Below are 144,179 nucleotides of genomic sequence, written 5' to 3' on the forward strand. Positions count from 1 at the left end.
AGCTTTATGAATTGCTGATTGGGATTGTGGGCAAAAGTCTGACATGAAAGTAATTGGACCTAAGGTCGTTTTGATAGAAATGAATGGACCAGAGGTCGTTTTGATAGAAATGAATGGACCAGAGGTTGTTTTGATAGAAATGAATGGACCAGAGGTCGTTTTGATATAAATGAACGGACCAAAGGTCGTCCTGATATGAATGAATGGACCGAAGGTCGTTTTGATATAAATGAATGGACCAAAGGTCGTCCTGATGTAAATGAATAGACCAAAGGTCGTTTTGACACATGTGAGTGGGCCGAAGGCCGTTTTGACATGAATGAGTGGGCCGAAGGCCGTTTTGACATGAACGAGTGGGCCAAAGGCCGTTTTGACATAAATGAATGGGCCAAAGGCCATTTTGACAGAAATGAATGGGCCGAAGGCCGTTTCGACATGAGTGAATGAGCCGAAGGCCGTTTTGCCATGAATGGAAACCCAAATGGGCCAAAGGCCAGAATGTTGGGAACTACAGTCACTTGATTTGAATTTCGTATAGTTATGTATCTGTTAAATAGAAATAGGAATTGGGCCTAAGGCCGTTTGGAACATGTTGTTCTACATTGTTATGTAACTCCTGTATCTGATTTGATATTATTCACTGGGCTTTCGCTCACGCTCATTCATGTGTTTGTAGGTGAGTCAAGAGAAGTCCAGACCCAGCCTCAGTGAAGTCTGTATGGAGCAACTAAGGTTTTGAGAGAGTCAGCCCTTGTGTCTCACGCACGAGACCCGTCTTCGCCCTTTTGTTATATATTTACATTTTGTCAGGTCGGCGAAGTTTTGAATACGTCTGTGTATAGTTTTCATGGGTTGACTTAGTTTGGATGATCCTGTCTGTATAGAATCTTATGTCATTACACTTTTTGTTGTGAGTTATTAACGTACATATGTATGGTTTGTTTTGATGTGCCATGTAAGCACAGCTCTATGGACAAAGTTTTAAATTTGGCTTCCCTTTGGTCCCCTTTACTCTAATGTGTTAAGTCTATTTTGGTTTGAGGCCGTAGGTGATCTTAGGATTACTGGCCGGTTACGTCCTTAACCCATGGGGGCGGGTTCGGGTCGTGACAATAAGTTAGCTAAAACTTGTTATTTTACTGCCTTTTGAGGGACATATTTTAGATGAAATTCTGATAAAGCTAGTATCCATTTGTCAATTCTTCCTCTCAACATAGCTCTAGATAACATATATTTAACCAAATCTGTGGTTTCAATTGCCAAGACAGTTGTAGGCAAAAGATAGTATCTTAATTTCGTTGTAGCAAAATACAATGCAAGGCACAGCTTTTTTACAGCTGAATATTTACAGTCACAAGAATTTAGAAACCTACTAAGGTAATAAATTGCTTGCTCTTTGCTTTCTTCATTGTCTTGGGCTAAGAAAACTCCCAGTGAATCTTCTGCTGCAGCTATATACAACTTCAAGGGCTTATTACCCTTTGGTGGCGTCAGCACTAAAGGATTGGCCAAGTAGGCTTTGATTCTTTTGAAAACAGTTTGATGCTTTGCTGTCCACACAAACTCCTCTTCATCTTTTAGCGTTAATAAGGAAGAAAATGCTTTAGTTTTCCTTGCAGTATTAGAAATGAATCTTCAAAGAAAATTAACCTGTCCAAGGAATTTTTGTAATTCTTTCTTACTTGATGGAGGTCTGGCTTCAATGATAGCTTTGGCTTTATTCTGATCAATCTGTATTCTCTTCTTGTGTACTACATAGCCCAAGAAGTTTCTAACTGATACGCCAAAAGCACATTTGAGAGGATTAAGTTTCAACTTGAACTTTCTCATTCTTTCAAAAGCTGCTTCCAAGTGAAACAAATGTTCTTGCATGGATTGTGACTTTACTATAACATCATCAATGTAACGCTCTAAATATCCTCCAATGAGATTATGAAAGATAGTGTTTATAGCCCTTTGATATGTAGCCCCAGCATTCTTCAGGCCAAATGGCATTTTAACCCATTCGAAGGTGCCAAATTCCCAGGACATCTGAGTGCCGTCTTGTGGATATCCTCTTCTGCAATGTAGATTTGGTTATAACCAGAGTGCCCATCCATCATTGATAAAATTTTGTGCCCTGCTGAACTGTCCACTAATAAATCTACTATGGGTATAGGATACTCATCTTTTGGAGTTGCTAAATTCTAATTTATGAAATCGATACATACCCTCATTTTACCATTCTTCTTAACTACAGGCACAATATTGGATAGCCATTCAATATACTTGGCTGTTCTAATAAAGCCTGCCTTGAGGAGCCTAAGAATTTCCTCATTGACCTTCTGAATCACTTCAGGACTCATCATTCTTGGTTTTTGCTTATATGGCTTGAAATTAGGCCTCATAAGGAGCCTATGTTCTACTAATGACCTATCCAATCCTGGTAGTTTATTATAAGACCATACAAAGCAATTTTTATATCTCTTCAAGACCACCAACAACTGGTCCCTGTCAAGAGCATTCAACCAAGCACTGATATAGGTGGGCTGCTGTATAGAACCTTTCCCTAAGTTCACTTCTTCCAAAGGGTCTTGCATCTGAGGACTCACTGATGCTTATTTTTTGATTTCTTCTGTCTTTGAAGCAATCTTTTTGCTTTGTTCTGTTTCCAGTTTCTTTGGTTCAACATCTTTACCCTTTTCCTCATAGACAAAATCTGTCCATAAGGCTTCTTCTTCCTGTATCTCCTGGACTTCTGCTTCAATGTCCAATGCACAGTATTTATCCAAGGCCAAAAATCTGACTTGTTGTTGCTCCTGCTTGCAGCCAATTATCATGGCTTCTTTCTCTTGCTCTTGCACCTTCTGGACTATTGATTTTACATCCAATACTGAGAACTTAATTAAAGCCAAAGATCTGGCCTCCTGAGTTTGATCTCTTTGCCTACAACCAGGCATCATTGTCATCATTAGCGACAAACTCTTCATCAGCACTTTCCTAGACAAAGTGCTTCAAGTGTGCTAATTCCTCATCAACTGTCACTTCGGCTGATCCATCAGGTTTTCTCAGTATACTGAGTAGTGTCACTCTTTCAGTATACAATTTGGCCTCTGCAAAATCTGCACAAGCTATGAAGGGTTGAGGGTCTGCATTGATCTCCTCTGTCTCTCCATTGCACAAGGCCAGCATGATCTTCTGATGTAAAGAGGAAGGCACACATTTGTTGGTGTGAATCCAATCCCTTCCAAGTAGAGTATTATACTTAGCATTGCTGTCGATAAGGAAAAATGCCGTCATGCAGTCCCTGGTTCCCACACTCAGGTTGATAGTCAAAATGCCTTGAGCCATCTATTTGTCTCTAGCGAAACCAGCAATGGTTGTACTGATTGGGATTAGTCTGGGGTTCCTCTTTCCTAGTTTCTTCAAAGAAGATTTCAGAAGCAGGTTCACTACTGCCCCATTATCCATCAATACCCGGTTCATTTGTATCCCATCGAAGAAGGCCTTGATATACAAGGGTTTGACATACTGTGTCATGGATGTCGTGGGATACTCAAAAGGGTATGAGAGGTTAATACTCACATCTTCCTCACTCTCATCCCTAGTTTCCATTGGTATGACCACTTCGGATTCGTCTTGCACCATACTCACTTGTGAGTCTTCACTAGAAACTGGGATTGGGTCAATCTCCTGACCTTGGTTTTTATCTTCAGCTTGAAACTCTTGTGGTAGTATATGCACCATATTCACTGACACAGGAGGAAACGAGCTAAATTGAACGACTGGCTGTACCTGCTTCTTTTATTGGACAACTTCTTCAATTACTTTAGAAACATCTTCCATGCTACATTCTGGCACTTTAGTACTAGTATCTTTCTTCGAATGGTCTGTTTCTACTGTTTTTTCAACCAAAAATGTCTGTTCAGCCATGAAGGTTTCAAACATTTTTTCTTCAACCATCTCCTTCCTTTGGTCTAGGCCAACTTCTCCCTCTGTCTCACTATCACTTTCCATCAAAGCTTTTTCCAACCCTGCCAAACTGGATCTTTCTTTGGCTTTCAGTTCGGAATGAACCTTGGCCAATTGCTCTCTGCTGCAACTCTTTTTGTCTTGAGGAGTCGATTTTGGTTTATGATCTAACTTTGAACTTTTTTCTCCCTCTGCCTGGCCCTTTGGCTGGACCAATGAAGTGCTTTCTCCACTTTCTTTCAGATCCTTCTGGTACTGAGTGTACCTTCGCTGGATTTTCCTCCTTTGGGACCTAGAAATCACTAGGACCATATTTGGTTCTTTTGTTTTTGGATGCTTAAGTAACACCCAATTATTTGAAGCCACCAAAGGAGGTTTAACCATCTTACCTTGGTCTCTAATAACATTTCTTTGGGTAGACATTTCCCTAGGTTTGTTCTGCATGACAAATCAATTTGGAACTCCAGGTACCCATGAACCCACTGGCCCAGTTGTTGAACTGTCTCTTTCTTCCTTTGAAGCCAGCTTCGAAGCTGGCTGTGAAGGCCACTGCTTGGCCCTGACTCCCTATTTTGGGCCCAATTCAGGCCTTCCATGAAGGTGGCCACTTTCCATCCTGTGTGAGACTGGTCTAGGGGGCCAATCCCTGGCTTTGATCCCATAACTTGAACCCCTTTCACGTCTCCTTTCAGGATGATTGCCCTCCATTCTGTAATAGTTAGGTGGTCTGGCTTCATGTAGAGGTCTCTTACCCTTGGAGTGCACTCTAGCGACTGTTGACTCAGCCATTAATTGCTGCTGCCTAATACCAGTTGGATATGGCCTTTTGTTATAAGCACTGGTTGGTTTAGGACGCCTCTGCACATCCTTGTAATATTGCTTCCCATCAATCGGAAGCCTTTTCAACCACTTGTAGCTCAACCTACATCCAGGATACATTCTTTGCATGATAGCTGCCTCTAAAGAATCATCATCTAGTGCCTCTTCATCAGAGTCTTCCCTCTGGTCTGCAAAACCTTGTCCAACAGCTAGTAAACTTCTAGCATCTTTCTTGACAGTAGTCTGGCTGGCAACATGCATTTGCACATTGACCTCTTCCAATTCTTTCAAGGATAAGTTCTGGAAGTCTAGCACAATAACATTGGCTGCCACTTCTCCAATTTATGGGAATGGATTAGTGTCAATCCCCATGGTTTTTTCTGCTTTAGCTGGGAATTTTAAACTCCCCTTTCGAATCTGCTCTTGGATCCTGTCTCAAAAAACAATGCAGTTTTTAGTTGAGTGAGACCAAGAATTATGCCATTTACAATACACTTTTCCTTTAAGTTCCTCTAGAGATGGAATTTTGACTCATTTTGGTAACTTCAGGAAGTTTGCCGCAAGCAAATGATCAAAAATGTCATCTGCCTTTGTTAAATCGAAAGAGTATTTCCTATGAATGTCTTTCTTTTTAAACTGCTGGTCAATTGTTGTATCTTTGTGAATTAATGTTTCACAGATCACAGGTTCTTTCCCCACAATCTCTGCTACATCAATCTCATAATTAGGATCTCTATAATACGTCTTGTATGATGCATTACTTCGATCTTGTTCTTCCTCTAGTAATGCTTTATACCTAGACACCTTATAGGTTAGGTCCACTAAGTTTCTAAACTCAGTTGAGTCAAATTTCTTTCGAAGCCTAAACTCTAGACCATTTTGAGCCATTCTCACGAATTCAGGCTCTGGTAAGATGATGCTACATTTGTTTCGTGCTCTTTTGAATCTGGCAATAAATTGAGCAGCCTTCTCGTCAGGCCTTTGGCTCAACCTTGCCAAGTCTGCATAGAAACTTTTGGCTCCGTTTGGAAGAATTGGGCATGAAATGCCTCCTCCATTTGTTGCTAAGTTTGGATAGAGCTAGGTGTAAGGTTAATGTACCATACAAAGGCTGCCCCAATTAGATAATTTGGGAACAATCTTAACTAGGGCTGTGCCTAATACTGCCAAAACTGCCAAAATTGCATCGAATCGCTCTGAACCGCACAAAATTTCAATCTTGGCTGGTGGGTTGGGCAGGTTGGGGGACCAGAACAGGCAGGTCGATGCGGGTGGCAGGTGGAACTGCCCAACCCGCAGGTCTAACCGACCCGACTCGCCTATGTTTAAAAAAAAAAAAATCCCCTGTTATGCATACAATCCAGCCACAAATTATATCTTCCATACATAACTCACACACACACACAATAATTTCTCAATTAAACCTAATTGACACCCTCCCACACATTTTATTTTCATCTCATTCACACACACAGAGACGACGTCGCTGCTGCTATGTACAACCTTTTATCGATTCAGACACAGAGATTCATCGCCGATCGGCTCACTCTCCTCACCACCGCTGATCTGTTAGCTTCTCTTCTCCTCACCACCGCTCGCTACTGGCCGATCTAGCCTCTCCTTCCCTTGCTGATCTCATCTCCTCTTCTCATCGTCGTTGATCTGTTAGTCTCTCTCTCTCTCTCTCGTTGCTCTTTTCTCTTGATGCTCTCTCTTTCTCTCTTTTCTTTTGCTACTCTCTGTTCTGTATACATTATATTGTTATACATATATATATAACATATATATATATCCTGCTCTATTATCTATATATAATATTGCTCCTGTTTGGGTGAATTTGTTATACATATTTTATTTATAATTAGATTCTGAATATAACTCAATAGTTGATTTGTTGTTCAGATTGTTGAATATAACTCAATGTATATATAATATACATCATGTGCCATTATTTTATTTTTTTAATGATTTGTTGAATATAACTCAATAGCTGAATATAACTCAATGTATATGTAATATACATCATGTGCCATTATATTTTTTTTTAATGATTTGTTGAATATAACTCAATGTATACACACAGATTCAAGTGCCATTATTTTTTTTAATGATTTGTTGAATATAACTCAATGTATAATATACATCATGTGCCATTATTTTTTTTTTAACGTATTGTTGTTCCAGATTGTTGTTCAAGATTTAATTTATAAGTAGGTTCAAAATTTAAAATAATATTCATATAATATATATATATTTTTTGTAATACAGAATGGATTTTTAATGTTTAATGTTACATTAGATGAATATTTTAATTTTGACTATTTCAGTTAATTTATAAATTAGATCTTTTTATTATTTGATTCAAGTTTTATAATTTGAATTATATTGTTTATAAACTGCCAATCCGCCCAAACCGCCAAGGCAAATCCGTTATTATTTGCCAACCGAACCGCCGATTTTTGATAAGAAAAATGGCAAATTCTAATGATATTTTTATCAATCCGCCACCCGCCATATGGTTTCTATTTTTCTCTTAAACCGCACCAACCTGCACCGCGCACATCCCTAGTCTTAACTTCATGTAATCATTATTGGTAAATTCACCACATTGAGTAGCAAACCTAGTAATATGCTCCAACGTTGACTGGTTTCCATTCCTATAAAAAAGAGCAAAGTCTGGTATCCTAAACCCTCTTGGGTATTCATGTACCCTATCTACCCATTATGGGTATGGTTTCCTGTACACAGGAGTTTGAGCCCCCCGAGCCATTGGTCCACACATCTCTTTAACAATATCAACAATTTGGTCCCTAGGAACCATATTTTGTGCTTGTTGAACCACTACTGGAGGAACAAACACAGGATTTGGTGGACAACCTTGTGTCTGAGGTCCTCTTGGTCCATAGGGTGGCACATTTGGGACTGGTTGTCCCTGTGGTACTGGCTGCTGTTGAGGGTATGGGTAACCCCTCTGAGCCTGTCCTGCGAAAGGACCTGCGAAAGGTGCTGGAACAGGTGTTGTATCTCTTCCAGTTGCAGGGAACCCTTCTAACCCCTCAGGTATAAATTCGAACAAAGGATTAGTGAACCCCTTTGTACTAGGTATGGCTTCGAACATGGGATTTGGAAACATCCTTATGCCATTTTCTTGTGTTGGGCCAGATCCACCAATGTCCATGGCTTCACTGTTAAGTAATGAGGCACTTTGATTTGTCACAGGCCTCGAAAGAGGTTCATACCAAGACTGAGGTGGTGGTCTTTCGTAGTTTTGGTTACTAGTTTGACCATTAGAATGTCCATTATTTTGCATAGGCTGTTTATCTCTAGCCAATCTTTGCTGAGGGACATTTGAAACTTCCTCCATATGTCTTGTGTTTGTTGGTTGATGGGTATTCATTCGATCCATGAAGGATGTTGCCCACCTTTCCATTGTGTTCGTCAACTGTTGTCCTATGGAATCTACTAGGCCACCCCATGGATTCATTGACTGAGTAGATGGAACAGTGAATGGTCCAATTTCTTGGCCTTGTCTAATATTTTGAACATGTGGTACTTGTTCCGAAGTGTTGGTCTGTTCGACCATAGGTTCTGATAAAACAGGTATTTCCACAGGATGTGTTATCACATTATCCTCTAGATTAGGCATTTCTACCTCTCATTCCACGCCTTCTTCCAAGTGTTCATTTTCTTATTGTCTCTTACGTCTAGCCATTTTAATTAGTCCCATGCCAAAAATATATGTTGGCTTTTTGGCTTTCAAAGGTTATTATTGTAATTTTGAGCGTGCCAGCAAGGATCAATCAGTCCTTACAGAATATTAATTGCCAACCAATTATCAAAAGATTGTGTTTTAGTTCTTTCAGCCTCAATGAAGAGGACTTTTACTGGTGGCTTTGTTTAGGAGAATTAAGCAAACAATGATTAAATGAAGAACAATTATAGCATTTCATTAAGTAAAATGGAAGACTTACAAAGATCCAAATCAGCCTCGTAGAGGTTTACAGCGACAAACTACTTGAAACTACTCCTATGAACGAAGTGTAGTGCAGGAATTTGAAGTACAAGAAGGTAAAGAACAAGAAATGTAAAAATTGGAAGGAAAATAAAGTAGATAAAACTAGTTTTTTGGATCTGAGTCCGGGACTCTTTCTGGGACCTTCTCTGCTATTTATACTTCTCAATGATAACCGTCGAAATGAGCTTCTAACTGTCAAACCATCCCTCTATGATTGCTGATCATGTTTCCTCACAGTTAGCTCCACTACGCCATGTCTGCAGTTAGGCTTCCCTCTTGATTTTTAAACTTAAATATAAGTAACCGTTAAAGCCACGTCATCTTGCATCTCTTTGCTGATTCAATGCTATGTAGATCCACAATAACCAATATTAACTGCCACGTGTGTGATTACGATTGAAGATTTGAATTGTCTTCTCGTATTACCCTCATCCTGCCATGTGTTAAACTGTGATTGGCTTGTACAAAATATTTAGCCAACAAGTTCTGTTACTTGACTTAGGCAAGGCATTTCTCAATCCATCACATCATTGTTATATACAATGGTGGGAGAAAATTTCATTTTTACCCTTATATTTTGCCTCAATGATCAATTACACCTTCAACAATTTTGCCCTCAAAGTTTTGGAAATTTATTAATTTGTCCCCTATCGTCACATTAAATGGAAAAGGTTAGAAAAAAATTACATATTGATCTCAAATTTCAAAAGAAATATGCAAACTCACCATTTCTTCCTCTCTCTCATCATTCCCTAAATTACCCAAATCCTTCCGCTACCCTCCTCCTCTCCTCTGCCATCATCTTCCCGCCACTACCATAACCACCAAGAAGCCCTTTGCTCTCACTGCACACATCAAATCGTCTCTATCAATACAAGAAACACTAATACATGACTCAATTTGGGTTTAAATCTGATTCAGTTAATCAAATCATCTCTATTAATACAAGAAACAATAATACATGTCTCAAAAGATTTGTTTCTTCATTCAATTCATCTATATTTCATTTTTCAGTGTTTGAATTCGATTTATTTGATCTCTAATTTTGTTGGTTTGGGTGTAAAAATTGTGCCAAAAATCTGGGTTTATGTTGGGTTTGTCTGTCTTTTTAGCTTTAAGTTGGATTAAAATTCTCGAAAGCCATTCTATGAATCAAAGATTGAAGACATAAGACCCATCGAATCCAACACCATGTTCATTGATTCTCTCAGGTCATGCGATTCAATGATGTTCTTTAAAAGACTATCTCTGATGAATACCTCAGGTACTTCATTCAATTATCTCACTTCATAGATGTTTTTGTGTGATGTAAAAAACCTTCAAATTTTCTGGGTTGGGTTCAATTTTTAGGTTCGAGCTGTATTTGAAGAATGCCTGCAAGAGATTGGTGATGGAAACAAAAACCCCCCCCCCCCCATATTCATCACCAATGATAACCCTAACAAGGACATCAATGTTCTTTTCTTTAACCTCCCTTTATTAAAGAGGTATTATCCAAAATCAAACACATGTTTACATTGTGTTCTATTTATTGCCCTTAATCTCCCCACAAAAGTCAATTTTTCATATTGTGTTGTTTTGCCCCCAATTCCCTACTAAATTAAAAAAAAAACTTTTGGACAAATTGAGGGATTTGAATACTATTGATGTTGGAAAACTAGTAGTAGTGAATGGTATCATCACTTGCACCAGTGACATTAGACCAGAGCTTCTCTAGCTTTATGAATTCAGAACCAAACAATAGAGGCTTGGCGAATTCTAGTGACGTTGACTCTGGGAATTCATTTTCAAAGATTTCTTAAGGAAAAAGATGATGGGGTTGCAGTGGCGAAGGAAAGATTAGGGCTAGCCACTAGCAGTGCTGGCCGGTAGAGTTATAGAGGTACAGAGAGAAGAGATGGTAAATCTAGGTAAGAGTGAGTTTACATCTTTGTTTTGAAATTTGGGGTCAAAATTTAAATTTTTTAACTTTTTTCTGTTTAAAAGTGACAGTAGAGGGCAAATTGATACAATTTCAAAAACTTTTGAGGTAAAATTGAAATTATTTGAAATCTGAGGGTGTAATTGATCATCGAAGCAAAGTATAGGGGTAAAAATAAAATTTTCTCCAAAGGTGGTGTAAGTTAATTTTTTAATATTTATAATGCAGTTACAATAAGTTAATATTAATGATAATAATATCAAGGCACTAGTAGATTGTTCTGAAGTTGTCTTTATACTTCATTGAACAATAAGACATTAATAATGACAATAATATTAGGTAAGTTTATGTTCATATGATGAATATTAGTCACAAAAGCATGGGAACGGAAAATACGAATCTCAAAATTTTGGATTAGTCAATACATCAAGGCATACCAATCTATCATAATCAAGTGGTTGAAGAACACCACTGTAATTGTATGCCTATTTTATTGCACGTGTTTAAATATTTTTTTTTTTATTACTGATTTATCGTTGTGTGAAAACATGATAATGTGGTGTTCTGGGAAGAATTTCATTTTGTTTAGGGAAAAAAAATTAGTGAAAAATGAAAATACAAGAAAATAAAATAAAAGGAAAAAATAAAATATATATATATTTACAAACATTTTTATTAGACTAATTTTTTTTTTTTTTTTTTCAAGAAGACAGATAAATTTGAAATTTTAATTATAGGTAGCTCTTTGCATGCACAAAACTAAATTTTCTTGTGTATTTATGTGTTTTTTTGTAAGAAATTAAAATTTTAATTACTATGCTAATATGAGTTGTATGTTGTGAAGTAATCTTGCTTCACCTATAATAATTTTTTTTTTTTTTCCATCGGCCTAAGAGTAGAAGTATGGAGGCTGAAATTAAGTTTTTCAACAGTGGTTACAATCGTTTGAAATTCACAGCCTTAGCTGCATTTGCATTTAATAGTTTCACATTACTAGTTTTATCTATATATAACTATTGTATTTTGAGAATTCAGAGTGTAGAAGAGTAGAAGAAAAGAGTGTAAGAGTTTGAGAGACAGAGAGCGTTCTCACATTGTTCTGTAATTATTTTCAGTAATTGATAAAGTTTGTTTGTTTGTCTCCCAAATTTATTCTCTGAATTTTATTTCAAGCTACTATAAGTAGTTTGAAGTCCCTCTTCCATCAACAATGGTATCAGAGCACCAGGAGAGTCTATTTTTTCAAAAAAATAGTAGAACAGAGCATCGTTTTAAATCTTGCCCAGAAACCAAAGTTGTTAAAATAAACTTTTGAACACACCAGTGTGTAGGTCTCATCGATACGATCACATTGCAAAAAATCACGTTGAAAATCGAGTCCTACAAAGCCTGCACGCGCTCCACGCGCCGTCGACACCGTTACCATGTGCAGTAATATGCCCACGCACTTCCACGCGTCTTCTTTGCCCGGATTTGCAGAGTCCGACCCATCTGACAAACGATCTGATCCATTAGCCTGGATCCGGATCCCTATCTGTATCCAGTAGCTGACATCGTTGACGATGTCATTGCTGACTTCAAGTTAAGCCGTTAAGCCAAGTCGAGCCACAAGCCAAACCGAGCCGCAGTGGAGCCGCGCCGCCAAGCTGTAGATGGAACCGAGCGACGCCATCACACTGCTGATGTCACGCTAATGTCATCCAATCCGGAGAAATTATCCTGTCGATCTAAACCATTCAATTATTTTTGCTAGATCTAAGCCGTTTGAAGTCCGTTTTTGGTGATCCAGTAGTGCTTTCCAACTATTTGAAATATTCTTGACACATCTATATGGTCAGAATTTGCAAATTACATCCTAAAAATTTGCAGATTTCTTAAAGTCAATCAATGGCCAACACAAATAATTTCTTTCAACCCCACTTTCCAAAACTCAACAAGGAGAACTATGAAAATTGGAGTATTCAAATGCAATTCCTACTAGCCTTACAAGATTTGTGGGAGTTAGTGGATCGAGGATATAATGAGCCAGCTACTCTCGAAGATGAAGGAAATTTAAATGAAGCTCAGAAGACAGCGTTAAAAGATTCAAGAAAGAGAGATAAAAAGGCCTTGTATCTACTCTATTAAGGCATTGATGAGTCAAGATTTGAGAAGATTTGAGCAGCAGCAACCTCTAAAGAGGCATGGAGTATTCTTCGCAATTCACACTATGGAATTGAAAAGACGATCAGAGTTCGACTTCAGGTGTTACGTGGCGAATTCGAGATGCTGCATATGAATGAAAATGAGTCAATTTCTGAGTACTTCAACAGAACATTGACCATTGTTAATCAGATCAGAAGATACGAAGAGAAGATGAAATCTCTTCAAGTGATAGAGAAGATTCTATGATCACTCAGTCCCAAGTTCGAGCACGTGGTTGTAGCAATAGAAGAGTCCAAGGATCTCAGTGCCATGACCACCGAGGAGCTGATGGGCATACTTGAGATTCAAGAACAAAGGATCAACAAGAAGACTTCCTCAAGTTCTTTAGAGCAAGCTCTTCAATCAAAGCTGTCTTTTAGAGATGACAGAAACGAGCAAGGATGGACATCAAAAAGAAGCCAAGGAAGAGACCGTGGTTATAATAACTGAAGTTCTGGTTTTCGAGGAAGAAGCGGAAGAGGTCCAGCTGGAGGAGGAAGAAGTCAACCACACTTTGCTCTAAGAGGAAAAGGAAGAGGAAGAGGAGGTGGTTACAACAACCGACCAGGATTTGACAAAAGTAATGTTCAATGCTACCATTGCCACGAGTTCGGGCATTATAGCAATGAATGCCGAAGTAGAGTAACAACAAAAGCCAGAGAGCAAGTAAATTTTTCCGAGCAGGAAACAAACAAAGTCGGACCTGCAGTCTTATTTGTCCATCATGGAGATACTGAAAACCAAAACAATGTTTGGTATCTAGATTCGGAAGCCAGTAATCACATTTGTGGTAAAAGAGAGTTGTTCGTCGAGCTTGACGAGACTGTACAAGCACAAGTCTCATTTTGTGATTCTTCAAAGACTCGAGGGAAAGGAAGAGGCAATATTCTGATCAAGCTCAAGAATGGAGATCATGATTACATCTCCAATGTTTATTATGTTCCTGCCATGAAGAACAACATTTTGAGGATGGGACAACTCCTAGAGAAAGGATACGACATCAGTATAAAAGATTGTTATCTTACCATCAAAGACAATCATGGTAATTTGATCGCTCAGGTGAGAACGTCCAACAATTGGATGTTTACATTGAACATCCAACATGATATTGCGAAGTGTTTAAGTGCCATCATCAAAGACAAAGACTGGCTATGGCATTTGAGGTTTGGACATCTGAACTTTAGAAGCTTGAAGCTGTTGTCAAGCAAGAATATGGTGTAAGGGCTCCCTTATATTGCTCATACTAATGAAGTCTGTGAAAGCTGCATTCTTGGCAAGCATCACAGAACTAGCTTTGCCAAAGAAGTGAAGTGGAGAGCAACAAAGCCGCTGGAGCTAGTGCACACTGATGTGTGTGGTCCATTGAAGCTAATGTCAAATGGACAGAATAGATATTTTCTCACCTTCATTGATGATTATAGTCGGAAGACATGGGTGTATTTTCTTAAAAGAAAGTCGGAGGTGTTCAGTATCTTTAAAGAATTCAAAGCTTTTGTAGAAAAACAAAGCAACTACTACATCAAGACATTGTGGTCAGATCAAGGTGGAGAATATACATCTAATGTTTTTGAAAGATTTTGTAAAGAGCATGGAATCAAGCATCAAACAACACCATCATATACGCCATAACTGACTGGTGTTGCTGAAAAGAAGAATCGCACAATCTTAGATATGTTAAGGAGCATGTTGACAGGAAAAGGATTGTCCAAGCAATTTTGGGTTGAAGTCGTATCATGTGTTGTGTATCTACTAAATAGATGCCCAGCCAGGAGGCTTCACTCTATGACTCCAGAAGAAGCTTGGAGTTCACATAAGCCAAGTGTCAACTATCTCAGAATATTTGGGTGTGTTGCGTGCACCAAGATTCTAGAAGCAAGAAGAACCAAGCTCGATGATAAGGGAGAAAAATGTATCCTTGTCAGATATTGAGACAGAACAATGGGATACAAGTTGTATAATCCCATTATCAGAAAGGTGATCATGAGTAGAGATGTGATATTTGAAGAAGAAGAAGCTTGGAACTGGAATCAAGATGAAGTTGTTAAAGATGCAGAACTCATTCTTGAAGATGAAACATCAAAAGCTCTGGTTGAAATCACAAGAGAAGTTCAAGATGAGCCACAAACTCCTCCACATAGAATACCTGCACCTAGATCGCCAGGTTCTCACAGAAATGATGCATTATCATCATCATCAGTTGATAGTTTTTTCAAACAACCAAGACCAATGAGAAATTTGCAAGAGATTTATGAAGCTACAAAAGGAGATGATATGAATTTGTTCTGTTTCTTTACAGACAGTGACCCACTCACCTTCTCAGAAGCCGTCTAAGATGAGAAATGGAAGAAGGCAATGGATGAAAAAATTCATACCATTGAGAAAAATGACACATGAAAGCTTACTAGCCTACCGGAGGGGCACAAACCCATTGGAGTGAAATGGGTATACAAGATAAAGAGGAATGCACAAGGCGAAGTGTAATGCTACAAGGCAAGATTAGTGGCAAAAGGATACAAGAAGAGAGCTGGAATTGATTATGGAGAGGTGTTTGCTCTAGTTGCCCGGTTGGAGACTATCAGGCTAATGATTTCTTTGGCTGCCCAGCACAAGTGGCAGATCTATCAACTTGATGTGAAATCGGCATTTCTTAATGGTTTTCTTGAAGAAGAAATCTATATTGAACAACCTTTGGGATATGTTCAGAATGGGCATGAAGACAAAGTGTAGAAATTGAAGAAAGAACTTTATGGGTTGAAACAAGCTCCACGTGTATGGAATACTAGAATTGACCAGTATTTTCATGACAATGGTTTTGAAAAATGCCCATATGAGCACGCACTATATTTGAAGAAAGAAGCCGATGGAAGCATGTTGCTTTCTTGTCTTTATGTTGATGATCTAATTTTCACTGGAAACAATCCAACCATGTTCAAAGAATTTAAAAGAAGCATGGTCCAATAATTTGAAATGACAGATATTGGATTGATGGCTCATTTTCTCGGCATTGAAGTGGCACAAAGAAAAGATGAAATTTTTATTTCCCAAAGTGGCTATGCTAAGGAGATTCTTAATAGATATGGAATGAAGAATTGTAATTCAGTGAACAATCATGTAGATAGTGGAGTGGAGCTCAAAAAAGATATAAATGCGGGTGATAATCTAACTAATTTCAAGAGCTTAGTTGGAAGTCTTCGCTATCTTACTTGCATCGGGCCAGACATAATCTATGGAGTAGGACTGATTAGTAGATATATGGAAACACCAGATCAATCACACCTTTATGCAGCAATGAGAATTCTTTGCTACATCAAAGGTACAATCGATGATGGTTTATTATATAAACCAACTGATAATTTCAGGCTTGTTGGCTATTCAGATAGTGACTGGGGACGTGACTTAGATGAACGAAAGAGTACTACTAGGTTTGCTTTCTTTATGGGAAATACAGTGTTCACTTGGTCGTCCAAGAAGCAAGCTATTGTGACACTATCAACTTGGGAAGCTGAGTATGTTACAGCCAACTCAGCTGTGTGTCATGCAATTTCGTTAAGAAATGTGTTGAAGCATTTAGGATTTTCACAAGAAAATCCTATTGAGATCTATGTTGATAATCGTTCTGCAATTGCATTAGCAAAGAACCCAGTTTATCATGAAAGAAGTAAGCATATTGACACCCGCTATCATTTCATCTGAGAGCATGTGAAAAATAAAGAGGTGGAATTATTTCCTTGCAAATCTCAAGATTAGTTTGTAGATATTTTCACGAAGCCATTGAAAAATGATCTGTTCAATAGAATGGAGTTGATGCTCGGGATGAAGCAGCATGGAGAATCAAAATTAAGGGGGAATATTGTGAAGTAATCTTGCTTCACCTATAATAAAAAAAAAAAAAAAATTCCACCGGCCTAAGAGTAGAAGTATGGAGGCTAAAATTAAGTTTTTCAACAGTGGTTGCAACCGTTTGAAATTCACAGCCTTAGTTGCATTTGCATTTAATGGTTTCACATTACTAGTTTTATCTATATATAGCTATTGTATTTTGAGAATTTAGAGTGTGGGAGAGAAGAAGAAAAGAGTGTAAGAGTTGGAGAGACAGAGAGAGTTGTCACCTTGTTCTGTAATTGTTTTCAGTAATTGATAAAGGTTGTTTGTTTATCTCCCAAATTTATTTCTCTGAATTTTATTTCAAGCTACCATAAGTAGTTTGAAGTTGCTCTCCCACCAACATTGTATAGAAAAATTAATTTTCCTATACTTCCCATCACTTTTCATGCTAAACGAACTTCTAAAAAAAATTAAACAAAATTTCAATTATCATCAAAATTCATCCAAAAATACAAAGTTCCCAAAATAGAAAAAGTGCACCTGTTCTCAATTCTCACTTCAGAAACTATGGGAAAACATCAATAGGCGGCAAATGCCTAATAAATAAATTTATTTCAAAATAAATAAAATGGGTAATAAAAATAACTCTTTAGTTGTATCTTGTCTAATGAAATTTGAGTCGGTATTTCTGGTTTTTAAGATTTGGTAACTTTTAATTTTAGTTAAAAAGTCAAGAAGTCACAATAAGTTGTCATATCACTTTCTCTACTTTTCTATATATTTTTTGATAAAAAATTAAAAAATTACTAAAATTACATTCTGACGAATTGGAAACTTCATTACTAAACTTCGCAGTTGTTGGTAATAGCCTTGGTAGTGCCCATTACGAACAGTCCCTTTTTAAAAAAAAAAAAAAAAATACCACGTAGAAAACATTTATACTTTTTAAAGTAATAAAATAGCAGAGATGGAGATAAAAAATTGGGGAAATTCAATGGTACATATCCCTCCAAAGGTATGTACCATATACACCTTATTATATATTTTTATGGTGTATATTATATGTTTTTGTGATAACTATTACATATTTTTTTGATAGGAGTAATAATAATTTCTAATTTAAAAATAAAATTACGTATTTTTTGTAGTAATGTTATGTATTTTGTGGTATTGTTACACATTTTGTGGTTAAAAAATGTTTAGATAGAAAACGTGTAACATTAGCATAAAAATGCATAATGTCATTTCTAAACTACAAATTGTAATAATTCTTACCAAAAAAATACGTAACATTGTATTGTAAAAATACATAATATTTATTACAGAAATACATAATAACGTACATATAATATATATCTTTTAAAGGGTATATACTATATCATTACCCATAAACTTGGTTAGTTTATCTTTCAACTTGATCAAACTTTTTGGGAGGGAACGTGCTTTAATTTTCTTAGTTTTTTTTCCCTTCTAATTTTGGGAGTTTTTTTTTTTTTTTTTTTGGTCATTTAGACCAAGCAATTTTAAAAACAATAAATATGAAATACAAAAAATAGACAAATTACATTAATGGTCCTTACATTTTACCCCTCATATCATTTTGACCTATACTTTCAATTTGCTCAATTTTTATCCTTAATTTTAAATTTTGTATTAATTTGGTCCAATTGATAATATTATTCGTATATTTTTAACAAAAAATTATCACTAAATTGGTTAAAGTTAACTCACTGAGTTTAGTAAATTTATAATTTTGCCATTAAAAATATGACACATGAATGTTATGTGGCTATTTTTCATCAAAAGATGCTATGAGTTGTAATTAATTGGACTAAATTGAAACAAAGTCATAAATTCAAAGTCAAAATTGAGTCAGTTGAAATTATAGAGATTAAAATGATACAAGTACTAAAATATAGAGACTACTATCATAATTTGCCAAAAACAAATTCACTAAAAATGCAAAAAGTTGATTTCAGATGTGAAAGATGGTTTCTTATAGTTTTAGTAGATTTGTTCAATTTTTAAAAGAAATTAAAAATATTTAATCTAAACAAACTTAAAATGTTAGGATTGTATATAGTTGTTTATTGAACAAATTATATCGGTAATCCCTACATCTTGCTCATCGTGACATTTTGATTCCTATACTTTCATTTGACTCAATTTAACCTTTAATTTTAGATTTTGTGTCAATTTGGTTCAATTGATCACATCGTTAGGATTTTTTTAGAGCAATGCTATTTACACCTACTTTTTTACTTAGAATCCCTATCTCTTTTATTTTTTTTAATTCTAATTTTGTCCAAACATGAAGTTCCATTTTTACCCTTTTTCCCTAACCTTCTAACCCTAATTTTGAAACCCTAACCCTAACCCTATTAGCCATTCCATTACCTCTGGTTGCCTTATTCTTCCTCCGATGATCTTCAACCCCTATGTTGCACTACCGCTGCAGCTGTTCCTTCGTTGCTGTCGTCGCTACATTTTTTATTGGAATCTGCCGTAACCACCAACACCAAAAAAAAAAAAAAAAAAAACCGAACGAACGAACAAAACAAAACAAAACAAAAAAGAGAGAAGAAGAATTTCAGATCTGCGATGATGGCGAACAAGGCATTGACAGTGACACTGAAATCATTGATCCGTTCTTTCTCTCTCTTGCTGTCTCTCTTCCTCTAAGGTTCTCTCTTTGTGTCTCTCTCTCTCTCTCGCTCAATCTCCCTCCATCATCATTTTCATCTCCATCTTCAAACCTCACAACTCCTCATTTTGATTTGCACCAAGAACCAGAACTCACAAACTCAAATCATAACCCAGATCTCCCTCCATCATCATCTTTATCTTCTTCGCAACTCTCTGTCTCTGTCTCTTTTTCTCTCTTCTGGTGATGGTGATTTGAGAGAGGGGAAGCGAGATCTAGGGTTAGGGTTTTGGTAGTGATGGCAGTGGCAAAATGGCAGAGCAAAGTAAGAGAGAGATGGAGAGATGAAGGGGAAGAGAGAGAAAGAATGAGAGAGGAAGGGAATGGGAAGAAGAAGAAGAAGAAGAAAGAAAGAAAGAAAGAAAGAAGAGAAAGAGGAAGAAGATCGCCGGAACAGTGCTGTCGGTGGTGGAAGGGAGAAGAAGAGTTGGGGTCTAAAGAATACGGTATATTTGGCATTAAGGTTGGTGTTCAAAGAGAAGATGAGAGGGTTTCAATTATATGGGTGGGTTCAAAGAAGGGGGTCTAAAGTAAATAGGCAGGGACATTTAGCAACCTTATTTTTTTTATAAAAAAAGATCACCGAGTTTGTTGGGGGTTAACTCATTAGGTGGAGCAAATTTATAACTTTACCCGTAAAACCATGACATGTGTCTCATTTGAAAAATACAAACAGTTGTAATCAATTAGACTAATTTAACAAAAATTCATAAATTTAATTTCAAAATCGAGCCAATTAAAATTACATAAATTAAAATGACACAAGGATTAAAGTATATGAATTATCAGCATAAGTTGCCCTTATTTATTTCTTCCCTAATCTAGGATAGTGGTAGTTGTTAGGCTTGGTGACAGTTGACCTTACTAGTTATTGTTTGGACTTTAATTGTCCAGTTTAATGTAATATTTCTCATATTTTTTATTATTCTCTTGATTGGCCCAAAAAAAATCTTTGAATTTGAAAAACGAATTAAGGGGAAAAAAAAGAAAGGCAAATAACAATCTAATTTTTTTCTCATGTTCGAGAAAGAAGATAAAGGATTGTTATTACTTAACTCTTTTTCCTTTTTTTTTTAAACCTCATCCTTTTATATTTTTTGTATTATAATTTTACTCCATAAAAAAATAAAAAATAAAAATCCAATTTGGTCTTATCTCTAACTTCCCAAAATCTAACCATAAGTCTAATCCCATCCTTGACTTTATCTAGCCCATCTTTGCCACCATTGCCACTCTCCAACACCTCTCTAAACTTTCCATGTCCCCCCCACCCCTAATCTCATCTCAACTCACGTCTCTCTCTTTCTCTCTCTCTCATCATCATCTTCTTCTTCTTCACAATCGCAATCGCAATTGCAATCTCCTTTTTTCGTGGCTAGGCTTTAGCAAATGGTGGATGCAACGAATGATATGTTGATTGGTGGTGGGATAAGGCTATGAAGGCACTGCGAAAGAGTAAAGAGGGTTGCAAGAAGTGTTACGTAGGTATGGAAAGGGCTGGTGCCAAAGGTGGAAAAGGCTCAGATGGCACTGGAGGTGGACTAAGGGCTAGAAATGAGTGGTAGAGGTTCGAAAAAGGGTTTTGAAAGTACGGGGAAATGAAGATGAGATATAGTGGTTGGGCATAGGGATATCGAAGGTTAGGGGTGGTAGGAGGGTCTAGAAAGTATGGGAAATGAAGTTACCAAAAAGGTTGGTGAATAAGGGTTGAGAAGCTCTCTTAGGAGGATAAGGGAGCTGGTTGAGAAATGATTGGTTGGCTTGGGAGTCAAAGTAAAGGTCAAAAGATGCATGAGTATAGTTTGGATTGAAGTGGAAGTTCAAAGAAAAAGATGTGAGTAGTAATTAAGTGCGTAGTGGGAGGTTCAAAGAATATTAGTGAGGGTTATTAACAACAACCTTGTTACATGGAAAGCTTTTTTGGAATAAATTATATTAACCACTCCTGAGATAGTGTGTTGACACAAAGATAAAGAAGTTAAAATCTATAATTTAATAACCCTCATTCACTAAGGACAAGTAGGTAAATTTTGATTTATTAAGGACAAGTACATAAATTTTACCTTGAAAATGCCAACACACACTACTATTACCAAAAAAATCCTTAGTAACTAATTTCATATTTAAAACTTTAAAATGATATAATTTTTTATTATCTAAATATAGATTTTTTAATAAAATTAGTATTTTTAGAATTCTCTCGTCAAGGTCTATCAAATAAGATTCATGTTGGCTATGAAATTCTTAAAAAAAAGAATAGTAAATTTTTTATTGATGAAACTAACATTAACAAAAAAATTCTACTCTATTTTACCGTAAAAGTTTACTATGATTCATAGTAAATTTTACTGTGACATTTTAACATTTAAATAGTAAATACTATCATCATTACTAAATACTATAATCACTATAACTACTATTGTCACGACCCAAACCCGCCTCTATAGGTTTAGTGTCGTAACTGGCCAGAAATCCTGGGATTACCAAAGGCCTATGAACAAATTAAACAAGATACAAGGGCTAGCAGAAGCAAATACAAACATATATGTCCATAGAGCTGTGTAGATATACATGTAACAAAAAATTTAAAACTTATATACATATCTATGACGTTGCTAACACATTGGTCTTACGTCATCATATCCCACAACTATAGAACATACAAAACTTGTTTAGTCAAAATATAAGAAATACAAAAGTCTCAAACATCGATCACAAACACTTGACCACGTCAAAACAGAAACCTCCTCGGGAGGCACAATGGCTAGCTGACCAAAACAACTCTCCAGGCGGCAGCTTAGGTCTAATCACGCGCTCGCTCACTTACATACATAAATAATATAGTGAGCTGGAGCACAGTGAATAATAACAGAGTAAAGGTGTTGATGAATGATGTCCATACCAGATTTAGATATCAGAAACAGATTCATATACAAAAACAGATTCATATTCATATTTATATTCGTGTTCAGAGTTCACATATTCTATATGATCATACATGGTACATCCATTAGCGCTAACAAATCCGATGACCCATAAAGGGACGGCCATAAAGGCATTCTGAAGACCCATAAATGGACTGCCATAAAGGTATTCTGATGACTCATGTGCACAGAGACATTCCAATGACCCATAAAAGGACGACCATAAAGGCATTTCGATGAACCATAAAGGGAAGACCATAAAGGTTTTCTGATGACCCATAAATAGAAGCATATCATATGATGCTAAGGATGCCACAAATACATTTTAGAAACTTGGACAATCATTCATTCATATAAAATATAGCATTTTAGAGAACTGGTCATTTCATATCATCAGAAAATAATTAAAGTCAAACATAACTTTATAGGATTATTACTCACAGATGGCTCTAATACCAGATCAGATGAATCAAACAACAAAGCAGCTAAGGCGCGTGACCTACACAAACACATAGCAGATTGTAGACACCCCATTTTTTACTGCCCTTAAGACTTGGGCGCCATTGATTAATCACTTGATGATGAAAGTTATGCTATGCAAATGTTTGATTTCTTCAGCAAGAAGAGCTCTAAATCCCAACCTTACACCTCATTTTTCACCAAAACGATTTTAGACCAAAACTTTTTTTAAACCTTAAAACCCTCTCTTTCACAATATTTTTGAAAAGCTTTTACGACGTTCCGAGGCTCGTATTTCGTTTAAAAGTTGCACTTGTTGATAAAACGAGCAAGGACAAAGTGGAAATAAATGGAAGAGAGGTAAAATCTTTGAAAAATCTTTTTAAACATCTTATTTAGAGGTTTGGAGATGAAGAAAATTAGAGAAGAGGGAAGAAAACTAGTTGGGGAGAAGTTGAGCTTGAAACCGTTAAGAGAGAACTGGGCATCCTCACTAAATTAGGCCTATCCTTTTATACACTTAGAATTTAGTTGTGAGGCAACCACCATTGGAAAGCATACTTTCGGGGCTTCAATTTAGACTCAAGAATGATAAAAAACCGAGTCTGAATGAGGGAGATATGCCCATTTGAAGTCGGGCCTAGAAGCATGGCCAACAGCCACCATTTGTGGCCAGCAAGCCATCAGTTTTTGCTTACTGGCCATCAGTGATGGCTAGCCGAGCACCATTGCTAGCCGACCAGCCACCAGTGTAAAAACCAGATATTTTCTAAAACTGTTTCCATACTGTTCCAACTGTCTTTTTTCAGATATTTTCGAGATGGGATATGGTTTTCTATATATAGAGGACCTTCCTCTCATCTTTCAAGGTTAGAAACGTTTTAAGAGTGAGAAATTTTTTGGAATATCTTCTTTTCTACAATTCTCTCTCTCTCTTTCTCTTTTGCAACTTGCATAGCCTTTGCTCAAACACTCTAAACCAAACCTAAATAACTTCTTGCTGAGATGATTTGAGCTTGAATTTGAGCTCTTGATGCACTTGAGAGTGTGAAATTGGTAGCTTTTGACTTAAAGGTTCGTTCCTCTTCAAGAGGTATACCTTCTCTTACTTTTGTACCATCTTTACACCACTTGTTTTCCATCTTTTCTTGCTGTTTTTAAGCTCTTTAAAACCTGTTTTTATGGGTTGAAGCTTGTGGTTTAAGGCTATTAAAGGTAGAGGGGTTAACCACCCTTCTTTGAACCTTGTTCTTTAAGCCTTTCCACTTGTGTTTCCCATCTTTTCATCAAATTTTTTTGAGCTTTTTACCATTGATTTTCAGGGGTTTTCAGAAGCTAAAAAAGTGATTTTGAAGTCCTAAAAATGGAGGGGTTAGCCACCCCTCCTTTAGCTTGTTTACTAGCTTAAATTGCCATGTCTTAGCTTATTATTTTAGCTACTTTTGTATTCATTCCAACGCATTTTTGTACTGTTTTGGGCTGTTTAAACTCTGCATTTTTGGGCTGAAACTTGTGGTTTAAGGCCAATGAGGGTTGAGGGGTGGTTCACCCTTCTTTACATTTTGCTTTCAAGGCCTTTGCTCTTGTGTTTCCCACCCTTTTACTATTTTTTCTAAGCTTTTAAACACTATTTTTCAGAGTTATTTCAGTGGCTAAAAACATGTTTTGAAGTCCAAAAATAGAGGGGGTAACCTCCCTTCCTTATGTTTTGTTTACTAGCTTAACATGCTCCATGTTTTAGCTTATTTTTCTAGCTTTTGTTAGCTTAATTCCAGCATGTTTTGGGGCTGTTTCAAACCTGTTTTAAGACTATTTTTAAGTGTTTGTTGTGTTTGAGCTTTGTTTTGCATGCTTATAGTGTAATAGTCCTCATGAGCTTGGTGTTTTAGGCCTTATACACCATCTCCTTTTAGTGATAGCATTTATTTATGTTTTTCTCACTTATTTTTAGCACTAATAATTTCTACAACCTCCCTCCTTTCTTGGCTTTCGTTTTGCTTTGAGAGTTGTTTCAAGCCATTTGTTCTTTTAAGCATGAGATTGAGGTTGTCATGCTTAATAGTTTAATCCCTTTTAGGGGTTCATTATCAACGGCATGACATCTCTTTCATGTCTTAAGTTAACTCTTGGTTTGGTACTTTACTCCATTAGAGGACTTAAATTCATTATTGGACTTAATTGGATTAAAGAATGGTTAGTAAAGAAAAATGAGTAACTAAAACTTGGGACTAAAATTGAGCAAGGTAATAACTTGGTGTGTTCAATCGGACGTTAATTGAGCACATGAAACTTAGACCATTTCATATTTGCTAGTGATAAAATGATCAAAGTCTCCAAGGTCATATTCTTTCCTTGACCATCCATGAAATGGTGGAGGTTTGTGTCATGTTTTGCATTTATTGAGCTTGCACATCTCGAGTCACCCATCATGCAATAAAATTGCTTGAGTTGGTGGTTTGTGGCTTAAGTTCACAACTCCTTGGATTTGCTCATGAAAAAGAGGGGTGAATTGTGCAAACAATCCTTGAAAATACCCTGTATATGCTATGTTTGTCCTTTGTTACAGTAAGATGAACCAGTGCATCAATGGCCAGCAGGTGGCCGGCAGATCACCATCCATGGCCGGCAGGCCACTTTCATAGCTGGCAGATGGCCGGCAACATTCACCAGTGGCCGGCTGGCCACTGATGCAAATCTCAATAGAGTGTTGGTAAGGTGTAGCAAAATGGTTTTGGAAACGTTCAATTGTGCAAACAGAGGCTTTCGAGACTAGAGCAGAGGTTTTTTCGGGTGGAAACCGAGCATGTACATGCACATCTTTCATTTCCTGAGGTGGAGCAACTAATCGGCTTAGTTTAGTTACTTAGTTTAATTATTAGTTGCGATTGTTTTGTAATTATTTAATTAGTTAGTTAGCTAATTAGTTCATTTGTTGTCGTAATAATTAGTTAATTAGTTTAGCTAGTTATTTATTTTGGTTTGTAATAATTAGCTTAATTAGCTTAGCTTAGTTATTCATTCGGGTTCTCCGTCGTGAGAGCGAAACGATGTAATAATGTGTATGTTTTCTAACCCCGCGTCTTTCTCCCTTTTATTTATCCGCTTTTGATGGTTAGATTAGGGGCATCATGTTTCAATTAGCATATCGCATGTTTTTCATCCATTCATTTGTCTTGCATGCACCGAGGCTCGGTTCATCATTCTAACTGCATTGTTGTTTAAATACATTCTTTGAATACGTGTTTAACCACATGTTATCAAATTGATTCATATGCCATACTAGTAGCCGAGCCTATTAATTGCATTATTGTATGTGTTGCATTAGACATTTGACATAGTTAGGAATCTTGAATTTTCCTGACTCATATCTTTTAGAGTTGGAGTACTAGGTGAGCTTTTAATGCTTTAGCATACTTTCATGAGTGTGAATGTTGCCATGACTAGCATGGTTGCCATGAGACTAAGTGCTTACTTGCTAAAGCATAGAAAAGACTAAGTGCTTACTTGCTAAAGCATAGAAAAGCATCACTTCCTGGTTTGGCTTACGCCCCTATTAATTACATTATTGCATGTGTTGCATTAGACATTTGACATAGTTAGGTGTGGAGAAGTGGTTTGGAAATACTCTTTGGATCCAATGGGACGCTCGAGATCCTCAGCTAGTCACCTGAAAATGAATGAACACTCCGGTCGGGGGTGCCGGAATTAGCACTCCGACGAATAAGTCAGTGTATACTCTCTTGGTTGCTTATATCTTAAGTTAAACTTACTTGTTCTCACATACCTTTCTCTGGCTGATGCTCCTTTATTTATATTCTTTTCCTTGGGCCTTAGGGTCGGGCCCACCCTTGATCCATTGCACGTCTATTTATTAGGCTTTTGTTTTGCTGGTTGGAATGCCGATTATCCTATTTGGCTCTATGGTCGACTATGATCAATGCCGAATACAAATTCCGTCCTTGACTGTCCTCATACCTGTATCAGGCCTTATTGCCCCTGGAATATTCAGCTCCCACGATTGCCCCCCAAACATCCTATTAACGCCAGTTATTCGACATGTTTGATTTCGAACAACATGTTTATTTTCAAATTTGAGAAGTCAAAGAAAGAACGGCGGCTAATCTCATCCCAACGTATGCTAGAGCACACGCTTTATAGGCATTATTACATCCTATTAATGCCAGTTATTCTGCATGTTTGATTTCGAACGACATGTTTATTTTCGAATTTGAGAAGTCAAAGAAAGAACGGAGGCTAACCTCATCCCAACATATGTCAGAGCACACGGCTTTTAGGCATTATTACATCTTCCTGCCTCTTCGTACGCATTCTTCATTTAATGCGATTTGAAACTATATTGTCCCTTCGTGTGTAAGTTCTTTTTGAATACTCAAAGCTTCTAGTTTGCCTTTCGATATACCTCCATTTCGCGACCTCTACAACTTCCTCCTGTCTCTCATTATCTCTTCTGCTTCTTGTAAGTTTTCTTCTCCTTCACTTCGAATCCCATTTCCTCGTTTATTTTTAGCTTCACATAATCCTTAGGCTGGCTAGGATGGCAAAATATTTGAAAAAACTCCTTTCTACGGGTTGAATTTTCGGTTTTCCGACGCCATTATTCCATCCCTGACGACGTTCATCTGTCACTCGTGGCAGACAGCATCACTGATATGGAAAGGACTGGTGAGAGTACAATCATCTTTCCTCTCCTATCAATTGCTGAGGGCGGAGTCCGTTTTCCCCTTCACCTATTTTTAAGGGCTGTCATTCGACACTGAGGTCTAATCCCTTCCTAGCCTAACGTAAATTTTTTCCGAATCATAATGGGGATTATAGAGTTGAATCGGCGCCTTAGGATTAACCTAGGTATACCTGCTATTCGGCATTGTTATGCCTTAGCCAAGTCTGCTGGCCGGCTGGGACGCTATTTTCTTAGGGTCAAGGATACCGATAATCACTTAGTGACCATGCTTGCCAGCTTTGGCAAGCGTGTTGACGATGTAATGGTCGTTGTCTAAGGCAACTGAGAATTCGGCAAGGGTGAAGATCGCCTAGATCCCGTGCCAAGGCGAAAAGGTGAACCGGGTGGCCGTATAGCTCATTTTTGTTTCTTCTATTGCCATATATGTATTTGGCTTTCCTTCTATGTACTTACCGTTTTGTTTATGCAGGCAACAATTTGAAGAAAGTGTTGGTTTCAGCTGACGACGCTGTGCTTGTGGAAATTAAAATCGCACTACAGTTTGTTGGTCGTCCAAGCCTTCAAAAACAAAGGAAGACGGCCCACATTCTCCTACGGTACGAGCCGGCTTACGCAACATTTTCGACGGCAGACCACATTCCAATTCCCAGAGGCGAAGATCATCTTACGGCTCTTATCTTCCCGAACTTCAAAAACCTAAGGCAGATTGGTTTGGAAGACTCCGATTCGGAGCATGTGGAAGAACAAGCAGCCGAAGCGGTCGTCGAGGTAGATGAGGCTCTCAACTCGGCCTTTGAGGAAGTTGGACTCAATTGGTCCGACCCTCCATCCACATCAGGCCGAGGGGACGTCTCCTTCGAAGATATTTTTACAGACTTAGGAGACCTCCCCAGCACTTATCCTGAGAACATGGCTGGAGAATCGCTCACGCAACTTGCCCGTAGGAAAAACGCCGAAAGGATGGCCGCCCGGAGGAGAGCCGAGGCCATCCGATTGGAAACTCTATCCGTCACTAAGGCCTCTCTGCCTATTATTGGGGAAGAAACGGTTCAGACCTGTAACAACCCCTATCCGTAATTAGCCACTAATCTGTATTTAATGGTGTTAATGAGAGGATTAAAATAAATTATGTCTTTATTCTGCACTTTGTATGATTTTGGCTTTCTATCTGTTACTTATAGAAATATCTGTTTGGAATTTCACTTTAATATGTAAATTGAAAGCCTTATCGGCATCCGAAATCGAAATTGGCTACACCGATGTGTTATTTGGAATTTTTAGAACCATATGGCAAATTTTATTAAAAATTGATTCAGTCTGATTAATTAAGTCATGTTTGGTTAGCCTAATATTCTAATTAATGTGTTTTAGCACCATAAACTTATATATGAGATATAAGCTCATTTGAGCTCATTTCTTTCATCTCCCTTGAGTGGAAAAATCTGAGAATTCATCTTAGAGAGAGAGTGTGTGTAATTCTAGAGAGAGAAGGATAGAGATTAAGGAGACATTGAAGGCTATAGCTTGAATTGATCAAAGATTGTGCTAGAACAAGAGTAATTCAAGACTCTAGGTAAGATTACAACCTCTAGATTGTGTAACTAAGTCATTTAACATGAAATTTCTTCAAGATCATGAGTTTGAAGGTATATATTGAGCTTAGAATAAAGATTTGAGTTGCAATTCATGCATGCATGTACATTTTCTTACAAATTGAGCATGATTTCCATGAATCCTCTCTTGCATGTTTGAAATTCATCTTCATTTAGGGAAATCATCAAGTTTCAAGTCGTTTTGTGGTGTTTGATCCTGTTTTGATAAGTTTGATATAAGAAAAATTCATGCATGTTGTGTTCATAAACATTTATCATGTTTTAAGTTGAAATTGTGAGCTTTTGGCAAACTCTTGGGCCATGATTTTATGAAATGATTCTTAATTCATCATGTTTTACAAGTTTGCTATGTTATCTCAAGTTTGGGGCCCAAGAGATGTGTTTTGGAAGGTTGCATTCGAGTTTTGAGCTTGGTGATCAAATCTGGAAATTTCAGAATTTGCATCTACGCTCGAGCGTGGGAGTTCACGCTCGAGTGACCAATCTGAGTGCGTGAACTCCGCTCGAGCGACCAAAAGTCCACTCGAGCGTGAATTTCAAGCTCGCAGAAGTTTCATGTCTTTTACAGATCGCTCAAGTGACCATTCACATTTTGCATGTCCGCTCGAGCGAGGAAAGCTACGCTCGAGCGTGGACCTTATTTTTAGAAATTTTGCCAAGTGTTCCAAGGCATGTTTTGGCATTCTCATTGCATCTTAGGCATTCCTAAGCCTTAATTAAGCCATAGTAATGAGGTTATGGATTAGAAACACACTAAGAAAAGAATGTACCAAGTTCCGAGACTGCAAGTGTGTGTGTTTTAGGCAATGTGATAAGAAAGAATAGGAACCAATGTAATGAAAGCTAAGTCTTAATGGCCACTTGAATGTGTAATGATAAGACATGCTTGTGTTATGTATTTTGTGGTTGTAGGTCAAGACTCGGGGGTTGATTGACCATTGCAGGAAACCACTGTGAGTAACGTTATTGTAAAGACACGTTCATATGAATTACGTTCCAAATGAAATATGATAAGCTATGATTTCTTAAATGATATCTGTTTTCGTGAACGAATATTCCATGTTTGAAATCTATTATGACATCCATAGATAGTCCCAAGTCATGGGGGACGACATGAAAATGCGGGTCCATGACATACAAGTTTACGAGATCTCGTTAGCCACTTCATTGTGGTGATATGTGTTTAATCGGTATCCGGAACCGATTACTCTAGTCGGAAGACGTTCTGTGATGTGTTTTATGGGATGTACCATTATTATGTTCTGATATGAGGATGATTATGCTATGATCTGTTTTCCGCTTATGATATGTTCGGATTTCGTTCACTAACCCCTTTACCTTAATGTTATTCATTGGGCTTTAGCGCATTGTGTGTATATATATGTATAGGTGAGCATTCTGGAGCCCGAGCCTGAAGGCTTTTGTCTGGATCTGTGTTCTGTTGTCAACCAACCATTGTGCCTCAAGTGGAGGTTCTCGAAGCGTCCTGTGTTTAAGTTCTGTGGTTTTCTGTTTATTTACGACTTGATTTAATTCTGTTGGCTGGACTTAAGATACTATAATGTGTGTGGGTATAATGTATGGTTAACTACTGGTTATGTATATAAAGTTTTAAATATTCTGTTTCATATAAGTCAGCACAGCTCATTGGACAACTATATTTATGTATTTGCTTCTGCTAGTCCCTTAATCTTGTTAATCTATTCAGAGGCCTTCGGTAGTCCAAGGATTATTGGCTGATCAATGCTAAACCTATAGGGACAGGTTTGGATCGTGACAAGACCGAAATGGCCGAGACGGAGCAGGTAGAGCAGGGGGATAAGGAGGCTGAGCAAAGGGGGGAAAAGCGCCTCGCCAAGCAAGAAGCCGTCCCAGATGACCAAAGCGATAAACGACCGCGCATTGAGGAATCGGACTTGGTTGTTCCGTTCACTGTTCAACCAAGGATAAGGAATATGTCGATTGCCTCTGATGCGTTGGCTTTGAAGGACCCGGCTGTGGCCTTAAGTATGGCTTCCTCAATATCCCTGCCGGTAGACAGAGCCACATTTTGGGCGGAGCCAGACTTAATGCTAATTGCTTTAGCCGCTTAGTCAGCCTTATTGGTACGTTACTTGCCTTATTTGTAGTCTTCCACCTAAATACATATATATATATATATATATATAAATTTTTCTTACTATTTGTTTGTTGTAACTCTATTTCCTTGTTTTACACACGGTGGGCAGGATAGCCGAAATCGGCCGCCGTCAACATGACGCTATAGAACAAATCTGCTTCTTGAAAGCCGAAATTGACAATGAAAAGAACAAGGCTATGATGGCCTCTCAAAGGGCCGATTATGAGGCATCGCAAGCGGCGAAAGAACGGGAGAGAGCGACTTTGAGGTCGAGCGAGCGAGGAATTCTGACCAACTAAGGCTTGCCGCCGAAGAGAGCGCGAATGCGAGCGAAGATGCGCTTAAGTTAGCCAAGGAGGTGATCGCCAAGCTGGAAGCCGACTTGGAAGAATTGAGGAAGGCAAAGGAAATAGCCGACTCCGAGATTTTCAAAGCGTTCCAAGTTGGGAAGGATGCCGCCTTGGATAACTATGGGGAAGAAGTACCCAAGTTTGAGAATCGGGGCTTCAAACATGGCTAGCTCAAAGCCCTCACTGCTGCGAATGTAACATTGGCACAGCCGATTCCATATGAGCAAGTGGACGTTGAGCCGCTGGCGTTTGACCTTGAGGATTGATTAGGAGATATTTTGGTTTTTGGTAGGCATCTTAGATGCATAGTTTTCGTAGGTTTTTGTTAGTAGATTTTCATTTCTTTAAATGTAAGCTAATTTTCATGTGTAAAATGACTGCTATTTACACTCAGTTTATAAATGAAAATTTTCTATGCTTTCCAGTTTATTGCATATACTATTTGTCTTTAATTTGTTAATGACAATTCCTTATGCTTTATTGTTTTCTACATGTGAGTAAATTAAACATCCGATAAATTAACCGAATCAATTAAACCTCCTGTGCCTCTTTGCTATTTAGCCGAATATCTAAGAGAATCGGAAATTAACAATCTGGAAAGGCATGAATATTCAATAGACTAACGAGTGAAACGGCTCAGGGCCTCGAAGTCTGGCCGATTAGATTAATACATCTTCCCAGCTGCACGAACTCAATCACCGAATGATATTAGTTCATGGAGCGGCTGGGGCCGATTATCTTAATGAATTTGTTCATGGAGCAGCTGGGGCACTCAAGCCGATTAGATTAATGAATTTGCCCTTGCCCCAGCTGGTGTATGAACTGGAACACCGAATAAAATTAGCTCATGAATGTTCGATAGACTAATGAGTAAAACGACTCAAGGCCTTGACGTCTGGCCGATTAGATTAATGAATCTAAGCCAGCTGCACGAACTCAATCACTGAATGCTATTAGTTCATGGAGCGGCTGGGGCACTTAAACCGATTAGATTCATGAATCTGCCCATGCCCCAGTTGGTGCATGAACTGGAATGCCAAATAAAATTAGCTCATGAATGTTCGATAGACTAATGAGTGAAACGGCTCAAGGCCTCGACGTCTGGCTGATTAGATTAATGAATCTAAGCCAGCTGAACGAACTCAATCACCGAATGCTATTAGTTTATGGAGCGGTTGGGGCACTCAAACCGATTAGATTAATGAATCTGCCCATGCCCTAGTTGGTGCATGAATTGGAACGCCGAATAAAATTAGCTCATGAAGCGGCATGTGCATGAGATCAGCACCAGGCCTGGACATTTGGCCGATTAGAGTAATGAAATTAGGCTATGGAGCAGCTGGGGCACATGAGATGATCGACACCAGGTTTTGAAATTTAGCATTGATGAGATTGCCTCGGGGGTGCTGCACCTGTAAGGTATAAATAGGGCGGGTGGTGGGTGCGCGGATGGGCCATTGTTGCGTTCAGAATCAATAAATTGGGGGAGGGAAAGAGCAGTGTGGACAGTTTATGGATGGCAAGAAGGTTATTCTTCAATAGCAGAGGAGAATGTAGGACACTCACAGAGTTAGACGCAGAGATGAATCGAGGTGGCGAGCCAACGAGTACGGGGAACAGGACGTCGAAAGAGCGTGAAAAATGCCAATCCCCGCACCGTCGAAGTAGGTCACTCAGAAGGGAAAAATAGCAACGGGGCAGCTCTCCTCAACCACGCTCAAGAGGAGAAACCAGTGTGAAGTTGTGCCCGTTGAGTTTTGCGGTTTTTATAGGGAACAAACCGATGACGGAGGCGGATTCAATTGTGCACGACCCAAATGTGGCAGTCGAGTTTGCTTGACAAATTTTTCCACTAAAAGTCCAGCAGTCGATGGTCGGTCGACCTGACTTCGAAGTGTTTCGAAAGGGTATCCATGGAGTGGTGAAAGGGCTATATACTGCCTATGAGATCGGCATGCGTCTTCGTATCGCGCGATGGGAGATAGAGCAGAAGGGTGAACACATTCGAAGCTTAGAAGCTCGCGTGAAGAAGGCTGAGTGCGAGCTAAGAAAAGTCAAAACCGCCGAGGCACAATCGGCCGGACAATCTAACCCGATCGTGGAAGAGAGGGTGACCCAACGGCTTATAAGTCATGCAATTGCCGATCGTGATATGGCGAGCATGTTTGCAATAGAGGCCGCAAAGACTAGGTCTTATGAACAAGGCTTCCACGATGGCCGGAAAGTTGGGATACAGAGGACTAAGGAAAAGCTCACCGAGGAGGTCTGCCGACGTGAGAACCGTGGATTTAAGCACGGATGGATCAAGGCTCTGTAGGCCACAAAGGCTCTCCGCGTAGCAGGCGTTGATTCGGTCTCGCCACTATATCAGAGTCGTCATTTTCCCTTTGCGACTTTCGAAGTCGAGAAGAGCGACGACGAGGGGGATGCCAAATAAGACTGAACGTATTGTACCGCTCTCACGTAGATTGGGAGTGAATTATGTATTATTGATCAATTCAATGAAACATATTATTTTAAATGTTTGCATGTTGTTTCAATTTATGTTTATAAATTCAGTGATAATCATCTTCCATTTTTTATTTTTTGCCAACGACATTTATGTTCGTCAATCATAGTACATGAAAAGTGTGCCGAATTCAGAGGCTTTTATCTTGGCCAATCATGAAGTCCATGAAGGGCGCTCCGAATCCAGAGGCTTACTCGGCCCAAAAGTGGCATTCACTGATGGGGCCCCGAATTCGGAGGCTTTTCACTTGGCCAATCGTGAGATCCACGAAGGGCACTCCGAATCCGGAGGCTTTTAACTTCGAACTAAAATTCTATATAGTAAGATAAGAAGCCTTGCATTATAAAAGTGAAAGTTGTACACGGCGAACACTTAAAACAAGCTATCATTCCCCACATGTCGGGTTAATGATAAAATTTACGCAAATGCGTGGAATTCCAAGGACGTGGCAGACTTCTCCCAAACATGTCTTTGAGCCGATATGCCCCTGTTCCCGTGATTGAATCGATCTAATAGAGGCCATCCCAGTTAGGACCCAGTTTTTCGTCAGCCGGATTCCTAGCAGTCGGAAGTACTTTCTTGAGGACCAATTCTCCTGGCGTATAGCGGCATAGCTGAACACGTTGATTATACGACTTAGAAAGCTGTTGCTGGTACTGTGCCATGGACACAAGGGCACGGTCTCATTGTTCTTCAATCAGAGTCAAATCCAAGGCCAACATCATGTCATTTCGGCCCATATCAAAAACTTTTGATTTCAAGGTTAGGAGGCCAATCTCCAGGGGGATGATTGCCTGGGTTCCAAAGCATCAAGCAAACGGCGTTTCCCCAGTGGATTGCCTCGACATAGTGCGATGAGCCCACAACACACTCGGTAATTCTTCGACCTATCTGCCTTTGGCTTTCTTTAGCCTCTTCTTGATGCTGTCCAAGATGGTTTTGTTGGAGGCTTCGACTTAACCATTGCTCTGTGGATAAGCCGACGTTAAGAAATAAGGCCGAATACCATATGTGCTGCACGGTTCCCGGTAGACGCCACAATCAAACTGGGTGCCGTTGTCTGAAATAAGTGCTCTTGGAATGCCGAATTGTGTTATGATATTTCTCCATACAAAATGCTTAATATCAGTATCTCGAATGTGTGTTAGTGCCTCCGCTTCGACCCATTTTGTGAAGTAATCTGTCGCGACAATCAAAAATCGTTTGTTGCTCGGGGCACGAGGAAATGGTCCAACGATGTCAAGTCCCCATTGGGCGAACGGCCAAGGATTGGTGATAGAGCTTAACTCTTCAGTAGGCAAATGGGTTAAGGGGAAAACTTTTGGCACTGTTCACATTTCTTGACGTAGCACTCGGCATCAGCTCTCATTGTCAGCCAATAATACTCTTGTGTCACAGCTCGATGAGCCAAAGAGAGCCCACCGAAATGGGCACCACAACTACCTTCATGTATTTCAGTCAGTTCTTCGACTTTATCCGGATGAATGCATTCTAGATATGGACCAGAAAGGGATTTTTTGTAGAGCTTTCCTTGCGGATCCAAGTAATATTGCAGGGTTTTGTTTCGTAGTTTGTGTGCTTCTTTCTTATGCGCTGGGAGCTGTTCAGAAGATAAAAATGCAGTGATAGGGTCCATCCAACTTGGACATGATTCTATGACATTAATTTGAATTGACTCTGAGGGGGAAATGCTCGGCTTAGGGATGAATCCTACTTCAATTGTCCATTTGATTTCTGAGTTGATGGCGGAGGCTAGGCAGGCCAGGGCATCTGCATGTGTGTTCTGATCCCGGGTTATTTGATTTAGTTCATGATAGTCGAATTTTGCCAACAAAGAATTCGCTGTTTTCATATAAGCTGCCATACGGTCATTTTTAGCTGCGTATTCCCCTTTCAATTGGTTGATGACTAGCTTTGAATCGCAGAAGATAAGAAGACGTCGAGCACCAAGGAGATGTGCATTCCGTAAGCCGGTTAACAATGCTTCGTATTCGGCCTCATTATTCGATGCATCGAAGCACAGTTTGACAGCCTACTCAATTATTGCCCCGTTGGGAGCCATGATCACTACACTCGCCCCACTGCCACGTTGGTTGGAAGATCTATCACAATACAACTGCCAAATGTCCCCAACATAAATTCTCCAGTTCAGCTTAGGCTAAATCTGATCAGACTTGAAGTCGGTGAGGCCTCTAGTGAATTCGGCCACAAAGTCGGCGAGCACTTGCTCCTTGATTGAGGTCCTAGGCAGAAATTGAATATCATACTGGCTGAGTTTGAGAGCCCACTTTGAAACGCACCTCGATGCTTCTGCACTACGAAGTACTGACCAGAGGGGGTAATCCGTTAGTACCCCAATGGTATGGCCCTGAAAAGAATGCATCAGTTTTCTTGCTGCCATGACGAGAGCAAGGACGAGTTTTTCCAACAGAAGGTAACGTGTTTCGGCGTCAACCATTGCTTTGCTCACATAATACACTGGTCGTTGCTCCCCAAGTTCTTCATTTAACAGCATGGTGCTGACGGCTCGGTCGGAAACTGCTAGATATAAAATGAGCGGATCACCTGCCGAAGGTATTGTCAAGAGTGGAACTGATCAGAGGTATGTCTTCAAATCGTTCAAAACAGCTTCGCACTCAGAGGTCCATTCAAAAGCTTTACCCTGCCGTAGGGTATGAAAGAATTGTCGGCAACGATCTGTGGAACGACTGAAAAACCTGTTGAGTGCGGCGGCCATCCCCATCAACTTTTGAACCTCCTTGATCGATCGAGGAGAGCCGAGTTCCAGAATTGCTGTGATTTGCCTCGGGTTGGCTTCGATTTCGCGGTGGTTAACAATGTATCCAAGAAATTTGCCGGATCCGATCCCAAATGCACATTTGGAAGCGTTCAGCTTCATTTTGTACTTGCGTAAAATGCCGAATGTCTCTTCCAGATCGACTAGATGAGTTCGCTCTTCTTTGGACTTGACCACCTGTAACAACCCTCATACTGTTTACCGATTAATGACTGATTGATTACCGATAACCATCGATTACCGTTAAACTGAATTGATCATGACTGATAATTGAACTGATTAAAAGTACTGAACTGACTGACTGACCGAAATTGAAACTGAATTGAATGAATACATCTGTTTGAATTGCATTTTATCTATTGACTGTTTGTTTGATCTGTTCATGTTTTATGTTTAAACTGCTAATTGAAGGCCTTATCGGCGGCCGAATCGGGAATTGGTTAGTGTTTTATGATCCTCATAATTAATGTAATTTTATGGTACATTCATTGAAAAAGTGATTAGGTATGATTAAATTAGATTAAAATGAGTTAAATTGCAATAGTTGCCTTATTTACCAAACTAGCCTTGTAGTGGCCCACTACCTCAAACCTTTTGAGCCTTATTACACCTAATGCATTTGATTAAAACAACATTTCCTCAGCCTTGTTTGGTGCTCTAGCCGACCTTAGAGAGAGAGAGACTTGAGGAGTTGATTTCATCTCAATCTTGCTTGTGAATTGTTTGGAAATTGAAGAATTGTTGAGGAGATTGCATATTTGAGCTCCCTTCTTGAACTACAAGACTAAAGGTAGCTCCATTGTCTTCTTGTTCATGTTTTGAGTTGATTCTTGCATGGTTTAGAGCTAAGTTGAAGTCTAGAGCCACCCTATGGCTCAAATTGCTATGTTGAAGCTTAATTGTTGCATGCATGTACATATATTGAAGTTTTGAGGTTGTAGTTCATAATACCTCACATGCATGTCCATCTTTTGGTCATACTCCATGAGTTCATCTTGTTTTTGAAGGTTTGAGCTCTTTTGAAACAGCATTAAAGCTTTGAAAATGATTTAAGATCATGCATGTTATATTTGAGGATTGTTCTTGGAAAATGGTTTGAAATTGGGTTTGGATTGACCACCCTTGGGCTTCGATTTCTCAAAGTTGAGCTTTGAATCATGTTATTCCATGTGTTTGCAAGAGTTTTCCAGAAAATGAGCCCAAGAGGATCGGTTTTGAGTTGTTAACAACTTGGTTTTGAGCTTGGAGGTGCAATCTGGGTTTTCCAGATTTTTCACTCCCGCTCGAGCGGGGAAATTGGCGCTCGAGCGGAGAATCCGAGCATCCAGTATCTCTGCACTGTTTTACAGTTCGCTCGAGCGGAGGATTGGGAGCTCGAGCGGAGTCATGTCTCAAGCTCGAGCGGGCGTCGAGTGGAGATTTCACCCATCCAGTACTTTACAGTACGCTCGAGCGGGAAAGTTGACGCTCGAGCGTGTACCTTTGTTGCATGACCGCTCGAGCGGGGAAACCTGCGCTCGAGCGGGACTCTGTTTTTCTGCTAAAATCTGAAAATGCTTTTAAAGTGCATCTTTGCATCCTCATCCCATTCTAGGCATTCTTAGACCTAGTTTAAGGCATCTTATTGAGGATATAGATGTAGAACACACCGAGGCGTTAGGGGTTAAGTTATTATCTTTCCCAGCTGTGTGGCTTAGTGTGTGTTCAATCTGTTAACTGTGTAGGGTTGGCGACTGGGGAGACACGCTCTAGCATACTGTAGCCCAAACTCTGTGAGTAACAATTGTGTAAAGATATGTTCAAATGATTATCTTCTGAATACTGAACTGAACTGTTTACTGAACTGATATTGTTTATTGAATGAATGTATGCCCTATCTTCTGAACTGTATTGTGGCATCCTTAGCACCTACTGTTTACTGTTACTGTTACAGAGATCTCTGTCGGTTCCCTCGTGGGACCACTACTATTTACTGATTGATGGCCATCATTACTGCTCGGTCTTTAAGACCTACTGTTTACTGCTATGCTAATGGATGTACCACATATGACTGAATAACTGTTCTGACTGAAAGACTGAAGTATTGTTAATGAACTGATTTCATTACTGTAAGGACATTTCATTCATAACCCCTTTACGCATTATGTTATTCACTGGGCTTTAGCTCACTGTTTATATATATATGTAGGTGCTCAGCCGCCAGATCCGAGCTAGGAGCGTGGGTTAGACTCCAGTTTTGTCAAGCCAGCCTTTGTGCCTCACTGAGAGGTTCCGAGTTGCCATGCTATGGCCTTGGGGTGTCTTGTTTCCCCCCCCCTGTCTGTCTCCGTACTGTTTGATTTACTGTATAGACTGTTAACTGCTAACCGTACTGTTATCGAGGGATTAGGTCCCTGTACTGTGTGACTGTAAATTTTGTATAGACTGTACTGTTTGTACATGTGAATGCATGAAAAATCTTTTTGGCATACAGACTGACACAGCTCAATGGACACTATTCATTTACTGTTTTGGCTTCCGCCAGGCCCTGTACTCTGTTTTACTGTACTACTGTTCTGCAGGCCTTCGGTAATCTCGGATTACTGGCCGGTTACGGTGCTAAACCCATAGGGCCGGGTTTGGGTCGTGACACCACCATATCATCAATGTACACTTCCATAGTACGGCCGAGTTGCTTCTTGAACATGGCAGTGACTAGTCTTTGGTAAGTTGCCCCACATTCTTCATTCCAAAAGGCATAACCTTATAGCAATAGGTTCCTCTTGGAGTGGGGAATGCAATTTTGTCTTGGTCCTCCAGATGCATAGCAATTTGATGGTAGCCTTTGTAGGTATCCAGGAAGCTCATACGTTGATGATGTGCCATGGCATCTACGAGTTGGTCTATTATGGGGAGGGGAAAACAATCCTTGGGACAAGCTTTGTTTAAGTCCGTGAAATCCACACAAACATGCCAAGTCCCACTTTTCTTCTTTACAATCACAGTATTCGACAGGCATGTAGGATATGTCACTTCCCGTATTGCCCCGGCATCAAGCAACCGGTCAATTTCTTCAACAACGGCAGCAGTGTGTTCTGCGACTGACCGCCAGCTTTTTTGAATAATCGGCTTACATTTGGGGTCAACGTTTAAACGGTGCTGAGAAACAGATGGATCCACCCCCGACATCTCATATGGTGACCACACAAATACATCAAGGTTGCTGAGTAAGAAGGAAATTAACTGCTGCCTGTTAACTTTATTCAGGAAAGCACCGACCATGAAGAACCAGTCAGGATTCCCGTCAATTTCAACTCGATCCAGGGCTTCGGTTGCCTTTTCATTTGGGAGCTGCCCAACATCGTCGAGGCTCTCTCGGTCCGGCACCTCAATAGAATTCACTTCCAGCTCTCGTGGTGTCTTTGTGGCAAGAAGATAACATGCTTGTGCCGAATTCTAGGAACCACGGATTTGTTCAATGTCGCGTTCAGTCGGGAAGCGAAGTAATTGATGATAGGTGCTTGGTATGGCCTGCATGGTATGCAGCCAAGTTTGTCCCATGATGAGATTATATGACGAAGGAAGCTTGACAACAAAAAATTCCACATCCACTGATCGGGAGCCCGATCGAACTGGTAGCCTGATTTTGCCCAACAGATATTCCGGGTTAGCGTTGAAGCAGAATAATGGATAATGAGCTGGAGACAGGTTCGACTCAGTGAACCCGAGTTTGATGAAGGTCTTGTAGTACATAACTTTCGAAGTACTGCCCTGGTTAATGAGAACGCGTTCTATGGTGAATCGATTTACGCGTAGTTCGATGACCAATGGATCAATGTGGGGAAACGTTACGCCAACCAAATTAGAATCGTCGAAAGTAATACTCGGAGCTTCATGGAGCCGTTTCGCTGGTGTGATTTTCTTTTGTGGGTTAGGATGCGACTGAATTGTATGTACTGCAGATACCGTCGGCAAGCTGTATATTATATAGATTACGCCGAGTGGGGGTGAATCTTGTCATAAAGCAACTGTTTTGGTTGAATTGTTCTTTCGGACGTGTTGCTTAAGCCGACCGTCTTGTACCAACTCCTCAAGATGATCTTTCAAGGCATAACAACTGTCGGTATCATGTCCGTGGTCTTTGTGATATTTGCACCGTCTATCCCATCTCCTCGTATCAGGAGGTCCCACCATCTTGGGTGGCCATTTGAAGAACGGAAGATGTTGAATTTTAGACATAACCGTGCTGATCGGCTCCAACAACTCCATATATTTCTTGTCTACGCGCCTGATGCGCCTGCTATCCACTTGAAATTGTTCATTAGCCCGTTATGAACATTGGTCATTTGATCGGCGCGAATCTCGTCTTTTGTCTCGTTTAGCCCGATTTCGTGGTTTAGGGCTCTGTAAGGGTACAGAATTTGTCGGCTGAACAATCTCAGATGGGGCTGTCTTGTTGGCCTTGTGCCCGGCTTTAACCCGTAGGGCGTCATCCTCCACTTTGTAGTATTCCTCGACTTTCTTCATTAGCAACCAGACTGTTTTGGGGGGCCTTCTGGTCAAGGAGCTACGGAGGGCACTATCAAGGTGCAACCCCATTTTAAAGGCGGTGATGGCCATGGAGTCATTACAGGCATCATCTACGAGATTAAAGCATTCCCAATAGCGCGCTGAATAAGCACGTAGGGTTTCCCCTGGTTGAATTTGCATTGCCCAGAGAGAATCGGCCTACTTCGACTGGACCTCATTGGTGATGAACCTTGCCCTGATGGATTTTTGGAGTTGATGGAAACTCTTAATTGATGCCGGTTCCAATTTATAATACCATCTGACTGGCAATGATCCCAAACTACTAGGAAATATTTGACACATGAGGGCCTCGTCATCTGCATGTAGTGTCATGGCTTACTTGTAATGACGGATGTGATTGGTGGGGTCTGATTTTCCATCATATAGGGTGAACGATGGAGCTTTGAAGTTTTTGGGTAGTGCCACCCTTGCGATCCGTCGCACAAAGGGGTCATGTTAATCCTCTTCGTCTGAATCATTTCTTCTTCGTTTATTCCTTGCACTCGGACTCCCTTCGGAAGAACTGGAGACTTCGACTCGTCCCTTCTTTTTGGATTCTGGGGAAGACGAGTCAAAATCATTGCTACCATCTTGTCTCCGAATTTGAGGTCGTCGACCATCCTTTCTCAGAGGTCGTCCCGAATCTTGGCGCGCGGCCTGTTGGGATTTTGCCACCTCCAAGGCCAAATCCTGTTGAAGGCGCTCATTCTCAGCCATCATGTTTTCCAACCTCTGTTCGTTTTGCTTCGCCTGATCCATAATTTCTTGCATTGTCTCATGTGCTGATGTCGAGGGTGAGGTCTGGGCAGCTGTGTCGAAGTTCAAGGCTTTCGTGCGATAATGTTTTCTAGTCCAAGCATGTTGCTTGGAGTGGTATCAACTCGTGGTGTAAGGTCGTTAGCAACTACCGGAGGATCTTCCGTTACGCCCGCCATGGATGTGCTGGAGTATTCCCACAGACGGCGCCAATTGTGAAAAAGTGGTTTGGAAATACTCTTTGGATCCAATGGGACGCTCGAGATCCTCAGGTAGTCACTTGAAAAGAAATGAACACTCCGGTCGGGGGTGTCAGAATTAGCACTCCGACGGATAAGTCAGTGTATACTCTCTTGATTGCTTATATCTTAAGTTAAACTTACTTGTTCTCACATACCTTTCTCTGGCTAATGCTCCTCTATTTATATTCTTTCCCTTGGGCCTTAGGGTCGGGCCCACCCTTGATCTATTGCACGTCTATTTATTCGGCTTTTGTTTTGCTGGTTAGAATGTCGATTATCATATTCGGCTCTGTGGTCGACTATGATCAATGCCAAATACAAATTTCGTCCTTGACTGTCCCCATACCTGTATCCGGCCTTATTGCCCCCAGAATATTCAGCTTCCACATTAGGAATCATGCATTTTCCTAACTCATATATTTTTGGCTTGGAGTACTAGGTGAGTTTTTAATGCTTTAGCATACTTGTATGAGTGTGAATGTTGCCATGACTAGCATTCTTGCCATAAGGCTAAATGCTTACGTGTTAAACTGCTTGAATGCTCGTGGATGACTGGAATAATTCAATAAATGTACGTTTTTAAGTCCACTTTGTTAAGTGGCAAATTAGCAAACTTTAAGCCCACTTCAAGTGGCAAAATCAAACTCGTTTCGCAAAACAAACATGAAATTCAGTTGTTCCAATTCCGGCAAACTAGTCTATACTTGCTTGTGCGCATCACATAGTAATGCTAGCCTAATAACTGGAACAAGAGCATATAATGTTAATAAAAATCATATCATGATTAGTAGAGACCGATCTTTGATCAGGCGAGCAGGAGTGCTCAATTCATGACCTTATCCTCTCGTACCTAAGTTCTCGAGCCGAGGCAACTTTGGTGATGACAGACGCGTGGCCTTTGGCACTAGTCATGGGTTTTCTAAATTTCTTTAAAAATAAAATATTTAGGTGGCGACTCTGTATCTGGCAAAGCAGTCCAATTTTGGCATTTTTGATTCAAAATTGATTTTTCAAAAGATTTGTCGGATTTGGACTCTTTGGTGTTTATCAATTTCACGTTGCACTTGTGAGATTAGATTCAGAACCGCGGGAGTCCGAACTATAGGGCTTCTTTCTAACCTTTTGAAAGGGAGCGCGAAAAAGTTGAGCTACATAGATACACATTGAAATGCACATTTTGAAAACACTTAACTTATTTCTTTTCTATCTTGGTGTGTTTCTAATCCTTATCCTCATTATTATGTCTTAATTAAGGCTTAATATGCAATGAGGATGTCAAAATATGTGTTGTAACACTTAGTCAAATTTCTGAAAATAGGGTCTTCACTCGAGCACAACTTTGGTTGCTCGAGTGGACAGCAAAATTCTGTAAAACTTCTGGGAGCTCTCATTTTATGCTTGAGCACAACTTTTGGTTGTTCGAGCCAAGGTTCAAAAGTAGGCGCAGTCGTTCGAACGTAGGTTCTCTTGCTCGAGCGGATGCTCATGTCTGCAAAAGTATTGGGAGCATGAATTTTACGCTCGAGCCAACTTTTGGTCACTTGAGTGAAAGTGCAAAACAAAGAGTGGTCGCTCGAGCACAGGTTTTGTCGCTCGAGCGATGATGCAGAATTATGGAATTTCCATATTGATGTTCAAAATGCAAAACTTAATTTCAAAGCTTTAAAACATAGCCTTTGGGCCCAAAACTTGAGAAAACATGGCTAAACTTATAAAACATCAAAAATTAAGGATCATTTCGCAAAAATCAAGTCCCAAAAGTAAGTCAATTGCCCAAAATTCAACTTGAAACTTCCAAAACATAACATACATGTAATGATATAAGCTTCAACTTTCCAGACCATGATCAATTGAGATGTTTGGTACAAAATCATGTTGAATTCTGAAAACATAGCTTAGGTAAGGTCATGCATATGAAATTTTTTGGATAAACAACTTCAAAATACCATGATATGTCCATGCATGCTTGATATGGTCTTAATTATACTTCTATAGCTTAATTCTTGCATCTCTTAGCTCAATTCTCTTGAATTCATGCATTAACCAACTCAAGTATAGCCTTAAGGTTTGAATTCTTACCTTAAGGCCATGTTTGTTTGGGCGGACTAGATTGGATTGGATTAGCATTTCCATGACTAATAATCTTAGGACTACGAATCCCTTTAGGTTGTGTATCATATCCTACGTTTGGATTGAATTATGATTATAAGGAGGGATTAACAAAATATTATCCAATCCGATGTTTGTTTAAGGATATTGGAATGAATAGGACATGACAGGACATGGGACATCCAATATATTGACCATAATACCTCTATTATGGTCATTTGATAAGTTAGTCCAGACTTTGACTTAGTCCCTCAATTTATATCGTACCCCCTATGTGAGATTGAATAGTCCATCATATATGGGATACTACATCCGAATGGATTGTTAGTCCGTACTTCAATTTTTTTAATCAAAAATCAGATTAATAATTTTATTAGACTATTAGTCCAATCCCAAGCACATGTCCGCCCAAACAAACATGACCTAAGTGTTCAATTGGGCTCTAAATGACCAATTCTCAAAGTCTCCAAGCTAGTTCCTCCAAGATTCCTAGTTAATCTCCCTTCTCTAGCTTTAATCTCAATTTCTTCCTTCTCCCTCTCTCTCTCTCTCTCTCTCTCTCTCTCTCTCTCTCTCTCTCTCTCTCTCTCTCTCTCTCTCTCTCTCACTCACTCACGTTTTTCTCCTCAAAAGATGATGAACCAAGAGAGTTCTGACATGTATATAAGCCTTATGTAGGCTTGGTTAGTGGGCTTAATAAAACTAGGCTTACCACCAATCAAATGAGCATTGTTTTATTCTAATTATTTGGTTTCGAATTGAATTCTAATTAGTCCTACCATAAAGTTCTAAAAATTCCAAACAACACATAAATCAAGTTAATTTCATGATTGAATGCTGATAAGGCCTTCAATTGGCATACTGAATCGGAAATACAGACAGATATTTCTACATTAGAATTTCCTCGTAATTACTTATTAGGCATTTTTAATCGAAGATTATAAGTTAATCACGAATCGGGATTGTTACAATTATTGTCCCAAGTAGAAATATGAAATAAAAAATTATTAAAATTATGAAATGATAATGTTAACAGAGTAAAATTTTTCTGTTAATTTAAAACAGAATATTAGCAAACAAATGATAGATTATATATTATCATAGCAAATCAGAGTAAAATTTTATTGTCACTTTTAAATAGAGAGCATCAACAAACAAAATATAAGCCACATATTACAAGAGCAAACCAAAGTAGAGTTAATCTAATAACAAATAAAAACACCATTATTCAATCAGATTCAATAAAAAACAATCGTAATAAACGAAATATATATTGTTCAATCTTCAACCTTATTTGAAAAAACCTTCAACAATTATTTACTCTTTCATCTAAAGAAACAAACAAAATACACATCTGTTGTATGACTCAATCGCAAATTTTGATCCAAACAATCATCAAATACGACAAACAAGGTTCGAAATATAGCAATCATCGAAGTTTTATGACTAGATTATGGAACCATCTCTTGCAATCTTGTAAAAAAAATTTAACTTAGAATGTTGAAAATGATATATATATATATATATATTAAGAGACAGGGAAAGATTATCAAGTTAATAACTGAAATGGAAAAAAGAGAAGTAATGGAAGATAAAAGGACGAAATTGTCTAAATAAAAAGAGATAGGCTTTTGGGGCATTTTTTTTTTGATAAATCCTCCTTCTAGTATTGGTGTTTCAACTAGTCCATATCATTTTCTTATATTCCAATAAGTCTCATGGTTGGCAAAATTACAAAAACACCCCTACAAATGAAGCGCATGTTTTCGGTTTCAAAAAGTCCCACACCAATAGAGGAAACGTTACTTCATTTTTTCCCTAAATTTTGCAGAAATCGAAATCACTCCTTGTGTCCTTGCAATCATCCACGACTGACTTCATAGCGTCGTCCTCCTCTATAAGTTGTCTTCGTTGTGTCGCCGGCAACCGAAGCCCTTCCTCGTTGTGAACATTCACACTAAACCGATACAAGAGATTAATGATCTTATCGCAATCTAATTTTAAATTCATGTTATTCATATTCATATTGTTATTATTTTGGAAACCACTTTCGTTTTTGTATCTAAAAGTATAGACAGCATTGACGCGATGTGAAATGCACATCGATTGCGTTGTTAGAAAATAGAAAAATACACATTGATTGCATTGTAGACAACGTAAGTTGCTTTGTTTGTGCCCTCATTTGATTGTGTGATATTTTTGTACTACCAAACAATGTATGAATGTTCACATTATTTATGATATGAATGTTGCCATCATGTATTTGGCTATTTGTGATTTTATTTTGTGATTGTCTATGTCGTGTGAATGTTCAAACCATGTATTTCACTATTTCTGATGATATTTTGTGATTATTTGTGTCATATGAATGTTCACACTCTGCAATCCCCATTATTGACAATTTATTCCATATTTACATTTATATGGACTGTGAACAGTATAGCAACAACAATTTCATGTGATATTGTCGCATTATTTCATTTTGTTCTCAACATGGCTCATGTGAATATCCATATCATAGTTATGCTTAAGGTAATCATGGTTTTATGTGATATGCTTACAATTTTTTTCTTTGTGTTCACAACCTGTCTGTTGTAAATGTTCACATTATAATTTTGTGTTTTGAAAGTTATCATTGTGTTCATTGTGTCATTGCGACTTATGTGAATGCTCACATTATGGTTTCAAGCATTTGTGTCATGTTTGATTGTTGTCATTCTAAATGTTGAACATTATGGCTCGTTGTGTGTACATTTAGCCTTCTATAAATAAAACCAAAATGTGGATGTTCATATTATGAGATCAGATACAACATATATAACTCTATAACACAACACGTATTCAACCTTAATCTCTCCTTATGTTGCAGAATAATATGTCATTTTTCATCCACTAAAGAAATAATATAATTAATACACTCTCCCAACCCAAAATGTGGATGTTCACATTATAAGATCAGATAGAACATATATAACTCTATAACACTACGCATATTTAACCCCAATCTCTCCTTATGCTGCAGAATAATGTGTCATTTTTCATCCACTAAAGAAATAATATAATACACCATCTCTTAGATGGTGCCAGAGAGTTCAATGTTCCCGTTGAAGATGTGGCATAGGAGATATGTATATATCGTATATATTGTGAATTTCTCTCATAAAATATCTGTAAGGGTAAAATAATTCACAAAAGACCTCCAATATGGGGAAAATGATTTGGTAGAACACAAGTCCAAATGTATAAGACTAGAATATAAGAATATCTTATAGATCGATTGTAATACAAGTCCATGAAAGAGAATTTTTCACTAAATTGTCCTTAATCCACGATAAATAAATTTTAAAGGACCTAAGAGCATCTCCAATAACAAATGCTATAATAGCATTGTCATTGTCAAATTATGGCAATGAATAGTAAAAAATGAATGAAAAATAGCAATAGTACTCTAATGGTTCAACTGTCATTTTTGTCAATTTGGCACAAAAAAATTGGTGTTTTCAGTGTTTCTTCTGCAAAAATGGTGAGCTGGAGAGAGAGATGGAAGGAGGGATGTTTTGCTTGGAGGAGAGAAGAAAGGAGGGAGATGTTTCTTGATAATTTGAAACAAATAGCAGCTGCCAAAGCTTGTGTCAAATTTGACACAAGCTTGGCATTTCTCAAATATAACAGTTGCTATTTATGGCCATTAGAGTGCTGGAGCTGCCAATGCAATAGCAGCTCCAATGGCTCTAATACATTAAAAAAATATTTACTTGTCCTTTTAACACTACACAATTAGAAATGACCAAGAACATTTTTCTATCCATACACTAATGAATTATTGATGAAAAGGATTTAAGTGTTATGTTCCGCAAATTAAAACCTTAATTGCTTTCACTGAAATTTTTTAATTACTATCCATACAGCATTTTTCTATCCATGCACTAATGAATTATTGATGAAAAGAATTTAAGTGTTATGTGAATTATTGATGAAAAGGATAAAGTGCAATGACAAAATTATGAAAAACTACTACTATAGCTTTCACCGAAATTTTTTAATTGCTTTTATGTTTTCAGTTAGGACATCAAAATAAAGATAAAAATAAAAAAGTTTAGTCAGCTTGTTAAGGCAAGCCTAAACAATTTTTACAGTGGAAACAACAAAAGAACATCACCACATCTTGACCAATTATTACAAAGCAGCAATAAAAAATTAAAAATAAAAAGTTTCTTGATCAAATTAGAGACTTGGGCACTATTTAACATCCCTTACAAAAGTATATGTTTTTTTTTTTTTTTTTTTTTTCATTTTTTTGGTTAAATTACCTCACTACTTTTTTGCACATTTTTTTGTAAAAAATAAAAAAGTATACTTATTTAGATCATCCTAAACACCCTCTTAGTTTACCAGTACATGGTAAGGCCATTCTTTCTCTGCATATACAATTTCATAATTCAGATTTACCAACAACAAAGGCAAGAGGCGAGAGGAGGTATGAAAATTTTTGATACCTAGAAATGAACTGGTAGACTGCTCAAGAAAGCTAAGGTACGGGGAGAGGTTGACTTGCCAAATAACGAACACCACGAAGGAAGCTTTTGGAGAACTTTTCCAGCTTTCGGCGTCAATCTGTTAACGTCTGTTCTCAATTTTAGGAGGAGATGCTGGTCCTCCGTTCTCTTCCCATCCTCTCGTGCCGCTTTGGTATAATTTTTAATCCAGTGAAGGGTCAGATCAAACCTTGTAGGTGCATTCTTCCCGCCTGAATACTGGATGATGTGCCATCCATCTACACTGCTCTTGTCACCCACTGGAACCAACTCTGAGTTTTCTTTTTGAATTTCTGCATTCAAAAATAAATTGAGAGAGGGACGAGGCGCCACAATGATGACAACAGTAATGATGACGATGATGACACAAATAGTATGAAAGGGTGATGCCTGATAAGCTAGTCCCAAGTATTACAAATGCACTGATGCATTGTATACCACAGAAATTGAAATCCTAATATCCATATCCTCCCACCCCCGGTGATAAGTTTGATTGGTCATTTAATCACTTGATTATGCTACATAAAATTCAAGAAATAGCATATTCCTCGTGTTAAAATTCACACGATTCATCTTAAAACTATAGGCCTGTTTAAGTTGTGTTCTTTGTCGTCTGGATTATAGGTCATTTTAGCAAGAACATGGTAAACCACATGCCCTATATTGTCGTAGGCTTATATATATCACATTACTAGAATGTAAGGTACTTCTAAACGTGAGAGCAAATTTTATATCAAGTATTAAGCATCCAATAAAACATGGTCTATTATTTTTCCTATTAATCATATAAAAGCACATTCCATTTTTTTTAACATTGTGTTGCAAAGCTCCACTCTTTCTAAATTTTAGTTATTGTATTTGATTTTTTTCTCTCCTAATAAGCATATAGAGAAAAACTTCGGGGATTACTTTTTATCGCTATGCTTCGTTCCAGCACGAAGGTGTACAATGTTTCAAAAACGCATTCTGAAACATAAATCGGTCACTGGGGTATTAATATTTTCTGATAATATAAATTCTATTAAACACGAAGGGTTCTTTAAGTTTAAAAAAAAGAGGCTGTTACTTAAGGGAATTGAGGGGACTTCCAGCATGTATCGGAAAATACAGATGGTGTTTCAATCATTAACTCAAAAAAGACAGATCAACTCCCCGAATTATTTGTATCCTTCCTTGTCAGCATTCATCAGTTCTCCCCACCAACCAACATGTTTGTTTTTCATGTTTGCACTTGGACCTATGTTACCAACAAAGGCTAATACCCTAACAAATAACGTATTGATACACACGTTTCAGAAACATGGTACACTTCCATTACAAAACGGTAAATTTAGTGATTCCAAAATTTTTTTCCAATATATTTCCTTAGTGTTACCTTAGGAGGAAAAAAAATCAAATATAATGAACTAAAATCTAAAGGGAGTTAAGTTTTAACAAAACAAAAATATCAAAATTATAAACAAATAAATAAATAAATAAAAACATTTTATTGGATACCTAATAGTTAAAAGAAAATTACTCCTTACGTATCGTAAATTCTTTAGTGTAATAATATATACAAGTCTATTTCTATCGTATCACATTTTAGAGCATGTAACGTACCATGTTTCCATTCTCGTTCGACGTTACCGGAACGATCCATGTTCTTTCTAGGTAACATTGACTTGGACTGCCCCTCAAGTTCTTAACTACCGTTGTGCCCTTTAGTTTAGTATAAGTACTAAAGAACCTACTCCATGAATTCTCATTATGCAAATAAATCACTAAAAAACAGGGATATATGTATAGTATTTTTCCCAAATATATTGAAATCTAATAATTAAAGAATTCAAAAGAATTGATGGAATAAATTTGGCATATTTGATCTACTAAAAATCAATGGACATGTGGACCATGAATTGAGGAGACTTGAGCCTCATTTAATGGTTACTTGAGCATGCTACAGAAAATTCAAGAACTTAGGGGTTGTTTGAGATGTTCTAAATAAGTGCACTTTTTGACTTTTTATGAAATATAGGTTGGGTTTGAAGTGATGTGGTAGAGAAGTGATGTGACTTAAATAAGATGATGTGATTTAAATAGGATAGTGACTTTTTGACTTTTTAGCTTTTTTTGAAGATGCCAAACTTAACCTTAGTCTATTCCTCATGTCAAAATAAACACAATTTATCCAAAACTACAGTCCTGTCTAAGTTGTGTTAAACTTAGGGTTTTTCCAAGTATTTGCACACAAAAAACCATTAGCAATGTTTACTCTTGAGGATTGAGGAGGCTCCAAGCATGTTTTGGAAAGAACAGATGGTATTTCAGTCATTAACACAAAAAATCTAAAAATTAAGAGTGGGCAAAGAACAAGGAAAGAATTTTACTAGTATCTACAATACCTTTAAACTTGAAGTCTTCTATTTCCTCAGTATTGATTGCAAGAGTCCAGCGTGTGGAAATTTTTGTATCGATGAAAATTTGTGTAATTCTGTCATCCCCATTTATATCGCTCTCGACATGCAGTGTGGGAATTTCTGATTCACTCCACCCACTTCCCACATTATCTTTGGTCAAGCAACCATATTTTACTGACAAGGTAATGAAGTCAATGGCCTTATCTCTACCACAAACAAATCCTTCTCCAATCTGTTCAACTTCCTTCGTCAACTTTCCAGGAGTCATTGAAAACAGAGAAACATAAGAACTAGGCTCTTGTTTTTCACCATATGTTCCTCTTGTATCCACAACATGCACAACCTGAAAAACATAAAACATTTGAAATTACACCTAGTTTTTCTAAGATACTTAATCAGATGTTCACATTGCTGATGAAATACAGTTTGGCAATAGAATCAACAATGATTAAAAGATTGTGCCCAAAATTAGAAATAATTTGAACACAAACTAGAACATGATAGTACCGAGGCAAAAAACAGATAATATAGTGGAAGCCCAGCAAATTGAATGATGATTAGGTTAAGGTAAACCACATATATGACAAACACTTCTTCCCCCTAATTAACAATACTTTGAGCAAACTTTTTTTTTTTTTTGATCAACAACAAAAGCTTTATTAATAAAACTGAAAAAGGAGAGAAGAGGATGAGGCATCCTCTGAATACAAAACAGTAAAAAGACAACAGGAAAAAGTCCCTAACCGACTAAAAACAATCAAAAGCTTACAAAGCACACACTGCCAACCAATCTCTAGCTAACAAAAAGAGTGGAACTCCTTTAAATAAAGAGTTCCCCAACGCCCAAAAAGAAGATAAGTGACAAACATGATCCCATAAACAATCCACCTCCCGAAACTTATCTTCAAACAACCTCTGATTTCGCTCCCACCATAGCACCCAAAAAGTTGCAAAGACTGCGCAAGTCCATAAAATTTTGGCTCTCTTCGATCCTCCAAATGTATGAAAATCAATTAAGAGCATATGCACACTCCTTTTTGGGGCCACCCACATACCATTTCCAACACCAAACAATCTATGCCATAGATTCAAAGCTATTGGACAATGCAAGAATAAATGATCCACGGATTCCCCGCTCTTACAACACAGAATGCACCACTGAGGATTTAAAAGACGATTTGGTCTCCTTTTCTGCAATGTATCATTTGTCAAAATTCCCCCATGAACCAAGGCCCACATGAACACCTTTACCTTAAAGGGAGCACAAGCCTTCCAAACTTTTTTACAAAAAGGAAATTGAGGGATTTGAGGATTATTGATGATGTAATAAAAAAAAGACTTGCAAGAAAATATTCCGGACGAATGAAGTGCCCAAACCCTCTTGTCCTCCAAAAGAGGAGATAAAGAGAAGTGATCAATTCTAGATAATAAAGAAACCAACTGTGAAGCCTCCCTATCATTAAGATTTCTAGAAAAATCAAAATTCCAAGCAATTGGAGCTAAGAGAGAGCAAGCCATGGAAGCAATTGAAGAATTATGAGAACGAGCCACTCGATAAAGATGCGAAAAATCCGCAGCAAAAGAAGATTGACCCATCCAAACATCCTCCCAAAACCGAACAATTTCCCCATTACCCACCCTTACAGAAAGATGTCGAGACCAACATGTGAAAATTTGAGAAATTGACTTCCAAGGAGCACGGCAACTACCCCTTAAAACCACTCGTGAATTCCTACCATTGTCTTGAATCCCATATTTGCTTCTAATAACCGAATGCCATAATGAATCAATCTCCAGTGGAAATCTCCATAACCACTTGCCAAGAAGGGCCAAGTTCCTAGCTACAATGTTACCGATAGCCAAACCCCCTTTCTCCTTAGGTAACGACACCACCTCTCAATTCACCAAATGATCCTTTTTCCCCTCATCCTTACCTTCCCAAAGAAAATCCCGCATCAACTTTTCTATTGACCTTGCCACCTTAACCGGAATCTTGAACAAAGATAAATAATAGATAGGAATTCCGCTCAAAACAGTCTTAACCAAAGTGTACCTTCCCCCTCGAGATAATAAAGCCTTGCTCCAACCTTCCAACCTTTTGCCAATCTTTTCCATTACTGGAGTCCAAAAAGCTTCACTTCTAGGATTACCCCCCAAACGAAGACCTAAATACTTAATCGGAAGGGACTCTATACCACAATCTAAAAGAGACGCCCTACTCTGAAGTTGATCTTGCTGCATATTAATTCCCACCACACTACTTTTTCCCAAATTAACCTTGAGCCCCGAAATAAGCCCAAAAATTCTCAAGATCGAATACAGGTTGAGTATTTGATTTTCATCCCCCGTGGAAAAAAATATAGTATCATCCGCATATTGCAAATGGGTCACACTAACTCTATCCCTCCCCACCTCCAATCCCTCAACAAGACCTGTTTCTTTAGCTCTATCAACCATCCTGCCCAAAACATCCGCCACCAAAATAAAAAGAAAGGGAGAAAGTGGGTCCCCTTGTCGAAGCCCTCGCGAAGCCCTAAAACACTCCCCTGGTTTCCTATTAACTATAACTGACATATTGCAAGTCGACAAACAACCCCTAATCCAAGATCTCCACCTCCCACCGTATCCTTTCTTATCCATTACAAAATCTAAAAATTGCCAATCCACATTGTCATATGCCTTTTCAAAATCAACCTTAAAAATAAGCCCTTCCCTCCCTGAACTCCTATATTCCTCCACTACTTCATTTGCCACTAAGGCAACATCTAAGATTTGTCTACCTTTCACAAAAGCCCCCTGCACCCTAGACACCGTATCCCCTAAAGACATCCTTAGTCTTTTTGATAAAACCTTTCCCAAAATCTTATACAATGACGTTACCAAACTAATAGGCCTAAAGTCTCCAATTCTAATAGCCTCGACTTTCTTAGGAATTAAACAGATGAATGTGGCATTTGAGCTCAAATTAACAATTCCCGACTCATAAAATTCCAAAAACACTCTCAACAAATCCCCTTTCACCACCTCCCAACAATCTTGAAAGACAGCCATAGAAAAACCATCCGGACCTGGAGCTTTATCTCTCTCACAATCAAAAATCGCCTCTCGAATTTCTGTTTCATCAAAAGGCCTTTCAAGCCATGTTGCAATTTTCGGATCAATGGTTCCCCATTCTAGCCCTTCAATCCCCGGTCTACCCATCTCTTCCTTCGAATAAAGTTGGGAATAAAACTCATAAATGCCACTGACAATCTGATTCTCCCTGTCCTCCACAACCCCTGGACTTATTTCTAATCTCTTGATGAACTTCTTTTTTCTTTTCCCGTCTGCAACCTCGTGAAAAAATTTTGAACTAACATCCCCTTCCTTCAACCATTTGATCTTTGCTTTTTGAGCCCAAAGAATTTGCTCCCTAAAGGTCAACTCCTCCAGTTTCAGTCTACACTCGGATCTTTCCCTTCTCAATGACTCAACTAAACCCCCATGCACCTCCAAATCATCTAACTCTACTATTCTACTCATCACCTCATTTTTTGAAGATTCCAAAATCCCAAACACCTCCCTATTCCAACACTTTACCTTCTCCTTGACCATCTTCAACTTTCTCATAAATTTAAAACCTTCCCAGCCGTGACAACTAGCATTGGACCACCATTCCTCAAAATTTCGCTTAAAACACGCATGCTCCAACCACATGTTCTCAAATCTAAAAGGCGTCGGACCCCATTTTAATGGACAACTTTCGAGCACAATAGGACAATGATCTGAAACTACTCTAGGCAACGATTCTTGTCTTGAATTGGGAAAAACCCCATCCCACCCCAAATAATATAAAAATCTATCCAGTCTGCAGCACACCAAATTCTCTTGGAGATTAGACCAAGTAAATCTGGTATTACACAAAGGAGGATCCACCAGCTTACACTCTCGTATGAACAAATCAAAATCTCTCATCCCCCTAATCGTTCTAATCCCATTAAGTTTTTCTGAAACCGTTCTAACCACATTAAAATCCCCTCCAACACACCAATTTGGTGAACACAACCTAAATAATCCAGCTAGCTCCTCCTAAAAATCCTTTCTCCTAGAAGGCCTGTTAGGACCATAAACACCTGTCAACCACCACTCCGATCTATCTAAGTTCCTAAACCTAATTGAAAGCGAAAACTCCCCCACTATTGTTTCACACTCAGAAACAACTCTCTCATCCCACAATATCAAAACACCCCCAAATCTACCACTTGCAGGCAAGCACACCCATCTCCTGTGTCTAACCCCCCAAAGGCTTTGCATAAACATTCTCTCGCATACTTCTGCTTTGGTCTCCTGTAAAACAACAATGTCCGGTTGATGATGTCTAAGAAAATCCTTGATAACACCCCTCTTTTTCCGAGAGCCCAGACCCCTAACATTCCAACTAAAAATCTTCATAAGGAAACCTTATCTCCACTACCCGCCCCACTTCTCCTCTCGTAATTCACTGAACTCGCTAAATTCTTTAATTCCCTAGCCCCCTTCTTACTACTATCACCTTCCTTTCTAACAGCTAACCCCCTCGTGGACCTATTACTTACCCTACCCAACCCAAACATGTCCTTAATTCTAACTAATGACAACCCCATGACCTGCAATAGTTGCAAAAAATGAGGAATCTCACTCTCCTCAATTGGGCAAGTTGCATACTTGCTCAACTCGTTCAACCATCTTTCTGTTTCTTCCTTCTCTCTACTAAAACCCTGGCCCCCCTTGTCAAAATGATTCCTGGAAATCCTACACTGATTATCGTTCACCTGACCTTGAGATATAGTTGCATGTAAGGATTCAGACACTAAGGTAGACTCAATCACCGTGGCCCTCGGGATATCAGCCGTAACCCCTTGTACAACAGTGTCAACTAAAGAGACATCATGAACAGGGCAGAAGGAACTGGACTGAAGAGGCAAAGACAACCCATCCCGAATCCCATCCCCAGAAGAGGAAGAATCTGGAATAGCATGTAACCCCTCATGTAAAGATGAAACTGTTAAACCTTGGGTAACGGAAAAACTGACCTGATTCAGAGCTTCAGGAACCTTACCGAAATCCTCATCCAAAGTGGTACAGTCTACATTAAAGAAACGGTTGAGATCCCAGTCACTATCTACTTGCTCATCCTCACTAATTTCCCCTTCAGACTTCGATTCCGAGCTTGCAGATGATCCATATTCCTCCAAATTTTGCAATACCTCGTGTATCTCAAAATGACCCTCATCCACCTCATTAATCTGCTTTTCCGAGATCTTTATCACCTCCATCAATTCCTGAATCCCAATCTCTGACCTCCCATTTAATCCCTATAAATCCCCCACGGATCTATCGCCAACATCTGCCAGCCCAAAATGGATCTCCTCTGTATACATATCTCTGCGAATGGGTGACAAGATTTGTATAGCACGATCAACTGGATCTGATCCTTCGCCGGATGGAAATTGACTGGCCTCCTTCATCACTGAGCTACGTCGAAGACCCTCTTCTACATCGAACCCTGTAACCCGTTTGAAACCCGACCCCGAAACCTCAATCGGGTTGGAAAAAGAAACCTTTGGGCCTTTAAAAACATTTGGGCCCCTTTCAAGAGGCGGCTCAATTGTTGAATTTTCAAAAATAATTGGGCCCTTATCCTTATGAGTATGGCAAGCATGTGGGACTGAGAACTGTGGCCTGTCAGCACAGCTATTATCTAATACTAACAATTCGTGGGTTGAGCCCACTTCATTACTAGGCCCATTATAATTAAAGACCAGCCCATTCACGTTAGTCTTCCCAAGCTGACTTCCCCTATCAACCTTTGCAATTCCTCCATTACTTTCACCCCCCTCGAGCGTGTCACCCAACTGCCTTCTCATCTTCTTCGTGCCACGTGTCAAGCTTGTCCCCTGAATCTCCTCGTCTTCCTCTTCTCCAGCGCTGGGTTCACCTGAAAAACTCCATTGCCGATGAACCTCCCTTCTTCCGACAGGCTTTGACAGAGCCTTCAATCGCACTACCACCGAGATCTTGTCGAATTGAATATGAAGTTTTGCAGGTAAGAACCCATTTCCATACCCTCTAACCTTCAATCTAGCCTCGAAGAGATTTCCAAAATACCTGGTTCTGCGATCTACCTCAATCAGCCCACCACATTTTGACCCAATCCATTCAAAAACTCTGTCCTTCCAGAAATTAAAAGGCAAGTCATAGACAGATATCCAGCCTCCATTTGAAGCGATAACAGCATCCTTACTGAATACCTCTTCCGACCACCTATCCAGTCTCACAGCAATACTTTTATGAAAAAAACATACTCCTTGTGCACCATAGTAATCGGCTTCCTCGGAACTTTTTGCAAAAAACAAAGCCTTATTTAGTTGAAAAGGTCTCAAAACAATTGAAGTTTTAAACGATCGATTTAATTCCTTTTCAATCTGAGCACAGTCATCAAAGAAGTCAGTTCTGGTACAGACCACCACCTTGCGCATCTCCAAACAGAAATTATTGCCATCCGAAATATTTGATCGAGACATAAGCACATCAGCATATGAGGCTACTCTGTTTGCCCCTGTTTTTTGGAAAATAAACCTATTTCCTTCTGAATTTCCCCTGCGGTTACTGAATACAAATTGATTATTTTTATTATGGCCCCCCTTATCTGTAGACCTTACATTCCCTTCAACATCCGAAACCCTGATGCCTCCATGGATGATTCGTTCCAGCATCTTGGCCATTGCCTACCATCCCTGACCATCAACCCCTGCTGGAATGATGATGTTGTTGCGTTTCACCCCAGCCTCCCATTTTGACATCTCGACAAAGATACCTCCCTTGTTACTAAATTTCTGAACCCAAAAAACTGCTGAACTACTTGTGTATTTGGAGAAGAAAGGTCGGTCATGATGCTGGCCCCATACCTGTCGCAAAGCTTTAATGGCCCAAGAAACACCCCCCAGATCTATCTTCAAATTGTAACTCCGAAATCGATTCCTTTCAATGATCTCCACTAAACCTCCTCTGGATTCAATATCCACCTGAATGGTGATAAGCTTCTATTCGATTCGCAACTCAGAAGCTCCCCCGCCAAATACACTCAACCTCGCTCTCTCACTCATATTTTTGAGCCTGAGAAGAACATGATGTGTTCTTATCAATGTATTGAGTTTAGAGTTATTGCTACAATGAATTACTTTGAGCAAACTTGTGTCACTACTAACAAAAGGATTGCCAAGGGTTACTTAAAAAATGGGCAGAAAGTGTAACCCCAAAAAAAAAAAGTTTTGTGCAGAAAGAACACCACCTGAATTATGCCTTCATCTTTCAAAAATGTTCTTAAATGAATACTTTCTTCAATATTTTGTCCTATAATGTTCTTGCTTGAATGCAATGGAAATTAAACAAAACCATACAAATATTTTAATGATAAAAAGTCCACATAGATACACATGTCCTTTCATCAGTATTCTGTAGGGTTACCAGCAGAAGAAATTTTATATTGGAACAGAAATGACTGTCTCAAAAAATCATAGGTCAAACCTTTTTGGCTAGCCATGTCGTTTAAATGACAGGTAATTAAACGGTATCTATATACACACATAATTACATATGTATGCGTGGGGAGTAAGAATTCGGCCCAAGCGGTTTTTAGCCCCAACGGGCCCAAATGAGAGGAATGCCCAAAGCCCAAGACCAAGTCTTGTACGGCTAGGGAAAACACAATGATACCGATCAAGATCAACCAAAACAAGTGCAATCCAGCCGACCATTTGAGAAATGACTATTAACAAAGGAACAGCCATCTGATGAAAAAGAGGATATCATACGGCCTACACCAACTGCTAGTAGCACACTATTTGGCTATAAAAGAAGGACCCAGCAGTACTACAGTTACACACAACTAACCAACAAGAATACATTTAATATTATCTTTCCATGTCCGATCTAGTTACTAACTTGCTCGTCAGAGGGTCATCCCGACCAAATTAGCTCGGGAGGATCTCTGACACTGGGTTTCTCTTACAAGGGGTCAAGTGCTCCATCTTGCTATCTATCTGTGGAGACAAATCCATCCTCCATGGTATGTAAGACTAAAATTAGCCAACTTTTCCGTAATTAAAAATGTGATCCTGGTGCAATAGTTTTCAGTTATTCGACTCATCTAAGACAGAAAAATTGGCTTATAGTCTCTGCATCACAGAAAAGGGAAATCATAATTTAGATAAAATACATTTAAGGGTGCATTTGTTTGGACGGACTGGATAAGGGGGATTGTAATCCATCAGACTATTAGTCTTGGGATACATTGTTCCGGGACTATTGGGTTGGACTAAATTTGTATCCTATGTTTGTTTAGTCATGGGATTAGATGTCTGGATTGGATTATTTTTAATTATCCAATGTTTGTTTGGGATATTATGGAGAAGGATAAATGCTCAAATGACTATTTTATCCTTTTTAATTATTTACTAAGTAATAGCAATATTAAACATAGCTTTAATATTTTAATTATTTTTAGCTAAAAATTTGTTTTATTTTATTTTTTGCACAATATTTTAATTATTTTAATTTATTATTTTCAATTAAATTAAATTTATAATTTATAATTTATATTTTTTATTTAATATATAATTTTAAATTAATGACAATAAAAAATAAATTTATTTAATATATAAATTAAATTTTCAACAACACTAAAAAAATTTAATTTATAAGGCCATAATTTATAATTTATTATTTTTAATTAAATTTAATTTATAATTTATAATTTATAATTAAATTTTTTTATTTAATATATAATTTTAAATTAACAACACTAAAAAAATAATTTATAAATGTTCAAAAGACTATTTTATCCTTTTCTAATTGTTTGCTAAGTAATAGCATGGAGGGTAAAATGGACATTTCACAAAATAATCTCATAGGATACCAATCCCATGGTTTCTATCTCACCCCCCCATGGGATAGGATAGTCCCATATTTGTGGGACTAATAGTCTAGAGCAAAAAAAAAGAAACAAACAATGGACTATTAGTCCGGTAGGACTAATAGTCCAATCCCACCTCCTAATCTTTCAAAACAAACACACCCTTAAGGACATGGTTATCAGAATCCCGATCCGGATCTTACGATCCTACGATCTTACGATCCATTTGAGTACAATCGATCCGGATCGTGTAAAAAACTCCTTATAGGTAGGATCTTTCGATCCTGGTAGTGGGATCTTATAGGATCGTGGAATCCCGATCCGAATCCGATCCTATCCGATCCAATTTACAAGCCTTGTTTTGTATTGTATGACATATTTTGTTGTAAATTTTATATTTGTTGTCTAAATATCAATTTATGTTATCAAAATAAATAATAAAAATTAAGTAGTATTGAATCAAATAGACTAAGAAAAACAAACTAGGAAACAAACATTCAAATATTGCGGTAATTTAAGAAAATTAAATAGTTAGAAAAACAAACTTAGCTTTAGCGGAGTCTAAGAAGGGTAAGATGATTGCAACTTTATCCCAATTTCTGGAGAAATTATTTTTGTGACTCGAATCTGCTCCACCAGGGATGCTAACGACAAACCTTATCATTCGACTAAGCTACTCTTTTGAGTTCTTAATCTATTTTCATATCCAATTTTGTTAAATATTTTTTCTTCACTTTTTATGCATTATTGTACATTGTAAAGTATTTTGTTATAGAATTCTTCTTCTTCTTCACCTTCTTTTTTGATAAAATACAGAACTTTTACCATCGAGTTTTCTATTGCATAATATTATATGTACATTTTACATGAAGTATTATATTTTTCACAATATCTTCACTTCTTTTTAATAAAATATAGGTTCATTTTGTGTATATTTTATAAGAAATATTTATTTAAATTAAATTATTATGTAATTTGTCTTTTTCGGTAGGATCTTACGATCCTCGATCCGATTCTACGATCCGATCCTATAAACACCTCCAACGATCCATCGTAGGATCCCGATTTTAACAACCTTGCTTAAGGAAAATCAGACAAAGATAACTGACTCTGACAGACAAAGAAATGTGGATAATGAAACATTCACAAAAGTTGATAAATAGTAAACAAGAACTACTACATACTACAAGCAATAAAAGTAGAGAGAGTCCCAGAAGCTAACCCCTAACTCTACCAGAATTATGTCATTCAGCAGACTACATGATCATGGAAACATTACCAAAACTCATTTTTTGTTGCATCACGTCTCAACTAATTTAATGGGGTAACCTACAAGTTATGCTCTTGTAATAAGGGAAGATGAAGATGATATCTTCTTGAAACTTGAATTCTACTTCTCTATTAAGCACAAGTTTTGGAGAGCTGCACTCAGGTCCTTCGTCATGAAAGGGGGATATAAACAGACAGTCATGGCTTGTGATCAATGTCCAACAATACATTGCAAACATATTTAAACATGCACTAGATATATGGAAAAGGAAGCCCATGATCCCATACAAGAAAGACGCCTCTGCAAACATATAGACCAACTTGAATCGATTAAAGAGTTTAGTTGGTAGAAAATCTAGAAAGTTCCACAATTTAAATGTCACATAAGTTGGACAATTGTAAGATATCTAATTGGCACTAGTTTTGCAATGATCTTGTTAATTCATAAACTGACATTGTGGGACTTAATGGAACTGTATTTCATGTTAATACTCTGTACAAATAACTTAGTATTGATGCCAAGGACTGAAGGATACTTACATTTACAGTTCTGGCAGTATCTTCAGTAAATGGCGGAACGATACCAGATAATACAGCAGCTAGTGAGAGACCAAACACAGTACAAGTTATGAGGGTGATTAATGTTTTTGCACCTGGGATAAATTATACAAATAAGTGAAACTGCATTTACCAGTTGAAGAAAATATACTAATTGTGCACTGACAAGAACTATAGGAAAACATGATGACTATGGCATTGAAGTGATAAAATATAGTTCCATAGGAGCCATCAACAGATAAATATGGGTGCAATTTCTAGGCTGAGGTTCAATCAATGTTGATTACCAGTTTTGCTATCAAGTGATTGAACGACTACCACTCCTGCCATTATCTTTCATGCACTGCCATGTCAATAGCTTTTTAATTGCTGCATTTCTGTGGTTCTGAGGCCAATAATTGACCTATCAACCAAACAGTCAATAAATACTACATGGACACTATCATTTCATGTCTAGGATCGGAGCATAGAATACATTGGATTAGACCCTTTCTTGATATTCCTTGCCACTGAGCCAAATTACTCAACTTATGCAACAAATGAATTGCGTAGGTCGAGGCATTTGTTAACCAATTCAAAATAAAAAATTCTCAACCTACTCAAGGGATGAAAATTCATTTTTTCCCAATCTACATTTTGTGCATTTCTTTCCTATATATGTATTAACAATTACATTTTATATGTTTTCAATGGCCTGCGATGCAATGGGTTCCTAAAGTCGAAGCAGATGTTTGGCAAGGCAGTTAGATTCGACCTGGGTTTTGACCAAAGCTGTGTCAACGCTTCCAGATGGACCCTTGCAATAGGACAAGTTCCAATCTTGAGTATGCGAAGTCAACCAGTTTGGATCCAAAAACCTTTTTCCAAATTCCACACGTACCTTGCCGTGTTGCTTGTAGTAGCAAGACTTTAAATGGCCATTTTTGAAACTGATAAAAGCTACTAAAGCAGCACAAATTAATGATATGCTCTAAGTTGGAGCAGATTGGGCTCATCGTATTAGATAATCCGCGATCTGCATACAGCCAGTTCAAGGCAGAATGATATGGATCCATGGTCCATAACCAGAATCTCTCTCTCTCTCTCTCTCTCTCTCTCTCTCTCTCTCTCACACACACACACACACACACACACACACAAAGATGCATCCCATTACATGCCATAATGATCACCCATTATTTTAGACCACAAACTAACCAAGATATCACTTGTAGCAGTTTCATAGTTTGAATATTGTAAACTTATCTAAATATTGATCCATTACAACCCCCAACAAATAGAAATATCCATTTTTATTAAACAGATGCCATATCTTGTCCAAAGAAAACATAATTAAATGGAAACCTGAAAAGTGAACAAATGAAAGGAGATACACCAACGTCAGACATATGATGCTGGTAACATATATAGCAAGTATTACATTCCCCAGCCACTCAGGAGCGCTACCAGGGTTCCTGCACATAAAAGGCAAGATTAGTCCTCATTATCAAAAATAAATGTTTCTTTAACTCAAAAATGATTTTTTATTTTTTATTTTTTATTAAAGGGATGGAATGCTTATCAGGACTGTTAAATCATTAGGATTCACAAGGCAGAGAAAGACTGCAGAAAATTCTGCCATACAAGGGCTCTGCATCACAATATGGCATTCGAGCACATATAACATATTTATGGACACAAAAAGCACCACTGAGTAATATATGTGAGCTACGAAGAACAAATAAGCAGTACGAATTGTCTTTGATTGCAAAATTTCAAGTTTCAGAAAAATTCAGGAAAACACTGTATGTGAATTTACATATTCAATATTTTTAAACTTTTATAAATGACATTTAATTGGATGTTACATTTTGAAGGAATGCAAAAGGTCAAGATCCATTGACAATCTATATTTCTTAGAATACAACTTTGAATATATTTAATCGCCTATAATTTCATATGTTTGCATGAACTGATTCACATAATTATAAGAAAATCCACATAGGAACAATGATTTATCAAATCTATCTACGTAAAACAAAAGTTGTGCTACAAAATCACAACAATGAGCCAACAATTTTCACAAAATGCTAACAGTTACAGTCAAATCGATTGTTAGAACTAGTAAAGAATTATCAAATTGTTAGAAACATAAAAGAAGACTTTTAGCTATCATTCTAAACTACAACAAACAAGTAAACGATGGAACAGCAATAGGAACTGTAGTTTAATATCTCAATTATTTTGTATAGTATATTAGATACGCAATTAGCAAGCACAACTAGGATTGATTACACTTAACACAAATACTTTACTTTCTAATAGTAAAAAGTAAATTATGGATGAAAATCCCTTTGAATGCTTCTGAAAAAACAAAAAGATTTCAATGTCCTTCCACCATACTTAATGTTTCACCAAAAATGTAAATAATCCTCCCCCAATCAAAGTTCTTTTATATTTTAATATTGGGTAAATTATACCTACACCCCCCGAGGTTTAGCTTTAATACAGATACCTCCCCGACGTTATGAAAATTACATTTCCCTCCCTAAAATTTATTGCCCCCTCCATTAACTAACCGTTAGGTTAGCTAACACCATTTGCCAATATCATCGATTGACGGTGGAACCGACAACCTGGGTCCCTTCTACAAAATCAACAATCTTTACATTGCATCTATTTCTCTCTAATTTGTTTGTCATAGGCCGCTTGCTTTTTTAACACTATTTAGCTTTTAGTGGTGGAATTGGGGCTTTTGTGTCCCTCTCATGTTTGATGAAAAGCTTTAGAGAGTATGGACCAAAGTTGTCAGTGGTGAAGGGGGTGAGATGGGTTGTGAATGGAGGGTGGGGTAGATAGGAAGTTCCATGCCTAGTCCATTTCAAAAAGATGACATGTAAGGGCATTAAAGTCATTTTAATTTTTTGTTAAGGAGGTTAACCAACAACCTCTGACAGGTGGGTCATTGTAATTAACAAAAAATCAGGGTGTATTAAAGCCAAACCTCAAGGAGTGTAAGTTTAATTTACCCTTTAATTTTCTATGGAGCATTGTTTCACATAAAGGTGACATACAAAATCTTCATAGCTGGAAGCCTGGAACTGTAAGTATAACCTATGATGGGCACTATATTAGGATTCAAATTTGGGTAAATTATTGCAGCAACCTTTGTGGTAGCCCATGTGTATGTTACAAGGACTCTTCAAAATATTCAATTACCCGTGTAAGACACTTGATACTTAGACAAGGGTATGGGATATGTCGACACTTTACATCAGACACTTTTTATATATTTGTATTTAACACCACCATTATATGTATATACTGTTGTGTAATTGCTATAAAATGAGTGTAATGTCTTTTGGACAAGGTCTGTTACATATAACATCATTTTATCTTACATAATAGATTAAAAATATAAAAATATGATCATTTGTTGCCGAGTCTGTGTACCCTTAAATCTGATATTTAATAGGTCCAACCTCTAGAAATGCACCCGCCCCTCACCCACACCCAACACCCGTATCCAAGTCCATGTACATATTTGGTCTCCGCGGTTTCAATTCACATACATAAAACCTGGTGCGTTCATATTTGTTGCGAAGTTGACCCTCCATCTGGTATTGTTAGAAAAGCTGACAGAAAAATAACTATGTGATGCACACATGCACTGCCTGATGGGGGTGCACCCCATTCTAGTTGTTCCTATGGTTTGACTTTTGTTACTTTGTTCTCGTACTTTCACATCCAGCAGTTCCTATGGTTTGACTTTTGTGTCACTTTCATCCATGTATATTCCATTTGCACATATATAAGCAATACATACATGCGCCATGTAACCATTTTCTGCTACGATTTCTGACAAAACCAGAAGGAAGGTCCACATTGCAGCAAAAATGAATTGTCACAGTTTTATGTACACAATTTGAATTTCACCACCAAAATGACACAAAGGTCAAACCACAAGGACTGCTAGAGTGATATTTACCCTTAACATCTTCGAGATATATCATGCATTCAAAAGCATGGACACTGTATTATGATTGACATCTAAAGAATCTTAAATCTTATTCAATTTACACAAGCATTGTGAACCTACTCTTTTGCAAAAACTGATACACCAAACAAAACATCATGAATCCCAATCAAATTTAAGTGGTAATTCATTCCATATACCAAATCGTTGACTTGAGTATGATTGAATATGGCATAATTAACGAAAGAAGAGCAAACAATACACCCATGACGTCTAAGGCATTTTCTTTTTTCTTTTGTACCTAGTTCTACATCAACACAATATTACTGTGAGGCTAAATTGACAAGAACATGAACAAATAATAAAATAAAAAAAATATATAAATTGATTTGAAACACAGTGACCCAATTTTAGAAGAGTATTTGAGGTTTCACAAAATGGCACCATTTTTACCTGTCAAACCGAACTGCACTGCCAATTATTAAGCCTGCCATCCGAATAAACGTGCCAGCAGAAATTAAAAAGGGTAAAGATAGGCCCATCAACAGAGTCAGAGTCTTGAGTGGCTTCGGTAACCGGGCTGGGGATAAGGTTGCTTCAAGCAAACCATCTAGATATTCCAGAATATAGAATTAGTCGAAAGAAAAGAACAACAAAATATTGAAACCCAACTTGTGAATAAAAGAGCTACCTTTACAAGAAAAGTTTAATTAGCCTTGTAGAAGCGTTGGACATGTCCAGATCTGACATGCCCGACATCTGTTCATATGACCTTTTGTAAAATTTAATGTATAAAGAGAAATAGAGAGAGAATAAATTGTATGTATTATTGATTGATTTATATTGATTGATTTTTGTAATTGTTGAATTATTGAATGCTACAATGATTCCTATATATAGAAGAGTAGGTGGTAGTAGGTGGTAGATGGAGTAGGTAAAGTGGAGGTGGTAGGTGGAGTAGGTGAAGTGGAGGTGGTAGTGGTGTAGTGGGTTTAGTGGAGTAGGTGAGGTGGTAGTGGTGTAGTGGGTTAGGTTTAGTGGGTGAAGTAGGTGATAGGTTTTAACAGCCCCCGCAAACTCAAGGGGGATAGGAACTAACCAACTTGAGTTTGGAGAGAGTAACAAAACAAGAAAATACATAAAAAATAAAAGAGGATAGGAGACACTGTATGGTCGTGTCAAACCATTGGTGAAGACACTGGATGGTGGTGTCATAACGTTGTAGAGGACACTGTATGGTGGTGTCATAACGTTGGAGAGGACACTGTATGGGGGTGTCATACCGATGTAGAAGACAGTTTATGGGGTCATATCGGACCGTTGTAGCAGACAATGTTGTGACAGTTTACGGAGTCTTGCTGGACCCTTGTAGAAACTAACCGAAATCAATGTCGGGACAGTTTACAGAGTCTTGTCGGACCCATGAAGGAGCTAACCGGAATCAATGTCGGGACAGTTTACAGAGTCTTGTCGGACCCTTGAAGGAGCTAACCGGAATCAATGTCGGGACAGTTTACAAAGTCTTGTCGGACCCTTAAAAAATACACTGTATGATGGTGTATATAGGCTGCCCAAATATATATATATATCGGATATATATAGTGAGCCCTCAAAAGTCGCGCCCTCAAAAGGCGCGCCCACTTCATCAAAAGGCGTGCCCGACAGAAAGCGTCGAGCCATCAAAAGGTGAGCCGGAGACACGGCGAGGCACGTGAGCGACAAAGTGGCGTGTCGGCCGCGTCGTCAGTGTCGATATAAACCAATGCGGAGGCTGTGCTTGAGGCAGAAGCGAAGACAAAAAAACCTGGGAAAAAACTTCTGAAAAACTCTTCATTTTCTGAGAGAGATATTCGTTTTTCTGAGAGATTGCCTCTAAGAGCTGCAAATCTTGAAACACTCCCCTTCCGAACATTATCAGTCTGAAATTGCTATTTCGTTGAAACACTCAGCAACCCAAAAAACATGGCCTCTTCTTCCCGTTCAGCTACCCAGAATATGGCCTCTTCATCCCGTGGTCTACTCACTCTCTTTCCCGACCTCAACGAGTCAACAAGAGAGATAACTGGTGCGGAGGCCCGTGAACCTCAACCCAACACCTCTGTGTTTGCTCCGTTGAACTTTCCGATGCGGTCGGTGGAGCAAAAAATGGCGGTGCAAACTGATATTGAGGCCAATCAGTATACTCTGAAGTCATGTGTGGAAACCATGACTGCGGTCACAAACTTGTCGCACCGGCTGCAGAGCAGGACAAATGAGGTGCAACAGTTAAACTCCCAGCTGGCTCTGCTCCAACGCATGTATAAGGATGCGCGAGCAGAGATAAGTGTGCTAAAGGCAAAAAAAAGGAGCTGAAGCGGAAGGCCACCGTGATGTTCCGATTTGGAGGTCCGCCATATGCTGCAGTGGAGGAGTATGGGGGAGTAAACGTGCTGGGCGGCGTGGAAAACACGGAGGCAGCACCGGCAAGGGCCGCTCAGGACGGAGGCAAGAAGAAGAGACCGGCGGCTGAGTAGAGAAGAAAAATCCCACTGTGGGTGTGGTAGTTTTGTTTTTGTTTGTGTGGGTTTTTTTTTTTTTTTTTTTTTTTTGATGTAAAAGTGTGATCGGGGTTGATCCCCTGATATGAATAAAATGACAAGGTTGTGGAATGTTGTTGGTGTTATTTTGTGGTGTTGTTTTGTTTAATAAGAAAAATAAAATAAAAGAAAATAATGGATAAAGAAAATAGAGAAAAATATTTGTGGATGGGTGATAAGAAAAACAGCAGATTTTTTTTTTTTTTTTTTGGTGGAATATAAAATAAATAATAATAAGAGAATGGAAAATGGGTGATGCTTACTAACAAGGGATAGGGAAAATATATTATAATAAAATATATATATATATATTAAAATAAAAGAAAAGGGTGAAAGAACGTGGATGAAATAAATTAAGAGAAAGGAGAGATATGATTAAAGTGGGTTTGAAAGTGGGAAAAGATGAGAGAGAGGGAGATAGAGTGGGTGCATGATGATGATGTTGGGTCCATGGAGAGAGAGAGAGAGGGATGTCCAAGAAGCTTGTGCTTTTGATAGTTACACATTACCCAAGCTGTATGTGAAGATGCATGTTACTGTCTTACACTTCTGCAGGCTTGGTATTCTTTGTGGGGCACTTGCAACACGTGACATTGAAAATTGTATTCGAAAATGATGACATCTCCAACATGAAACGTCTTGGAAGCAGCCCAGGCCTTGTAATCAATATTCCCAATGATGGTTTAACCAGCGGAGTCCCCAACCTTGTACACTGCTGCCATTGAAACCTTCAAGCCAGCAAACATGGCTACCAACAACAGAGCCACAGCTCTACACCCCACACCCAAATCCATGGCTAAGAGAGAGGGAGCAAATCGGGAAAAAAACAGCAGTGACGAGCAGAAAAGCAGCGCCAAAAACGCCAACGACGACGACGAGTAAGAGTACAACCACGGATATGTGAGAGGCGAGGTGAACGGCGATAGAGGCTAGACGATGATGCGGGTGCCGCCGCCGACATAGCGGAGGAGGGGTGTAAGAAAATGTTGAAGAAGTCAAGGTATGTGTAGAAAATAAGCGGAATAGGTTGAGGTCCGGCGGGCGGCCAAGGCGAGGTTGCCGCCCGCCGGTGAAGCGAGAAATACTAAGGTCTTAACCTTGCTCTGATACCATGTAAAATTTAATGTATAAAGAGAAATAGAGAGAGAATAAATTGTATGTATTATTGATTGATTTATATTAATTGATTTTTGTAATTGTTGAATTATTGAATGCTACAATGATTCCTATATATAGAAGAGTAGGTGGTAGTAGGTGGTAGATGGAGTAGGTAAAGTGGAGGTGGTAGGTGGAGTAGGTGAAGTGGAGGTGGTAGTGGTGTAGTGGGTTTAGTGGAGTAGGTGAGGTGGTAGTGGTGTAGTGGGTTAGGTTTAGTGGGTGAATTGTTTTGTTTTTTTTTTTGATTGACTGTTCATGTGACCATACTTGTATCACAATTCATCTCTTTCATATGAAATCACGGTGTCTATTGTCTAACACATCATATTATGTAGTAGCCAGACAACCATGTTCCTATTTTCACTACCCAGGCTATAATGCTTGTAATGTTTAACTTACATGCAAATCCAGGTGAGACTAGCCAAACAAGAGGTAAATAGGAAGAGCCAATCTTATAATAATTTCCCATTATCAGTAGAACAAGCCACTGCACCAAACCAGCTTTAAAGAGCCATCTTTCAGCATCCAACTTGGCCAAATCAGCTTGAACAACGGTAGACAGAGTCCTTCTTCTTCTGGAAGATACATCCAATAAATATCTTTGGAGAATGAGATAGCCAAAGTGTTGGCCAATCAATGCCCCAAGGAGAGCAGGAGCAGCAAATAGACCAACTGCCAACCATGGACTTGAAATAAGGGGCATTGGTGATGAAGATATGTGTGGTAAAATAAGGGCAACAAGAGTGGAGAAACTTAATGAACATATCCACATAAGGATAACACTCAAACATGACAAGGCCAATGATATCGCAGCTGAATAACCACCCATTAGCAGTGATGTCATCCATATCAAAAGTGATTGCACTATCACTGAATTATAAAGCATACTGGCATAACGTTGATGGTAAACAATCATGTACGTCCCCTGAGAATTGGCATTACACAAGCGATAGAAAATGACATCAATACAAACTTGATTTCAAAGCAGTAAAATTTCCCAGCAGAATGAAAATAGTGGTCAAGAAGAAAACAAAAGGTCAAGTCAAGAACAATAATCAAGTTTCAATGTTCAAAAGGGTACCAAAATGTCAAAAAATATAGCAGTGTCCTGGCCAGTCTTTTGAAATGCATCCATTTCCTTGCCATTAGGAATATGAGAGGAAGCAGCAGCATGAACCAGAAATGCAAGCATATTATCTCCAAGATGCTGAAGTGAACCCGGTTTCAAAAGCTGCAATTTATCATTCTGCATGTAGAAAGAGTTTCATATATTCACAGTAAATTACATAAGACAACTAAAATTACCTTGCCTAAAGATATTATATGCTGCAACACCTTTAGACTTATTAATCACTTCAAGTCATTCTACAAGTTGTCCAATGTTTCAAAAGAGGTTCCTTAGATTTTTAAAATTTTGTTTTATTTTTGTATTTGTATTTTTGATTAGTGAGCATTCGATTGTTTTCTAGTTCAAATTAAAGGGGGAAAAAAATTAACAATAACAAGTACACAAAACAATTTTTGCTTTAAAATTCAGTTTCTCTTTTTCCGCCTCTGCATTCCAAGCACTACATGTGTACATTCTCCTCTCCATCATAAGGGCAGAACCCATGTCATCCACCCCAGTGTTATTAAAGGCACATTGAAGCGCCAAGGTTTCCTAGGGCCTAGGCTCAAGGCACAAGGTGAAGCGTGGATTTCATTGAAGTGAGGCTCATGTTGACGATAAATAGATAATTTAATATAAGAAAATAATTCAAGGTTTAACACAAATAACATGTAATATTAAATATTTTAAACATAAATATTAACAAACAATATTTTATCATATGCAAATAATTCAAGGTTGCACATAAACACAATCATCTAACTCATAAATCTTAAACATTTGAAAATAGCGACAAAATAGAAGTGTCTTCCAAGAGAAGGAAATTGAGGAGACGAAGAAGAAGAATAAAGACAATTGTTAGTCTGGTCAAAGAGAAAACTCTATCCAACCAACGTCTTTGTATAATTTAAGGCTCAAAAAGTGTTGGGTGGCAATGTATGTTTAAGGGTTGAATCCCTTGTAGCAGCATGTAAACAAAAAGGCAATGAGATAAACTGAATTAAGGGTAGTAATTGTAATAAACAATAAACAAAAATTTTAAAAGAAGCGCACAAGTTCTGTGACTTTGAGCCTAAGCCCAAAGCGCACGCTTCATGCACCTTTGTGGGGCCTGTTTTACATTGCCCGGCCTGAGATGTTCCGAAGCGCATTGACTGCGAGCCTTGGGCCTAGGTGTGCCTTTAATAACATTGATCCACCCAGATGCCACAATGTTACCATCTACTGAGACAACTTTAAATTGTATGCTGATTGATGTTCTTATAAATCCTAAATAGGAGTTTAACTTTTTAAGTCATTCAAAATATCGCTTAACAAACGCTAGAACAATTCTCCTGGTCAACATACCGAATCCAAAGCAAGAATTTTAGGTATCCACCTGCCCCATGCACATCTATCAAAAAATGCCACCTCAAACAGCAGCACATTGCGGCATGCTGTGTTACCTATTGATTTACCAAAATGTGGAATGCAGTATACCACTCTTCATAGAAGTGCCATCTACAAAAACACCTGAACAGTTTTCCAATATATGTCTAACACCTATATCATTTACAGGTCAAAGAAACAAACATGAAATCCCATGTAAAGTCAAATTATGAGATTCACAACTGGGCACAACTTTGATGACTACGATTTGTACTTCGGATCAAAGTAGTTAAAGGGGAAGCACAATCTTTGTGATTTCTGACTCAGCAATATGTGTTGGTAATTTGACCGAGTATAGTATGTTTACAACATCCACTGCTAGAATATAGGGAGGATTTAATAGTATATAAATTCAAATGAATAGCGATGATAACCTTTGTGTGATATACAGCAGTGTTATCTAAGTATGCAAAGTCAAGCCCTGAAAGACCTGCAACCTCTTTGTACACTTGAAAATCCGTTGCAGATTTTATAGCTCCAAAAGTGAAAACATCCTGCGGCACTAAAATTCACTTCAAACGTATGTTCTGGTACAGATCTGAAGGAAAGATACCAACTAGGGAAAGAAAAGGAACTCCCATATTTCTACAATAATATGATCTTTCTAAAAAAGTAGGACTTTACAGACCTGTGCAACGATTTGGGCAGATGGATACTTTGCCACAATGGCAAAGTTTTCGATAGCCCATGGATGAGGACCAGCCTGTAAAATGAAGAATGAAAAGTAAGGGAAAAAGGGGAAGAAAAAAAAACCAAAAAAAAAAAAAAAAAAACACAACTTTGCTCAACAGATAATGGGATCATAAGCCGTATATAATACATAAAGAAAGCATTGTTTATCATTTTGTCTACAACGGGTTCTCAATGAAAAGAAAAATGATGGAATCAAGAATCAAAGAGAGAATTGTAGAGAGGGAAGCTCTAGAAACTCTAGAGCGAGAAGCCCTTGAAGCAATCCCAAAAATATTTAGTTACAAATGATCATAGGTAGTTACAACTTACAAGATACAGACACTTCCACTAAACACTCACACGCTCTGTGCATGCCACTTACATTAAGAAAAAGGGGACTATTCAATGTAAATATGTACTAAATGAATAACCGAGGAACATATTAGAATAGATAAGTCAATCAGTGCTTTGTACGTTTCCTAGATTGTAGCTTAGCAATTAGCCAACAAATAGAGAGGCAACTTATGCTTCCAGATCAAATGATCTATTATCAACTAAGTACAATCATCTAAGACCATCCAAGGCCAACTGACGAAAGTTCAGATTAATCACAAGCAATCTTATTTACACGGGCATATATATATATATATATATATATATATAACTTGGAAAATATGAGGAAGAAGAACTCCGAAAATATGAGGAAGAAGGAATATATTTATGTTATATTCAAAACTTCTTATTTTACAAGACCAAATGACACTCCTTATATAGGAGATATTACAAACATCATTATAACCCATTATATGCCACTTACATATTATATATTACCACTATCTACCACTATCATATTATATACATGCCACTATCTATCACCAACACCACTATCATATTCTATACATGCCACTATCTACCACCAACACCACTATCATATTCTATACTTGCCACTATCTACCACCAACACCACTATCATATGCCACTATCTTATTATATGCATTAACACAAATTTCCAGCACTCCCCCTCAAGCTGGTTTGAAGATATCTTCTATAGCCAGCTTGCTAGTCAGCTTATCAAATTGCTTCTTGTGTAGTCCCTTTGTTAGCACATCAGCTAATTGTTCACCTGTTGGAAGGTAGGTCATACAGATTATGCCAGCATTGATTTTCTCCTTGATGAAATGTTTATCCACTTCTATATGTTTTGTGCGATCATGTAGAACTGGATTATGAGCTATAGATATAGCTGCTTTGTTGTCACAATAGACCTTCATAGGTGTCGGGTGAGAAAGCTTTAATTCTTCAAGAATTCTTTTAATCCACATTACTTCACAGATTCCATGGGCAACAGCTCTGAACTCTACTTCTGCACTACTTCTAGCTACCACATTCTGTTTTTTACTCCGCCATGTAACTAGGTTCCCACCTACAAAGGAGCAGTATCCGGATGTTGATCTCCTATCTGTAACACTTCCTGCCCAGTCTGCATCTGTGTATACTTCAACTTGAAGATGTCCATGTTTCTTGAACAGTAAGCCTCTCCCTGGAGTTCCTTTCAAATATCTTAAGATCTTATAAACGGCCTCAAAGTGCTCTGCCCCTGGTGAGTGCATGAACTGACTTACCAAGCTGACTGCAAAGGCAATATCAGGCCGCGTATGAGACAAGTAAATCAATTTCCCGACAAGTCGCTGATATTGTTCCCTCTCTTTGACTTCTTCAGCCTTAGCAGCTTGTAACTTCAAGTTAGGCTCGATCGGAGTCTCCACCATCTTACAACCAAGCATACCTGTTTCTCCAAGGAGATCAAGAACATATTTTCTCTGATTAACGAATATACCTTCCTTGGATCTTGCAAATTCCATTCCGAGGAAATACTTGAGGGCTCCCAGATCCTTAATGTGAAATTCTTTTGCGAGTTTCTCTTTGAGGGCTGCTAACTCTGCTTCATCATTACCAGTTAAAATGATGTCATCAACATAAACAATCAAAATTGCAATTTTACTGTTTTTTGAATGTTTATAAAATATTGTGTGATCTGCTTGACTTTACGAGAAGTCACAACTGATAACTGCCTTCCCAAAGCGTTCAAACCATGCTCTTGGTGATTGTTTGAGTCCGTATAATGACTTGTTCAATCTGCATACTCTGTCGCTTCCAAGTCTCTGTTCAAATCCCGGCGGTAGGCTCATGAACACCTCCTCTTCAAGATCACCATTGAGAAATGCATTTTTAATGTCAAGTTGATGTAGAGGCCAATCTGAATTTACTGCAAGAGATAACAGTACTCTGATGGAATTTATTTTAGCAACAGGAGCAAACGTCTCCTGATAGTCGATCCCATAAGTTTGAGTGAAGCCTTTAGCCACCAGTCTCGCCTTGTATCTCTCAACGCTTCCATCTGCGTTACATTTTATCGTAAACACCCATTTACACCCAACTGTTTTCTTGTCTTTGGGTAGATCAACTATCTCCCAAGTACCACTTCTCCTTAAAGCATTCATCTCCTCCATGACTGCTAATTTCCAATTCGGATCATCCAATGCTTCCTGTATATTCCTTGGAGCAAACAAGTGTGAAATCCTAGATGTGAAAGCTCTATGGTTTTTAGACAGTCTTTGATAGGAGAGGTAATTTGCAATAGGATGTTTAATGCAATTTCGGACACCTTTCCTAATTGCTATAGGAACATCAAGGTCGGAAATAGAAGGAATAGGATTACCTAAAATTTCGATGCCAGAACTCGGGTGGACATTCGGGTCATTAGGATGGACATTCGGGTCATTATTCCTCAAATGAAATCGCTTCCTAGTATAAACCTGAAGCTCAGGATTTAGATCATTTTGTAGTATTTCTCCCCCTAAACAAGAATCTTCTTGACTAGGCACCATAGAACTTGGTTTTCCTAAGTGATCATTATCAGACAGATGTGGTTTTTGTGTAGGATAAATGACATTGGGGAGCGGGATAGAAATATCCCAAAAACGGTCTTCTACTCCACTTGTCTCCCCCTGAAGAGAAGTGTTGGGAAAATAGGATTTTGTTTCCACAAATGACACATCCATACTCACATGAAATTTCTTGGTTTGAGGATCGAAACACTTATACCCCTTTTTGTTTGAAGAATAACCCAAAAAAACACATTTTATAGCACGGGGGTCAAGTTTTGAACGAAATTGACTAGGAACATGAACATAGGCAGTACATCCAAAAACTTTGGCGGGTAAATCAGAAAACAACCTCGTGTCAGGAAAAAAAGTTTTGAGACAATCGAAAGGTGTTTTGTATGTTAACACCTTTGTAGGCATCCTGTTTATCAAATAAGAGGCTGTTAAAATTGCTTCACCCCATAAATATTTAGGAACATGCATGTAAAACATTATAGCACGTGCTACTTCAAGTAGATGTTTATTTTTTCGTTCTGCAATGCCATTTTGTTGAGGGGTATCCCGACATGTAGATTGATGAAAAATCCCATTTTTTTTCAAAATCTCACCCAACTGCTCATTGAAATATTCTGTTCCATTATCAGAATGTAAAATACCAATTTTGGTTTGAAATTGGTTTTCAATCATATTGTAAAAATTTGTGAATAAATTTTTCATGTCAGATTTTTTATTCATCAAATAAATCCAATATAAGCGGGTATGGTCATCAATAAATGTAACAAACCATCTTTTACCAGAAAGAGTAGTGATTTTAGAAGGGCCCCAAACATCACTATGAATCAAATAAAAAGGTTTGGAAGCCTGGTAAGGTTTTGGCAAATAAGTAGAGCGATGAAATTTTGCAAAAATGCAACTTTCACAATGAAAAGAAGAACAATCAATCCCTTTAAATAATTCTGGAAATAAATGTTTCAGATAAAGAAAACTAGGATGTCCTAGCCTATAGTGCCATAGCATTATTTTTTCTCGAACAGAGATTGAACTAGTACTATTAAAGCTCTGAGCTTTTTTATTACTAATAGGTACTTCATCAAAGTAGTAAAGACCTTCAAGCATCCTAGCACGCCCAATCATCATCCCCGAGTTCTGGTCCTGAAATTCACAATGGGATTCAAAAAATGTAACACGACAATTAGAATCCTTAGATAGTTTACTGACAGACAAAAGGTTACAGGCTAAGTTGGGGACGTGAAGAACAACATTGAGATTAATTTTCTCAGTTAGTTTAATAAATCCTTTTCCTGCAATAGGTGAAAAACTACCATCGGCTATTCTGATTTTGTCATGACCAGAACAAGGGAAATAGGTACTAAATAAATGGGAAAAACTAGTCATGTGATCGGAGGCACCGGAATCTATGATCCACGGAGAGAAGTTTAGGCAAGAGAAGGCTTTAGGATTTCTACCTGTTTGTGCCAACAAAACACTAGGAGTACCGGATGAGGAGTTGGATTTTATCAGCTTTAAGAATTGATCAATCTGCTCTTTGTTGAAGGGACCTGAATCGGCTTCATTGGCAGTAGGAAAGCCATGATTCTTCTCTCCTTGTTTGCTGCTTTTCCAGTTGACAGGTTTGCCATGGATCTTCCAACACGTTTCGCGTGTATGGCGAGGCTTGTTGCAAAAATCACACCAGACCCGTGGCTTATCATCAAACCTGCGCTGGTAATTTGCAGCCTTGTTGGCCGCAGCATCGCTAATTAAAGCAGAAATTTCAATTGATTCACCAGTACCTTTTTTCTTAAGCATGACGCTCCTTCGGCTCTCTTCCCTTCTGACTTCGGCAAATACTTCGCCAATGGATGGGAGAGGAGGTCTGCCAATAATTCTTCCTCGCACTTCATCGAACTCAATGTTGAGGCCGGCAAGAAACTTGTAAATACGGCTGTCTTCCACAGTTTTCTTGTGGTGGTTGCAGTCGTCAACCGATTTCCATTCGTATGTGTTGAAGATGTCAAGATCCTGCCACAACCTTTTCAACGAATTGAAATATTTGGTGACGGAATCATCTCCTTGACGAATCTCTCCCAACTTCAAAGTTAATTCGAAAACTTGAGATTGATTTCCTAGGTCAGAATACATCTGACTAACATTATCCCACAATTCTTGTGCAGTAGGATAGCACATGTAATTAGAGCTTATATCCTCCTCCATGGAATTGACCAACCATGTCATAACCATGGAATTTTCAGCGTCCCAACTGTCGAACAGCGGATCATTAACAGCAGGAGCCTTCTTGTCACCAGTGATGTAACCGATCTTTCCTTGCCCACGGATATACATCCGGACAGATTGTGACCAGCGGAGAAAATTATCACCATTTAGGCGGATGGTGGTGATTTGGACAGAGTGAGAGTTTGACGTTTTCACCGGAATGGCAGCGGCAGGGGTTGAAGTGGTTTCGGACGTGACTTCCGACATGGCTATGACGGTTTTAGGGCTGCTGTGTTTTTTGTAGCTCTGATACCAACTTAGAAAATATGAGGAAGAAGAACTCCAAAAATATGAGGAAGAAGGAATATATTTCTGTTATATTCAAAACTTCTTATTTTACAAGACCAAATGACACTCCTTATATAGGAGATATTACAAACATCATTATAACCCATTATATGCCACTTACATATTATATATTACCACTATCTACCACTATCATATTATATACATGCCACTATCTACCACCAACACCATTATCATATTCTATACATGCCACTATCTACCACCAACACCATTATCATATTCTATACATGCCACTATCTACCACCAACACCACTATCATATGCCACTATCTTATTATATGCATTAACACAAATTTCCAGCAATATAGAGAGAGAGAGAGAGGGAAAAGGAAAAGGAAAAGGAAAGAAGTAAAACATAAATGTATATATTGGTAATTCATGAGCCAGACCTGAAATATACCAGACTTCCCTCCAATACCCATGGCCTCCAAGTCAATAGCCAAACGAATAGTATCACTCCATGGATGCTGCGTTCATAAAATAAAGTTATGCTACATCATATGAAATACTGGGTTTCACTTGAATTTGCATGCTTTTCACAAAAATTGAGCTACATTAAACATAATTTTTGGGTAAATTATGCAAATAGTCCCTATAATTTACACGATTTGTCAATTTGGTCTCTGTGGTTTTAATTTGCTCGATTTTACCCGTTAATTTAACGGATTGTGTCATATTGGTCCAATAAATAACGGTCGTTGGGTTTGGTGGACGGAAACTCAAACGATATGTCAATTGAGCCCCTATAGTTTACACAATATGTTAATTTGGTCCTTGTCAAAATCGACCAAATTAAAACAACAGAGACTAAATTGACACATCGGGTAAACTACAGGAACCAAATTGACACATCATTTGAATTTCTATTCACCAAACTTAATAGCCATTATTTATTAGACCAATATGACACAATCCATTAAATTAAACGGCAAAATCGAGCAAATTAAAACAACATAGACCAAATTGACATATCGTGTAAACTACATGGACCATTTTCATAATTTACCCTATACACCTACAATGTGCCCTTATGAAAGTTCTCATAATCAAAGAAAAAGTATAATCAAAAGAAAGACAATAGTTATAACTCAACAAACGGATTCCATGCATACTTACCAAAAAAAGGGGAAAAAACAGTACCCCCACTGTCAGCAAGTGTATGTAAAATCAAATTATCCTTACCCTAGTATTTTCCCCACTGTCATGTCTGCAACAAACCACCAATGTTGATGTTTTCCCAAAAAACTTTCCTTTCTCATTCCAGCACTCACAAATTATATTTATGGTACCACTCATCCTGATATAACCTCAATAAAGTTGGCTTGGAAGAGAATGTAAACAAAGGAAGCTATTGATTTAGGTGCCATTGAGATGTCAGGTGATTTAGGTGGTTATGGAGGTGATGGCTGATGGTGACAATGAAGCTGTAGCAATTGGTGATGATGGTAACTGCAAGGCCAGAGAGAGAGAGAGAGAGAGAGAGAATCTGCAGAAGTTCATGACCAAAGGCCTTTAAAAGAAAGAAAAAAGGGGGGGGGGGGGGGGGGGAGGGGGTTGTGTTTCTCATGGTTTGTACTGTCTGACCCACAGTTAAATAGTTAAAGAAGCAAAAAGAATAACATTTTTTCCCTTAAAAGACTAGGAGAATGCTAACCAGCTTCAAAGCTGAAGTAGATTAGCAAACCATAAATATATGTGCATACCTAAAGGAAATAGATATGTATTACATATTATATGATTATCAACTTCTCTCAAGGGTCAAAATTTTGTTACAGTATGTTGTTTCAGTCAACTTGGAAAGAGAAACATTTCAAAAACATAAGAGAAATGACAAAAAGAATTTGAAGATGTACCAAAATATTTGGAAGCAAAAACTAAGAATGTTAATAAATTCTCAATAATTAAATAATTAAACATGTTGAGATCTAGGAATATTAAAAACTCATTAAAAAAAATATATATTTAAAGGCTTAGTTAGGGAAAGGGTTTGCCAAATAAGGAAAAAAAAAAAAAAACATAAAATGAATTAGTTTGGTTTGGTTGCCACAAGCTATTATTTTCAGCCTTAATTCTAGAGAGAGAGAGAGAGAGTTTGCAATACACGAATATCAGCTCTTTTAATATTACCTATTAAAGAAGAAGATGCCCTTCAACCACTCAAGCTAGTTTTAAGGAAAAGATTGACGATAAAAACTAGAAAAAGAAATTAATAAACAAATCAAACTAAGAATAATTAGATACACCATAAATGGCCCAAACCTGAGTTATAAAGCTATGAGCACCATTTAAGCCCTCCTCTTCACCAGTATTAAATAAAAATATGACTGAATTCTTAAATCCATGAGCCCATTGAGAAATTCCCCGAGCAAGCTCCAACATAACAGCTACACATGAACTACAATCCCCAGCTCCTTCCCTAAAATATACAAAATGGGGTGAGTCTATTATTACTAAGAAAGTATTATTGAGAACAGGGAATAAAAAATATTCTATGATTCAGATAACCAGGTTGAGTGTACCCCTTTTTTAATCAGCAAGGTTGAGTATACTGTGTATGCAAGGGTATCAACGAGGGTAACATACTGAATTGAGTCTCATGGGCCATAATATTTGTGTCAAATATCTGTATGATAGATCATGTGGGTGGGAAAAACAAAATGATTCTTTTCAAGAAAATCCATTCCCTTGAAGGAGGTACTTGAAAAGCTAAAGCAGCAACTTCATTAAGTCTCTAAAACAAATAAGCTTGAAGATATGCACTCTTGCAATTGCAGCCATCAAGTGTCAATTTTCTCATGCAACTAAACTGTGTAAACAGAACCTAGGCACTGATCTCCTCTAGCTCTGGGCATGTTGCAAACCGAAACAGCACCATTTGGACCAACCAAACAGGAAGAGGTTGGAATGTAGAAACTACAAGTACATACCAAAACTGGACTTTAGAAACCAGCTGGTTTTGGCAAGTCTTGAGATGCAGAAATTCAAGCCATCACATGACCACAAAAATAAAGTGGATGACAATTGGTGGAGCAATACAAAGCGGTTGCAAAGGCAACATCGTTTAAGTAGGCAAACATGTGAATCTTGTTAAGGTGGGATCTTTGTTGTCTTTGCTTGATGGTTTGTTTCACTATCTCCAAATGTGAGTAAAAAGCGGGTTTGGCTTAATCATTCATCTAAAAATTTTTCATGCAAATCTATCTTTGAAATTCTTATTTATAAGCCAATTGTTCCTTTTTTTTTTTTTTTTTTTTCACAAGAGAACTTGGAAAACAATTGTGCCTCGAAAGGTAAGAATTTTTATGTAGTCTTTGGCTGATGAGAAGGTCATGATGAATGATATTTTCCAAAAGAGGAGACCTCGTTGCTTTCTTTGTGCCCAATGATGCATAATGTGTAGAAGGAGCAAGGAGTCTTTAGATCACTTATTCCCACTTTGCCAAATGGCTTTGGATCTTTGGCATTCTCTTTCATATGATTGATATCCCTTGAGTGGCACTGGGCATATGTGCACACATGATATTTATTGACTTCCGAGGTTGTGGGGGTAAAAAGAAAGTAAAAGTGCTGTGGTGTTGTGGTATTTTTGCAATTTTTTAGGTTATATGGATGGAAAGGAATGCAAGGATCTTTAAGGACAAGTTCAATGATACAGCGTCTTTGTGGGATAGGCCTCATTGTGGGCCTCTCTTTCAACTTCATTTAAAGGGACTCCTCTAATTAGATTTCTAGAGCTTGGAGAGCTATTTGTGATGTATAAGTTTGCCTTCTTCGTATTGATTTGAGTCGTCTAGTTTCTTTTGATTAAGACTGTTGAAAATTTAATGTATAAAGAGAAATAGAGAATTGTATTATTGATTGATTGATAGATACAAGATTGATTGATTACAATTCCTATACAATCTATATATAGAAGAAAATGTGGTAGTAGGTGTAGTGGAGGTGATAGTGGGTTAGGTGAAGTGGAGTGTGTGGTGAAGTGGAGGTAGGTGAAGTGGAGTGTGTAGTGGAGTAGGTGAAGGTAAAGATGGGAAATTCTAACAGCCCCCCGCAAACTCAAGGAGGATAGAAACTAACCAACTTGAGTTTGAAGAGAGGAACAAAACAAGAAAATACATAAAAATAAAAAAGGATAGGAGACACTGTATGGTCGTGTCAGATCATTGGTGAAGACACTGAATGGTGGTGTCATAACGTTGTAGAGGACACTGTATGGGGGTGTCATAACGTGGTAGAGGACACTGTATGGTGGTGTCAGACCGATGTAGAAGACAGTTTATGGGGTCATGTCGGACCGTTGTAGAAGACAGTTTATGGGGTCATGTCGGACCGTTGGTGAAGACAATGTTGTGACAGTTTACGGAGTCTTGCTGGACCCTTGTAGAAACTAACCGGAATCAATGTCGGGACAGTTTACAGAGTCTTGTCGGACCCATAAAGGAGCTAACCGGAATCAAATGTCGGGACAGTTTACAGAGTCTTGTCGGACCCATAAAGGAGCTAACCGGAATCAAATGTCGGGACAGTTTACAGAGTCTTGTCGGACCCCTTAAAAAATCGCATCCTCAAAAGGTGCGCCCCATTTGTCAAAAAAGGCGTGCCATCAAAAGGCGTGCCCAAATCATCAAAAGGTGTGCCGGTCATGATGACGAGGCACGTGGGCGCCTTGGCTTGCGTGCCTGTTTGTCGGCTGGTGGTAAGAGGCGCGCGATGCGCGTGGCTGCCTCGGCTATAAAACGGAGGCTGAGGCTGAGGCAGACGAGTCTGAAACCTCTGAACGCTCGGAGAGCTTGTCTCTGCAAATCTTGAAACACCCGGAAACCAACCCGTCTCTGAAACACTTAGCAACTCAAAAAACATGGCCTCTTCTTCCCGTCCAGTTACCCAGAACCTGCTCACGCTCTTTCCAGAACTGAACGAGCCCACAAGAGAAATAACTGGTGCGGTGGCTAGTGAACCGCAACCAAACACCTCTGGTTTTGCTCCATTGAACTTTCCGATGCGGTCGGTGGAGCAAAAAATGGCGATGCAAACTGATATTGAGGCTAATCAGTATACTCTGAAGTCATGCGTGGAAACCATGACGGCGGTCACAAATTTGTCGAACCGGCTGCAGAGTAGGACAAATGAGGTGCAGCATTTAAACGCCCAGCTGGCGCTGCTCCAACGCATGTATAAGGATGCACGAGCAGAGATAAGCGTGCTAAGGACAGAAAACAAGGAGCTGAAGCGGAAGGCCACCGTGATGTTCCGATTTGGAGGACCGCCATATGCGGCAGTGGAGGAGCAGGGAGTAAATGTGCTCGGTGGCGGGGGAAATCCGGAGGCAACACCGGCAAGAGCTGCTCAGGACGGAGGCAAGAAGAAGAGACCTGCAGCAGAGTAGAGAAGCAAAATCCCGCCTGTGGAGGTGGTTGTTTGGTTTTTTTTGTTGTGGTTGTTGTTGTTGTTGTTGTTTTTTTTTTTTTTTTTTTTTTTTTATGTACAAATGTGATCGGGGTTGATCCCGGAGATGAATAAAATATGGTTTGTGGTGCAAATTTGTAAACAAACATATATATATATATAGGAAAATATAAAAGAAAGTGCGCTGGATTATTTTTTTTTATTTTTTTTTATTTTTTTAATGAAAAAAAAAAATAAAATATATATATATATATATTTTTTTGGTTTTTTTTTTTTTTTTTTTTTAATAATGACGAAAAATAAAATAAAATAAAGAAAAGGAAAGTGGGGTGTGGATGAGTGGGGATAATATTTGATAATGATTACGAAAAATAAAATAAAAAAAAAAAAAGGAAAAGGAAAGTGGGGAGAGCACCAACTAAAAGTTTTATAATAAAAAAAATAAAATTGGGCGGTGGATGGGCAGAGAGAGAGTAAAAGGCAGCATGATGATTTGATATAAATAGTAATAAAAAAATAAAAATTTAGACCATAGAGAAAACAGGGTGTCGTGTGCTGTGCAAAGAAGGAGTAAAATAATAGAGAAGAAAAAGAAAGTGGAGTGGGAAAGTGCTAAACCAAAATAATAGAAAAGAAAAAGAAAGTGGAGGGGGAATGTGCTAAACTAAAACTGCCGAGATAATGAGATCTGGTGGTGAGGGAGGACCTCATGTCGACAATGGCAGATTGGTCTGCACCCAACTGGATGGCCTCTTGGCTTGCCCTTATAAACCGCGACACAGCACCCCTCACATACGCATGAGCGTCCGTGACAGCCATTTTCTTGCGCATCGCAGCTGGAAAACTGCGCAGAAAGTGGTCGCCATTAAGAACAGCAGCCAGTTGGACTACCGCGGTCTGAAACGCGGACAACCCACGATGTACATCTGCTTCTGTTCGTCTCAATGGAGCCACATCGGGCAGAACCTCTGGGCAAGTAGGTCGGGGAAAGGCTAAGTCGTCAACAACCGGCTCGAACGTGCCAGCCCAGGCATCTCTGTGAGTCAAGAATTTAGAGGACAGGTTGAACATTGTCTTGATCGGCGCAGGGATCGAAGAAAGCGCGTATTCTGAATTCGGAGCAGGGCCTGTGGGGATGCTTATGACAGTGCCGTTCGTGAACCAAGGAGAGACCATAATTCGGCGGCGTCGGCCAGAGGAAGACATGGCGGCGGCGGCAGTGGGGGTGGTGGTTCCATAGTGAGAGAACCCGAGAGCAGATACAGGTGTGTATGTATACATCTCCCAATGTATGCCGTGTGTGTGAAAAATTCTAGCGGATTAGATTGAGGTCCGGCGGGCGGCCAAGGCAAGGTGGTCGCCCGCCGGTGAAGCGAGAAATACGAAGGTCTTAACCTTGCTCTGATACCATGTTGAAAATTTAATGTATAAAGAGAAATAGAGAATTGTATTATTGATTGATTGATAGATACAAGATTGATTGATTACAATTCCTATACAATCTATATATAGAAGAAAATGTGGTAGTAGGTGTAGTGGAGGTGATAGTGGGTTAGGTGAAGTGGAGTGTGTGGTGAAGTGGAGGTAGGTGAAGTGGAGTGTGTAGTGGAGTAGGTGAAGGTAAAGATGGGAAATTCTAACAAAGACTCCTTGTCCTCTCTTTGTATTTCTTTTTATCTTTAATAAAATTATTTATGTTGCTGATCAAAAATAACAAAAATATTTTTTTTAAAAAATAAAAATAAATAAAAGGGCAGCGCTTATTATGTATGGTTAGTTCCATTTCCTTGAAAGCTTAATCTTTTGGGGGCAATTTCTGATTTTTGGAATCAAAGCTTAGGTTCTAAGAGGTCTTGGATTCATGTTCATTCATCTACACTAGTTCCTCATTCCTCATATTTATTGTTAGTTTGTTTAAACCAAACCAAATCAAGCCTTAAGTCCCATCAAATGAGGTCGGCTGCATGAATCCTTTTTCTCCACTTGACTCTATCCCAGGCCATTTTGTTAGTCAAATTAAGGAGATTCATATCTCTATTTACTACACTAGTCCACGTCAATCTAGGTTTACCCCTTCTTCTAACACTATCATCTACCGTCACTGTATCGCATCTCTTCACTACTACCTCTGTTGATCTCCGTTGTATATGATCAAACCATCTCAATCTATTCTCTCTCAACTTATCTTCTATCGGTACTACTCCTATCCATTCTCAAATATACTCATTCCTAACTCTATCAGTTCTAGTCTTGCCACACATCCACTTTATCATCCTCATCTCAGCAACACTCATTTCCTCTACATGTTGTTTCATAGTTGCCTAACATTCCGTCCCATACAACATCACTGGTTTAATAGCCGTTCTACAGAACTTCCATTTTAGTCTAATGAGTACTCGTTTATCGCACAGTACTCCAAACACACTCCTCCACTTGAGCCACCCCGCCTTAATTCTGTGGACCACATCTACTCCAATCTCCCCAGTCGTTGTGATGATCGATCTTAAATAACAAAAATCTTCACTCTTAGGTAGTTCTCGGTTCTCAATCTTTACTTCTCCTCTGCTTCCATTGTGATTGTTACTAAAATTACGCTCCATATACTCTGTCTTAGTTCTGCTTATCCTAAATCTTTTAGATTCAAGTACTTTTCTCCAAATCTCCAACTTCGTGTTAACTCTTTCTTTAGTCTCATCCACTAACACGATATCGTCTGCAAAAAGCATACATCATGGCACATCATCCTAAATATCGCGCATCAACTCATCCATAACTAAAGCAAAAAGATAAGGACTTAAAGTTGATCCTTAGTGTAACCTTAGCAAAATTGAAAATTCACTCGTCTCTCCAGCAGGCGATCTAATAGTGGTCACCACACCTTCATACATATCCCTAATCACATCAATGTAACCTTTTGTCACCCCTTTCTTTTCTAACACCCATCAGATTATATCTTGAGACACTCTATCATATGCTTTCTCAAGATTGATAAAAATCATATGAATGTCTCTTTTCTTCTCTATACTTTTTTATTACTCTTCTCGAAAGATAGATCGCTTTCATTATTGATCTACCAAGCATAACCCAAACTGATTTTTTGACACCCTTGTTATATCTCGCAATCAACGTTCCATCGCTCTCTCCCACACTTTCATTGTGTGACACATTAACTTGATTCCTCTATAGTTGTTACAATTCTGAACATCTCCTTTATTCTTATATATTGGCACTAAAATAATCTTCTTCCACTCCTGTGGCATTTTCCTAGTCAACAAAATCTTGCTAAATAACCTAGACAACCAAACAACTCCCTTCTTACCCAAACATTTCCAAGCTTCAATAGATATATCATCAGGTCCTAAATCCTTATTCAATTTCATCTTCTTAAGTGCAAACTTTTCAAAGTCCCTAATCCTATGATAGAACCTATAGTCCTAATTTTCCTTATTACTGCATATTTCCTCCCTTTTTGACCTACCTCCTGTTCCTCATTTAACAACTTCTCAAAATAACTCTTCCACCTCTCCTTAATCTCTTCATCTTTTACCAACACCTCAGAATCCTCACCCTTGATGCACTTAACCTAATTAAAATCACTTGTTTTCCTTTCTTATCTTAGCAAGTTTGTATATCCTCTTCTCTCACTCCTTACTATTTAGTCTAGTGTATAGGTCATCATAGGCATTTAACTTAGTCTCCCTCACTACTTTTTTAACCTCCTTATTGGCCAATCTGTAGCGCATAAAGTTTTTATGGTTCGATTTTGGTCTTGTTTCACAGGTTTAGTGGTTCGGTTACGGTTCTAATCTTTCTATAACTGTAGGAACTGGTTCGGTTCCTGATTTAATCTAAAACCGGACCAATCTGATCTGTGAACAACCTTGAGTAATGACATATAGTCTTTGTCCCAATTAATTGGGATTGGCCATGTTGATTTGTTTCATCTAGTTGGTTTTATTAAAAGCCATGTCCTCTATACCAATTATTTGGGATTGGCTATACGGATTTGTTTCATCTAGTTGGCTCTACTAAAAGCCATGTCCTCAGTGACCTATACCCTAACATTTTCATCTTCAAGGTTTGTTAATTCTAAATCAACATGGCATTTAAGTTCTTCTATTTACCAATTAACCTTAATCCAACTTGTCATTCATGCAAAAACCCTAAAACTGAAGTTTTTGTGTTCATACAATAGTCCCTCTCTTTCATCCCAACCCACAGACATTTTCACATTTTTACCTCTATGCTTGATGACCTTTGCACATTTTACCTTGTTAACCAACTTACCTATAAAAGGTTATAATTTAAGATATGATATTGCACATTATTTCCTGTTTGAATATTATAAATAAGTAAAATTAATGTGTTTCTTATTTATCAAAAATAAATAAATAAATAAATAAATAAAATAATGTGTTTCTTGCCTTTAATATATTGAATCAGATACAATAATACGTATTAAGCCAATATTTGGTTTAGGAACTTAAAAATAAAATAAAATAAAATAAAATAACCCAATATTTACTTCTAATACAAAAATTAAAAGCTAATACCAAAGCATATGCAATATTCAAAAAAAAAAAAAAAAAAATTCAATTAAGATATGCACCTTCAAAGGACTTATAGGCATGCCTTATCATCCATTACAATTCAATTTTTCAAATTCCATAATATCTTAAGCAATGAAGTATACGAAATAATTTCAAACAATTTATGTTCTGGTAAGATATTTTGATGCCCCTCCTCCAAAGAGGCAAAAAGGGCTGCGAAAAAGGTGAGATGATACTTAAGTTCTCCCTCTCTCTCTCTCTCTCTCTCTCTCTCTGTGGAAATTAGCTAAAAATATACATGTGCTTCAAGGCTTTATGTTGAGTTGAATTGATTTTATGTGATTGTCTAGTAATACTTGGCAAAACGAATGTTGCCAATACAAGAAACCACAAATCCCGGTGGGGGTGTGCTACATAGTATTAGCCTGAACTAGATTAGGAGAAGCAATGAAGAATAGTGTCACAACAACTAGTAAAAACCCTGCAAGTTGAGGGCCCTAATAAAAGGGTTAAGATAGACTGGAACATAATTAAGAGCTTTTATCTTGATTCACATTTATTAGCATACGTATGAATTATGAATGAGAATAGAACATACTGAACCATCAAGAAGGACATGGATCAAGGTAGTGAAAAATAACATGATGACTTGGATTTACATGAAGATATGGCTGGCCTGGAATAGGAGAAATTAGAGGAACAAAAGATCCATGCAGCAACCCCAAAAAATGGAATTAAGGCTTGTTGAATTGAGTTGCATTGAATAACAAACTGAAGAATAGGAACATTTCGAACCACAATATTCAATAGAAAGACTGCAGCTCTGTGTGTATTGTGGACAATTTGGTGAGAGTGGAATCAGAGAACCTTTGAGGATATTAAATTACTTTTGTCTAGCATGAGAGGATCTTTACTCCTGTTATTTTTTTTGGTTCAGGGAGGATTGTCCTTTCACTGTTGCATCTTTTGTCCAGTTTATAGGCAATTTGTGCATGCCTATGGATATATATAGGTTGTGCCCTTTGAGTGTATAGGATTCGCCCCCTTAAGGCAATTTTTGTTTGTAACTATTTTACTTATCAAAAAAAATTCAAACAATTTTCCTTGGTGGTAAAAAGACAAAATACAGATCACTTTTACACAAGCCAGACAACCAGAAATTCAACAAGCGGCCAACACTGTTACAAAAAGTTTGAGATGTTTGAACAGTGCTGCATTTCCTATTCCTTTGATTGTGACAAGATTAAGATCTAGAGAATACCATATATCCTTTTAAAAAGGGAAATCAGTAAAATGCACTACTGTTTTCTTATTTTATTTTTCTCATTCGATTTCTAGTATATGCGATATAGGCACTTGCAAATACAAATACAAAATATAAAAACAGTTGTTAAAGATTTCATGATAACCACCAAAAAAATAAATAAATAAATAAATCAAGAAAAAAACTAATGTAGATAGTTATTACTTTCCGGTGCCCATATAGATTCATTTAACTTAAATTAACACACATAATCTAATCTAAAAAAAAAAGTATTCCAACAGGATAGGACCGTAAAGACAGAGGAAACATACGTTGAAAAATCAGTATCAATATGGGAGGAGATCAGAATAGCACTTTCTTCTGCTTCAGATGCATATTTTGGCGATATTCTCACTACAATGTGATTTAGATCTGAATAGACAAGTGTTCTTCCCTTAAAAAGGCCACCAACCAGCTGATTGGCACCAGAGTTTGCATGGAAAAAATCCACTTGAACATCAACTTCCCAATGAGCTGTTTTCTTTATATTTTCTGATACAGCCAAGACATACTGCAGAGAGATGCATGTTAAAAGAAGTTTTCTACAAGATACAATCTCAAGAAAGCAATCACCAAATGGCCATTCTTAGACAAAAATTTTTAGGAATAAGGGAGAATAAATGAGCAGAATGTGCACCGACCCAAAATTATGAGATCAGACAAAAGTATGTATGCATACATAAGGACGATCATAATTGACAGCATAAAAATGTAGTGTTAATTCTAGCTCTCATGCCTAAAGAAAATGTTCAGCTTTTATATTGAAAGGCATCAAAAATTAAAGATACACTAATGCACACAAGCAATATACCAGGACAATGCAAAAGTAAAATCATACCATCATTGTCAGAACCAAACCAGCCGTCAATTCATGTGGTGGCTAGTTCGCTAGTTCAACCCTGACCTAGCCTGTCTTTACCCAATCTAGCATGTGAATCACTTAAATGTAAGTAGTTCTAGAACTTCGACAAGAAGATGCATTGAAGATCAGTTGCACCTTGTTATTAGGAATAAAAAGATGTAAGGTTCAAATCTCACCATCACTAAGCCTCCGCTTTATTTCTTGCACATATTTCACATTTCTAGTTCTTTTTGTGATCACACCTGGTGAACAGTTGCTGTTCAACTGGCTGAGCTGGTTGGTTCTAATAATAGTGAATCACGGCCCAATGAAACCAGAAGAGAATAGAACAAAACTGTTACAATCTCGTTTAATCTTCAATTTAAAGCTTTAGATCATGAATTATGCTCAGTGTTCATATAGATTGAATCACCACACATAAAAACCTTTCATCACTCCTTTTATCCCTTCACACCATGTCAGTTGCATAACCTAGCTGATATTGCAGCATGAAATTTTGTGGAAGCTATTGGATCAACGGGGGTTAATGCCATCAAAGCTACTTTGGAGCTCGTGGTGGACTCAATGGTGTAGAAAACTTGCGTAAGGGTTGTAATTCCATGTCTAGAGGCTTGTAACCATTTGACTACACATAGTGGATTTGATTTGGATGTTGGGATCGCAATTTCTCCCGTATAGAAATGGGCTTCTGTAGGGTTTTCACCTCAAATCTATTGTCTCCTGATTAATTGCTTTTTTATTTTGCATGATTTGTTGAATTGATTATTTGATTATTTGAATTGATTAACAATTTCATATACTTTCAGAAAATAAAATTAAATTAAATAAGACCGTAAAAACATAGATTTCAACAATGTAATGGCATATATCAAGGTGTAGGATTCATAGATAGGCTGTGATCATGCAGCTACATTCAACAAAAGTACATTGACGTTCATACAAGCTTTGCGAGAAACAAATTAATTCTACATTCTAACCTGCACACCAAGATCAACAGCATCAGAACCGACAGGACGTGGGCCCAAACCAGTCAATTCCTTTACATGATTCATGGCTTCTTCCTCAGAAAAACCCCTCTTGCCTGCCTGATCAGCAGTAAGAGGCATAGGCAAAGTCTCAAACTGATAATGATAAACAGCCCAAGAGCCATATATCACCAGAACAAACAGTGCCAGTATCGCATATGGTGACCTGTTTCGAATTCTAACACTGTCACTGGTTTGCGGTCCCTCACTAACACCAGGAACATCACTAGGCTTATGACTAACCGCGGGATTTGCTGTCCCCGAAGAACTTGCATTTTTCCGTTTCATTCTCACAAATATGATTAAGCAATCACCTGATCAAGATAGCTATTGGAAATAAATTACAATCATCATAGAAAAACCAACCACTTCTGGTCCTAGAAAACTGAAAAGAAAATAATCACGTCAGGAAAAAGCTATATCAATAGTGAAAAAATTTTGATTCAATTTCCAATAATTACTTTGCTGTCACTCAATTTTCTCGGCAACCAAACAGAGTATAGAATCGGAAACAACAAAACAAAGCTTAATTATTAATTATTAATTATTATTATGATAGGCGACCAATTAACGTCGAACTTGACCTGAAAAAATCTAGAAATGAGCTAGTTGAAAAGGGGAAGATGAAACTGTGAGAGAGAGAGAGAGAGAGAAGCTTACGGAGACTGGTGGGGGAGTTTGACTTCTTTCAGTCGTTGGTTGTTAACAGGACCAGATGGATGGAGATTGGGGGCCAATTTCGCTGACTATGCCATTATCCGAATAATGTTTTAAAGCATTAAATTGGAAAGTCTAGAGTATTATTAATGATGTAGTCTAGAGTATCACTAATTATGTGATACTGTGATTCCTATCAAAATGATGTGATATTTTGACTTGAATTTGTTTTTTTTTTTTTTTAAGTTTATTAGAACTATTAGTGATTTAAAAATTAGTGGGATGAATCACCACTCGCCATTATCCCAAATTTATTCCCAAGGGTCTGTTTCTTTCTTTATTCCCATAATAGGGTAAACCAGCTTTACCAAACCCCTTTTTGTGAATAAAAAAATTAAATTTTTTTTAACAAAAACAGCTTTTGAAAAGTCGTTAAATCTGAGTTAATTAAAACAGGCTTTCGTAAACTTGTTTTTTAGTAAATTATTTTTTTGCCAATTTATATTTTCAACATAAATATTATTTGTCAAAAATATTTTGATTCATGAAATATCTTTTCTAAAACCGGATTATAATACGGCTTTACAAAAGCCGTTTTATAATAAACATTTTCTATTTTATTGTGCATTTGTCTTTAGAAAAGCTGTTTTTGTGTTACACTCCAACAGTTAGGGCAAAGCGATAATTGGGAACAGTCGCATATATTTTTGAGTTCCTTATTGTCAGCGTCACACATAATTAAATGTTAATATTTTTCTATGCTTTGTTTCATTTTGTAAACTTGGGCTAATTTTCGTTCGTCCTTTTTGTAACTACCGGGATATGGATTAGCTCTCCTCTTGTTAATATACAAAATTTTAGCACAAATTTGGTTCCTTATGTTTAGGATGAAGGTGTCATGTACTCTTCTACTCATAGTGTGCTCTCATTTTGAAAGTACAAGATTTGTAAGGCATAAATATTAAAATTAATTATATATTATTTCTTTACAAAATAAACTACAAAAATAATGTTCCATATGTTTATTTTGTTATTTTGTTAAAAGGCCATTTATATTTTATAATTGAATTTTGTTAATGTTCCAAAGTAACATAGTCTGCCAAAATGTACTGACTAGATTTAATAGCCCTTGAAGACAAAATAAAAATAACAATCAATCTTCCATATCTATTGGGTTAAGTGGGCATGCGTGGGATTTACAAATTTATTACAATTGATCTTCGAGTGGGTACGTTAGGACCAATGTTCAGTTGATGTTGTAAATGTTTCCCAAAATATTATAAATTGAAGATGCGAAAGTTGATTTTCAATAAATTGTAAATGAAAACAAAAATTCAAATAGTCATGGCTTTAAAATAAAATACAAATAGTTGATTGTAAGAACGAAGAACGAATGATGCATTAATGAGTTAACCTCTTCAATGTCTACAAAAGCTTGCTTTTTTCATATAGTGCGCTGTCACTTGCACGTGACGATATAGCGGTCAGAAAAATGGTGTTTGCAAGAAATTATAAATTCAATCATAAAATCAACGGGAGGAAGGTAGAAGATAAAATGCTATAATGGTTTGTTACTTGTCAACATGCAGTGACTTGTCAAGTCGTGCAGAGATCCATCCAAAATGACTTAGTGATGCAATGACATTGAACAGACTTAATAAATTAATCCCGCTACGAAGTGAAGTTCACATGGGCACAGTAAACTCCGTATGCATGCGTGCTTTTTCTATACAGTGACTAGTCAGTTCAAAGTGATGATGTAGACACCCCATTTTTGACCGCCCGTAAAACTTAGGCGTTTGGGTCGATACACTCAATGATGAAATCTGAATCGTGTGCTTCGAATTTACAGCGATTTGGATTCAATCAAGCTGTCGAAATAACTTCAAATCTTCAACATTTACCTTGTAAAAATGTGTGAGTTTCATTTTTGGACCTTTTTTTCACTCTGAGTTGAGTTTGAACCAAAAAACATGGAAAGGCATCAAAGCCCGGCTGTGTATTAGTGATGGTTGGCCGTGGCTATGAATGGCCGACCGGCCCTTGGTGGCGAAAAATACTATTCTGGGTGGGAGCCTGCCAACTGTCCATTTTGAAGATATTTATCACCTTTTGAGCTCGAATTCTACAAAAACAAAGTTGCGTGATTGTTTTGAGGGTTGAACAAAATTTAGAGAGCCTATATACACCTTGAGAGCTCCTCCCTCCTCCTTCTTCCATTGCAAGCAACCTTTGAGCTAGCTTAGCTTCCTTGTGTCATCTCTATACTCCATATACAACCTTGTCTCACCACCTTAGAGTCTTGGTTGATTTTGGAGAAGCATAATTCAAGCTTAAGAGTGAGTTGAAACCAAGTTTGGATCATCAACAACAAGCTTACCCCTTGAAAGGTATAAGCTTGTTATCTTCTCTCTTGCTTTCATTTCTTACACTTGCTTCATAATTCTTACTGTTTTGTATTGTTTTGAGACTATTTGAAGTGTTTAAGGTTGGGTTTGAAGAGCTACCAAAAGGGTAGAAAGAGCTTGTTGTTTCTACACCTTTACCTATAGTTCAAACCCTTCATTTTCCACTCTTTTTCTTTGATATTTACCCCGATTTTCAGTGTTTTCAAAAGGCTAAAAATCATGTTTTGAGGTTTCAAAAGTGGAAGGGTTAGCCACCCTTCATTCCTCTTGCTTACTAGCCTTCATTCCTCTCTTTATTGTTTAGCTTTTTAAGCTCTTTTCATGCATGTCTAGTCTCTATTTTTTATGTATTAAGGACTGTTTTAGGGCTATCCAAGCCTTTTAAATTGATTCATGCTTTGTTTAGTTCATTTGTGGTCTCATAAGTTAGCATATGTAACTTGTTACATGTTGTTCCAAGCAATCCTTTACTCATTTCGATGTTTAAGAGTCTAAGTTTAATAATCAATCCACCATCCATTTTTTGCATTCTTGAGAATGATTTCAATCGATTGAGGTTGTTCAAGATATGTAAGAAAGATTCTTACTTAATGGCTTAATCTTTAAGAAGATTCATTGGCAACGGTATACTCTTTCTCTCATGCTTGAGAAGAACCTCTCGTTTGACATTACTTCTTGTTTAGAGGACTTTAACGTCACCATAGACAAATGGACTAAAGAATGGCAGGGCTTAATAAAATTGGTTTAAAACTTGGATCAACACACATAAATAAAGTGGCTTAAATTGCTTCAACTTGGCCGGATGTTATGCCAAGTTACTTGTGTCAAGAGTCATCATGTAATGACCCCAAAGTCATCCTTATTTAATTAGGGGTTAATGTGTTTTACTTCAACTATATCTATCGGAATTAAAAAATTATCTGCTGAGTTATGGCGACCTTTATTGTATCGGCTTGAAATTTTTTTTTACCCTCCGCTCGAGCATGGGCTCATTTTTGACATTCTTAATAGTGTATTTGGAATGTTCTTACCTTATTTTGGGTTATTGTTTGAGGTGGTGGTATGATGGTAAAGTAAGATTGGACCAACGAATTTAATTCGAATAGTTAATCTACGACCAGCCGTCATTCATTTGTCCTTTTCTTTTTCCACACTTTGAATTTGAATGTGAGGTTAGAACCATTGGAAAACTTATTTCCGGGGCTTCGATTTGGATACAAGAACGACCTAGAACGGAGTCCCGATGAGAGAGTTATACCCGTTTGAAATTTTCACATCTGTGCTGGAAGCAGAGCCGCACGTGCGGGGAATAGCGCCGCACGTGCGGTCTGTGCGGGACAGCAGCTCTAAAAACGGGATTTTTGGGCCATTTCTTGCAATTTCTTTTCCTCTCTTCTTCTCCCCTCTTCCATATCCGAAACCCTAGCCCCAAATCCTTGAATTCCTTTACTTTGCTCATGATCCACCATGATTTTTGGCATCAAGGATGGAGAACAAGGGAAGATCAATGTTTTTATCCGATTAGAACTTGGATTTGTGAAGGCTTCTTCTCAAGCTCACTTCTTTGCTTGATTATTGAGGTAATGGTTTGAATACTCTTCAATACTTATATCCATAGATAGATTTGTGACATTTTATTATCTAAATACAAAATTTCCATGTTTAGAGCATGTAGTGTATAGTATGAGATTTGGGGTTTTATGGTTTGAAGATGTTGGGAGTTAATTAATGGGTTAAAATGATGAATTGTGAATCCTAGATGTAGAATCATTGGGAAAATTGAAATTAAAAGTGGTAATTTAAGAAGTGTGAATTTTTGTTAAAAATCCTCATTTTTCTTGAAACCCTAGGTTGATTAATGATGATACCCAATGATTTGGCCCAAATTGAAAGTAGAATAATGACATTGAGGTATTGAATTATATGTGTTCAAGTTTAATTAGAATTTGGAAATGTTTGAAAATTATGTTTAAAATTTGCGAATAAACTTTGTTATGAATATTGGAATTCATGCTAGCATGTGAAGGGAAAATTGGGGAAATAATCTATTAATGGTATGAATGATATGAACTTGGTTTTGGAATGTTGAAATGGAATTTAAGAATTCCTCTTGAATTATATTTAATGATGTTGAGTTGAATCATGTTGCTTATGTTGAATTGTAGTGATTATGTGAGATGGTATTGACTATGTTGACTTTAATTTTTGTGACCTAAAATGTGGAGCTTTCCAAAATGGGTTAATCCCAAATTATCTTGCTAAATACTTGTGGGCTTGCTTAGTTATTAAAACCAAGAGAATGATTTATTTTTGGAAAAATGTGGAAGATGTCCATACAATTCCTTCCTATCTTGAAATGGAAGTGATTGATTATAAATTCCATATTGTGTTTGCAAGAATAGTAATCTTCTATTTCTATATATAGATATATTGAGATGGAGGAAATTGTGGTATAATGGATGGATAATGGTAGGCTTGCGAAGAATAATGAAGGAAGAAAAAAAGAACTAATGACTAAGTTATATATGTGTACAGGGCATACTTCAAGAGGGCCAAGCACTCCGTTGTAGCACTGTGAGTAGTAATACTTCGATGTATCTTTAACCATTAATGATTATTGTTATCGACGTTATGATCTTTGTCATAAGAATTATGTTGACATGTATGTTATGTATGCTACGTAAATATTGTGAAATTATGGAAACATCAAAGGTGTATGCTATATGAGGAACATTGTGAAATTATGGAAACATCAAAAAGGATTTGTGAAATATGCATCTCGAATTTGTGAAGTATGGATCACCAACTTGTGAAATATGAAACGATGTGGCCGAGGGCCATTTGTGAAGTATGAATTTCCGAGTTGTGAATTGTGAAACTATGAAGCCAAGAGCCGAATTGTGAACCTATGAAACCCAAAAGCTAATTTATGTATATGTGAATTTATGAGGCCGGGGGCCGACTTGTGAATTTATGAGGCCGAGGGCCGACTTGTGAATTTATGTGGCCAGGGGCCATTTGTGAACTATGAACCTATGTGGCCAGGGGCCATTTGTGAAATTGTGAAGCTATGAGGCCAAGGGCCAAACTTGTGAACTTGTGAATTCAAAGGGCCGAAGGCCGATGTGATAAGTTGTAAATCTATGAAACCCAAAGGCTATTGTGAATGTGTGAACCCCTCAGGCCAAGGGCCGAGCTGTGAAATTGTGAAACCAATAAAGTCATCTATAATCTAATGAAAATGTACTTACTTTTCGTTACTAATTATCAGGAATGTCCTGTTAACTTTACGTTAATCATGTCAACTCATGGGAATGATGTAACGGTTACCATTAGGACTCTGTTAATTACAAGGCAAGGCAACTATGTTAACATAAAAGAATGATTAAACAAAGGTGTATGCTATTGATTAATAGAGCACATAAAGTAAGTCATTTACCCAAAAGAATTTATGTTCATTCTTGAAGAATGGATTCTGAGTAAATATAAGAGTAGCTATGTGTATCCAGATGAATTGAAGTTATTTTGCTATGTTGCTTATGAATTGGAAGTTATCCAGAATCTACGATATAAGTGCAAACTTTAGCATCATTGTGTGACCCTCATGAGAATGTGAATTAGTCTCTCATTGTTAAGCGTACGATAATGACATGATACAACAAGAAATGTTCTAGTTATGATGTGTTCTGTTTGAATTAATGAATGATGTTCAAGCATGTTTCAGGCATGTTTCCAGTATGTTACAAGTTCAAGTATGTTCAGGTATGTTTCAAGTATATGTTACAAGTTTAAGTCAGTTACAAGTTTATGTATGTTACAAGTTCAAGGATGTTACAAGTTCTTTGTATCAAGGGCTTCATGCCAACTTTTCAAGGGCTTTCGTGCCATATGTTTCAAGGGCCTTAGTGCCATATGTTATAAGGGCTTTATGCCACATGTTTCAAGGGCCTTAGTGCCATATGTTACAAGGGCCTCGTGCCACCACATTTCAAGGGCTTATAGCCATCAAGTTTATGTTGCAAGATTGGGCCTAAGGCCGTTATGTACTTAGCACAGAATCAGACTATTACATTGACATGTATTATGTTTCAAGTTAAGCATCATTTTATTTATGTATTACTATTCACTGAGCCCGGCTCACTCTCTATTATGTCTGTTTCTGTAGGTCACCAACCAGGTGGTCAGTCCTAGCCAAGACGTCCGCTTTCTTTTGTCAACCTTCGTATGTCCAGGCACTGTATAAGCCATTTATTTTGTCAAGTTGTTAAGATGTTGACTTGCTTATGGGTGACCCTCTAAGGTTGTTGTATATACTTTCATGTTCGTTTTTTTTTGTATACGCCCAATCATGGGGATGGCATTGTAAATGTGTATGTATATGCTCCAGGTTATAGTTGGAACTTTATCTATCCACTATAATGCATGTGATGAATGAGATCCTGGCATGTAGAAGTAGCTCAATGGAGTTTATTTGTTTCATTATTTCCATTTTTTTCGTGCTTCCGATAAGGCCCCGTATGTTATGTTACCAGGTTACATGTCCGTTTCTGAATAGGTCATGCCCAAACTTTTAGGGGCGGGTTTGGGACGTGACACATCACATGCTAATCTATGGCATTTTGATGATTCTTGAAGCGTTGCAACTTCTCTCTTTGAGTTCATACTATAATAGGAGGGAAGAGTGGTCTTACTCTTTGCATTTTATTAACTTTTGTCCAAAATTGCATTCGAGACCATCAAGCAATCAATTTGCTCATTGATGGCTTTGGAATCAATTTTAACATTCTCTCGAGGTTTTCCTATGACAGAGAAGGAAGAAGGGACAAACAGAGCTTGAGAATGCTCTGTCTGCACTGGATTCACCTCAAAACACAAAAACAGAGCTTTGCACCAAATTGATGCACGGCTGGCCATCTGTAGGCCTAGCTAACCATTAGTGATACACGGTCGGCCCTTAGTGTGTTGCCAACAGTGCGGTTTTGCTGAAACAGAGTCAGTGGCTGAAGGTGAAACAGAGGCAGCTTAGGCAGATAGAGTAGCTTTCAGGCACTGCGTATGCAACCTTCATCTATCTTCCATTACACTCTTATCAATTGCGATTAATTGTTTCATTAGTGTTATTATTATCATAGTTGTGAATAAATCTTGTTGTAATTAATTAGTGATAGCTAGTTGATTTTATTCAAGTGTTGTATTTATTTTAATTAATTAGTGATAGCTAGTTAATTAATTCAAGTGTTGTAATAATTAGTTAAGTAGTTTGGCTAATTTCATTTGTTTTGTAATAATTAGCTTAATTAGCTTAGCTTTAATTAGTTAGTTAATTAGCTAGTCTATCTATTCAGACTCTCCTTCGTGAGAGCGCAATGTAATAATGTGTATGTCTTCCAACCCCACGTCTTTCTCCCTTTTATTTAACTGCTTATGATGGTTAGTTTAGGGACATCATGTTTCAATTAGCATTCTCCATATTTGCATCCATTTGTATTGCATGCACCGGGGCTCGGTTCATCATTCTAACTGCATTGTTGTTTCAATAACTTCTTTGAATATGTACTTAGACCGCATGTTGTCAAATCGATTCATATGCCATGTTTAGTAGCCAAGCCTATCTAACTGCATATCGCATGTGTTGCATTAGTCATATTGCATAAAGCTAGGATCATGCATTTTCTAACTCTTTTGTTTATTTTGGCTTGGCGTACTAGGTAAGCTTTTATTTGCTTTAGCATAAACCGCATGCGTGTGAATGTTGCCATGTCTAGCCAAGAGGCTAAATGCTTAATTGATAAACTATTTGAGTGCCTGTGGATGAAGGCTTGTTGCTTGAATTGGAATGATTCAATGAATGTACATTTAAACCCACTTTATCAAGTGGCAAATTCACAAACTTTAAGCCTATTTTGTTAAGTGGCAAAATAAACCCTTTTCAACAAAAAACAAACATAAAATTGAATTGTTCTAATTCGGGAAAACTAGTTTATATCTCCTGTGTGTACATCACATAGTAATGCTAGCCTAATAAATCAGAACAAGAATATATAATGTTAATAAAAATCATATCATGATTAGTAGAGGTCGATCTTTGATCGGGGGAGCGGGGGTGCTCAATTCATGACCTTCTCCTCTCGTACCTAAGTTCCTGAGTCGAGACAATCTTGGTGATGACGGACGCGTGGCCTTTGACATGAGTCATGGGTTTCCTAAATTTTTCAAAAATAAAATATTTAGGTGGCGACTCTGTATTTGGCAAAGCAGTCCAATTTTGGCATTTTTGATTCAAAATCGATTTTCCAAAAGATTTGCTTGATTTGGACTCTTGGGTATTTATCAATTTCACATTACACTTATGAGATTAGATTCAGAACCGCGAGAGTCCGAACTGTATGGCTTATTCCGAACTTCCAAAAGGGGGCGCGAAAAAGCCGAGCTGCAGATGATATCGCGATCAGAAGATGGTGTTTTCAAGAAATTATAAATTCAATCATAAAATCAAACGGAGGAGGATAGAAGATAAAATGCTATAATGGTTCCTGACTTGTCAACATGTAGTCAACATGTAGTGACTTGTCAAGTCGTGCAGAGATCCGTCCAGAATGACTCAGTGCTGCAGTGACATTGAACAGACTTAATAAATTAATCCCACTACGAATTAGTGAAGTTCACATGGGCACAATAAACTCCGTATGCACGCGTGCTTCTTCCATACAGTGACTAGTCAGTTCGAAGTTGCGTTTCTAACACCCCTCTCCCTTTTTATTAAATTCACAATGTCACATGCCAACAGTGACTTGATGCGAATCCAAAAAAATGTAATTTTCACATATTTACCTTACAGTGAGCATGCCCTTCTTTTGTCGGTATATACAGATGGATTGTCAAGTCATGTGACATGGTGCACAGACTTTGCTTTTATTTGTTTTTTCATTATATTGACAATTCATGTCTTGTTGGTATATGTAGGATTGTCATGTCATGTGACTTTGTGTAGAGGCATTTATTTTATTTGTTTTTTCCTTACAGTGTCTTTCTTATCGTCGTGTTGGAATGTGGCATATGTGTCATGTCATCATTTCTAAGTGACATGAATACGAGCACATGGAAATGACGTTCATAAACAACTATATAAAGGAGTGAAGGTCAAGACACAGTTTTACAATTCAGTTTCCTATGAAACTATCATTGATTTCTTTAAAAAAAAATTCACATAGCTACACGATTCATGGAAGGGAGTGGGAATCGCAGAGGTGGTAGGAATTTGCAAAGAGGTAAGAATTCACGATGAGGAGAGGGAAGGGGAAGGGGAAGGGGACGCGGAAATGCTGAAGACAAAATAATAGAATATTTTTTAGATTATGCTTGTGGTTATCGTGATAGGTTTGGGAAGCGACATTTTATGATGCCCAAGTATTATCCAGTTCAAGGAGGTTCATGTATGGATTCATCTGACAATCAAACAGGATATGGTTTAGCAGACGCTGCTCTTCTCAAGTGGCCCGCACTTTTATAGAGCGAGTACAAATGGAAACCTTAAGTCGGGAAAATTGACTTAAGGTGCCGAAAGCACGTTCTGTTGAGATCCAAAAGGAAGATCTTGATAATGTTGATCGACTATGTGAAAGACTACAACGTGAGATTTCTCAAATGCGCCGTAGGTTAGCCAGCGATATGCAACTATATATAGTAAAGAAGGATGTCCAGAAGAACGGAACAGAACCAAATGCTGCGGCTATCAAGGCTATCATGGAGGATCATGCATTTGTCTCTGACCTTGAGCTTTCGGATTATTTAGACTCTAAGATTCCCGATTTAAGCGCCAAATTAGGTGTTTATGTTTGTACTAAAGTATATTAGGTTATGCATAATTATGTAGTGTGTGTGTTAAACTAAGTCTTTTGGTAATGAGTTTGTCACATTTTCTACCTATATTTTTCTATGTAACTGTTAAATGTTGTAATCCTAGCTTTATGTTTATGTATTGTGTGTGTTTAAGTTCAGGGTGTCCACGATGTATTTTTGTGAGAGACTTATGTGTAAACTAATGATGTAATTGAAAACTGTTACATTTGCAATTTTAGTTATGTTGTTTTCATGCCCATAAGAGTATTTAGTAAATTAGTATCTTTGTATATTCTGTATTAAGTTTTATCAGAAAATGTTGACAACGTTTATTATACGAGAAATACACGTTTTCTTAACTTGTTCATCTTTTCAACCGTGATAACCCAAAAATGTAACCATTATTCATTGAATATAATAAATAACCTACTCATTCTTACAAAAAATATACTAGCAATTGAATAAAACAAATAACCTTTCTATTCATTCATTGCACAACATCATTCTTATAAAATAAGCGAAACCAATTCAATCAGGATAACAACTCCAACCCAATATTTTCATTACATAAGTTCCTGTCCATAATCATACACCAAATTATATACAAGTTACATGACAGAGCAAAAAAAGAAAAAACTACTATTGGTATGTACAAAATACATAACCAAAATTTCATAATACCCGTTACAACAAAAGTAACCATAACACCATGGGAAAAGAAAAAAACAGTACGCTAGAATGGACCCACAAGATTTTTGTAGTCTAATACCATTGAAATTGGCACATGTGTAGTTTACTAAATGTTCCTCTTCGTTACCATCCACTTCATCAACTGCACTTCGATATTGTGTTTCCTCGGGCTGACTGTGTATGTATCTCTTCTTATAAATAATCCATTCATTGCGCGCCTCATTAATTGAGTTATTGTAGCTTGACTTTTCATGCTCCTTTCGGAAGATGATAAGCCCTACAATTTGGACTCTCGTGGTTCTGAATCTAATCTCACAAGTACAATGTGAAATAGATAAACACCAAAAGAGTTCAAATCCGACAAATCTTTTGGAAAATCAATTTTGAATCAAAGTGTCAAAAATGGACTGTTTTGCTAGATAAAGAGTCACCACCTAAATGTTTTTGGAAAATTTAGGAAACCCATGACTCGTGCTAAAGGCCACGTGTCCGTCATCACCAAGATTGTCTCTGCTCGGGAACTTAGGTACGAGAGGGGAAGGTCATGAATTGAGCACCCCACTCGCCCGATCAAAGATCAGCCCCTACTAATCATGATGTGAATCTTATTTACATTATATGCTCTTGTTCCGATTTATTAGGCTAACTTACTATGTGATGCACACAAGGTATAAACTAATTTGTAAAAATTGGAATATTTGATTTCATGTTTGTTTTTGAAAAGAGTTTGTGAATGTGTCACTTGAAAAAGTGGGCTCAAATGTACATTAATCAAACTATCCCAATTCAAGCAACTAGCCTTCATGTACAGGCATTCAAACAGTTTATCACTTAAGTACTTAGCCTCATGGTGAACATACTTTGATATGGCAACACTAACATACAATGCAATATGCTAAAACAAACAAAAGCTCACCTAGTACTCCAAGGCAAGCCAAAAAAGATAAACGAGTTAGAAAAATGCATGATCCTAACTATGCAAGATGACTAATGCAACGCATACAATATGCTATTACTAGGCTCGACTACTAATTATGACATGTGAATCAATTTGATAGCATGCGGTTTAAACACGTATTCAATGAAGTATTTAAATGACAATTCTTTGTTAGAATGATGTGTCGTTCCCAATGCATGCAAGACAATGGATGCAAGGCATGAGAGATGCTAAACAAAACATGATATCTTAAACTAACTATCATAAGCAAGTAAATAAAAGGGAGAAAGACGTGGGGTTGGAAGACATACACATTATTACAATTGTACTATCACGCAGGAGGGTCCGAATAAACTAACTAGCTAAGCTAATTAACTAGCTATTACAAAACGAATAAACTAACTATGCTAGCTCGTTATTACAACATCACGACTAATTAACTATTCTAGCTAATTATTACAAATTGGAACTAACTAATTAATTAATAACAAAATTCTAATTAGCTAACTAATTAATTACAACATGAAATAAAGTAACTAAATTAACTAATTAGCCCTGGGAAGCGAGGGATGTTCATGCATGCGCAAATTTCCATCTGAAAAAGCCACTATTTTGCTGCCAGATGCCTTTGTTGCACAGTAGAACAATTGCACTGTTTTTCACCTTAAAACCAACTTTGTTTTGTTTCAAAAGGGCACTGCTGGGTTTTGCAAAGGTGGCCGGCAGGCTAGAAGTGGTGGCCTGCCAACCACAAATGATGGTTTGCAGTCCACAAAAGGTGGCCTGCCGGCCACTGATGCTTGGTTCTTCTTGTTGCAACAAAGAGCAAACAGAGCAAGAGTAGGGTATTCTCAAGGGTTGTTTGCACAATTTACCCCTCCTTATCAACAAAGAACTCAAGGGAGTGGTAAACTTGATTCACAAACTATCAATCGATGCAATTTCATTGCATGATGGCCTATGAACCAAAGTGTGCAAGTTCAATAAATGAAACAAATAAAGACTCTCAAACCTCCTTCGTATCATGGATTGATCAAGGGAAGTGGTTGACATTAACTCTTGAACCGTTTAAATCGCTAACAAATATGAAACAATCCAAGACTCAAGGGTTCAATTAACATCCGATTGAACCCTAACCAAATTATTATCTTGCGTCATTTTTTAGTCCTCATTTTATTACTCCATTTTAAATTACCAACCATTCCTTATTAAATTAAGTCTAAAGGTGAGCTTTAAGTCCTCTAATGGAAAGAAGCATCAAACCAAGAGTTGTTTCAGGCATGAGAGAAGTGTAATGCCATTGGTAATGAACCCCCAAAGGGATTAAACCATAAAGCACAAGACCTCAATCTCAAGTTTTAAACAAGCAACTAGTTTGAACCAACTTTCAAAGCAAAGCAAAAGCCAAGAAATGAGGGAGGTTGTAGAAGTGATTAGAGGCTATCACAAGTATAGAAACCCATAAACAAATGCTATCAACTCAAATAGGTTGGTGGCTAAGGCTTAAACCACCAAGCCTATGAGGACAATTACACTACAAGCATGCAATACAAGGCTCAAATGCAATGAACCACTAAAAATAGTCCTAAAATAGTGCTAAATAAGTTCTAAAACATGCTGGAATTAAGATAAAATAGCTAGAACAATAAGTTAAAACATGGAGCTATGTAAGCTAGTAAACAAAACATAAGGAGGGGAGGCTACCCCCTCCATTTTTGGACTTCAAGACATGATTTTAGCCACTAAAAAAGCTCTAAAAATCAGTATTTAAAAGCTCAAAAAAAGTGGACAAAGAAATGGGAAACACAAGTGTAAAGGCTTAGGAGACGAGGTGTAAAGAAGGGTGGTTAACCCCTCTACCTTTAATAGCCTTAAACCACAAGCTTCAACCCATAAAAATAGTTCAAAAATAGTTCAAAAAAAGCAAGAAAATATGGGAGAGAAGTAGTGTAGAGATGCTCAAAATTATACCTCTTAAAGCAAGGTTACTCTTTTGCAAGCAAACCACAAAGCTTACACTCTCAAGGGCTGAAATTTGGACTTAATAATCTCAGCAATGAGAGCTCCAATATTGGTTTAGGAAGTGTAGAGAAGATAGAGATAGAGAGAGAATTTCAAGTTTTGGTCCCTTTGGAAATTTTTGTAACCTAAAAACATGAGGGAAGGTCAAGTATATATAGAAAAAACAGCCTCTTAGTCGAAAATATCTATATACAAATAACTGGAGCTTTTGGGAGACAGCTGGCACAAAATATCTAGGCTTTACACAAGTGGCCTGCCGGCCACAAAAATCTATTTCCAGGCTTGACTTCAAATGGGCATATCTCCCTTATCTGGACTCAGTTTTAGGTCATTCTTGAGTCTAAGTTGAAGCTCCGGAAGTCTACTTTCCAATAGTGGTGGTGTCACGTCTAAATTCTAAGTGTGAAAAGAGATATTCCTATTTTAGTGAAGGTTGCTCATTTCTATCTTAACCATATGGATGCCTAATTTCAAACGGCCATATCTCCCTCATTTGGACTTGGCTTTAGGAGATTCTCGAGTCTAAATTGAATCCCTAGAAGTCCACTTTCCAATGGTGTGGCCTCACAACTAAAGTCTAAGTGTACAAAGAGATATGCCTATTTTAGTGAAGGCTGCTTAGTTCTCCCTTAATAGTTTGATGCCCAATTTCTTCCCCAACTAGTTTTCTTCCCTCCCCTCCTATTTTCTTCAACTCCAAACCTTTAAATAAGATGTTTTAAATATTTTTGCAAAAAGTTCACTTCCCTTTCATTTATTTCCAATTTGTCCTTACTCGATTTACCGAAAAGTGCAACTTTTGAACGAAATGCGGGCCTCAGAACATCGTAGAAACATTTGGAAAAATATTTTGAAGGAAAGGTTTTAAGGTCTAAAATAGTTTTGGTCAAAATAAGGTGTAAGGTTAGGATTTAGAAGCCCTTCTTGTTGAAGAAATCGAAAGTTTGCATAGCATAACTTTCACCATCGAGTGATCAACCTGAGGCGCCCAAGTCTTAAGGGCGGTCATAAATGGAGTGTCTACAGTTATACCTTTGGAATACAGCCTCAGCAAATCGGTTCACTTATTGGCTGCATTCTGCCCAGCTTGTGTAAATGCCGGGTGTCCTCTCCACAAACACAACGTAGTATGCTACAATTTCCTATGACAATACATAACATTTATTGTCATTGTAATAAAAGTATAATAATATTGACAATAGACAAATTCCATATGTTAAGCATCATCTTTCTAAGTATACATCATAAAAAATATGCATATTAAAAATGTAACTCCAACAATTACAACAAACTCATGCATCAATTTGAAAATCAGTTACATTGTGAAAACTTTACAAGTTAAATTATAGTTATTTCCATGCCCTGCATTTTTTTGAAAGACATGGCGTTCACAATTTGGACTTCCCTACACACAACATTTGACAACTTTCCATTTTTCCCAACATTGTAATTTATATTTTCATGTCATAACCAAAATAAAAAACAATGTATCTAACAATAAGTTTAACTCAATTACAAGTAAAACTTTCAATACATTAAGTTCAACTCAATTACAGGTGAAGCTTTGAAATGAACATAAACCTTAAAAATAACCAAATTTGTTTGGTTATCAATTTCAAAAACATTTTTCAATTGTATTTTGACTTTTCAGTAGTCTTGTAAAATATTTTTTATTTACTTTTTCCCCAATATTTACAATTTTTTTTTAATTTTCTTTCTCAATATTTCAAAAATCTTGCTTCCTCAATATTTTTTTTCCCCAAAACTTTTCCAATATTTCTCAATTGTTAATGTGTACTATATTTCAGGACCATCTTTTTCCTGTATTTTTTAAAGCATTACAAAATTGCAAAAATTAAAATTTTCATTTCAAGCATGTTGTAATATTCCAAAAAAGTAAATCCAAAAACTTTCAACTACAACTCCAAATTGAACAACTCAAAACTTAAAATACAACTCAAAACTCCTTTCAAAACTGAAGCCTCTATTCAAGATTAAAAATTGAAATTCTCCTTTAAAAATTCATTGCAAAACAGTTTTCTTTATTCATTACTAACAAATTATTGATAAAAATAGGGTTAGTCCAAACATGAACAATGTAAAAATCACATTAGTCCAAACCGACAACAATCAGCCTATCCTTGAAGAACCTAAGTGCTACTCATTGTCGACAAAAAAATAAAAGGTTCAAATAAGAAGAAATTATTATTTTCCATGGTTTTAGAGAACACACTAAAACTAAGGAGTGACATTTGACTACTTGTTGGCCAAAATATAGCAAAAAATATTAAGTGATACAAGTTTCAACCAAAACAAACACAATTCAGCCAATAGCTACGTCGTGCAATTAATATTAAAGTTCCTCAATAGTAGGTGACAAGAATTAAATATAGAAATAGAAACACCTTATAATCATATAGCATAAAGAATGAAAGCAAGCCCACCACAAGATATTCCACAATCCAATATACTCGTCTACACCATTACTATTGTCAAACATTATTCACTATTTAAAAAGCTCCTTCATTGAGACTGGCACAATTGCTTCAACAAATCAAAAGACGTTGACAATTACATTAACACATAAACTTTGTAAGAGCTCATGCAACTTCAATCAGATATTACTCCTTCACAACCATGACTTCAGTTCATAGTGACAGATGAACCTGCTTTGCAAGCTCGTAACCCAGTTGACATGTGGATAGAATAGATAATTAGGGATCAGGGTCTACAGTGTCCAAACCAAGTTGTTGGTTCAATTCGAAGGGCTCATACAGTCCAGTCAGAATATGTAGAATAGGTAACAGTTACAAACTTATGTTGCTTGGGGTTCTTCCAATACTGAGGGGAGTAAAGTTGAAATACAATCTCAAACTGGGCATGAAAATGAGTCACTTGTTAATATCTGAAGTTCTAATAAAAATAGTGAGTCCAATGGTAGCAAAGAGTGGGTTGTTGACAAAAAATAGAATTTGGGAGACGACACGACGTCAAAGGCAAATGGTTTGGGGTCCTACAGAAGCGGTTGGGGTTCTTCAAGTGAAGAGGGCCAGAGTAAAGTTGAATTATAGTCACAGACAGGATGACAGAAAGATTCACCAGGTGATTCTTGGAAAAAATCGAGTAAAAATGATGACCACATTGATGGGAAGGAATGAGGGGTTGGCAAAAAACAGAATTTGGGAGCTGGGGAAATAATCTCAAAGCCAAGTGGTTGGTCCAATTGTGGGGGTAATGCAGTTTAGACAGATGACGTGTCCTCTTCAACGACACAAAAAATAGAACAAGTAGCTCAGTCAAGAGTTTCCCTTAACTAGGCTTCTTCAAATAGTGATGGTTTGGGTACAAAATTCAATTTCTGAAACTCAAGAAGATAGAGTCACCATTCAATTCTGGGAAGTCCAATGAGGATGACTACTCTCATAAGGAATGGGAGGTTGACAGAAAACTAAACTTGGGGGCTGGAGAAACAAGCTCAAAGCCAAGTGGTTAGTCTAGTTAGGGGACTAACAAAGTTTAGACAGACGAAGTGCCCGCAATAAAGGCACAACAAATGTGAATGGGCAGCTCCATAAAAAACTTCCCTTCATTGCGGCTCTCCATCAAGACAACAATAAGAGTCACCATTCAATTCCTAGAAGTCCAGTCAGAATGAGGACCATAGTGATGGGAAGTCAAGCAATGGAGGGTTCACAAAAAACAACATTTGGGGGCTGAAAAAACAATCTCAAAGGCAAGTGGATGGTTGGCAGACACCGCAATTCTGGGAAGGAATGAGTGCTTCACAAAAAGCAAAAATTGGGGGCTGAAATGAAAGGCAAAGTCGGTCTTCCGGTAGGGGGGCCAATACAGCACAGACACAGGATAAACTCTCTACTAGACCACAAGAAGCATAATACCTATCTTAGTCCAAAACAACCGTTGCTTAGGGTTTAGGGGATGAGGGCTAGGGTACAATTCAACTACAATCTCAGACATGACAACATAAACAATCTATTGTCAATGTTTGGAGTCCAAAACAAATCTAATTTTGAACTTCAAATTCCCCAATCAAAAATGAAAACCCTAATTTATCCAAAACAAACCTCAATGTCGATGATGGAAGGGAGAGGTGCGAGGATGTTTTGAGGTCTTTGTTTTCTTCGTTCTTGCCACAGCTCTCGCGGTAGCCTTCGTCTTCTTGGCCTCCTCCGTGGTGCTCTTCGCGTCTCTCTTTTCATTGTTCTTTGTTGGACTGCAGAGTGTGTGGGTGTGTTTCGGATGGAGCATATCACTTTTAACCCAAACCAAAACTAAAAAAAAAAAAAAAAAAATCCGAAAAATAGTTTTTGTAAAGCCATATTAGAAAATAGCTTTCATAAAGCCATATTATAAACTGGCTTTGGTAAAACCGTTTTATGAATCAAATTATTTTTTGGCAAACAATATTTATGTTGAAAATATAAATCGGAAAAAAATAAATTTACTTAAAAACGGTTTTACGAAAATCATTTTTCATTAACTCAAAATTAATTACACGTTAAGTAAAAACGGCTTTTCAAAAGCCGGTTTGTGGAGCTATTTTTTATTAATTTTTTATTCACAAAAAAGGGCATTAGCAAAGCCATTTTCTAGAAAAGGGCTTTGGTAAAACCGTTTTACCCTATAATGGGAATAAAAAAAAAAGAAACACACCCTAGAGTGGGAATAAATTTGTGAGAATGGCATAGTCAGGGAAATTAGCCAGAGATTGGGGGCTGATTTCCCTGACTAAGGCACCCCACAACTTTATTCCTACGCTGGAGTGAGTTTTTATCTTTATTTTTATTGTAGAGTGAACCGGCTTTACCAATGCTGTTTTTTAAAAAATGACTTTGGCAAAATTGCGTTTTATGTTTAAAAAAAATAATAAAATTTTAGTGTACGAAATCAGCTTTTTAAAAATTGTTTTTACTTAATTTTTAATTAATTTTGAGTTAATTAAAAACAAATTTGGTAAAACCATTTTTTCCAGTTAATTTTTTTATTTTGTTTTTTAAATTGAGATTTTGAACATGAATATTTATTACGAAAAATATATTTAAAACATAAAACTGCTTTAGAAAAGACAGTTCACCAATTATATATATATATATATATATTTTGTATTTGTATTTGTATTTGTATTTGGTTTGTTTTGGGTTTTAAGTGACTCTACCCACATTTTTTTGTTCTGTTCCAACAGTCCAACATACACACACATGCTGCACTTCATCAAACAACGAAGAAGAGAGAGATGTGAAGAGCACCGCGGAGGAGGCGAAAAAGACGAAGGCCACTGCGAGAGCTGTAGCAAGAACAAAGAAGACGAAGACCACCAAACATCCTTGCACCTCTCCCTTCCATCATCGACATTGAGGTTTGTTTTGCATAAATTAGGGTTTTTATTTTTTGTTAGGGATTTTCAATTTCAAAATTAGGTTTTTTTGGGACTTCATACATTGACACCAAATTCTTACTACTGTCCTGTTTAAGATTGTAGTTCATCTGTACTCGGGCCCTCATCCCCTAAACCCTAAGCAACGAAGGTTTTAGATTGAGATAGGTTTTTTGCTTCTTGTGGTCTGGTAGAGAGTTTATCCTGTGTCTGCGCTGTATTGGCCCCATACTGGACCACCGACTTGCCTTTTTTTTTTTTCTTAGTCCCCAAATTTTGATTTTTGTGAAGCGCCCATTCCTTCCCAGAACTACGGTCTTAGTGGACCACCCACTTGCCTTGGAGATTGTTTTTTTAGCCCCTAAATTGAATGGTGACCCTTTTTGCTTTCCTTATAAAGAGCCTCAGTCAAGGGAAGTTTTTGACGGAGCTGCCCATTCTTTTTGTATTTTGTGCCTTTATTGTGGGGACTTCGTTTGTATGAACTTTATTAGTCCTCCAACCGGACCAACCACTTGTCTTTGAGCTTGTTTCTCTATCCCCCAAGTTTAGTTTTTTGTCAACTCTCCATTCCTTACCAGAGTCGTCATTTTCATTGGACTTCCCGGAATTGAAAGGTGACTCTATCTTCTTGAGTTTCAGAGATTGAAATTCTTTACCCAAACCATCACTATTTGAAGAGCCCCAGTTAAGGAGAGGTCTTCACTAAGCTACCTGTTCTGTTTTTTGTACTGTTGAAGAAGGCACGTCATCTGTCTGAACTGCATGATCCCCCTAGTATACATTTCATGCCAACCCCCATTCATTCCCATCAGTGTGGTTATCATTCTTACTTGACTTGTTCCAGGAATCGCCTGGTGAATATTTCTACCATCCTGTCTGCGACTATAATTCAACTTTACCCTGGCCTTTTCACTTGAAGAACCTCATCCCCCTGTACTAAACCCCCAACCATTTGCCTTGGACGTCTTGTAGTCCCCCAAATTTTGTTTTTTGTGAACAGACCACTCCTTGCTACCATTGGACTCACTATTTTTGTTAAACTCCAGATATTAGTGGTTGACTCATTCACATATCGGTTTGAGATTGTATTTAAACTTGACTCCCCTCAGTATTGGAAGAACCCCAAGCAACATAAGTTTTTTACTGAGTTACCTGTTCTACATCTTTTGACTGAACTGTTTGAGCCCCCCAATTGGACCAACAACTTGGTTTGGACACCGAAGGCCTTGACCCCCAATTATCTCTTCTATCCACATGTCAACTGGGTTACGGGGTTCCCGAATAAGTTCATCTGTCACTATGATGTGAAGTCATGATTTTGAAGGACTAATATGTGAATGAAGTTGCATGACAATTTACGAAGTTTATGTATTCAATGCATTTTTGATAATTTTGTCAATTACTTTAATGTATTTGTGAACATCTTATGAGTTGTTTAAGCAATTGTGCCAGTCTCAATGAAGGTGCTTTTTGATTAATGTTCAATATTTGACAATTGTAATGGCGTAGACTAGTAGATTGGATTGTGGAATTTCTTGTGGTGGCGTTTCTATTCCTATATTACATTCTTTTCACCTACTATTGAGGAAATTTAATATTAACTTCACGACATATCTATTGCCTGAATATTGTTCTTATTGGTTGAAGACTGTATCACTTAATATTTTTTGCTATATTTTAAAACAATGAATACTAATAATTTCTTCTTATTGGAACCCTTTATTTTTTTGTTGCCAATGAATAGTAGTTACCTTTTTCAATTATAGGGCTGATTATTGTCGATTTCGACTAATATGATTTTTAGGTTGTTGATGTTAGTAGAAGTACATAAGTGAGGGAGGTGCATGCAATTCTTCAGTATTTAAAAGTATAAATTACACTAAAATCCTTTCAGATTTTGAAATAGTACGCACTCAGTTATCAATTATATCGTAAGTATTAAGGTTTATAACACTTACCCTCTTTTTATCAATAATTTGTTAGTCATGAATAAAAAAAAACGATTACATTGAAACATATAGCTTGTGTTTGGTTTAGTTTTGGAATTTTGATTTCAGTGTGGAGTTGGTCAAATTGTGAGTTGAGTTTTGAGCGAGGGAAGATTTCTTTGGTTAATAGTTTTGAAAAGAATTTTGAAAGGAGATTTTCAATTTTTATTTTTGAAAAGAGATTTGAGTTTTGAAATAAGTTTTGAGTTGTATTTTGAATTTTGAGTTTTTCAATTTGGAGTTGCAGTTTAAATTTTTTGGATCTATTTTGTTGAAATAGTAAAAGATGTTACAAAATTTTATTGTTTTCATTTTAAATGGATAAACTTTTTTTTATTATATTTTTTAATTTTGTTATTTTAAATGTTTTGTTGTAATTTGTAATTATTTTAATTTTGATAATTTTAAGAGCAGATTGGGTATACCCGGTCGTTCACCCAGACATGCTCCCGCACTATTTTGAAAACTTAACACTCAAATCTTAACCAAACAGATAACCAAAAAATGAAATAAAATATAGTGCACAAAAATGTATGAAATATAGTGCACATTAAATTAAAAAAAATAAATATTTATTTTAAAAGACAACATTTATTTTGAAAGACAACTCAAAAATGAAAATACAAGTCAAAACTGTTTTGAAAACTGATAAGCAAACGAATTTGGAAGCTTCATCTTCAATTGAGTTAAACTTGTTGTATTGGAAGTTTCAGGTTTAATTGAGTTAAACTTATTGTTGGATGCATTGTTTTTTATTTTCGTTGTCACATTAAAATCTAAAGGACACTGTTGGGAAACATGAAAACTTGTCAAACACTGTGTTCAGGGAAATCCAAAATGTAAAATTCATGTCTTTTAGAAGAACGCAGGGCATGGAAATAGCTACACATTAACTTATACAGTTTTCACAATGTAACTCATTTTCAAACAAGCGCATGATTTTGTTGTAATTGTTGGGGTTACATTGTTAAGATGCATATTTAATACGATGTATGGTGAGAATGATGATGGTTCATATATTGCTTTGTCTATTGTCACAATTATTATACTTTGATTACAATGACGATAAATGTTATCTACAATCTTAGGAAATGGCAGCATACTACGTTGTCTTTGTGGGGAGGGCACCTGACATTTACACAAGCTAGGTAGAATGCAACCAACAAGTTCAGCGATTTGCTGGGGTTGTGTACCAAAGGTATAACTCGTTTAATGAGGCGCACAATGAATGGATTAATTATAGGAACAGATACCTACAAGGTCAGCTTGGTGAAACACAACGTGGAAGTAAACTTGATGAAGTGGATGGTAATGAAGAGGAACATTTAGTGAACTACACATGTGCCAATTTGAATGGTATTAGGCTAGAAAAATGCAGTGGGTCAATTGTAACTTATTGTTTTTTCTTTTCAACAGGTCATATTGTTGTTTTTGTTGTAGCAAATATTATACAATTTATATGATGTCATTTGTATATACCAATGGTAGGTTTTTTCGTTTTTGCTCAGTCATGTAACTTGTATCTAAGTAGGTGTATGATTACGGACGATGACTTATGTAATATTTTGCTTACGCTCGATAGGTTATTGTGTATGATATGAATATATTTGGTTAGAGTTGATGTTAGTATGATTGAATTGGTTTCACTTATTTTATAAGAATGATGTTGTGCAATGAATGAATAAATAGACATGTTATTTCTTTTATTCAATTTGTAGTCTACTTTTGTAAGAATGAATAGGTTATTTTTTATATTCAACTAATAATGGTTACATTTTTGGGTTATCACTGTTTTACTTTAGAACGAGTTCATAAAACGTGTTTTTTCACTTAATTATTTTTTGGCAACATGTTTGTGTTCAAACTTAATACAGGATATACAAAGTAACTAACGTACGGGCAGAAAAACAACATAACTAAAATTGCAAATACAACACTTCAGAATTACATAGTTAGTTGAAAAATAAGTCTCCTACAAGAATAAAGTGTGGACACACTGAACTTAACGCACACAATACATAAATGTAAAATTACAGAAACCACTTAGCAGTTATATAGATGAATATTACACAAGCCTCTCACAAACTCATTACTGAAAGACTTAATTTGACACACACAATACATGATTATGGAGAACCTAATATAATTTAGTACACACATAAAAACCCAATTCGCGCTCAAATTGGCAATCTTAGAGTCCGAATAATCCGAAAGCCCAGGGTCAGAGACAAGTGCAGGATCCTCCATGATAGCCTTGATAGCCTCAACTTTGGGTTTTATTCTTCTTAGCATCCTTGTTAACTATATATAGTTGCATATCGCGGCTTAACCTATGACTCATTTGAGCAATCTCACGTCGAAGTCTTTCACATAGTTGATCAACAGTACCGGGATTTTCCTTTTGGATCTTAACTGAACATGCTTTTGGCACCTTCAATCTATTTTCCCAACATAATCTTTCACTCTGTACTTGCTCTACATATAGTTCGGGCCACTTGAGAAGTCTAGCGTCTGTAGCACCATATCCTATTTGATTGTCAGATGGATCCATAACTGAACCTCCTGGAACTCGATAATACTCGACTATCATAAAATGTCACTTTCCAAAATTATCATGATAACCACAAGCATAATCTAAAAAAGGTTCTGCGGTTTTACATTTAGCATCGCAACTTCCCCTTCTCCCTCCTCGTCGTGAACTCTCACCTTTTTGCAAGTTCCTACCACCTTTGCGATTCCCACTCACTTCCATAAATCTTGTAGCCATGTGATATGTTGTGAATAAATTAACGATAGTTTCGTAGGGCGAATTGAGTTGGAAGGTTGTGTCTTTACCTTTACTCCTTTATATAGTTGTTTATGAATTGTTAGTGATGTGCCAGTATTCACATGACTAAGAAATGATGACATGAGACATTTTCCATATACCAACAAGAGGTGAGTAGTCACTGTAAGGAAAAAAACAAAGAAAATAAAAGCCTCTGCCAAAGTCACATGACCTGAATTCGTATCTTTGAAGTGACTACTCATTGTATGAAAAAAAGCAAGCATTCGTACGAAGTTTACTATGCCCATGTGAACTTGACCAATTCACTGCTCGAGTTGACAAGTCACTGAATGTTGGCAAATACACAATTCTGCTATAGTTAGTAGTGCATCATTGGTTACTATGTCCAACAATTATTATTTTACCTTTCGACCAACTCCATTTCAATTCATGTTTTAATTTGTAATTTCTAAAAATGCAATTTTGTACACAAAAGCAATAGCCTTGTTATTTTATTTCGATTCTTCATTAAGTCTAATCAAGTCACTACATCACTAATTAATTTGACAAGGCACTGGTCGAGTTGACAAGGCACTTAATGTTGAAAAACACACAATTCTGCTAAATTCATTACTGTATTATTGGTTAATTCAACCAACCATTGTTATTTATCTTCCACCCACCTCCATTTCATTTTATGTTGTAATTTGTAATTTCAAAAAAAAAAACAATTTTGTACTGCATTTGTATCTTCGATCTGACTAGTCACCATAACAAAAGAACAAGCCTCTCTAGGAAGTCACTGTAGCCATGTGAATTGAGCATTTCGTAATGTCATGAGGGATGTCGAGAAGGCAGCCATATTTATCTTGATTCCTTATTAAGGCTGATAAAGTCATTGTATCACTGATTAATTACACAAGTCACTGCACGAGTTCACCAGTCACTGAATGTTGAAAAATATACAATTCTATTAAAGTCAGTAATGCATCATTGCTTATGTTAGGTCCCCTAGTCTTGCCAATTCTGCGAACAAACATAGTTTATCAAGTTGTAAAGTTTCTTGGAAATTTGGCTTGCTCGGTCAAGCGAAGGAAGCCTGGCTCGAGCGAAGAAACTTCTGTCTCAGTAGTTTCACTGTTTGCAAAAATACCGGGAAGGATTAATGTGCACTCAAGCAAGCCTTTTGGTGGCTCAAGTGAAGACACTTAAGGAATACTCGCATATCACTCTCATCGCTCGAGCGAGAGATCTTGAGCTCAAGTGACCATCGCAGTCCTGTTTGCTATAAAACTGCGTTTCAGTTAGAATTTAGAGTACGGCTTCCAGATCTTCTTTTTGGGGTTTTAGGATTTTCTTCTGGAGGTTATTTGCTAGTTTTCCTTTGATTTCTTTGTGAGTTTGTTCATAGATCAAGAGAGTTAAATCAAAGGGTTGTCGATTTGATTTTATCAATACAAGAGTGTTGTTCTTCGGTGGATTCCGGAGATTCAAGCGTGGAGTATTCAAAGGAGTTCGAAGCTGCGCGTGGTCGTTGATTCGACATGGATGTTGTGGATTCGACATCAAGTTAATCAATTTTGAGACGAAGGCGGTGGTGAAAGAGATACAGATTGTTGAAGAAAGATTGATAGAGTTTGGTAATTTGTTTGGTAAATTTGTATTCTTTCATTCTTTTATAGTGGATTGATTAGTGGCGTTTCACTTGTGGTTTTTTAATCACAATTGGAGGTGCTTCAATTGTGGTTTTTTCACATAAAAATCAGTTGTGTCAATTTATTGATTTTGAAGCAACAATCTAAATCACTTTTGTACATACTAAATGATTTAGATTGTTAGTTTTAATTATTTGGGAATTGTTGCAATTAATTCTGGTTCAAGTTTTTCAATTGGAATCAGAGCAGGTCACTCTTTGTTTTTATCAAAACTATAAGAGTGTGATTTTGTGTGATTTGTGATATGGATTCAATTCGTGAAGGTAACTCGACCCATAGACCTCCGTTACGTGATGGTACAAACTATTCTTATTGGAAAGATAGTATGAGGGTGTTTTTAAAATCTATTGATGAGAAACTTTGGCACTGTGTGATCTATGGGTGGAGTAAACCTGTTGTCACCATTGATGGTATTGATATCCTGAAACCACTTGATAGATGGGGCGCAATTGATTATCAAAACTCAAGTTGGAACAGTAAAGCTCTCAATTCCCTTTATTGCTCAGTCACTCTAGAAGAGTTTCGTTGTATTTACACGTGTGAGGCAGCAAAAGAGGCTTGGGACATTCTTGAAACTATTCACGAGGGTACTACTGCTGTTAAAAGATCAAAACTTCAATGTCTCACCTCCTCTTTTGAAGCTCTTTTTATGCATGATGATGAGACGTTTCATGACTTTTATGCTAAACTTAGTGACATCGTGAATTCCTGTTTCACATTTAGTGAAAAAATCCCTGAATCTAAGGTTATTGGAAAAATTTTAAGGTTTTTACCGAGAGGTTCCAATCAAAAGTGACAGTTATTGAGGAGGCTCAGGATGTTGAGAACCTCAAGCTTGATCAGTTGGTTAGAAACTTGCAGACTTATGAAGCCCACCAGATTTCTAAGAAAAAACAAAAAGATAGTGTGGCGTTTACCAGTGCTCATGAGACTGCTAAGAACACTGAGGTTGAGTTTGATCTAGAGTCCGAAATGACGGCTATGTTTACCAAACAGTTCAAAAAAATTTTAAAGAAAAAGAAGCCTAATTTCAAGGACTCTAGTTCAAAAGATAAGGGTAATAAAAAATCCAAAACTTTTCTACCAAAAGTTGCTCCAAAAATTGAGAAGAAGACTGTAAAGGGGCAAGGTGTCAAGTGTTTTGAATGTCAAGGGTTTAGGCATATTGCTCTTGAATGTCTATCAAAAAAGAATTGAAAGAAAGTCTATACAGTGACTTGGAATGATGAAAGCAGGTCAGTGCAAGAACCCGAAGAAACCGAATCTGGTGAAGACACACATAGTACCTACATGGCATTCTATTGTACCTTCACTCAACCACCTTTAAAGCCAGTTGAGTTTGCTCATGGTTAGATCCGCACTGTGCTCCTACCTTTGATAGGATTAATTACTTATACTGGAAGATGAGAATGATGGTGTATCTTAGAGCTCATGACCCTGAAGGTTGGTGAGCAATTGAAGAGGATGGTGAAAGTGTTGACAATTCGAACAAACAAAGAGTTCTGGATACCATCCGTGAAGCAATTTCTGAAGAAGAACAACAACGAATCGTTCCCTGCACAAAGGCCAAAGATGCATGGGATATTCTTAGTCAAGTCCATGAAAGAGAAGAGTTATCTTCACAACCATCCATCAACTTTTATGTCTTAGTTGCTCGACTGGATAAGCTCAAGGAGAAAGAGAAGCAAAAAGAAGATGATGAAATCTCGGAAGACAATGATGAGATTGATAGTGATGACCTACAACAAGCTTATGAAAAACTTTACAATGAATCTCTAAACTTGTCCAAGATAAATAACAAACTCACTTTCAAGCTCAAAGCCTGTGAAATCGAGAATGTTAAGCTAAAGGAAGAGATTACAATAGTAAAAAAGGATGTCATCAAGATCTCCAATGGCAGGCAAGACCTATGTGGAAAACTTCTATCTTGTGAGACCGAAAGGAATGAGCTTCTAAAAATCTATGCCACATATGAAGAGAAGATTGAAATCCTTGAGATGTCACAAGCTGCATTGGAAGAGTTGGTTGGTTAGAAAGAGAAAGAACTCAAAGATGCTAGAGCCACGATTGATATATGGAACAAAGGGTCAAAGACACTAGAAGACATCATCTGGTCTCAACAAATGAGTTGTGACAAAAGTGGAATAGGCTATGGTAATGCAACATTTCAAAAGGGACAGGCCTCTACATCACATGACATCAAGACTCAAGCAAAGGCAAAGCTGAAGGTTCAACAAGGTGATCACTCTCTTCATCAACCTAAAGGGGGTAAGATCAACAAAAAGGAGGTCAAACCTGTTTTTGTTTGTCATCATTGTGGCAGGTATGGCCACATTTGCCCTTATTGTTATAAGTTGTTTGGTAAGGTGTCGTAAAAAATTAGAAATTCTAATACTTCATGGATTAGGAGACAACCTTACATGTCTAGGTAGAACACCAAGATTCATGATGGTGTTCACAATGCTAAGACGTTTACCAAGATTGCCAGTCCTGCTTTTGTTAAGACCCAAAAGATATGGGTGAGAAAGAGTGACTTAACTTGTTTTGTTGATCACACTGCACTGAAAGCACGTGACTTACAAATGTGGTATCTTGATAGTGGGTGCTCTTTTCACATGTCTGGTGACAAATCCTACTTCACAACTCTTGAAAAATATGAAGGAGGAATGGTTACCTTTGGAGATGGTGGCACTTCTATTGTCATTGGTAAGGGCTCTATAAGTAGGGGTGTGCGCGGTGCGGTTCGGGCGGTTTAAGAATAAAATTACAAACTGAATGGCGGGTTAACGGATTAGTGGATTGACAAATTGTGGTTTTGGCAATTTTTGGCGGATTGAAGAGTATTTTAACTAATAATCATACATTTGCATAATATATAACACTATTTTTTTTTTGGATAACTCAGGGTGTCCGGGCCAGCTTGCGTGCACCTCAACTAATCCGTGGAGGACGAATCCCATCGTCCATTAGTGGGGGCCCATTTAAAGCCATAGCAAAGCTTCGTATGGATTGGCCAAACACAAGGATTGATAGCACCTAAGAGGATATAACACTAATTTGTATAATATTTTTTAGATATATAATACAAAGTAATGTTACAGAATATTTTTCACAGATATAACCACTAATTTGTAATAAATTTCATATCTTAACCCTCTCTCACACTCATTTTTAAGCTGATATTTCATTGGAAGTTAAAAAATATATACGTATTAACTATAGCGGAGCGGTTCGGTTGGTGGATTATAAATTTTAAAGTTTAAACCGCAGTGCGGATTGATGCGGATCGATGCGATTTTAGTGGATTGGGTGGAATTTTGCACAGTCCTATCTATAAGTGTGACCATTCTTCCCAAGCTTGAAAATGTCTTACTTGTTGATGGCCTTAAAGCTAATCTTTTGAGCATTAGTCAAATGTGCGATTCCCATCATGAAGTATTATTTTCAAAAAATAAATATAAAGTTTTGAATAAGAAGGGAAATACTGTCATGCATGGGGTTCGCACTTCTGATAATTGCTATGGGATTGTTACCACTAATGATCTCACATGCCACTTGGCCATCATAAGTAATATTGACCTATGGCATCAAAGATTAGGTCACATGAATTTCAAAGACCTAACTAAGATAGCCAACAAAGTGCTTGTGAGAGGAGTACCCAAAATGGGTAAGAATGTGAACCATGTATGTGGACCATGTCAACTTGGGAAGCAAACTCGAGCCCCTCATAAAAAGGTGAACAACTTAACAACCAAACGTCCTCTTGAACTTGTTTATATGAATCTTATGGGACCCACTCGCACTGAAAGTATTGGAGGTAAAAGATACATTTTTTTAACTGTTGATGATTACACTCGTTTTTCATGGGTTAATTTTTTAAGAGAAAAATTTGATACGTTTGATGCTTTCTAAGTCCTTAGTCCTTAAAATCCAAAATCAACTGGGTGTTTCTAATGGGCGTATCATAAGAATCTGAATTGATTATGGTCGTGAATTTGAAAATAACTCATTTTCGGATTTTTGTGATATGCATGGAATTAAGCATGAGTTTTTTGCACCCATTACTCCATAGCAAAATGGAGTTATTGAGAGGAAAATAGGGTAGTTCAAGAAATGGCTAGGTGTAGACACCCCATTTTTGACCACCCTTAAGACTTGAGCGTTTTATTCCAAACACCCGATGATGAAAGTTACACTGTGCAATCTTTTGAATTCTCAGTAAAGAAATTTGGATTCAAGCTCTAATCCCAAACCTTGCACCCCGTTTCTGCTAAACTATTTTAGACCTTAAAACCCTCATTTCAAAATATTTTTCCAAATGCTTCTACGATATTTCGAGGCTCGCATTTCGTTTAAAACATTGCACTTTCGGTAAACCGAGTAAGGACAAAGTGAAAATAAGGGAGGTTAACTCTTTGAAAAATCTGTAAAAAAAAAAAATCTTAGTTATAGGTTTGGAGTTGAAGGAAATAAGAGGGGAGGGAAGAAAACTAGTTTGGAGAAAGGTTGGGCATCAAACCGTTGAGAAAGAATGAGTAGCCTTTACTAAATTAGGCGCATCTCTTTGTACACTTAGATTTTAGATATGAGGTGACCACCACTGGAAAGTAGACTTCCGGGGCTTCAATTTAGACTCAAGAATCACCTAAAACTGAGTCTGGATGAGGGAGATATGCCCGTTTGATGTTGGGCCTAAAATGTAGATTTTTGGACCCGACTGGGTCTCAATAAAAACTTTTCCAAAGTAGCTTTTTAGGCCTGACCGTGTGCTTTGGGGCCCGGCCGAGTCTCAATGGCAAGAAATAGAATAGCTGGCAAGAATTTGCCAACTGTTGTTTTTTGAAGATATTTTCGACCATTTTGGCTCAAATTCTATGAATAGACCCCCTGCATTCAGATTTTGAGGTTATAAGATTTTTCTAAGGGCTTTGAGGGAGATTGAGAGCTAAAACCATGTTCTTTGCTTCCTTTTATCTTCAAACATTTTCGAACTATACATACACAATACATACACCATTAGAGCTTGTTCTTGAAGCTTTTTGTTGAAGTTTCAAACCATATTTCATAAACTTGAGGGTGCTTTGGATTAAGTTTGATCAACAACCATACATACTCTTTAAGGAGGTATAACTCTTATCATCTTTTTCCTTTGTTTTTGCTAATCATCTTCTTCATTTGCCTTGAGTTTGTGTACTGCAGGAGGTGACTTAAAAGGGCTGAAATGTGTGATTTAATTCACAAAAAGTGAAAGGGGTTAGCCACCTCTCCTTAGGCTTTATTCCATAGCTTTTTCTCTATTCTTTTTACTTACTTTCTCTTGCTTTTACCACTATTTTCTTGGTTTACAAACTAATTTTCAGAGTTTAAGAAAGGCTAAAAAACATGGTTTGAGTCTAAAAAATGGAGAGGTTAGCCACCTCTCCTTGTTTTTGTTCACTGGCTTTGTTTTGCCTTATTCTTGCCTACCTTTTTATGCGCTCTAACATGATTTTTGGTCACTGTTTTTAGCATATTAGGAGCTGTTTTAGGGCTGTTGTGATTTATTTAATTAGTATATGCTTGAATATCTAGCTTGTTGCATTGTAAGTCTTCACATCTAGCTTGTTATGTTGTGCACCACTATCTGCACTTGGTCCCTCTCAGAAAGTCGATCTGTCATTTGTGCTGCCTTTGCTCTCCACCTTGCAACAAATTCCACAAAAGGTTCTTTAGGATTCTGATGGGTTGCTTCAAGCTCTTGGGTGGTCATTTCAATTTGGGTATTGTAAGAATACTGATTGACAAATGCCTCAGCCAAATCTTCCCAGTTCTGCTTCACTTTATCCTCCAACTTGGCATACCAAGTAGCTGCTATACCCGACAGGGTTCTTCCATACCGAGAGAGAGTTTCTGAGGCTTAGCCAGACCCATCAGTTTTAGGACATCCAAGAAAAGTCAAATATGTATCATAGGATCTCCAGACCCGTCGAAATTGTTAATGGGTGGCATTTTGAATCTGTTTGGGAGTCGTACGGCAGCCTCGGTGTACCTATCCTCACTGTCGGGTATGGAGCTAATTCTCTATGCCCTTTTGAATTGCTTCTCAAGGTTAGTAATTTTTAATAAGGTTGGGTTGAGATCATTAATATCAAGGGAAAAAAGGCCCTTATTAGGCTACACCAAGGGTCTGAAAACCCAAGCCTAAGCTAACCCTTCTTGAGGATTTGGACCTTGCAAATCTTCAGCTGGTGGAGGTGGGTCAAAGTTCAATTGGGGACCCAGGATTGGATGTGTGGTAGATGCCTGAGATGGACGTTGTATTTCCATACTGGTCTCATCCTGCATGGCAATTCCCTGGTTTAGGGCCGTTATCATGACCGCAACTTCTTTTGGACTCTGTGCCATCATGGGTCTGCCGAGTTGGCAATTCGGAAAATGGATGGGTGTAAGCTGAGAGCTAACTAACAAGGATTTTGACCTGGTTTATACTTGATGTATCTGAACTGGATTAGCCTAGACGGGTTTGACTGGATTGGGCTTTTTTAGAATGGGTCTTATGGCATTGGATGGATCTTTTCTGAGTTGGTTGTTGGGGATCAGATGGACTGGGCCTTTGCTGAGTGGTTTTTTTTTTTTTTTTTGGGATTGGATGGACTGGGTCTTTACTGAGTTAGGTACAGCTCCTTCTTTGGCTCAAACAAACCTAGCATTAAAAACAAATGCCCCATCAGCTCAGGGTACCGGGTACGCTGGTTAAAACAAAGCAAGATACAACTTTTGGCGTGGTTTTGGTTTTGGTATGTTTCCATCATATCAAACACAAACCCTTGGATTTTGACCCAAATTCTGATTCTGATATGACCCTCAAGGTTTGAAAGGAACCTCCTCAAGAGTAAGACTTTGCAAGGATTACATCACATATTTCCAAAGATTTCACATTTTGCACAAAAGCACTTAAAACACCCTTATAAGAAGTTAGGGTTTCCCTGTCCTAGCTTTTGTAGTGATCTATAGCTTTACTATTCAAAAAAATGGTGTCATAATAGCCTAGTAAATAGAAGGGCATCATGTCCTATGTTTGAAAAGTCATTAAGGTTGATAATATGCATTTAGGCCGATTGGTCCAAAAGGGTACCTCAGCAAGATTACCTAATATACCTCTCACACCTAACACCGAGAAGTGAAAGGAGGATCAAACGGTCCAGCGGTAATCCAGATCCAAGGGTTGTGTTTCCAACATGGTAGAGCCCATGACCGACCAGTCATTTGGCAAGCATTTGGGCAAGCCTCCGGCAAACCGTCCAGGAATAGCAGATGGAAAACACAGTGACTTAAAGTAACAATGCAAATGCAATGCAAAGAACATATAAGTGTAGATAAAATTTCACATCATGAATTTCAAGTCAAGTTCTCAAAGTCCCTAGTAGAGTCTCCAGAAACTATAGCTTGCTTTTTGTGCTCCTTTCGGATACGACTAGCCCTATAGTTCAGACTCCCATAGTTCTGAATTTGATTTCACAAGTATAATGTGAAATAGATAAACACAAATGAATCCAAATTCGTTAATTCTTTTGGAAAATTGTTGTTTGAATCAAATGCCAAAAATGGACTGCTTTGTCAGATTACAGAGTCGCCACCTAAATATTTTTAGAAAATTTAGGAAACCCGAGACGCGTGCCAAAGGCCATTCATTCGTCATCACTAAAGTGTCTTGGCTCGGGAACTTAGGTACGAGAGGGAAAGGTCATAAATTGAGCACCCCACTCGCCCGATCAAAGATCGGCCTCTACTGATCATGATGCGATTTTTATTTACATTATATGCTCTGATTCCGATTATTAGCTATTTTTACTATGTGACACATACAAGTATATGCTAATTTGCAAAAGTTAGAACGCTTTGATTTCATGTTTATTTGAAAATTGTTTTTGATTTGTCACTTGAAAAAAACGAGCTTATATATACATTAATCAACTTATCCCAATTTTAGCAATTAGCCTTCATCCACAGGCATTCAAACAAGGATATCACTTAAGCATTTAGCCTCATGGAAAGCATGCTCGACATGGCAACATAAACACACGTTGTGATATGCTAAAACAATAAGTGCTCACCTAGTACTCCAAGGCAAGCTAAATAAAGAAAAATAATTAGAAAATATACATGTGCCTGAACAATACAATGTGACTAATGCAACGCATACATTGAAGCAATTTTTATAGGCTCGGTTATGAGCATGGTATATGATCCAAGTCAAGACATGTGATAAATCACGTATTCAAGTAATTAAATTGAAATTGACATTGGTTAGCATGATGAGCCGAACCCAAATGTACATGAAACAAGTGTATGCGAACATGAGAATGCTAATTAAATATGATGCTCTACGCTACCATCATAAGCGGGTAAATAAAAGAGAGAAAGAAATGGGGGTTGGAAGACATACACCGTTATTACATATTTGCCCTCGTGCAAGAGGGTCTGAATGAATGTCCAAGTGTTCGAATTAAACTAACTATTACAAAACCAAAGAGAAAAAAAAGGAATAACTATCTAATTTATTGCAATAATAATAAATAAAGAATGAACAAAGATTCCATGCGCACCAACAAAGACAATCCTCAGAAATTGCTCTGTTTGCCTCTTAGGAAACTGTTCTGTTTCACCCTCAGCCACTGTCCTCTGTTTCTGCAAAAACACACTATTTACCACACATTGGATCCCAACCGGCTCCTAATGAGGCCCGGCCGGGTCCAAACAAGGCCGGTTGTGCCCTAATTTCTTGCAAAAATCTATTTTTGTGCTCTGGGGTGAAAACAGTGCATACAGAGTTTTCTGAGCCTTGTTTGTCCTTTCTACCCTTCTCTGTCATGAAAGGCCTTGAGAGAAGGACGGAATCCCTTCCAAAACCATCAATGAGCAAGTTGACTGCTTGATGATTTCGAGCACGAGTTGGACAAAAATCGATGAATGCAATGAACAACAATCACTTTTCCCTCTTATCATGGAATGAACTCAAAAAGGGAAGTAGAGACACTTCAAGGGACGTCAAAACACCATGAATTGATGTGTAACGACTCTTGACATGGTAGACTCGAACTCTTGACACAATAGACTCAGCATAACGTCTAGCCAAGAACGACCTTATTTATTTTCTTTATGTTGGTTAGTTCAATTTTAAGCCAATTTCATTAGTCTTGTCCATTTTTTAATCCATTTGTCTGAAGTGATGATTCAGTCCGCTAAACGAGAGGAACGTCAAGTGAGAGGTGCTTCTAAATATGAAGGAGAGACCATGCCTTTGACAATGAACCTCCATAAAGATTAAGCCATTGAGCATAGGTCTCTAGCTTATATTTCGAATAACCATCAACCGGTTGAAATAACTCTCAAACAAGAAGAAAAGAAGAAAGGGGGGAGATTGCAGACATGATTGCGAGTTTGATTCTTGATTAACCATAGAAATGCTATCAAAGCATGTATAACACAACCTTGAGCCTGATATGTCACAAAAATTAATAGTCGGTCCACTATTCACTTTAAAAAATTTGCATGAATTAGGGGTTCAGATTGAGTGTGCATTTAACAGAGGGATTATTCCTAGAGCAAGCGAACCAACAAGGACGGTATTTTTTGGGAGTACCAATGCTAGCAGTAGCACTATTCCCAAACCCACTGAAATCAATACCGTTGCCACCAATTCTAAGGCTGTCGACCACGTTGCTGTAGACGCGCCCGCGGAGGGCCTCATGCTACAGTTCGGACTCGATTTGTGTCACGGTTCTTAATCTGAACCAAAGAGTCCAAATCTGGCAAATCGTTTTGAGAAACAGATTTTTGAAAAAAAGTAGTGCCAAACATGGACTGCTTTGCCAGATACAGAGTCGCCACCTAAATGTTTTAAAATGGGAGAATTTAGGAAACCCTGACTCGGTGCCGAAGGCCACATGTCCGTCATCACCGGAGTTGTCTCGGCTCGGGAGCTTGGGTACGATCGGGGAAGGTCAGCTATGAGCACCCCCTTTCGCCCGGTCCGAAGACCGGCCTCTACTAACCGTGATATCCAATTTTGAAAACGTTATGTGTTCTTAATCCGGTTATTAGCCTAGAATTACTATGTTGTGCGCGCAGCAAACAAATATAGACCAAATCGCCCAAATTGGAACAAAACATTTCATGTTTGTTTTGAAAATGGTTTGCTACTCGCAAGTAGGCTAAAATGCAGATTTTGCCACCCTCAAGTGGGCTTTTAGAAAAGATGATTTTGCCACTATCTAGTGGGCTTAAAACTCACAGTTTTAATGCATTATTCCAATTTAGGTAATTCAACCTCCATCCACAGGCATTCAAGCAGTTATATCACATAAGCAGCTAGCCTCATGGTAATCATGCTATCATGGCAATATTCACACGCATGCGATATGCTAAAGCGTAAAAGCTTACCTAGTACTCCGAGCCAAAACAGAAACTAGTCAGTAATCATATGCATGATCCTAGTTCATGTTAAAAAATGGCTAATGCATCACATGCAAAAATGCAATCTAGGCAGGCTCGGCTAACCTAAGCATGGCATATGAAATGCGATCAACTATCACATAGTCAATTTTTGAATTAAAGTACGAATGCAGTTAGCGTGATGTACCGAGCCTAATGCATGCAGTACAAATGTATGGATGTACGCGTGCATAGCATAAGGTATGCTAAAATAAATGTGCCCTAATCTACCATCATAAGCAAGTAAATAAAAGGGAGAAAGAAGTGGGGGTTGGAAGACATACACACACTCACCCACACTTATTACATGTTTACCCTCACTCAGAGGGTTCAAATTAATATTACAATCCCAAAATAATGAACAAATAAAATTATTACAAAATTTCCTAATTAATTAAAAGAAAGGAAGCAAAAGAATGAAGAGGGTGGCCACAGCCTCTGCCTCGGGGCGCGCAGGTGATGCATGCTCAAATCCGTCCTGCCCAGAAAACCCGTACTATACTCCTGTCGCCTCTGTTTGTACTGCCTTGCCTTTCTGAAAAAAATGCCAAAGTACTGGAGCAAGCTCCTTGCATCCTGCAGAGCACCACCGGCCAGACAGAATTGCCACCGGCACTTCACAATTACCATCGGCACTTTATTGGATTCATCGGCACTCCGGATAGTGCCGGTCGGCACTAAATTCTGCCGGTCGGCAGAAACTTCCTGCAGAAGACAATTTGACAGCAAACAGAGAACAGACAGTGCATGGCATGGAGTTTTTAGACACATGTGAGCACGGTCATACTTCTTATCATATTTTGAACTCAAAGAAGCATGACCTTCGACCTTTGAACCATCAATGGTCATGATGACTCGAAGGATCAAATTTGCCACTTGATGTAAGGATGTATGCAACAAACGACATGAAAACCGAGGCCTTATCAAGTTGGGGTCAAAGGTCCCGATGACCGGGAATCGAGGCACATTGCATCACTTGAAGTATGAATGGTCCTTGATTCCCACACTTGGTTTGACATCCCAAACCAAGTAAATGCAATGCATGTAATGCTCACAAGCCTCAAATGTATCATGCCGCCAAGATGTAAAGCACAACAAGCATTATGCACCCAACATGACAAATGTATAATACCAAGCATGCAAGATACAAACATGATGCAAACATGGACCAAATTGACCATGTGATTGATGGGCTACAAATCTTGATGGAACAACAATGCAACAAACATGGAGCAAGCATGCAAGAGGGCTTAAAGTGGCAAAGGGGCAGGCCCTCACCCTTCTCAAAACAGTGGCTAAAAGTGCTCAAAGTGATAAACAATTAACTCATGTCAACAAGCAAACTTATGGTTCCAAAGTTAAGGCACAAAAGGAGACATTTCACCCTCATTAATATGGCCACTCATGGCATGATTAAGACAAAGCAAAAACAGAATTTGTGCATGCAAAATAGGACCCCAAAACTCCTAATATTGCAGCTAAAATATCTCCCATGGAGCATAGGCACTAAAGGCTCATTCTTAGGCATAAGAGGACACATCCTCAAGGCATGAAAGAGGTTATGCATGCACACATACAAGTATGATTCTTGGACAAAAAAAAAAAAAAAAGTCCTTAGATGATATTAAATCATGAGGGTGATCACAAATATACATGCTAAAGGCCATCATGCTCAAAACTTTTAAGCCAAAATACAAAGCAACCTTAACACACATGTCAAGCATAACTAAATGGACAACCAACAAACCTTAAGCATGGAAAAACAACACTAGAAACTTCATGGAACTAAGCCAACTTACACAAGGATCATGGCCTAACCATGAGATGTATTTCTAAGCAAGATGGAGTGATACAAAGCAAGTATTACAAGCATATAAAGAGGCCCAAATCCGACCAAAAACAGAGGTTATATATGACCTGAGATGCCTAAAAAAATGCTGAAATGAAGCCAAGAGACATCAAGCACACATGCTACCCTTTTGAGCCCAAAAAACAAGGAAACAAACCATGAAGGGAGAGGGGTGTCCCTCCCCTATGAAAGACTTCAAACCATCCTTTTTTAACACTAGAATACACTGATTTTCAATGGTCAAGAGACCAAAATGCTGAAGTGAACAAAACCTTATCAAAAGGTACCAAAATGGACCAAACAAGGCCTATGAGGGTGAGTTTGCACTAAAACCACAAAATGATCTTAATAAAAGTGCTAGAGCAGGAAAATTTGAGCCTTTTTTATGTTATACACAAGAGCTGAAACAGTAAACAAAATAGGTAGAAAACCAATGCAAGTTTGGGGAATAAAAGGGAAGATGCTCACCCTTGAAGAACCCTTGAAGAACAAATGGTCTAGCCTCCTTCTTTTGATCAAAACCAGTCCAAAACTCAAGAAACAACTCCTCCAAGTCCCCCAATCTCGGAGTAAGGTGTAATGGTGTGTGTAATGGTGCAAAAGTAAGGTAAAACACACCTTTTGGGTCAAGAAACACACACAAGAAGGGAGAGGGAGAGAGGTATAGAGATAATATGTATCTATATCTCTAAAGGCTGGTTTTTGCTTCTGTTTTTCTAACCTAGAACCAAGAGGAAAGCCCCTCTCTTATAAGGATCCCTCTTGCAAAGCTTATTCAACAAGCTTGGCTAGAGGGAAATCCCTCCATACACGTGTATGGAGGGGGGGAGAGTTGGTGCCAGCTATCACAGCTAGCACAAAATATCTCCATAAAGTGGATGAACAGTGGTCGGCTGCCCAAAAAAGCTATTCCGGCAAAAAACAGTGCCGACCGGCAACATATTATGCCGACCGGCAATAAAGTGTGCCGACCGGCAAACTAAAGTGCCGATGGAAGAGAAAGACCAGCCGGTGGCCTCCAGCCACTGCCGGTGGTGTGTGGGGATGCCTCACATGGCATTCCCTGCCTCTCAGAGGCAAGATGCAAGTGTTTGGTGCAAAACCAGGCACTAAACGGTTGAGTTCGGAGATTCTGAGGCAGGGCACGCGAGCCGAGACCTCCGGGAACTCCAAACAAACACAAACATGGAAGATCACCGTGTGTTCAAACAGTGACGTCCAAGTCTTGAGGACGGTCAAAAATGGGGTGTCTACAGTTGCCCCTCTTTGACAGAACTCGAAAGTCATAACAATGACGGGAGTGAATGTCAAAGCCCAGAGACGACCCATTTTTGACAAGACCGAAGACTTGGACAAACAAACAAAATACCGATAAATAAATGGTTGTGCCCACAGGCTGCCTACGTATCCCTTTGCAAGGAATCAAACCAGCGTAGTTCAGGGGCATGATGTAAATGATATGCAGGAAGACTTTGATAATTGGACTTATACGCTACGCGAAGCCGGTTTGTATTCAAAACAATGCAATGTACTAACAAGTACAAGTGAGGTGCGCAAGATAGCGCGATAGGATGCATGCAAGATGCAAGTGAGGTGCACAAAATAGTGCAATGCGCAAGAAAGCGCGAACAACTTTGAAATGCATAAAACAGTGCGATGCGCAAAACGGCGCGAACGAATTTTGAAATGCACAAAAATATTGCGATGCGCAGAACAGCGCGAACAACTTTGAAATGCACAAAAATAGTGCGATGCACAAAACAGCGCGAACAACTTTGAAATGCACAAAACAGTGCGATGCGCAAAACGGCGCGAACGAATTTTGAAATGCACAAAAAATATTGCGATGCGCAGAACAGCGCGAACAACTTTTGAAATGCACAAAAATAGTGCGATGCACAAAACAGCGCGAACGAATTTTGAAATGCACAAAAATATTGCGATGCGCAGAACAGCGCGAACAACTTTGAAATGCACAAAACAGTGCGATGCGCAGAACAGCGCGAATAATACAATGAAATGCACAAAAATAGTGCGATGCGCAGAACAGCGCGAACAACTTTGAAATGCACAAAACAGTGCGATGCGCAGAACAGCGCGAACAACTTTGAAATGCACAAAACAGTGCGATGGATTGAAATGCACAAAACAGTGCGATGCACAAAACAGCGCGAACGATTTTGAAATGCACAAGATAGTGCGATACGCTAAACAGCGCGATTGATTTTGAAATGCACAAGATAGTGCGATACGCTAAACAGCGCGATTGATTTTGAAATGCACAAAATAGTGCGAGTGAGATACAACCACAAGATGCACAAGACAGTGCTAGTGAGATACAAAGTGTAAGTGCACAAGATAGTGCGAGTGAATGCATGTTCTATGCAAATGAGGTGCATTTTCTATGCAAGTACGGAAGAGTGCATTTTCTATACAAAAGATACGAGCATTTTCTATGCAAAAAAAAAAGGGAGCATATTCTATGCAATATTGAAAGCATATTCTATGCAGAATCGAAAGAAAACATATTCTATGCAATGGAAGGGCATCAAACATGTACTCTGGTGCCTCCGATTTACCTTTCGGAGGACTTTGTAACACACTCAGCTCAAAAAGGGCACACCCTGTTTATGTTGGCAAGAGATAACTTCTGTTGCTGCTTTAATTGCCATTCTGACTTGAAGCAGGCTTACACTTGGGGTCGAGATACACTCATACTCCAGAGAAATGGCGAGGTCTGGGAAGGTGCACCTGAAATGCAGTCTCGGATCTTGCCAAAGCTGGAACACCCTAAGATGCTCCAAATTTTCCTTTTTTTTTTTTGCTTTGCAGTGTGGAACCTACATAGCTTCAGATAGGTCCTTGTTCTACTGTTCACACTTATCGGGGGTGGACCCTGCAGTTTTATGAAAGAACAAATACTGTTTTGCACAAATGTGGAGAATGGCACAGCACTCTGAGCACAAGATGATTTTTTTGGAAATTGAGAAATGAGTTCTTAACCGGGTATTGAGCCGACGACTGGCCACAGCCAAAACGACTCGACAAGGGAAAAACAAAGGTAAACAACCTAAACACATCGAGTAACACTCGAAGCGACTCAAAACAAGAATCGAGACAGACAAAATAAAAACACAAGACTCAAATGTGCACATGGAGCCTGTTTCCCCGGGTATTGTTTCCCACCCTTTCTCATTTGTGATTCTCGCATCGCTCGGCCCTCAGGCTCTGTTTTTCTGAAAAATCCCTTTTCTCACTTTTTCTCTCATCACACATCTCTCTATTCTTCAATCTCTCATTTTAAATCCCTTCCCTGGGTGGTTGATGGATAAACAGAAAGTTGCGGGCTCTTGCCCCTAGCATTCCGCTAGATTCTTCTTCTTGTTCACAACAGTGAGTTTCTTCCAGAGAGGGGCTGTGCTACAACTGGACGGGTAGCAGATCTGTAGCTGACATCGGTTGATGATGCTCTGCTGGGGAGTTTGGACGTGATTAGATCTGTCCAGATAAAGGAGTGGAATATCTTGATCCATTCCCGTTCGTGCTTCACACTTGGCTTGATACCTCATTGCGTGGAGGATGTGAGAGCCTTCTGCCCTTTTGCGGTCAGCTTCAGTGGTGCCCTTTTCTGGCAGGTAGAGTGCCCTTTCTGGCAGGTGCATTGACAACGGGAGAAAGACAGGAAGCCTGACTCAACTGTGCCCCTAATTCATTATTTTGACCATTTTTTGTTTTTGCTTTCTACTGAAACAATTTTGACCAATGTGAGAGTCAGATTAACATACTTGTTCAATTTTTGATTTGAAAATCATGCAAGTTAGGTTATGAACACTGAAAATTTTCCCTTTTTGGGTCCAAGAAATGGTCCAGTTTTGGAAAAGATGGAATAATTTTCGAGAGATCAGTCAACCTCAGAAAAAATTCTCAAAAATTATTTTTGCAAACGGCCAATGCTCAACAAGCACGGAACCTACTCTTGAGATGCGCAACTTCAGATCTGAAGGAAAATTGCCCCTTGCTTGAAAAGAGCTGCACGGCAACGGAAAGTTGCCCCTTGTTTGAATGGCACCGTGGCACACTGTATGGCAACGGAAAGTTGCCCCTTGTTTGCACGGCACCGCAACGCATTGAATGGCAACGGAAAGTTGCCCCTTGTCTGAATGGCCCCGTAGTGTATTGTAATCAGCCCTCAGAGCGATGATTGCAACCGAACTCCCGGATACAGAAAAGACAAAGATGACTAGAACTATCACATGGACACAGTTGAATTTGAAGTGTTTTAGGGCTGGACTTCAGAATGAAGTTGCCTACGTATCCCAAACATGGGAATCAAGCCTTACGTAGTTCGGGGTAAGGTACACTCGGGTATTAACCTCTCCTTTTTAGGCTCTAACTTTTGCCAAGGCGCCCGTTGCGGGTTTTCGACCTTGCGAGCTTTGTTCTTCTTTTCTTTTCAATTCTTTTCATTTTTTTTTTATCTTTTCTTTTCTTTTTTTTTTTTTTCTTTTCTTCCCTTTTTTTTTTCTTTTCTTTTTTTTTGTTCTTTTCCTTTTTTCCTTGCTCTAACTTTTGCCTGGGTCGCCCTTCCAGGTTTTCGACCCAGCGAGCCTCTCAAGGGTAAAAGTGTAGCTTTGTCCATATCAAATGGTTCTGAGATCTCGAATCCATCTGAATCCAGGAGAGTGACTGTTGTTCGCTGACAGTGCAGGAGTCCATCCCATGGGGGCTGGATTTGCCCCTAGTGTTGTAGATCGGAACTCAATTTTTCTTTAACAATACTTTCTCTTTCCTCCCTCTGGGATTTGGCGTTCTTGCCGGTCTTCATTGATTTGCAGGATGACCAATCTTCGGCTCTTCGAGCACATCTGGCATTTTTGCACCTAGTTTGAGGGGTACTTCTGTTCTAGCTTTGCAAGCTTCTTCTGATGAGGTCTAATCTTCTTGATCTGACTTTCTTGCCTCTTGTCCGAGGGCTGCTTCGAATCTGGCCACACAGGCCTCATATCGTAGTTGATCGTTGAACCTTCTGAATCCAAGTTCAAGGTTTGAAAATGAGGGGTCGAGTCTCGAGGCTGAGAGCGATCCTAGGCTGCACAATCTCAAGAGCGATTCCACACAAGTCTTCGTAGGATCGCGCAAAACATTTTGTTTTTGAAATTTTTTAAGAAAGCGACAAATCGCTCGTGCTGAAGACAGTGTGGGACCAATCTGGATCAAGTGAGGATCCTTCTCAGTACTCACATTAACAAGCATGATCTCGATCATTAAGGGCTTAGCATGCCTCTCTTTCTCTGAATTGATTAAATTTTGCAAAACCCAAGGAATTCCTTCCTCTTTGTTTTTATCACAATGTTTCGAAAAAAGTTTTGGAAAACTTAGGTCATTACAATGACTTCAAAGGCACAGAAAAGGCAGGCGAAGAGCCCTGTCATCTCATTCAAACTTCTGGCACAACTGGCACACGGCAGAAGCAAACACAAGAGTATGAAAATTGCTGCTGTTTCATTCAAATCTGTTGGCATAACTGGCTCCAAGGCAGAAACAGACTCAAAAGAAAGCAAAAAGACAAACGCAAAACAAGATAGTGATGTCCGAGGTAACACCCCCGGAATCACCCGACTCTTAACAAAACAGGACTGACTCGATACAACAAGACAGACCTGAAACAAAAAGACTGACTCAAAACAGACTCAAAACAACACAACAAGACTGACCCAATGCCCAAGTCAGAATGTACAAAACTAGCATTCACAAATGCTCAAAATAGTGTGTGCCATACACCACTTCTGGAGTAAATCGAGCGCCATCCGCAGGTGGTTCATCCCCCGATCACATCACATTATCCCCCAGGTTCACTGATCCAATGACGATAGACTTCGCTGAGTTGGTGCGGCGATGACCTTATTGTCAATCAGATCTTGTATTTCGTGGCGAAGACGGAAACAACCATCAGTGACATGGCCGACTTGCTGATGAAAGGCACAGTACTTGGTCGGATCATGGGAGGAAGGAAGTCTATCTGGCAGTGGTCGCGGCTCCAAGGGTTTCAAATTCCCCTCTCTAATCAAGATCCTAAAGGCCGCTGATAGAGACATGTACAGTGGTGCGAACACCCTCTGGCCTCGAGGTGGATATTTTGAGGTTTGTGGAGTTTTGCTGGATGCACCAGCAAAGGGATTGGCAGGCGTTGACTGGGTTTGCTGATCATTTCCGAGCACGGGATTAGGGCTGAAAGGAACATTCCTCGCACAAAGGCCCTTTTCCTGGCTTGCCCCTTGATTCAGACTGCTCTCATTCTGAGTGGCGAAAGTGTCATCCACAGCTTTTGTAACAACTATGAGGACTTGCTCTTTGTTCAGTCCCTCAGCTTTCAAAGCCTCAATATCCCACCGAAGGTGTTCATGGGGGCCAATGCCTGCCCCTACCTTGTTCTTACCACTTGCCTCCACTTTGCTAAAAGATTGGCCTTCTCCCAATGCAGCCCGCCCTGAGGAGCCTTTTGACATGAACTCCCTAGTATGTGATGCGGTTGATGACGGGGCCAAAATTCCAAAGGCCAGATCTGCCACAGTTCTCTGAAGATCTTCGATCATTTTCATCAGCTCAGAAGTAGTGGGTTCATGGGTTTGAGATAATTGGGGTTCAGATGCACCCATCATGCATAAGTCCATGCTTTCTGGGATAAACACCTCAGGCTTGGGTAGATGGGCCGGGGTGATGTATATGCTGGGGTCAAAGGTGGATGGCAGTATGTAGATGAGATTGAGGTAAGCAGGAGATGTTTGGTCATTGGGGTCTGAAGGTGGAGCTATCGTCCGGTTGTCAATGAGATTTTGGACCTCATGACAAAGGCGGTAGCAACGGTCGGTGCCATGACCGCGCTGCTGATGGTACATACAGTACTTGGCGGGGTTATGTCTGGCTGGGAGTGGGTTAGGCAGAGGTTGAGGATCGAGGGGTTTGAGATGCCCTCTTTCCATCAAGGCTTTTAGTGCGCTAGTCAGGCTCATATAGAGGGGAGTGAAAGTTCTGCCCTGAGCTCGGGCTGGACCGGCTGTTTGTAGGCTTGGTTTGGCAAAAGGGTTGGCTATGGCGACTGCATTGATTTCGGTGGGTTTGGGAATGACGCTACTACCAGCATTGGTACTCCTTGAAATCACCCTCTTTGTCGGTCCCCTTGTTCTGGGAATGATCCCGCTGTTGAACGCATTCTCGATCTGAACCCCCAGATCATGCAAACCTTTGAAAGTGAATAGCGGAGCGACTATCAACTTTTGCAACATATCATGCTCGAGGTTTCGCACCATCATCTGTACTTGATCCCTCTCAGAAGGGCGGCGATCTATCATCTGTGCTGCCTTTGCTCTCCACCTCGCAACAAATTCCACAAAAGGCTCTGTTGGGTTTTGGCGGGTTGCTTCAAGCTCTTGCATGGTCATTTCAACTTGGGTATTGTAAGATTACTGATCAACAAAGGCCTCAGCCAATTCTTCCCAGTTTTGCTTCACTTTATCTTCCAACTTAGCGTACCAAGTGGCTGCTACACCCGACAGGGTTCTTCCATATAGAGAGAGTTTCTGTGGCTTAGTCAGTCCCATCGGCTTTAGGACATCCAAAAAAAGTCGGATATGTACCATTGGATCTCCAGACCCGTCGAAACGGTCAATACATGGCATTTTGAATCTGTCTGGGAGCCGAACGGCAGCCTCGGTGTGCCCATCCTCAATGTCGGGAATGGAGTTAAGGCCCTGGGCCTTTTTGAATTGCTTCTCAAGGTTAGCAATCTTCACTGTAGTCGGGTTGAGCTCATTAACATGAAAGGGTCGAAGCCTCTCAGTAGGCTGCACCAGGGGTCTGAGCACCTGAGCTTGAGTCAACCTTTCCCGAGAATTCAGACACGGCAAATCTTCAACCGACGGAAGTGGGTCAAAGTTTGGCTGGGGTTCCAAAGCTGGTTGTGAGGCAGATACCCCAGGTGGGCGCTGCGTTTCAATACTGGTCTCAGCCTGCATGGCAGTTCCCTGATTTAACGCTGCTATCACGGCCACAAATTCTTCTGAACCCTGTGCCATCATGGTCTGCTGAGTCCGAACAAAGGTGATGTGGCTGGCAACTGACGGATCAGATGAACTGGCGAGCCCTGACTGGCCTTTCTTTACCTTGCCTCGACAAAAGAACACTTGTTGCCCTTGAATTGAATTTCTGACCTAACAAAGTCTATCAGCACTAGTCCAATGTACCCGGGGGATATCGGAGCCTTCTGAAGCTATGGTTCCAGGACTACCTTGCAAAAGAGAAAACAGACAGCATCTCAGCTCGGATATGATCATAGTGGAATGACTGTGCTCAACACTGATCACTGCTCCCCAAATATCTGTCCCAAAATTGATACCCTCAGGTAAAACTGATTCTCCAAATACTGATGCCCACAGGCCTGATGCCCAAACTTGCAAACTGATATATGCATTCCTATAGAGATACACTCTAAAAGCACATAGCAAGTAAAAAGAGCCAAAACACCCCTATGTTGGGGTAGGGTTTCCCTGTCCTATTTTGTCAGGAGCTAGGGTTTCACTACGCACGCAGTGGTTTCAAACAACCTATAATCGGGTAAGCAACCTGTCCTAGCTTGGAATGGTCACTATGGATCTGAAAATGTACTAGGTCGAGTGGTCAAAAAGGGTGCCCCGGTAAAACCGGGGTTTGTGTTCCCATACTGTCAGAGCCCATAGCCGGTCAGCCTTACGGACATGCCTTGACAAGACAAGCCTCCGGCAAACCGTTCAGGAATGGCAGATGGCAAACACTGTGTTCCTAGGCGCACCAATGCACATGCAATGCAAAGAAACACATAAGTGAGATCAAAACAGGATATCACGAGTTCGAGTCAAGCTCTCTAAAATCCCCAGCGGAGTCGCCAGAAACTGTAGACGCGCCCGCGGAGGGCCTCATGCTACAGTTCGGACTCGATTTGTGTCACGGTTCTTAATCTGAACCAAAGAGTCCAAATCTGGCAAATCGTTTTGAGAAACAGATTTTTGAAAAAAAGTAGTGCCAAACATGGACTGCTTTGCCAGATACAGAGTCGCCACCTAAATGTTTTAAAATGGGAGAATTTAGGAAACCCTGACTCGGTGCCGAAGGCCACATGTCCGTCATCACCGGAGTTGTCTCGGCTCGGGAGCTTGGGTACGATCGGGGAAGGTCAGCTATGAGCACCCCCTTTCGCCCGGTCCGAAGACCGGCCTCTACTAACCGTGATATCCAATTTTGAAAACGTTATGTGTTCTTAATCCGGTTATTAGCCTAGAATTACTATGTTGTGCGCGCAGCAAACAAATATAGACCAAATCGCCCAAATTGGAACAAAACATTTCATGTTTGTTTTGAAAATGGTTTGCTACTCGCAAGTAGGCTAAAATGCAGATTTTGCCACCCTCAAGTGGGCTTTTAGAAAAGATGATTTTGCCACTATCTAGTGGGCTTAAAACTCACAGTTTTAATGCATTATTCCAATTTAGGTAATTCAACCTCCATCCACAGGCATTCAAGCAGTTATATCACATAAGCAGCTAGCCTCATGGTAATCATGCTATCATGGCAATATTCACACGCATGCGATATGCTAAAGCGTAAAAGCTTACCTAGTACTCCGAGCCAAAACAGAAACTAGTCAGTAATCATATGCATGATCCTAGTTCATGTTAAAAAATGGCTAATGCATCACATGCAAAAATGCAATCTAGGCAGGCTCGGCTAACCTAAGCATGGCATATGAAATGCGATCAACTATCACATAGTCAATTTTTGAATTAAAGTACGAATGCAGTTAGCGTGATGTACCGAGCCTAATGCATGCAGTACAAATGTATGGATGTACGCGTGCATAGCATAAGGTATGCTAAAATAAATGTGCCCTAATCTACCATCATAAGCAAGTAAATAAAAGGGAGAAAGAAGTGGGGGTTGGAAGACATACACACACTCACCCACACTTATTACATGTTTACCCTCACTCAGAGGGTTCAAATTAATATTACAATCCCAAAATAATGAACAAATAAAATTATTACAAAATTTCCTAATTAATTAAAAGAAAGGAAGCAAAAGAATGAAGAGGGTGGCCACAGCCTCTGCCTCGGGGCGCGCAGGTGATGCATGCTCAAATCCGTCCTGCCCAGAAAACCCGTACTATACTCCTGTCGCCTCTGTTTGTACTGCCTTGCCTTTCTGAAAAAAATGCCAAAGTACTGGAGCAAGCTCCTTGCATCCTGCAGAGCACCACCGGCCAGACAGAATTGCCACCGGCACTTCACAATTACCATCGGCACTTTATTGGATTCATCGGCACTCCGGATAGTGCCGGTCGGCACTAAATTCTGCCGGTCGGCAGAAACTTCCTGCAGAAGACAATTTGACAGCAAACAGAGAACAGACAGTGCATGGCATGGAGTTTTTAGACACATGTGAGCACGGTCATACTTCTTATCATATTTTGAACTCAAAGAAGCATGACCTTCGACCTTTGAACCATCAATGGTCATGATGACTCGAAGGATCAAATTTGCCACTTGATGTAAGGATGTATGCAACAAACGACATGAAAACCGAGGCCTTATCAAGTTGGGGTCAAAGGTCCCGATGACCGGGAATCGAGGCACATTGCATCACTTGAAGTATGAATGGTCCTTGATTCCCACACTTGGTTTGACATCCCAAACCAAGTAAATGCAATGCATGTAATGCTCACAAGCCTCAAATGTATCATGCCGCCAAGATGTAAAGCACAACAAGCATTATGCACCCAACATGACAAATGTATAATACCAAGCATGCAAGATACAAACATGATGCAAACATGGACCAAATTGACCATGTGATTGATGGGCTACAAATCTTGATGGAACAACAATGCAACAAACATGGAGCAAGCATGCAAGAGGGCTTAAAGTGGCAAAGGGGCAGGCCCTCACCCTTCTCAAAACAGTGGCTAAAAGTGCTCAAAGTGATAAACAATTAACTCATGTCAACAAGCAAACTTATGGTTCCAAAGTTAAGGCACAAAAGGAGACATTTCACCCTCATTAATATGGCCACTCATGGCATGATTAAGACAAAGCAAAAACAGAATTTGTGCATGCAAAATAGGACCCCAAAACTCCTAATATTGCAGCTAAAATATCTCCCATGGAGCATAGGCACTAAAGGCTCATTCTTAGGCATAAGAGGACACATCCTCAAGGCATGAAAGAGGTTATGCATGCACACATACAAGTATGATTCTTGGACAAAAAAAAAAAAAAAAAATCCTTAGATGATATTAAATCATGAGGGTGATCACAAATATACATGCTAAAGGCCATCATGCTCAAAACTTTTAAGCCAAAATACAAAGCAACCTTAACACACATGTCAAGCATAACTAAATGGACAACCAACAAACCTTAAGCATGGAAAAACAACACTAGAAACTTTATGGAACTAAGCCAACTTACACAAGGATCATGGCCTAACCATGAGATGTATTTCTAAGCAAGATGGAGTGATACAAAGCAAGTATTACAAGCATATAAAGAGGCCCAAATCCGACCAAAAACAGAGGTTATATATGACCTGAGATGCCTAAAAAAATGCTGAAATGAAGCCAAGAGACATCAAGCACACATGCTACCCTTTTGAGCCCAAAAAACAAGGAAACAAACCATGAAGGGAGAGGGGTGTCCCTCCCCTATGAAAGACTTCAAACCATCCTTTTTTAACACTAGAATACACTGATTTTCAATGGTCAAGAGACCAAAATGCTGAAGTGAACAAAACCTTATCAAAAGGTACCAAAATGGACCAAACAAGGCCTATGAGGGTGAGTTTGCACTAAAACCACAAAATGATCTTAATGAAAGTGCTAGAGCAGGAAAATTTGAGCCTTTTTTATGTTATACACAAGAGCTAAAACAGTAAACAAAATAGGTAGAAAACCAATGCAAGTTTGGGGAATAAAAGGGAAGATGCTCACCCTTGAAGAACCCTTGAAGAACAAATGGTCTAGCCTCCTTCTTTTGATCAAAACCAGTCCAAAACTCAAGAAACAACTCCTCCAAGTCCCCCAATCTCGGAGTAAGGTGTAATGGTGTGTGTAATGGTGCAAAAGTAAGGTAAAACACACCTTTTGGGTCAAGAAACACACACAAGAAGGGAGAGGGAGAGAGGTATAGAGATAATATGTATCTATATCTCTAAAGGCTGGTTTTTGCTTCTGTTTTTCTAACCTAGAACCAAGAGGAAAGCCCCTCTCTTATAAGGATCCCTCTTGCAAAGCTTATTCAACAAGCTTGGCTAGAGGGAAATCCCTCCATACACGTGTATGGAGGGGGGGAGAGTTGGTGCCAGCTATCACAGCTGGCACAAAATATCTCCATAAAGTGGATGAACAGTGGTCGGCTGCCCAAAAAAGCTATTCCGGCAAAAAACAGTGCCGACCGGCAACATATTATGCCGACCGGCAATAAAGTGTGCCGACCGGCAAACTAAAGTGCCGATGGAAGAGAAAGACCAGCCGGTGGCCTCCAGCCACTGCCGGTGGTGTGTGGGGATGCCTCACATGGCATTCCCTGCCTCTCAGAGGCAAGATGCAAGTGTTTGGTGCAAAACCAGGCACTAAACGGTTGAGTTCGGAGATTCTGAGGCAGGGCACGCGAGCCGAGACCTCCGGGAACTCCAAACAAACACAAACATGGAAGATCACCGTGTGTTCAAACAGTGACGTCCAAGTCTTGAGGACGGTCAAAAATGGGGTGTCTACAGTTGCCAATACCAACCCACAAACAACTGGCCCAACCCAAGCTTAACATAGAACTTTCACCCCCCTTCATATGAGCCTAACTAGCGCACTAAAAGTCCTGATGGAAAGATGGTATCTCAAACCCCTTTATCCCCAACCTCTTCTTGACCCACTCTATACTAGACATAACCCCACCAAATACGGTGCGTATCATGAGCAGCACAGTCATGGCACGGATCATTGTTACCGCCTTCATCATGAGGTTCAGAATCTCATCAACAACCAGATAATAGCTCCACCTCAAGAACCCAATGTTACCACCAACCCACTTCCCACCCTTGACCAAGTACCTATTCCTCACCTTAACCTCATCCATACACTACCACCTACCTTAAACTCCAGGATATACATCACCCCAGTCCATCTACCCGAGCCTGAGGTGTTCATTCTAGAAAGCATTGATTTGTGCATGATGGATACACCCACTCTGGTTCGAACACATCAATAGCGCCAAATGGCCGAACCTACTATTACTGAGATGTTGAGAATGATTGAAGACCTTCAAGGAATAGTGGTAGATTTAACCTTTAGGGTTTTAACCCCGTCAAAGGATTCTCCAATCTTGCGACAAGCTAAAGGTGGAATGGGCCAATCAAAAGTGAACATGGTCGAAGCAAGTAGCAAGAATGAGTCTGGGGCAAGTATTGATCACTATGCACATCTTCGATGGGCTATTAAAACTTTGAAGGTCAAAGGGTTGAACAAACAGCAAGTGCTTGCAGTTGTTGCAATGACTGTGGATAACACGTTTATCGCTCAGGTTGAGAGCATTTTGAAGCAAGGGCAAACAATGAAAATGGATGCTTTACCCATCCTGAGTCCAATCCTAAGCTCATAAATACCCAGCCAAC

General features: G+C 38.4%; 1 protein-coding gene and 1 long non-coding RNA gene across 5 annotated transcripts; one reads left to right on the top strand and one right to left on the bottom strand.

The window, feature by feature from the left end:
* Nucleotides 1-48,744: 48,744 nt before the first annotated feature.
* LOC114319462 (Zn-dependent exopeptidases superfamily protein) lies at nucleotides 48,745-92,537 on the bottom strand. Of its 4 annotated transcripts, none has more exons than XM_028266483.2 (14): nucleotides 92,408-92,537; nucleotides 91,700-92,061; nucleotides 90,133-90,371; nucleotides 80,861-81,017; nucleotides 78,991-79,068; nucleotides 73,094-73,168; nucleotides 72,840-72,959; nucleotides 71,011-71,175; nucleotides 70,329-70,854; nucleotides 66,649-66,805; nucleotides 63,585-63,694; nucleotides 62,223-62,335; nucleotides 51,467-51,824; nucleotides 48,745-49,375 (listed from the first exon to the last, which is right to left on the bottom strand). In XM_028266483.2, exons 2-14 carry the CDS (start codon nucleotides 92,033-92,035, stop codon nucleotides 49,044-49,046), a joined length of 2,766 nt encoding a protein of 921 aa, XP_028122284.2. In that variant the 5' UTR covers nucleotides 92,036-92,061; nucleotides 92,408-92,537; the 3' UTR covers nucleotides 48,745-49,043. The 4 variants fall into 4 exon arrangements, with proteins under 4 accessions (XP_028122284.2, XP_028122285.2, XP_028122286.2 ...); XM_028266484.2 differs by having other exon boundaries at nucleotides 91,700-92,074; nucleotides 92,408-92,530; XM_028266485.2 differs by having other exon boundaries at nucleotides 92,332-92,427.
* Nucleotides 92,538-96,892: 4,355 nt separating this feature from the next.
* Nucleotides 96,893-99,327, top strand: LOC145796610 (uncharacterized). Its single transcript, XR_014337092.1, has 2 exons — nucleotides 96,893-97,386; nucleotides 98,978-99,327. It is a non-coding gene; the product is annotated as an uncharacterized LOC145796610 (long non-coding RNA).
* The last annotated feature ends 44,852 nt before the right edge of the window (nucleotides 99,328-144,179 follow it).

Source organism: Camellia sinensis, chromosome 8, assembly GCF_055761805.1.
Source record: "Camellia sinensis isolate YWXY chromosome 8, ASM5576180v1, whole genome shotgun sequence".
NCBI classification, from domain to species: domain Eukaryota; kingdom Viridiplantae; phylum Streptophyta; class Magnoliopsida; order Ericales; family Theaceae; genus Camellia; species Camellia sinensis.

Coding starts and splice junctions, on each gene's coding strand:
- LOC114319462 (XM_028266483.2), bottom strand. CDS start 92,035: ATGAAACGGAAAAATGCAAGTTCTTCGGGGACAGCAAATCCCGCGGTT. Junction 79,069..80,860: donor CTCATAGCTTTATAACTCAG/GTTTGGGCCATT, acceptor TTATGAACGCAG/CATCCATGGAGTGATACTAT. Junction 72,960..73,093: donor CTGCCCAAATCGTTGCACAG/GTCTGTAAAGTC, acceptor TTAGTGCCGCAG/GATGTTTTCACTTTTGGAGC.